Source organism: Pteropus medius, unplaced genomic scaffold (genome assembly GCF_902729225.1).
Source record: "Pteropus medius unplaced genomic scaffold, Ma_sr-lr_union100, whole genome shotgun sequence".
NCBI classification, from domain to species: Eukaryota; Metazoa; Chordata; class Mammalia; order Chiroptera; family Pteropodidae; genus Pteropus; species Pteropus medius.
The window spans coordinates 1,532,407-1,676,585 of NW_024354550.1; the positions used below are offsets into that span (position 1 = coordinate 1,532,407).

At 40.1% G+C, this 144,179-nt stretch overlaps 3 protein-coding genes, 1 long non-coding RNA gene and 1 pseudogene across 4 annotated transcripts in view; 1 reads left to right on the top strand and 4 right to left on the bottom strand.

The window, feature by feature from the left end:
• The window catches only part of SIAH2 (siah E3 ubiquitin protein ligase 2), a 15,973-nt gene extending 2,402 nt beyond the window's left edge, over positions 1 to 13,571 (bottom strand). The window contains exon 1 of the mRNA XM_039855159.1: positions 12,620 to 13,571. Coding sequence (XP_039711093.1) covers positions 12,620 to 13,048 — 429 coding nt within the window. The 5' untranslated portion in view covers positions 13,049 to 13,571. The remainder of the gene's footprint in view (positions 1 to 12,619) is intronic.
• LOC120596640 (uncharacterized) overlaps positions 1 to 40,378 on the top strand; it is a 77,491-nt gene extending 37,113 nt beyond the window's left edge. Inside the window, exon 4 of the long non-coding RNA XR_005651219.1 lies at positions 40,238 to 40,378. This is a non-coding gene — a long non-coding RNA (uncharacterized LOC120596640). The remainder of the gene's footprint in view (positions 1 to 40,237) is intronic.
• Positions 40,379 to 47,921: 7,543 nt separating this feature from the next.
• On the bottom strand, positions 47,922 to 76,886 carry LOC120596619 (histone deacetylase complex subunit SAP18-like; annotated as a pseudogene).
• A 3,276-nt stretch (positions 76,887 to 80,162) lies between these two features.
• On the bottom strand, positions 80,163 to 110,680 carry MINDY4B (MINDY family member 4B). The gene is made up of 12 exons (XM_039855115.1): positions 110,568 to 110,680; positions 110,308 to 110,335; positions 108,498 to 108,665; positions 102,214 to 102,333; positions 101,388 to 101,479; positions 99,054 to 99,219; positions 98,434 to 98,499; positions 94,272 to 94,342; positions 92,596 to 92,668; positions 91,826 to 91,987; positions 81,913 to 82,093; positions 80,163 to 80,305 (listed from the first exon to the last, which is right to left on the bottom strand). Exons 1-12 carry the CDS (start codon positions 110,678 to 110,680, stop codon positions 80,163 to 80,165), a joined length of 1,383 nt encoding a protein of 460 aa, XP_039711049.1.
• Positions 110,681 to 138,488: 27,808 nt separating this feature from the next.
• Positions 138,489 to 144,179, bottom strand: part of CLRN1 (clarin 1) — a 34,582-nt gene continuing 28,891 nt past the window's right edge. Inside the window, exon 3 of the mRNA XM_039855160.1 lies at positions 138,489 to 139,119. Coding sequence (XP_039711094.1) covers positions 138,854 to 139,119 — 266 coding nt within the window. The 3' untranslated portion in view covers positions 138,489 to 138,853. The remainder of the gene's footprint in view (positions 139,120 to 144,179) is intronic.

The following is a 144,179-nucleotide window of genomic DNA, read 5'->3' on the forward strand; positions in this document are numbered from 1 at the left end:
AGGTATGGCAGGTCCTCATGACAGGCCCAGGAGGAAGGGGAACTAGAGTGGGCCCTGGAGTGGATGTTTGTCATAGGCAAGTTTTCTGATGTGGTCAGCCTGCCCCTAAAACACCACCTTAATAAGATAGGAACAAAACCTTTTTCTTCCCTTGCACTCAGGTTGACATTCCTGATAGATATATCATACCTATCATGGGAAAAGACCACACCAAAAAGAATTAGATGTCTAACTTTCACAAAAATGACGGTGTTCGTTCCTAGCTAGCAGATGGAGAGTCGGCCCACAAGTAGACACGTGCCCAGAATTATACGCTGTTCTCTTGAAAAGGATAAGGAAACCTGAATCACCTTCTCAGGTGAAGTGAGAAGTTGGCCTCATCCCCCTTAAGCACAGTGGCAGGTAAACTGTCTAGCCTACCCCACCTGGACTCCCCTATCCTGCTGTGAGATAGGAAGACACCAAATGAGGGCAGGGCCAGGCTATTTTTCTAAGATGCTGGATCTGATTGCTAAAACAAAACAAAACAAAACAAAACAAAACAAAAAACAAAACCCCAAGTTGTTTTTGCTTCTCCCTACCCTGCCTTAGGGAATAAACCCCTTATAAACTTTAAGTAGGTCAAATTCTAATTTTTACAGCTGTATTCATCATTAGCAACAAGCACTGAACACCTTCTCCATACAAGACTCCGAGCTACAGTCACTGAGGACACAGAAGCAAAGACAGTCTCCACTCCCCTAATACACAAGTGGAGAAATGCAACTCGTTCTTTCCCCTTTCCTAAAGTGGATTATAATAATCTTCAACAGAGATTGGCAGAAATATTTCACTGTTATTTACTTTGTCCACAGGAATTGCTTATTCATTTCTTTTCAAGTCATGAACTAATTCTAAAAGCATGGGTGTAAAAAAATTTAATCAGAAGAAGAAACAAATTTATTTATATATGTATTAATACTTTGTGTTCCTAGCAAGTATAAGACCCTAACAAACAAATTCCTACTAACTGTGTTTTAAATCTAGGGTGCAGCTAGGAATAAAGAGCCTTCTTATGTTCTTCTGTGTGTGATGGGTGAGGCATTTCTGCCCAGAGTTTAAAACACACATATACACAATAAAAATAGCAAGAATTAACCCAGAGCCTGGCTGAAACAAGTCCTCAATATTTGGATCTGAAGACATTTCAGAATGAGCTGTTTACCACAGCTGCCAGGAATAATTCCAGGAATGAGATGAACTCTGGCAAAAAGAGTATAGAAAAGTACCACCTGGACCTCTTCCCCAAACCAAAGCCCCAAACCACTCCACGTTCGCCAGCACAAATGTACAACAAACATTTACATCTAAGCAATCATTTTAGAACTTTTTCTCGTATAACTAAAGTAGGAATATTTATATTCTGAATTATTTGTTTTGCCTTACAAGTCACACACTCTTCCTTCGATCCAAATACAGAGAACAGGGAACCTTCCCAAATTATGCAAATAGAAAAGGCATTACTTAGCATTTGTGTGGACAACGACGTTATGAAAAAAGATCTTATACTACAGTCTCCTTTAACTTAAATAAATATTTTTAAAGTGCGACGTTATGAAAAAAGATCTTACTACAGTCTCTTTTAACTTAAATAAATATTTTTAAAGTGTTAGGTGCTTACTCTGCTTTTTCTAAACAAGCTGAACTTTAATGCCAATCTATTCCTTCTCTTTTCCATCATGGGTGAAGGCGTGTATTCACGACCACTGGTGCCACTTTTATGATGACTGCATTAGAGACGATCTCTAAAAAGGAAAGATCTAAACTTTAAACATGTGTGCACTCACATGCACACACACATGCACTCTGCTGCCACACTTTACCCTTGTAACAGTCTCAGTATTGTTCTAGAATGACATTCCAGAGTACCACAGGTGTTCTTGGTACCCGCATTTGGGGGCTCTCAGCCTGGGATCACAGGGAGGGTTTCGGAGGTCTGTGTATTCCACAAGACTGTATGGAAAACTGTCTAGGTGCCTCCGAGCAGCAAACCCAAATCGCACTGGCCCCAGGGCTTGTGTTTACCTGACAAGCTCCAAGGGTTTCTCAAGGCTGTGAGCCTCTATCCTAGAGCACACAGAAGGAATAGCGGCAGATTCCCCGCCTTGTGACGTTTCCTGTTGAGAGGGGCCCTACCCTGTAACAATAAACAACTCAAATACATCAGAAATACAGATTAACCGTGCAAAGGAAGACCAGGCGGGCAATTCTAAAAGTGGGGATAGGGTCAGGAGGCGGGGATAGAAAAGCTTCATTGTAGAGGAAGTGAACTATGGAGGGAGTAGTTCCATCTGGTTCTAGCACAGGGTGAGTGCAGGAAACAGTGGAGAGAAAACCTAAATGAGAAGGCAGATTCCATCAGGGACTTTATGACTGTTTAGTTTATTTTCAGGGTTTTCCTACAATAGCACTACTGACATTTTAGACCAATAATTATTTGTAGAGGGTCCTGTACATTGTAGGTTATTTAGCAGTATCTAGGGCCTCCACCCACGAGATGCCAATAGCGACTGCCATCCTACTCCTCAGTTATGAAAACCAGAAATGTCACCAGGAATGGCCAAATGTCTCCTGGGGGACAAAATTATCCCAGTTGAGAGCCACTGATTTCAATGAATGACAAACTCTGGCTGGGCAGCCACAATCAGCTGTGAGGAGGGCCCCCCACAGGTAAGCAGGTCAGGCCAGTCACTGCCTGGCCCCACAGGCACTACCCAGAACAGCTCAGGAATGCCAGCCCCACACGCAAGTAGGTCTTGGTCCTTTGCAAAGCATCTCGGAGGTGGGCTAGGAAGCTGGTTCTACCGTGTTACACACTGACTCATCAAGGCTATGTGGTCATCCATGGCCACAATGGGAGCAGAGCCTTGTACCCCCAGCTCCCTCTCTAGTGCTCTTTCACTGAACAGACAGCTTAGGAGTCAAAAAAAAAAAAAAATCAATATTTTGAGAAAAAGAAAAATAATTTACATTTGCCTTGATTCCCAGTCCCCAATCCACCACACTCACAAACAAGAGTCTACAGATACACTACTTTTGGAAGCAGCTTCTAAAATTAACTTCTTCCTTGGTTTGCAAAGAAGAAAAACAGCCCCAAAAGTACCTCTCCCTAAGGAATGGGGCAGCACACCTCACAAATAAGTAATCAGTAATTAGGCCCTCCCAGCCTTCTCTGGCATCTCCTAAGAAAGTCCTGAGGTTTCACTTTTCACACTTGGACTACGACTTACCCCACCAAATGTAAGGGTCTCAGGACACCTGCTTTTCTTCAGATGCCTGTTTCTTAGATGCTCGCTCTTGCTCTTAAAAAGTACCTGGGCTGCTGGGCTGGTTTGCAGAGGGAGGCTCATGTGCCCTGGGATGTGTCCCAGCTATAAAGGAGATTTCTCCACAGGGAAATATCTGTTCATTTCCCTCAGGGGTGAGGTGAGATGGGAATTTTTTTAAGGGTTTGGGGTGGAGGGTGGGCTGGGAAACGACCACACACAGAAGCCCAAAGCTAAAGAAGAATTCAGGGAGGGGGAATATGGCCAAGCAGAATGAGAAACAAAGAAATGTTAAAATAATATATCTGACTTCTCTTTAGAAACTTTTTGTGTTGCAATGGCTCGAAAGTCTTGTGCAAATACGTTCTGCTATGAAAAGCAATATGTGGTCTAGTGCCTCATTGTTAAGTCTTTGTAGAAAGCAGTAAATAGTGCTAATTCTCTTCCTGGGCATGGGGTTTGAAGGTTCTATTTAAGCTGGAATTTAGGCAGAGATTTTCCCTTTTGGCACAGAAACCCCTTTACATATGAATATGAGGAGATACATCAGAAACATAGTCAAACACTAGACACCTGTTATTTACCTAATAAACACAGTCACATTATATTTGTTTATGGAATGAGTACGTAAACAGAATAACCTTTCTCAGCCAGGGTGCTAGTGAAGGCCATGGGTCCTGTGACTGGTTTAGAACAAGTCATTTAACCTATTTAATTAAATGTGAGTCCATGTAATTCAAGAATGATTTGCTGAACTCCAACAATCAACAGTCTATTACAGCAGAGGCGCCATGAGCTCCGGCAGAGGCATGTCTCTCTTGGGGACTGGGAGGTAACCTCCCTGGTTTGCCTGTTTACCTCCTAGGAAACAGTGAAATGTAAGTCTTTGTAGCAAAATATCTGCCAGTGACTCAAATGAGAATATCTCAAGAACAAAAAAGCATAGTCGGTATTTGGTTGTTGACGCTCACAAACTTTTGAATTAAATCCAAGAAATGGCCTTGTCTTGAAGTAAGCAAGAGGGAAACTGTGCTTGTCGTCAATCTAAATAAGCTGTGATGATCACAAAATGCACACTGAGGGCTATATGCAATCATGGCCCTGGACTGGGAAACCAAAATTGCTACAAAGGGTATCACTGGCGCAACAACTGCAATTTGAATATGGTCTGTGGATTAGATGATAATAGTATCTACTACAAGGCTATTTCCTGATTTTGGTAACTGTACCTTACTTATAAAAGAACATGTCCTTGTTATTAAGAGAAATACAGTGAGGTATTTAGGGGCAAAGGAGCAGGATGCCTGCAATTTAAATAGTTAAAAAAAATATTTGAACACAGTGAGAACAAATGGAAAAGCAAATAGGGCAAAAAGGAAACCATTGGTGAATCTGAAAAAAGTATATGGAAATTTTTTGTACTATTATTATAACTGATATATAAGTTTGAAATCATAGAAGAATAAAAACATATTAAAGAATCCAGGGACGCATATTTATAAATTTTAGCATATTTATATCCTTTGTGGGATAGAGATTCCTTTTGTAGAGTTGGTTGAATGAACTAAGTTTTATCACAATAGTATTTTTTGAAGAAAAAATATTTTTAACTACATATCTATGTGTAAATGCAACTAAGTTTTTCTTTTACTAACAGCTCTTTGGGACTCATTTTAGTGGGCCAATAAAATTTCACAATGAAGACATCAATTGTTGTAATAACCAATACTTCTTTGACCCCCATAGAAGACAAAGCCTTCTCCTGCTCTGATCCTTCTGGAGGTTTGCCGGCATCTGACAAGTCTGTGGCCCTGGAGTGTAGCTTCCAGCCACCACCCCCAGTGGCCCAAGGTTTTCAATTCTTGAGCATATCTAAAAAAGGACTCCAGGAATGAAACTTACCTATGCCCCCTTTTTCTTATACAGGTAAACACCTTTTAGCACTGGGGAGGTGAATGCTGAAATGCAATCAGAGCCATCCAAGTTCAACTGAAAGAATTAATTCCTGGCAGTATAACTTACTATGTATGATAAGTTGATAACTAGAAAAGTACTGGTTGAAGTCTCTTCCTTCTCAACATTCATTAGACTTGTTCAAACAAGAGCTGAAGCTAAACCTTGCGTACACCCAAATCATGGTAAAATTTACAATTTAACCAACATTTAAACTTAAATTTTACCACTTTTTTTAAAAGGATGTCTAGCAATTCAAGCTAGCTCCCCTGTGACTAAAAATGTTTATCTGCCCCCAGAATATCACTGAGTGATCACAGGTTGTTTTCCAGTTAGTTTATGGGCCTATTAATTTTGTTCATTGATTGACTGATTTAATGCCCGCTTCTCTCGCCCAATATTTGTTGGTAAATGAATATTTGGTTTATTCGCAGAAGATGATTCTTCTCTACCATGTTAATTTTATTGTAATTAAAAGTCTTACTGTGGACATTAGAATTAAAAAACAAATTCAACAGACCTTGAATTTATTTTAGATCATGTAAGGAAAAATGTTTAGATTTCAATCGATAAGGGTCTGTTTTGTAATTTTTGATAAAGGTGTTGCACATATTTTATTTACATAAACTACTCAAGGTGGAGGTGTTTATAGCTTTTCTAAAATCTTACACAGATTGGGAAACAAAGGCGCTGTTGTCATTTTGACAGCTGTATGTCTCTCTTGCTCAAAATGTGTTTGCAACGGCTGGTAGAGTAGCTAAGATTAGAACTCAAGTACCCAGTGTCCTGTGTGACCTTGAATTGAGCCTACCATGCATGTCACCTTTCAGTGGGTCTACAAAACTGTCTATGACTCATCCCTTGACTATCATTAACAATGGAAGAGTTCAGACTTAGGCAATGGGAGAAAGTGAAATCTCTTCTTGTGAAATACTTATAATACTCAATCTGAATCTATCTAGTATCCTTCCTGTAAAAGTCTTAGCAATTTTTCACTTAACTTGAATAGTAAATTCCTCACCTTTGCTGTGAGGTAGTACAAAGGGATAATTATCAACCAATAGCACAGTAACGGTTTCACGGGTGATAACAGAAGGCAGCATCACTCAGTACCAGAACTGTCAAACGGTGATGAGACTAAGAAAATACTGACATTTAACTTTACAAACTTTCTTCTGGAGAAGGTAATTCTAATTAAAATTTTGGGCTCAAAAAGCCCTCCTTTTGCTTAAGAGAGAAGTGACAAACCCCATGTTGCAGACAGCCTTCTTACTAAAGGTATCTTGGTGGAAGACTGTCGTAATATTATCACAGTAATTTGAGAATCCTGGCTTTGGAGGGATGGGGGTGCACATTTGGCCTTACAAAGACTCCCTGGGCTGGGAGCGGTTTATTTTTAATCTTAGAAACTTTAACAAAAGTTGACTTTTGACCAAGTGTGTGTCTCGTCTGACCACAGCCAGAGTTAGCAGGCAACCAAACAATGTCTTGGAGAACCAGTTTTGTAAGGTCCCTTTAGAGTCTATGTTCAAACAAATGAAAGCACCTTTAAATAAGAGCTGGAGTTAAAGGGTTTGTGCCATATTACCAGTCCCTTGCCCACCCTTTTTCAATATGCCCTTACTCTTCTATGCCAGGCTCCCACCTCCGTAATCACGTTAACTGCCCTCAAAGCTCTTCGAACAGCGCTACATCCCCCAGCAGTCTTTATTTCCTGAATAGAGCAAACACATTCGCCAGAAGACTTAAGTGGTACGGTTGCCAGATTTATCAAAAATATAAGATGCCCAAGCAATATTTGGGCTATACTTATACCAAAAAATTATTTATCTGAAATTCAAATTTAACTGGGCATCCTGTATTTTATCTGGCAACCTTGCCATCTGGTACCACTGCCATCTCTCCAAAAGCCGCTATGCGTGTCTGGAATAGGAAGGGGGAATCACACTCCTCAGCAGGGTGGAGTAGGCAGCAGAAAAGGCAGAGGTTGCAGTGAAACATTGCATGTGTAATTACGAAGCCCAGACTAGAGTTCCTGCTCCTCAAACTTATAAACTGTATGACTTTGAGCAAACCTCTTAAGGTGGGGCGGGATGATACTGTGTCCCATTTCCTTTATAAAGAAATTCACAGGGTAATATGAGATAATATACCTAGTTTAGACAAGGTAAGCCATGTTTTATATAAGCGAACCAGCTTCCCCACGTAACCCCATCAGGATCTTCTATTCCTTTCTTCCTGTGTGGGCAGACTGCTGCTCATCCTTCAGTATGTAGCGCCAACACAACCACTGCAGAGAGGTCTCCAGACTCCTCTGCTCCTACCACTTCAGAAGGGCTCTGCTGCTCTGTTGGCACATTTATCTCCACTGTCAGATGAGGTGAGAGGGGAGGCCACAGCTGGCCAGGCAAATGGGCTGTAGGATGGGGAGGGCTTGGAGCTGCAGGGGGTTGCATGGCAAGGTTTGGTACGATGAAAAGTTAGTGGGTAATCAGGAGGAGCCAACTCTGGCCTGAAGGTATATCAGAGAGAAAAAGCAGGCAGCTAGCATTAAGAAAACCAAAAGGCTAACACCTAGTGTTGGTGATGCCTGAGGGAAATGGGCATTCCTCTGTAAACAGCTCCAAGTGAGAAAGTAATTTGGCTCTGCTATCAAAAGCTTTTGATTTCTGCTTATACCCTCTGGCCCTACCCTTCAACTTCTAGGAATTTATCATTAGGAACTAATTATTTTCTTATATTCAAGGATTCCGTTAATAGTAGTACTATTTTTTTTTAAAAAAAAAACAAAACAGAATGACTTATATGACCACAAAAAGGAGCCAGATTATAAAACTCTGATACTACAATGGAATTGCAATACTAGATAGACATTAAACATGACCTTAAAGACTATTTACTAATGTGGAGAAGCAGTCATGATGTGTTAGATGTAAAAACAGGTTATGAAACAGTGTGTGGATTCCCTATCTTACCTGCTTTTTTTTTTAAATGAAAAATTCCACTGATGTAGAGGTGAGTTTGCAAGGGCAAATGCAAAAATGGTGTAGTGGTTATTTCTAGGTGCAGGGATTATAATTTTATATAAAGATGAAAAAAAAAACAACTATAAAATCACATACTTTGGGACCTACAGAGAACCAAAGTTCATGTAGGTAAGAGTTAACCGAGAACTTCCAGGCTCAATGAATGCTTTCTAAAAGAGAACCAGATCAGAGTTTATACACTAGCAGTTGGAATTTGGTCTGCAGACATGGTTGGTTTGGCCTGAAAGTGCTGGTTTTAAATCTGAATTTGGGCAATGTTTAAAAAAAAAAAAAATTGAGATTTTTAACACTAAAAAAAAAACAAAGCAAAAACAAAACACCTCCAGATTTCTGGCTTTCTTGAAAAAATCCAAAGGTCTGGCATGGTTGCACATACATTCCCGCCCCTACCAATCACTCAGTGCTGAGTAACAATTGCCCTCTCTGAAGGTGGCAAGTGTTCTCCAGCTCCCAAATGTCTCCACTGCTCCTTGAGGCCTCCTGAACCCTGGAGCCAAGGGTCAGATGCCTCTCCCCTGTGCATTATCTATGCCTGCTGGTATTTAGAATTTGTTGCCACTGGACTGGGTGAATCCACACTGGGCCCTTTAAACTTTCAACTGGGTCACCTAACTTGACTTCTTTTTTAAGGAACAAAAGCAACACTGTCACAATTCTACTGCAGGAAAGACATGTCTGACTGAAGCTTTCCAGTTCAATAATTATTTGAAGATACGCTCCTAGAAACTTTTAGAGGAAACAAAGAAAAAATGGAAAGAAAATGTATCATAGTGTTAAGTGGGGTGGAATGGTTTACCATTTCCCACAGTTGTGGACAGTAATACTGGTTGATACTAAAATGCTGAGTGGGGGCACAAATATGTCAATCTTCACTTCTCCTCCTACACCCACTCTCCACCGAGGTGGTGGGTTTGAGATACTGGGAACAGGATGTCAAAACTTCTCAGGCATGAAACAAGCCATAGAATGGACTAAAAATACCACAAGTGGAAGAGAGACATACTCTGATAGAGATCCTCTTTTAAAAAGGAGACCTGAGCTAATAATGCCTGCAGTGCCCTCTATCAAAGGTGCTGGTAGTTCTCTAGCCTTCAGGTAAGAGGCCTCACACCTATGTAAGGAGGCTATTTGGCAACACATCCACTTTGGGGCCAACTGAAACATGGACAGTTCAGAGCTGTAATGAAATCCCCCCAAATATTAGCTTCGTAGGTTATTTTTCTCCTGGATATTACTACCCCACATACCCTACAAAATTCCTGCCAATGAATTTTATAGTGAGCATGTATGTTGTCTTGTTGCGATGTTCCCACCAGAGGCCCATTTGGTGAACTCATCCAACCAGATAGTTTTGTTACTGAGTTGTGATTTGGAGCCTTGGAGTATAAGCTCAGATTCAAAATTCCTATGTAGTGAGTAGTACAAAGGATGTGTGCTTTGGGGATGCAGGTACATGGCCTGGCCCATTTATTAACTGAGTGATCTTTACAAGTCACTTAACAAACGCTTAACCTCTATAGGCATGAGTTTCCTCATCTGAAAAAAAGAAAGGCAAACTAATAAAAGCTGACCCATACAAAGTAACTGGTGCACAGAAGGAACCCCAAAAGTATTCCATATAACCTCCCTTCGTTTCATGGAATGCTAGAAGCTATAGGTCCTTAGAAATGGAGCAGTCTAATCCTCTAATATACAGATGAGGGAATCAAGGCCCCCAGAAGTGGTTGCTCAGGCAAACAATGGCAGCTCCAGGCAACTCTTGAGATTTGGTCTCCGGTACTTTACTAAATGTTGGTTTTCTCATTTGAGCCAGCCCATGAGAGAGATTCTGAGAACAGGTAGGGCAGTGACAAGACAGTCCCTATGACTTCCAGCAGCAAGTGCAAGCCAAAGGGCTAGGTACACAGATTATTTTGTTGAAGTTTGACATAGGCCTTACCACTCCCCACTGCTCTCATCTTCCATAACTTACATATCTTGGTTGCTTGCTAGGCCTCTACATACATTCAAGTTCAGTTTATTGAAACTATCTGGCCTGTCAAGTTTGGATTATTGGTCAACCAAAGTTGAGGCATGATAACTCCAGTTTTAAGATCTCACACACATGCAAACACACAAAAATTACCCCACGATCACTTTCTAAGCTTGGTTCCTGGTCTATAGGGGAATGGTTGACCCTGTTAGATTTCAGTTTGCAAAGTGATGGCTTTGCCCAAATGCATTCTTATAGAATAGGAACTTAGAAAATCACTGACATGTAGAGAAAGGCTGAGTACTCCTGATTCCCAAACTACTCTTCAAGAAAGACTTCACTAGCATGATACATAGTAGAAAGAACATGCACTTCAATAGAAACCAGAATCCTACATCCCAAAACTGAAACATCACACTTCATACAGCATGTTGTAACTGTTTCTTTCCCTTTCACTTGGGAGCAAACAATTCTCTTATACTATTGCTTTCCGGAAGTAAATTATCGAAGACTGACTGATATCAAATGCTCATTTGTGAATTAATTCACCTAAAGCCATTTCTTCTACTGGCCACTGAAAGATTGGGAGAAAGTGAAGGGCTGAGAATATGGCTCCCCAGAAATCCTGTGGGGCAACCCAAGTCCTCATTGTATATCTCACACATCATATATCCACTCTTATGTCCACTATCACCAAATCTTCTCTTGATCACAAGGCTACCACCTTCTTCATGATCCTAAGAAAATTATAGAAATATTTTGTCTAAGTATTATGAGAAACAACATTTGGACTGGGTGAATTCGTAAGCATTATATGAGTGGTTGAAAGCAGTGTATTTTATTAAGGCTGAAAGAAAGCCCATAGTCCAAACACAAATTTAAACCCTTATTTGAATACGCTATTTTAAACTTCATCTGTAGCAGAGCAGAGACCAAATTAAATCACTCATTTTACTGACTTGAGTCCCAAGCCTCAATTCTCGGGTGGATTATTTTTAATTTAAAAATAAGCTCTTGCCCTATAAAAATAAGCAGCACCAAGGAGAAATGCAAGACAGCTGAAATGGCTCAAGAGGCAGAGCATTTACTTTTACAAAAAACTCAAAAGTATTAATAACATTATTTCCATTTCTAAGCTTAGAAAATGAACTTTATAGTATAGCTCCAGGTTATAATGAAGTAATATGGACAGGTATGTCTCTGAAAGTGCTCCTTAAGACTAAGCGACCGACAGATGTAGGTAAACAGATGTTATAATGTGACCACATAATGCAGTAGAATGCAGCCATTTAAATTCAGTACAATGAGGGAGAACCAAGTTTCAGCCATAGAAAAATATATGTGATAATCAATTTAAAACAGAAGGTGCAGAAGCCATTTTTGGAGAAAAATTTATGCCTTACGTGTGCATATATATCAACCTTCCTGACACACACTGATATCTACAATTCTATATTCAGCTGCAGAAGTATATTTATATGTAGTTAGAAAAAATCTACAAAGATATACACTAACAATGTATAAACTTAACAATGGTGAGAAAGGAGGTGCAAGATCTTGCTCTTTCACTTGATTTATCTTAGCGGTTTGCATTTGTTTGTAAGAGCACTGATAACTTTTAAAACTAAATTTAAAAAATTAAGTGATGGGCTTTACAGAACTGTAACAACAGCTCCTGCGTTTTCTACATGTTAATTCCTAATCAACTTTTGTTTTCACCCCACTTGGTAAAAAATAACACAACTCTCCAGTCCTTGGAAGATTAGGCGAGGGAAAGGTGTGACTTGCAGAGCTTTCTTTTTGCTGGAAGCAAGAAAACAAACTATAGGCCGCCCCCCGCCTTTTTTTTTGGGGGGGGGGCTACACTCCGGAGGGCTCCTACGTGTCAGGGGCGCACATACCGCAGGTGCAGGGCGCAGGAGGCATCTGGTACCAATCCTGCTAAGTAGAGTGCTGGTAAAGGGTGCGTTTAGCTCGCCCATTTCCTCCCTCCTTAATCCCCTATACATAGTCAGCTTCCTGGTCCAAGTTTTACTTGTACAGCCCTGCCCAGCCACCCAAGTACACATCTGTAGAGCACGCAGGCACTAGATGCGGAGAGCTGTGATGTGTTCTAACAACCATCGCGTGCTAATTAGTTTGGGGTCAGTGCTGGGGCAACTGTTAGACCAGAGCTACTCCCAAAGTGGACAGGTAGGGCATGGGGGAGGGTGGACAAAATGTAAACATTTTTTTCTTAACAAGAGATGCCACCTGACTCTCAGCGCCGGCGAGTGGGCTGGAGGACACAGGAGTTCTGGGAGGTCGCCAGGCATAGGTGCACAGGTGGCACCTGGGCTTACCTTACAGGGAAACAGGACTGCAGAGGCCACCTTCTCCATAGCAAGGTTCCTGATGCTGGGCGTCAGGGCGCCCCTGCACGTCGGGCAGCAACTCAACTTCTGGCGGCATTGGTTACACACCAGGTGCCCGGCCTGGCACTGCAGGATGGGGGGCAGGACATAGTCAAAGCAGACCGGGCACTCAAAGAGCGAGGTCAGCTCGTGGTGCTGCGGGGACACCGGGCCAGCCCCGCCACCACCGCCGCCGCCGCCGCCGGGGCCCGAGATCACCGCTGCCGCGGCGGGCACCGCGGACGAGCCGGGGCCCGCAGACGAGATGGTGGCGGCGGCCGAGGGCGCAGCTGGGGACGGAGCGTGCTGGGGCTGCGGCGGCGGCTGCTTGCTGCAGGGTTTGTTAGCGCTGGGGCCGGTGGAAGACGGGCGGCTCATTGCGCTCCGAACCAACCATGGAACTGCGGGCGCCTGCCTACCGCGGGGCCGCCGGGGTCAAGGCGGTGCGCGCCCCGCGGGCGGCGGGCTCCTGGGCAACGCCACCGCGCCCAGCCAGAGATCGAGCAGCGAAGAGCAGAGGAGACCGCAGGAGCCGGGCAGGCGGAGGAACGGACCGCGCCGAAGATCCCCTTGGCCTCCACGTTCCGAATACCCCTCTGAGCCCCAGGCCCCTCCTCCCTGCGGCGTCGCGGGCCCCGAACCGGAGCCGGGCGCAGAACCCCGGCACAGCAGCTTTTGGAGCGGCAGCTGACGCAAGCCCCGGGGGCGCGCGCGGACGTGACGCCTGGACACGTGTGCGGCCGCCCAGGCGCGCGGGGACTGGCAGAGCCACCCTGCGACGGGGCGCGGGCTCCGCCCGCCTCCAGCTGGCAGTGCAGGGGGCCCCCTAGCGCGGGTGCTTCCTGCACGGACTGCGGGCCCAGCCTGCGCCAAAGAGCATGCCCGAGTCGCCGCGGCGGCGCAGGGTCTGCTTTTCCGGGTCGGGGAGGCCGCCCCTCGGGAAGGCGTCGCCGAAGTCGTCTGGCCACACCCCATGGAGCCACGCCGACGCGTGCCCGAGCCTCAAACCCAAGGGACAACTTCAAGCGGGTCGGGGCTTGGATGGTGGGCGGGGCGGGGCGGGACGCGGGCGCCCCTGGACTAGTGGGGAAAAAACCGAGTGGTTTCTCTTCCCCTGGTTGAGTCACCAGCGCGCGTGGAGGCGGGTGTCGCGGCCCGCTGGGCTCTTAGTCTGGAACAGAGGGTCAGGACGCGGAACTTTGAGAAGGAGCAGGGCACGGGGCTCGGGTAGGATCTGAAGCGGCACAGGACCTACTGCTGGGCTGTTAAGGGTGGGTTTGGGCCACTCCTTAGTCTTGGTCCCGAGGGTGGAGAGGAGGTAAACTCTCTTTATTCCTTTACCAACAGAAAGGCGAAGGCTTCTTTGAATTGACCGCCTCTGGCTTAGTAGGCCCCGGGAAGGAGGTCATGGACAGCGTTGACTAAAAGGAGATTTCAAGATCCCCTACGAATGTCAGAAATATCAGTTGGGTCATGAGGCCTCAGGAAATTGGATGACCGCAGCGTCTTCATCTTTGAGGTTCCCACCGAAGTCCAACGCTTTAATGCGAGGTGTAGGCTCTCACCCTGCAGAGTGAACCACATGTTAATTTAAGGTATACTGTGTGTTCCGAGTTCAGTTTGATTCTCTGCGTACTTTGAGCCACTGACACTGGAATTGGAGGAAGGGGCTACTTAGATGAGATTCGGATGATTCTCTGAAGGAGAGACAGTGATAAGGAATAACAGACAGGACTGAGTGAAGAACGGTGCCCTCTACTTATCATTTATGTGACTTTGGGCAAATTCTATAATTTTATGTGCCTCAGTTTCCTAATCTAAGTGGAATAAAAACAGTACCTGTCTTATAGCATAAACTCTAGCTGTTATATAAAAAATGTTATTAATTAATATTTAATATTAATACTGAACATCGGCAAGTAAATCTATTAAAGAAATACGTTATTAGAGCCCAGGAGAAATAAAATTTAAGCTTATAAAAGGTATCTTAGAAGGACTACAGGCATGGAATTGGAATATGATCTAAATCTTGGAAAAAATTAATAGACGTGATATTCAATCATTCAGTAAACATTTTCCTGAGCATATATTAAGCGCCAGCCATTGGGCTCTGAGAATGGATCTCATTCAGTTGCCATTCTAATAAGGGAGTGATGCAGGAAACCAGTCCCTCATGTGAGAGGTTTTCAGGTGAACAGGTGGGGTTGGGGTCAAGATGTTGGAGCAGGAGCTAAAGCACAGTGAGAGAATGCATTCGGGAGTGCATTGGACTTGGGGGTTGAGGGTGGCTCATGGGAGCCTCAGCTGGCCTAATAAGACCTATACCTCAGTGACAAGGGGTAACTGCTGTAGTTTTTGAAAAGCACTATAACATGGCTGAATCAGTTTGGAAAGGGGACTACAAAACAAATACTAATATTTATTGAGTATCCACTATGTGCCAGTTCATGGATGGTTCTAAGGACTTTGCAACAACCCTACATAATGGGTACTATTATTCTTATCTCTATTTTATAGTTGAGGAAACTGACACAGAGATTAATTTTCTCAGGATCACAAAGCTGATAATGTTTGGAAAAAGCTCCAGAGCCCTTCTTCTTAACTACTAGTTTATATCCCTTTCAATTATGCGGACTCCTACTTATAGTCTGGTTAAGGAGTTAAGATTAGCACACTCAACAGTCAGGAAACAGTTGCACAGCCTGTAATAAAGCACTGAATTTCGTGGGCATACTTTACATAAATTTTTCCTTAGCTGGTTTTGAGAGGAAAAAAATTAAATCATATGCTATTTATTCCATTTGTGCCTTTTATATCATAAAGAACATAAAGGTGACAACAACAGAAAAAAGCCTGTTTCACTTTTATTGGAGAAATATAATATTTTCCGCTTTTAATTTAACACCCAAGCAAGTGGAATTTATTACCAAGATTTATTTTCTTTCCCTCCACCTCTGGCCTCAGTGCAGGTACCCCTGTTCCCAGGGCTTTTTAGCTCTTCTTGGAGATGCAGGGTCCCCACCCTTGCCGTGTTGACATGGACTTTCAGTGCTCTAGCTAGCTAGGCCCTGGTTATTCAAAAGCCAATTTGGTTTCAGAGGTGTTGAAACAGGAAAAGCAATTCTCTGTAGACAGATTTGATTTATTTTTCTAAAAATACAACTAACCCATCCATCGTTACTGTGGCAGATGCCCCCCCATGGTATGAAGAAATTTCTTCTTGCTTCCTCCTTAACGTTATTGCACTCCTGATTAAGTTGATGGGAGTAATTAAAAAAAAAAAAATCTCTGGACAATCACTGAAGGTAGGCGGGACAGTAGTGGACAGGCCTGCTGGTTGACCCATATTAGTGACCTCTCCAGGTTGCCAGGCTGGCCTTTCCAGTCCTCCTTCCTTTTCCTCCTTCCTTGGGGCCTTTGCACATTGCACACTGTGAGTTAGATAGAGCACTCTATCAGGAGGGCATGCATATTGTTGTGAGGCTTATCTTCCCTGAGGAGTTGCCACTGTTGCTGGGCTTGTGTTTAATGGATGACTTTGTGGCCTGGGGAGAAGTAGGGGGTGGGTGTGGGGGGGTCCAGCCTTTTGTTATCTCTTGATTTGTGACTCATTTACCACATCTACTGCCTGACAGGTTGGCCTTCTTCCCCCACCCACTGTCCCGGATTGCACAAAAGGGACATGCGAAAAGCAGGACACCTTAACCCATCACCCCCTCTGTACTACCCTTTAAAAACTAAAAGTGTACTGAGAAAACTTTCTTTTCTTAAAATATCAGGGTGTCTTTAAAAAAAAGAAAAACCTCACAGGTGGGCCCCTAATCTCAGCTGAACAGTTAAGTGCGATGAGAAATACTCCAGCTAGGCAGAGGAGCTCTTGCCCGTCTTTCTGTAACCTACAAATTGTGTGGTTTTGCAAATTGGGCAACTTCTGCAATCAGGCTAATGGTGCGCATTTTCAGAGCAAAGTGTGGTTGGCTTTTTCTCTTTAGATTTAGAGATGACTCAGGAGTGCATTGGAGCTTGCTGCGTGGAAATTTCTAATAAGGGAAAGCTTATGGGAAATTTGGAGGTGACTGAGAAGCCCCCTGATAATTATGGTAGGAACTTTTATCTTTATAAAGTACTTTTGTTTTTGGGGGTAATTTCCACATGCTCAAACTTCTTTTGAATAGTGTAGGTCTTTCAATGCAAGTATTTCTTGAAGAACCACCATGAACTTAGTGCTGTGTATCACACAGAGTAGTTATATACATTTCCATTGTTTTTGTAGCCATACTTATCTAATGTTTCTTTAGTCCTCACCCTGTGCCAGGTACTGTTTTAAGCACTTTACGTATTTTAATTCTTTAATAGTCACAATGTCTCCTATAAAGTAGATGAGGTACAGAGAGACCAAGTTACTTGTAGTAAGTAGTCTTTAAAATGGCTCCAATGATCCCTTCTCCTGTTGTGGGTTCCCTGTGTAATCCCCTCCCTTCAAGTGAGAGCTGCACCTACTGACTCAATGAATAGAATATGGCCAAAGTGATAGACTGTCACTTCTGAGATTAGGTTACAAAAATACTAAGACTTCTGTTTTCCTGGATGTCTCTCTTCTCTCTGTCTCTGAGCCTTCTCTGTGACTGAAGCCAGCTGCCATGTTGGGAGTAGCCCTATGAAGGCCCACACTGCAAAGAACTAATATCTCTGGCCAACAGCCAGCAAAAACCCCAGGCCTGACCAACAATTGGATTGCACTAGTGAGACTCTGAGCCAGAGGAGCCAGCTGAGCTGACATACAGAAACTGTGAGATAATAAATGTTCGTTGTATTAAGCCACTAGGTTTGAAGGTAATTTTTTACACAGCAATATATAACTAACACACTTGTCCAAGGTCAAAGAGCTTGTCTGAAAAAAGAATTGCAAAGTATAGACCCTCTACTTTTTTTCCTTTTAAATTATTTTTATGATGATGCTACTTAAGTGTAGAGAAACAAATCTAGAAATACAACTTTTATGATTATTGTTGTATACAGCTATAAAAATAAATTAGAATACTAAAATATCCAGAATTCATGTTTTTATTATTTATTTCGATTTAAATTCAAAACATTAAAATGATAATTTCACATGATGGAAGATGCGCTGAAATGAAATCATTATTTAGTTTGGAAATAACCTCGATATCCATCAACAGGAAAATGAACTATGTAGAGCCATCCTACAAAATCTTTTGCAACTTGGAAAAGATCTCTAAGACCAATTGCTATATGAAAAAAGCAAGCTGCAACCAAGAATCCCATTTATATAAAAAGACCAAACAGTCCAATTTATGTAAAAAGAACCAAAACAAAACTATTTCTTTATATGTTTAAAAGGCATAGGAAGGTCTGGAAGGTGACGGAGAACTGATGACAGTGATGGTTTCTGGGGAGGGGAGTATGAAAGCTTTTGCTTTGTATTTTCTGTATTTCTGTAGTTCTTTTTTTTTTTTTTTGTCTTTTTTTTAAAATGAGAATTTATTCATATGTTTCTTATGTAATTTTAAAAAGTGTTGTCTGTGCCATCTGGGGTTATTTTAGAGGAGGATTAGTAGCTGTAGGGTAGGTGCCAAAATGAGTGACAGATAAGATCAGCCAGCCAGCCAGAAGAGGTGGTCCTTGTACTGCCCTGAAAGGAGCGGGCGCTTCAGTTAGGTCTTTGGGTCTGGTAGGTGACTTGCTGAAATTGGTACTTTTATAAGAGTAACTCAAAGGCAGGGTGTGAGTAGAGCTTGGAGACCCTGGAGAGAAGGAACTGGACAAACTGGGGAGCCTGGTGCTTTAAGGGAGGCTTCCTGGGACAAGCAGAAATTCCGGGGACAGAGGTGAGGGTGGAGCTGCGAGACAAGTAGTTGTGGCCATCAGTCAGCTGACCAAGTACAAACATTTATTCTGTTAATAGTGTCACATTTGTAGGCCAAAGATGAAATCAAACCCAGGTTTGAATTGTTGGGAAGATAGTATCCCAGAAAGGGAATAATATTAATGAGAGCTCGCCCTTACACAGTGCTCACTATACACTGACACTCTTTTAAGTACATTAGATTTCATCCTCATAAGAACCCTATGGGGCACGTAGTCTTATTCCACTTTATAGATGAAGGAACTAAGGATCTTGGAGGTTTAATACCTTATCCCAGGTCACACAGCTGATATGTGGCAGAACCAGGATTTGGATCCAGGCGATTTTAACTCCAGTATCTATGTGATTAACCACGTGGCTGTCCTGTCTGAAATCCTTTTGAAAATCTAATACAGTGTGATAAATGCCATAATAGAATTAGGAAAAGAGAGGTGGGTGAAACTCATGCTTTCTGGACAAGTATGAGGAATATATCAAGAAAAAGGGACATGTTTGAGTTGGGTCTTGAAGCAAGAAGGAGTGTAACAAGCAAAGAAGGGGAGAGACGGAACAGCATCCATGAGGGTATGGAGCTCTTCAGTTTTTTATTTACCCTCGGGAGTCTTCTGTCCCCTCCTTTATGTACTATTCAAATCAGACCTCTGCTATCCTCCTCTTTCTGAATTAGCTGTTGATGTAAAGCTGTGAATCTGTCAGGCAGCTCTCCCAGGACGGTTTATTCTGAGATGTCTTTCTGAGTGAGACAAAAGACATTTAGTCCTTAGTGAGACGTGAAGAAAGGCAGAGGGGAGAGGGAGTCCCAGATACTCTCCCCATGATCATGCCTAAGCATGATCTCGATTTCCCAGAGAGCCTCATCCATGCAGGGCCCAACACAGAATTCAGACCACTGAGAACCAGCAAGACTGACACAACCTCGAGGTCTCAAATAATAAATTATTCTCCTTCAATATCAGTTTTGTCAGATTAAAAAATCCAATAACAGGCTGTCATTGAGTCCCAGAAAAGAGATGGTAATAAAAGAGAGAATCTGACTCTCTTAATGGAAAGCAGGTGATTTTAAAAATTGGTTTCTCTTGCTGTCTGTGCTACAGAAATTAAAGAAAGGAAAGTCTGTGGATATATCTTTTTCCCCGGTTCTCCTCACTTCCCACAGACGAGCTCCTTCACCTTCACTTTTCTTGGACTTGGCGAGGGGTCCCCCTTGCTGCCCCTGTTTGCCTGCCTGGGACTCAGGGAGCCATCCTCACTTCCCTTCCCACTGGCTCAGCCTCGTTCTGTCTCCTCAGCTCCCACAGCCTGCCCCTGCACCATCCCTGCTGCCTTGCCTTTTCTAAGGCCCTGCATAAGTACCTGGGACTCAGCCTCCTGCTACCCTGTACTGGCCTCCCTCCTCTAGCACCTCTTTTGCCACATCTAAAGTACAAGCATAAATAACCCTGGAAAATGAGTGGCTGGATGTCCTGTCATGAGTAGCAACTTGTAAACCATTTATCTTATTGTTTCATTCACCAAGTGTAAAAGTAAATGCTTACTTACTGTGGGCCCTGCCTTGGTTTAGGTTAGCCTAGGCTCTTTTGATTGAGCTTATTTCAGACAAGTCCAGAGAGTTCACATGGAAAACAAGGATAGGCTATGCTAGCAGGCTTTGACATTGACGTCAGGTATCAGAAAGCCTCCAGGAAGAGACTTTTTCCTCATGAAGACTATTTTTCTTCCTCTTTCTGCAAACTGGCTCTCATTGCTTCCCATAGTCTAGGGTCAAATGTAGACAGCCCATACATTTTATGGTCCTCTCTATTCCAGCTCTCTCCCCTGAAGGATGAGGCACTGCCGGATCTCAGCCTCAAGCCCAGGTCTTATAAGAGAGAATCTGATTGTCCCAGTTTAGGTCAGCTGATCAATCCCAGTCTAGTAGCTAAGGCCAGGCTGGCAGGCACACGCAATGCAAACAAGGCTGCTAGTCACCTACCCTTGCTGGGGGTGAAAAGAATTCTGAGAAAGGGAGTTCGAGGCTGGCCAGATGCTCCAAAAGTTGTCAACTATGTTTTATAAGGAAAGACATGCCTTTGGTTTCTCAGCATTTAAGCACGATGAGGAAAATTGAATGGTGAGTTGGGGTTACTTAAAACAAATGTAAAATCTTTGTTTTTTGTGGAAAAAACTCAGAGTTTATGATGCAAGTATTGATATTGTCTTTAAGAAAGCATAAGGCTTTGAGTTTTGGAGAGAATAGTTATATCAAATGAAAAGAAAGATCAGGGGTTCCTAACAAGAATGAGCGAGGGCAGGACAGATGGTCCTTCCCAGGGTAGATTCAATTTCGAATGATGAGAGCTGAAATTAGGTGACCAGAGTGGGAGTATTTATTGGAGGGGTTTGAACACCAAATAAATAAGCTTAGAAATGACTCATTAAGGACCAGGAATTGGGATGGTTAAATGGAAACTGAGTGGGTTCTAGAATCAGACACACCTGGATTTGAGTCTGTCCCTTCCTGTAGTTTATAGATCTTGGGAAGCTTCCTTAAATGCAGAATCTCAGTATCCTCATCTAGAAAACAGGGATAACAGTACTGGCCTGTAGTGGGCACTTGTTGTTTTTGTCTAGCATCCATTCCCACTCCTGATAAATGCTCCTTGGTGTCACTTCGGGGAACCACTCTGTGTGGTTTGGGTAGGATTGACCCCATTGCCCAACTTGGGGATTGGACACATGACCTGGGCCATGGCTACCTACATAGCACCCTTTTCAGGACACTTTATTTCCATCTGTTAGAAACAGTCCAGATCTATGATATCTGGAATGAATGGCGCCTCCTTCCATGTGGTGCTTTTTGTACTACCTAACCTGCCCAATTGTGCAAAGCTGCTCTGACTTGGCCAACTAAAAGCAGTCTACCCTCTGTCCACAAATCAGGGAAAGAGAAGTTACTCAAGATAGGCCAATGGAAGATAGCACCACATTGAAAAAAGTCTGAAAGGAATGCGAACACAGGGGGAAAAAGAGCTGAGAGATGAAGAGAAGCATAAACGCATCGTGGGAGCTACATGATCTAGCTGTGCCTGAAGCTATAAAGTTATCTCTGGAATTTATCAGTTACATTACCTAATAATTGTTGAGAGAGAAGGCCCTCCATGGATACCTCTCACTCTTATACATCATGCTGGGTGTTCCAAGAACACAAGGCCCTAACCACTTTTACTTGACCGTTTCTCATAGTTACGTTTACAGTGAACAGTCTTGAAGATTGAGGTGATGTCTGCCTCCAGGATAAAAAGCAGGCTTCCTCATTGTTTGCTAGAAAAGTGATGGATTTCCCAAGCTCAGTGTTTCTCAGCTGTGATGCAAACCCACTGTGTGCAGAGCATCCATCTGAGTCATGTGTCATTTCCTAAGGATTGGGGTCAAGGGAACCAAAGTAAATATGCTGATGCTCATGCTGTCCGTTGAACCCTGAGTAGATCCAGGAGTTTTGTGTCTTCCGCCAACATCCACGAAATAGAAACAGGCTAACTTATTAGCTCGTAAGTAGGGTAAAATTAATACCATACCTGGCAATAATCCTCTCTTCATTTTTGTTTCTTAAGCCAGAAAGCTTTCAGATTCTGTCACTTGTAACACAAAAAATTCTAACAAATTGTCTTCCTCATCAGTTGAGATAATATATGTGAAAATTTCTAATTTGTACTGACTTCCAACTATATGTGGTCCTATAATAGACTGTTATTAAACAACTTAATTGAGGTTTAATTGGCATACAATAAATCACACATCTTTAAAGTGTACAATTTGATACATTTTAATCAATATATGCACCAGTGAAACTTTACCACACCTATAATCATAAACCTAAAGATAGATTATTTTTTTCTTTTATCACATTATTTTTAACACTTTATTATGGAAATATTAACAGATGCACAACAGTAGAGAAAACAGAATAATAAAATCCCAGTACCCATCACCCTTCATATCAGCATTCTGCCATTTTTGTTTCATTTACTTCCCTCATCTATTTTTTTTATTTTGCTGGAATATTTAAAAGCAAATTCCAGATACGATCTTATTGTACACAAAAATACTTCAGCATATATCTTTAATAGATGAGGACTTTTTTTCTCTAATATAACCACAATAAACTTATCACATCCACAAAATTAACAATAATTTTTTCATGTCATCTAAAAATTGTCCCTTATTCAGTTTCCCCAAATGACTACAAAAATGTCTTCTTAAAGTTTTTTTTTCAAAACAAAATTTAAACAGGGTCTACAGATTCCATTTAATTAATATATCCCATAAAAATTCTTTAATCTATAAAAGTTTCTCCTCCTTTTTATTTCCTCTTACCATTTATTTGTTGAGGAAACTAAATCCTTCATGTAGAATTTCACGAACTCTAGATTAGGAAAATTTTATTCAATAGAGAGAGACATTTCTCTATTTCTCGTATTTCCATGAAATTAGGAGTTAGCTGTAGAACTACACTATCCTTATGACAACCAGTAGCCACATGGGGTGACTGGGCATTTTACATGTGCTTAATCTGAGTTGAAATGTGCTGTGAGTGTAAAGTACACTAGATTTCAAAGACTTACTATAAAAAAAAGAATGTAGACTATTTATTAATATTCTATATTGATTGCACATCAAAATGATAATATTTTGGCTACATTAGCTAAAATATATTTAAAATTATTTTTACCCCTTTTTTTTCCTTTTTAAAATGTAGCTATTAGAAAATTTTTAATCACATACATAGCTTATATTATATTTTTACTGGACAGTGCTGATCTAGAAGCTTAGCTTAATTAGATCCAGATTTAGTTTTTTTCTTTTTTGACTAGAATACATTTGAGGTGATGTGGTATGCCTCTTCTTGAATCACACATGGAGACTCATATTATCCAGCTGCCCTACTTTTAATGATGTTTAGATTCATCGGTGGTAAGAAAAAGCAAAGCAGGTCTCGACAGGAGTGGGCCTGTCACCCTCCGCCGAAACCTTGTGTTCTTTTGTTGAACATCAACAGTTTCACAGAATACCAGCACCAAGCAGGACCACTCTGTGACCATAATGAGCAAGAGAAAAGCACGACAACTCCATAATCATGTCTGTTCATATATAAAAAGAGGAACATTGTCCAAACCACAAAACTCCCTCCTTTATGGGCTAATATGAGTGACTGTTATTTCTTTATCAATTACAGCTTTAGCTTCAGTTTGTTTCTTCTGCCTTTTAGATGAGAATTATTAAAATACTGTATAATAGAATCACCCTGCTTCCTGACAGCATCCAATTAAGACAAAGTTCCATTTGCTTTAACTATTCCCTAAATCATTACCAAGCCCAAATCTTATAAGTCCTTTCTAACACCCACTTATTGAGACCTCGCAGCCCCCTTTGGTGTACATTCTCCCTTGTTGCAATGAGACAATAAACACAACTTTCTTTGACTACAGTTGTGTTTCTGGTAGACTTTGTCTAGAGAGAATTGGCAGTAGGTTTATGTAGTGTCAACCTCATCATTCCATTATCAAGTTTGATGGATAGATTTTTAAGCAGGGGTACAACTTAATGCAGTCAGATGTTTTGCAAATTACACAGTTAATTCTAACTGTTAATTCTAACACAGCTATTTCTAACCCTTGTGAAACCGGATTTATCAGTCCAAACAATTATCGAATCCTTTTTACAAACAGACCTAATCCTATTTGGTCATCGTATTAGTTTTCCAGGACTGCTATAGAAAGTACCACATATTGGGTAACTTAAATAACAGATTCACAGTTGTCTCACAGTTCTGCAGTCTAGACACCCAAGATAAAGGCATTTGCAGGGCTGGTTCCTTCTGAGGGCTATGAGACAGAATCTGTTCCATGCCTCTTCCCCGGCTTCTGGTGGATTGCTGACAATCTGTGCTTCTTGGTTTTAGCATACATTACCCTGATCTCCGCCTTCATTTCACATGGCATTCTTCCCGCATCTGTGTCTGTCTCCAAAATTCCCCCCTTTCTAAGGACACCAGTCATAGTGGATTAGAGCCTCTCTTCATGATTTCACTTTAACTTGATTACCCCTGTGAAGATCTTATTTCCAAATAAGGTCACATTCTGAGGTACTGGCAGTTAGAACTTCAAAAATTCAATATGAATTTTTAAGGGACACAGTTAACACAATAGTTATTCACAACCAAATTCTTCTTGGTAGGTGTCAGTAGCCACCAATCTTAGAAGTGACAGTGGATATTTCTTGACAATCTCACTATAACTAGTTTATATTCAAAGTAAGTCTTCAGTCAAATTCTACACACATATAGACATTTACTTAATAAATATGTATTAGTAGGCAAAGGGAGAGTTCACACCTTTTCTGTAATCTTAGAAAGTTTTTTCTTTAGGGGCTCTAACCACATCTTGTACGAAGGATCCATCTCAGGATGATGTCCCAGATAGAGGCAAGATTCAGTTAACCCTGTAGTGATATCACCAACCTGAATCTGAAATTAGGGCTGAACATGGGACCATTTCTGATTCTAGTCCTAGTTGCCACCCTATGGGCAAAGATGAAAGGTTCACCTTGATTGTAAAAAGGTGAGAAATATCTGTAAAATATTTTATTTTGGAACAGCACCAATTTCACCAATGGTATTCAATTAGTAGAATCTATTATGCTAATAAACAAATCACTAATTTCACCAATGAAAGCTTATTAATAACTTTTATTATAATTAGCAAAGCCTCTGGCATTGATTGAAAGTAGCTGAAGCCTTGTGATACTTCTGTCTTTCGTGTGGCATTTTGATGAAATGCTAGCTGTGAATTCTTGAGTAAGGCAACCAACTATCCCAAGAGTGTATGTGGAGACTAACAAACACACCACACACATTTATATTACATTGTCCGAGCTGAAGTATTTAAAAGTAAATTATAGACATCATAACTAGGCTAAATCATTTTCAGAGTGTACTTGGGAGAGTTCATAACAATGGATGCATATTGGAGTGTAAAGACCATGGAATTGGGTCATGCCCTTTATCAGCTATCTTTGTGACCTTGAGTGAATCATTTAAATATTCTGAGTTTCAGTTTCTTCATCTGTAAAATGAAAGTCCTGGATTAAATGTTCCTTTAAGTTCCCTTCAGCACTTAAATTCTACAATTCAATTCGAAGACTTAATAATTCAACAAATGTAAAATAATATAGATCGAATATGTGACTGCTCAGAACAAATTGTATGAAGGTGAGATTGGATTAGTCAAGGAAGAACTTTTGGGGAAGTAAGACAAAACCAGTCACCAGTGAATTATTTTATTTGATAACGTGTATGTATATGTGTGTGCATATGCATATGTGTTTGTATGTGTGTGTATATACATACATACATACATACATACATATACATACACATATACACATATGTATGTATGTATATATGTATGTATATGTACATATATACATACACATATATACATATGTATGTATGTATATATATGTATGTATATATATATGTATGTATGTATATATATACACACACATACAAACACACACATATATATATATATATGTATATATTTTTCCCTTTAAGTGTAGATCAAAGTGATTCTTGGCACTCTGAGACTCACATTTGGGATGTTAGATATTTAAGATGATTTTATTACCTTTTAGAATTTGTGCCTAGTGAAGAGGAAGCATGTTGATTTTGCTTGCTTAAACTTGACAAGTGCAGTTCTGTGTGGCAGTTCTGTGTGGTGGCTTCAACTCAAAAAAGTCCTACCAGTTTAGTTCTGTGCCTCCTCTAGTGAGACTTGGAGTAAAATGGCCATTTGTAAGACTAAAGTCTGGAAAAAGATGCACATTCTGTTATGATCAGAAAGCAAAGAACATACTGATTTCATATACCTTGATTAAAGAAGGATCCAAATCCTAAACATTGCCACATATCTACAATTCAAATGAACCCCATAGGCAAATTAGCTGTATTTCATTAGCCAGTGTGTCCCTCACAGCACTTTCCAGACTTCTCGCTCAGGGATGCTAGAGGAGATGGAAACAGCTTCCTTTTCTCAGGAATGAAAACACACACTGAACAGCAGTGGGATGTGACAAACTGAAATATCTACAAGGGCCAAGCAAGTAAAGTCAGCAAATGTAGCAAGCTATGAGTCAGTAGGATGTGATGGGACAGGCCTGGCCCTATCAAAGGGGAAAGCCACCAACTAGCCCCTGTGGACGGTGCCAATGGGAGCTGTACATCCAAGGCTGTCAGATATTCTAGCATGTACAGAGTTGCAAAGTGCAATATTTTGTCTTCCCCTAAAGCCAGAAATTCAGATTTTTATGTGACAATTCTTGATAATTGTAATACAATGCGTCTTGGTGAAGGCCTTTTTGGGTTGAGATAATTGAGTGTTCTGTTGACTTCTTGAATTCCAAGCTCCAGCTCATTCCTTAGATTTGGGAAATTCTTGTCACCTATTTGTCTGAAAATGCTTTCTAGTCTCTGCTCCTTTTCCTCACCTTCAAGAACTCCTATTATTATGTTTCCTCTCCTGATGGTATCAGCTAGTTCTTGAATTTCTCTTTCATTATTTTCATTTTTCAGTTTCTCTCTTCTTCCTTTTGATTTATTTCTAAATTTCTGTCTTCAATATCACTTATCCTTTCCTTCATTTGGTCAACTCTATTTCCCAAGCTTGCTATTTCACTTTTTAACTCTTGCAGTGTGTGTGTGTGTGTGTGTGTGTGTGTGTGTGTGTGTGTGTGTGTGTGTTATCTCCAGAAGATCTATTTGGTTCTTTTTGAGGGTTTTAATCTCCTTGCTCTGTTCATCTAGTTATTTTTTTTCAATTCCTGAAATTGTTGATATGACTCGTTTCGGAACTCACTGAGGCTTTTCAGAAGTACCATCCTGAATTCTCTGTCATTTAAGTTGCACATTTCTACATCTGTAAGCTTATTTTCTGGAGATTTTTCTCTTTCTTTCTGAGATGCCTTGTCACCGTGGTTGTTCATGGTGTTTAATGGACTATTTCTCTGCCTGGGCATTAATGGAAATGTATTCTGCTTTTTTTTCCAAAAAGAAGATTTATTATATGAAGGTCTCTCTTTAGCCTGCTACAAAGAAGGTGCTTTTCTTTTGGTTTCCAGTAGGTGGCATCTAAGCCTCTTTGATCCCTGCTTTCTATAAAGCCTTAATAATGCCTTTTTATTTTCTTGTAGATATTTAATCATGCTTGCTACCCTCAGTCTCAGTCCCTGTCAGTGTTAGCAACAGTTTCAGTAGCATTTGCTCAGATTCCCCTGGGGCTCCATGGTGATCAGTCTCAGAAGGTATGGGGGGAGGGGGCCTCCAGGTTGGGGGTTGGGGACTGCGGTTCAGCCTCGGTTTTGCACCTGTGACCGGTAAAAATCAACTGTTGTTTATCTGCTGTCCCTGCTTTTCTGCTGTCTCCACTTCTCTGCCTTCTGCCCTGATGACTGGGCACTGCCGATGGCCGCATGGATCTCACAGCTTTACCAAGCAGGGCTATTCAGGGAACTCCCTGCACCTTTTCCCCTCCCCCTCCTCCTACAGGGAGCTCCAGTGGCTGTGAGAGGCAGCTTCTTTATTTCTCCCAGTCCACTGCCCGACACCAGGGGTTCTGACCTGTGGTAGCTCTTATGAGTAGATTCCACACTCAGATGCACTGGTGTGAAGTTTGAGTGTTGAGTTTTAGAAGTTCAGCTTATTGTTGTTTCAAGGGGAGAGATGAAGGGACGTCTCTCACTCCACATGTTTCTCCCCCTCCTTCTGGCTGTATGTGACAATTCTTGATTGTTGAATTTTTGTAATGAATTAAACCTTTTTAAAACTTCAAAGGCTGAACAAAACATCTATCTTACAATATGACATTTAGGCCATTGGTTTATCATGGAAAAAACAAGGGCTTTAGACATACCTGGGAACAAATTCCAGCAAAACAACTTATTGGCTGTGTAAGAATGGGTAGGCATTTAAGATATCTGATCCTTATTTTTCTAGTAAGTGAAAATATTTTTACCTATTTAATAGGGTTATTGTGAAAGTTAAATGAGAAATGGTATTTGAAAAGGCATTTTAGTTCAATAAATGCAGAGCTTATATTTGTTCTTTTCAGATATCCTTTGGATTAACGGTTATGAACTGGATGCCCACAGGTCAAATCCAGCCCACAATCCTTTAAAAAATTCTTGTGTGTATGATTTTTTTTCTCCTAAGTTTCAGCATGCCTTCCACCATTCTTTTTACTTTTAAGACAGTATACATAGGGTAGCCCGCCCAGAGGAACTTCAGTCTTCCCTTCTTTGCTCAGCATGATCTGGTTGTTTTAGGATTTTGATTCATTGTAACTGTAGCCAGTAATGTAACATTTGAAAGTAGAGACGATGATGATGATGATGATGATGATGATGATGATGATGATAAACTACTTATGAGACTGCAAGCATCTACTATGATAGGACTAAAATTACAGGCATTGCCATTAGGCCATTATTTTGATTCTAAGACTTTTCCCTCTGTCTCCCTGCCTGCATGTGGATATGCTAACACTTTTGACTTTCTTAATTTTTTGTTATCAGTCAAAGTCACAAGTGTCTTCCATTTAAAGAGCAGAGTTCCAAGGCAACTTTCATCTCTGTATCACTAAATAATTACACTGAGGACATGTAAACTTTGCTGTAAAATGTAGGACTAGACAGTTTATAGTAACTACTCCTTTTCAAAGTTTTACAAAGCATATTTTAATATTTCTACCTCATTTGATCTTGAAAGCAACTCTATTTCTTTCCCTACTTCCTGATGAGAAAATTGAGATTCAGTGAAGAAACAAGACTTATCTGTGGTTACAAAGCTCACAAATCACTTTTTAGGGCAGCCTCCAATTTCCAGAGTGGAATGTCAGCCTCCTCCCTTGAAAGAAGGCATGAGCTCTTCAGTAGGTCTGCTATTTTTAGTTTTGCTACATGCCTGACTCCTTAGTCATCTGAGTTTGTGACCCCAGCATATAGGATATTCACTTACCCTGAACTCCATAAAGTATATTTCCAATCTCTACTTCATCAAACTCTGTTCAGTGATAAGAAGCTTTATAAGGCTGACTATGGAGAATCAATGGAGACATCATCACCTGTTCAGAGACTAGCCGGTGCAATCAGGATAATAGTAAATTCACCAGGAATATCATGTCTCAGACTTCTCTAGCTTATGCTTTCCATGATAGTCAAATAACCTAGTGGATTTATGTGGCTTCAGTTGGCCATGGTACGAAAGCATAAATGCTCGTTTTCCCAGCATATCCTGTGCTAAAAGCATGATCCAAAAATCCAGCAAACAATATTTCCTCTATCAAATAATAATTAAAAGGTTATGTCTCAGGGGCTCAGGAAATATCATGGCTTCCCCAAGAAATGGCTGTGGAAAGACTTCGCATTGAGGCTTGACGGTAGGTGGTACAGAAATGAATGCAGCAGCTGTGAAAATATGCACAAGTCCCGGATCCTGGGCCTCAATGAAATATAATGGGCTCCTGGTGGATCCTAACATTTTCAAGCCTGAAAAATTGCAATTTGGGGAATTGTAAGCAGTTTTATGCTTCCTAGGGTGGAGCTATTTGGGGCTATATTAATTAGAGTCACTTGGTGCAAGCAACAGAAACAGACCTTGGCTGATTTTAGCAGAAGGGGTTTTATTGGTAGGATATGGGGTAGCTCAGAGGACAGAATAAAATGGATGAAATGTGGTTTTTGATAGAACTAGAAATTAAGTGGCAAGAGCTACCAGACAATCTCTTTGGGACTGCTTTTAGGGTAAACAATCATTCATTTCTAGCCTTATAGTCACTCAGCTCAAGGTTCTGATTCTAGGGAATAACGTTTGATTTTCTCACAGGTGTCTCACTCAGGCCTGGGAGGAAATGGATTTTGATTGAACTTGACTATTCTTGGGTCTGGGTAGTCAAAATCAAATTCTGATACTGATTCCAGAAGACAGGGGCAGGATGCCAAGAAGTCATTTGCCCAAGGCAATGACTTCCTTTTGTTCCGGGAAGGACGACTTCCCCAGACCTATTGATTAAGCAACTCTAAAACAAATATCTACTGTTTAGGCAGGACAGGATTCAACCAGCTCTGTGTCAGATACCCAAGGAAGAGCATTTGATTGTCTATGATTGGATCGGCTGTCCCCTTTTTGTCCAGAGGCACTGTTGTAAGTAACTTATTACCCAAAGAGGCAAACTGAGTGATTAAAAAACTCAGCATGTTTTTGTTAATGGAGATAAAGAGGATTTTCAGTACTGGCATAAACCCTAATCCACTCCTCTGGAGGGGAGAAGAAATTAATTTTGATTGAAATTGAGAAGGAGTTGGGTATTTAGAGTTCAGCTTCCCCTTGCTCTCTGGAAGCCAGATGGCATGCAGGAAGCTGAAGTGAATCCGGTAGTGCATTCTAGTGCAGAGATTCATAGAGTATAGTCCTCAGAACACTGGGTCCCTCTCAGGGGGTGAGCAAGGTCAAAAGTGTTTCCATAACAATGCTAAGATGTTATTTGCCTTTCTCATTGTGTCAACATAAGGTTACAAACATGAAGATGGGTGAAACTGCTTGTCGCTTAGCATGAATCAGGGAAGAGACATGAAATTGTACTGGTAAGTCACAGTGTTCCATGCACTCAGGAAAAAAGCAAAAAACAAATGAGTTTCATTGAAGAATGTTGTTGATGAACAGTGTTAATTTTATTACAACAACAGTCGAGTTCCCTTCTGCTGCATCCTGGAACACCATGATTGTCTAGAGGAAAAACACGTGTGCTATTGTTTGAGTTGTGAGCTGAACTAGATTTACCCAGCATAGCACCGTTTTACTTGCCAACCATTACTGGCAAACAAACTATGGTTATTCAGACCTGGGCATTTGGCAAACATTTTCTCTAACAAAGCGGCTGTTACTTCCAGGTAATTGATGATATTTGTTGCTAATGATAAAATTTGTGCTTATAAGCAAAAATTAGAATTTTAAAAAACTTGTATCCACCACTACAGGATTGATAGTGTTCTAATACTTATAAGCTTTTCTGTTAATATTGATGGTGATATTAATGAAATGTGGCTTTTGATATAATGAAATGAGGCAACATTTGGAAGATCTGCTTGACTTAGTGAACCAAAACTTCCTAAATGTTTAATGCCTGATGTTGTAAAGATCCATTCAAACTGCAAGATAGGTCAGAGAATTTTAATGTAACAGTTTGAAAAGTTCATTGATATGGTTTTATATTCCACATTGCAATTAACCTTTAATTCCACTGTTAAGTTTTGGTGTAGCATCAAAATAGAATATCCATAATCATCTGAATATATTAAAATATTCCTTCCTTTTCCAACTATATATCTTGGTGGCTGGATTCTCTTGATATACTTCAACCAAAACAACACATTGCAAAAGAAACTGAATACAGAAGCAGCTGTGAGGATCTGTCTTCTATTAAGCTGGACATTAAGGTTGCCAGAATATATAACAATTAGATTCTTTAAAAAAATTTTTTTTGAAAATATAATTAGTTTGATAAAAATAAGTTATGTTAATATTTAATAAATTTATAATCGTTATTTTAAAATAAATATATAAATACTTTACATATAAAATATTGTTATTTTAAAATAAATACATAAATACTTTAAAATTTATCAGTTTTAGCTTTTAATGTGGTAAATAGCCATGTATATAACACAGATAAACAAAAGCTTTTTGGAATCCTCAATAATTTTTAAGAACTAAAAGGGGTCCTGAGACCAAAATATTCAAGAACTATTGCTCTAGTGGAATTCTTTTCATATCGAAGCAAACATCAAGAGTAGGAAAAAAAGATTTCTGTCTTTAACTAATAAGAAGTCTGTTTTGGAAGACTTTTGATTGGCTACCGAGTTATTTGCATCTCACTATCTATATAGATAGAGGCTGAGAAAACAAATATTTATTTTTCAAACATCCATTATACTCATAGATAGTAGTGCGACCTAGTTTTGGAACATAGGATTGCAAATGATGCTGTTCATGGCCTGTCTTGCTTTTCTTTACTGGCTGATGTAACTATGCCCCAGCTGCTGTGAATCACTTTTGGCAAAAGGAGCCTCTTTGCTTAAAAATGACTAGGAGATTATGACCCACGCTAGGCAGCTTGCAGTTAGTGACTGACTGACGTGGGGATTCGAAAGCCAGAATCCCTCACCTCAATCAATATAGGATGGCTCTGTGGTGGGATCAAGGCTGAGCTCGCATCTTTGCCAAGCTTCTTCCCTCTTCCTAACACTGCTTTCTTTACTACCTTCAAAGCTTTATTGAAAACACTTGCTCAGTAAGTCATTGGCACAGGAATCCCCATTTTAGGCTCTTGAGAACCCAGCCTAAGACAGCCATAAGCAGAAGTCAGTGAGAGTGCCTTTCTGGGAAAGTATTTGTTTTCTTTACTTAAAAAAGGGAAAGGGGAACATGCAGTGGGCATGGCCCCTCCCCGCTCTTCTTGTCCGGAACTTCCTGTGATTGATGCTTGGAGCTGGAGCTCCTATCTAAGGGGCAATAGATAGAAAGGTCAAGAGAATCCTAGAGCCAGTGCCAGCAGCTGCGAATGTAATGAGAAAATAAAGGGCCTATCATATAGCAAATACTCAAAAAACAGTAATTTTCTTTCCCCCTATCTCTTGTCAAATTAATTTTCCTGGTTGGAGTTTATAGAAGGCCAAATCAAATTACACAATACCTTTTTATATTATATGTCAAGATTATTCCTTCCTGGGCTGCTTATATTTTTGAACCAATTCCCTGATTAAGACTGAGGTAACTAAACAATGGGAAGAAACAGTGAATTTTGTCTCTCCTTCTTTATAGTACAGCAGCGGATGGTCTTGTGTGTTGGGAGTGTAGACCCTACTCATTGCTTCAATATCACCTAAAAATTCAAAGAAAAATACATTTGCATTTTATAAAAATGCATTATTTGGGGTTCATATTAGCTAAATCTTCAAGTTTATAATAATAGCACCAATATTTGCACCAAAGTAGGTCACGATTGAATGGCTTGGGTATCAGGAACAGTAGGGTCTCTGTTTGGATCGTGATTCTATGTGCGTATCAGAGCATCTCTTTGTTTTTTTTGGCCACCATTCTTACTCTGTGCACATGCAACTTATTATTTATGGAAAAAAAGCTTATCCTTGAAGTAAAGAATCTACTGGTGACAGGGACATATTGTTTGAAACGTACCGAATGCCTCAGGTTTACATTCTATTAACTAATGCAGTTTAACCAATTTAGCAAATGTTTACTGAACACCCACTGTGTGCGAGGCACAATGAGGCCTGTGGTGATGAAAAAGTCATGGCCTGCCTTTCTGGAACCATGGTTAGGGGAGTAGCAGACATAGACACAGGTCACTTGGACACATGGTTGGTGCTACAATAAAGGTGCTAACAAAGTTCTATGAGACTTTGGAGGAAGGGAAGGAGGGATTCATTTCATTTTGGAGGTTTAGTAAGTGCCTCTAGATCTCAGTGAGAAAAGCATATGATCTCTGCTTGTGCTTGTTATTTTCTGTCATTTAATTATGTTTTAAGATAGTTAAAGTGTAAAATCCTTTCACCAGTAGTCTAACTTAAATGAATGCTTACAACACACCATGGAGTGTATTTGTTATGTAAATTTATACATAAAATAGTAAACTAAAGCTTAAAGTTTAAAGCATGCATGTGGCTTTAAATCATGAAGAACCCAGATAATCTAATTTCAGATATGGTTCTTCCTCTGTAGACCAGTCGTTTTTACAATCCACAGAAGTGATCCTCACACTTAGTTGCATATTAGAATCTCCTGAGGGGTTTTAAAAATCCCCATGCCCAGGTACGACACCAGACTAATTAAATCAGACTCTGGAGGTCTGAGACCCAGGCACCAGTGTTTTAAAAAAAAAAAAAAAAAAAATATATATATATATATATATATATATAATTTATTTATTTACTTATTTGTTTGTTGTTTATAAATTATAGTAAAATACACAACATAAAATTTACAGTCTTAACTATTTTTAAGTGTAGAGTTCAGTGACATAAATTATATTCACAGTGTCGTGCTACCATCATCACTATTCATCCACAGCACTCTTTTCATCTTGCAAAACCATAACTCTATATCCATTAAACAATAATTCCCTATTGCCCCCTTCCTTCAGCCCCTGCCAACCACCATCCCACTTTCTGCCTCTATAAATATGACTACTTTAGCTATCTCATATAAGCGATATCATAACAGTGTTTCTCTTTTTGTGACTGGCTTATTTCACTTAGCATAATGTCCTCAGGGTTCATCCGTGTTGTACCATGTGTCAGGATTTCCTTCCTTTTAAAGACCAAATAATATTCTCTTGTATTTTTATACCACATTTTGAGTTTCCTTTCATCGTTAATGAATACTTGGGTCACTTCCACCTTTTGGCTACTGTGAATAATGCCGCTATAAACATGGGTGACCCTGCTTTCAATTCTTTTTGGTATATGTCCAGAAATGGTAATTGCTGGATCATGTGGTAATTCTATTTTTAATTTTTGAGGGAATCACTGTATGGTTTTCCATAGTGGTTGCATCATTTTACATTCCCATTAATAGTGCATCAGTGTTTTTTAACGCTCCTTAGTAATTTCAATGGACAACCATGGTTGAGAACCCCTATAATACACTGACCTCAAGGACAAGACTGTATTTTATTCACCTTTGTATTCACAGTATTCTGCACCATGACTGGCAAGCTGCATCACAGCACTAATTTTGAGTGGAATTCCTCCATGTTGTGCTCATTTATCTTCACATGTCTTTTGCAAACCTGAAGCCAGGTCAGCTTTCCCTATAAGGCAAATGCTTAACAGACCTCTGAAGTTTTCTTCAGTTATGAACTGTGAGGGAGAGGAATATTTCTGCCCTCGTCACATTTTATTATTTGGTATTGCAGGCACCAAGCATACAGTAGAAAGAGTTGCTTCTTCTAAACCAAATGGAAGAGAAGAAATAAAATAAGAGAAAAATGGGCTGCCAGGTTTTCTTTAGGTCTATAACACATGGACCCATTGTTTTCCATGACTGACTAAAGATATTTTAGATGTGACGTCTTAATTAAACTTGTTAACCAGCCTCTCCTCTATCTTGGCTCTTGCAAACAAAGGAGTTTTTATTACTTAAAACAAATTACGTTTCCCCTGTTGGAAATAGACAACCACCTCCTCAAGCTATGAGAAAATTTGGGAACTTGATCCATAATCATCTTAATCTAAGAGACAACCCTCCCCCACCGCCCCGCACACACACACATTATACACACATTATTAAGAATGAATCTCTGAGTTTGTGTAGGAGGGAGGGCAATAGAAGAAGAGAGAGAAACACAAGACAGAAAGGAGAGACCAAAATCATTGTATTGGGTGTCTCTGTTTTCTCTTTGTGTTGTCAAGGATGATTTATTTAATCATCTTGATTTAGAAGACTTTCAGTGTCAGCAGGCAGTCTTTTTTATTACTCTTGTCTTCTGCTGGTCTTCCTGGGGCCTCTTATATTTCCATCAAGCTCTTGGCATTCCGTCTGAATCAATAGCAGACGGAGATCTCTTTCTTGGATATGGAGCACAGTATATTCTACCTTGGATCAGAGATGAAGAATTATAGTTGTTTAGAATCCAGAGATGTTGAGAGATGTTCTAGCCCACCCTTATTTTCATTTTGACCTATAGACACTGTGGTGTATCTGCTTAGTGGCAAAGTTGAGACAAGGACCCAGGTCTTCTCTCACTGAATCCATTACTTATGCCATATTATGTGCTTGCATTGACTCATTTTTTCACTCAATATTTATTGAGTATCTATTATATTTTAGGCACAGCTCTAGGCAATGGGAGAGGAACAACACAGACATGTTTTCTGTGTTAGGTGTCTCCTCCACTAGAGGTGGTAAGAATATAATCCTATATAATCTTTTTACAATCTCTAATGGAGAAGACACCTAATCAGTCTTGCAGTGTAGTACAAAGAGAGGCACCCAACCCCTTTGGTAGGGGAGATCAGGGATAACTTCTTGGAAGAAGTGATGTTTAAAAACTGATGAGCAAGTAGGAGTTTGTTAAAGGAAAGGTAGAGAGTGTCTCAAAAAGAGCAAAGAGTACCTGCAAAGCCCCCAGACAGACAAGAGTGGTGGTGTATTTGAAGAACCAAAAGAAGTTCACAGTGAAGAGGTAAGCAGGGCCCAGATTAGGGGGCGAGTCCTTGTAGGTCATTCTGCAGAATGTGGACTTCATTCCGAAGGCAGCGGAGATCTGTTGAAAGGTTTAAGCAAGATTTTAACATCATCAGAATTGCATTTGAGAAAGCTCACTCTCACTGCCATGTGGTGAAGGGGCTGGAGGTGAGCAAGACTGAGGAAGAGAGACCAGTCAGGAGGCTCTGTGATAACCCAAATGAGAGAGGATGATGGCTTAGACTAACTTTGTTGCAGAGTAGATAGAAAGAATTGAGGAGATTTCAGAGATATGCCTGCAATGAATTGACCATGGGAGATGGTGAACCAAATGGGTGCCATATCCTGGGATGGGCCCATAGTCAGAGAATGAGATCTGAAGAGTAAGGATGTAAAGATGGAGTCGATGGTCTACATGTTGGTAGTGAGTGCCTTTTGGACTCACACACACATCTTGAGCTGACATACCAAGTAGATATCTTCTTGGGCTGAATTGTGTTCTCCCCAAATTCATATATTGAAATACTAAACCCCAGTACCCCAGAATGTGACTGTATTTGGAGATGGGGCCTTTAAAGAGGTGGTTAAGTTAAAATGAAGCAGTTAGGGTGGGCCCTAATCTACTCTGATTGGTGTCTATATAAGAAGAGGAAATTTGGACACACAAAAAGACACCAGGGATGTGCACACACTCAGAAAAGACCATGTGAGGACATAGTGTAAAGTGTGGCTCACTGTAAGCCAAAGAGAGGCCTCAGGAGAAACTAAACCTGCTAACACCTTGATCTTGGACTTCTAGCCTCGGGAACTGTGTGACAGTAAATTTGCATTGTTTAAGCTACCCAGTCTGTTGGGTTTTGTTATGGAAGCTGTAGCAAAGTAATAACAATGTCTCAGACAAGTTAAAAATTTATTTCCTCTTCCAACTAATTCTCCTTAGATAGAGATATCCACAGGCAGTTGGATATAGGAGTCTGCAGAGGGAGCCTAAAGTTACAGCTTTGAAGTCCTCTGCATATAGATGTCACTGAAGCTATTAGAGAATGGAATTACCCACAGTATGTGGGTAGAAAAGAGAGGAGGGCCTAGGCCTGAATGCTGAAAAAGGCCATCATTTCAGGACCAGTCAGAGAGGCAGGGGAAATCCAGCTCCCACGGGAGCCGAGGGAAGGGAGTGATCAAGGGTGTCAGAGGCTGAGAGGCTGGGGAGAGTGAGTGGTAAGTTTAGGAAGTGCCTTTGGGGGAGTGGTGGAAAGGAAGCTAGGCTGCTGGGTTGAGGAGTGGGAGATAAGGAGCTGGAAATGGGGGGATGGATGGACTTAGCTTATAAGAAGTTTGTGGGTGGGAAAATTGATATTCAGAGCAGAGCCTGGACTGGGGCTGAGGAAAAATTTAATCATGAGACATTCGAGCAAGCTTAGAAGCCAATTAAAAAGGGGATGGCTCACTGTTCAAGTGAGAGGAGATAATCAGTGGAGTCTAGTCTCCAAGGTTGGAGCTGAGGGCTATACCACCCTGGTCGAGAGCTGGGCCTTGTGTAGAAGGGAAAGGGAAACCCAGGTCAGATGCAGGGGCTGAGCCCCTTCTGGTTACCTCCTTTATCTCTGACAGCAAGGAGAAGTCATCTCTAAAGAATATGGTAGATGTCCTGTAACAGATTTGAGGAGTTTGGAGACAGTCTCCCTGACTAATGCAAGGTATAGAGGGAATGCAGACTCCACTATGAGCCGACCATTGCAGGTGTTTTATAAACACGATTGAAAATAATCTGATATAATTATCCTTATTTTACAGATGAGAAATGAAGGGCTCCAGAGGTCAAGATTCTGCCCAAAGTTACAAAGTTTGTAAGTGCCTCAGGAAGGATTTAAACCCAGAATCCTTAACGCCTTGGCCCTACGCTCTTAACACAGTGTCCTCCCCAGCCTGTACTCCATCAAACTAGTAGATTCTTTGGTAGGCTAATAATTTGTCTACTCTGCAAACCTATACATGTTTGTGACTTACTCTGGGTTTATTTGAGGAGGAGTTGAAGTCTGTGTACAGGAAGGGTAGAAAAGAAGGACTCAGTTGTCCCAACGTGCACAGTCATCTTGGTGCAACTCAAGGCCTGGGGTTAATTGAATCCACCCTTCTTGAGAAGGCAGTTCACAGGGTCGCATCTGGAATTTGATGCTTGCCTGGGGGGCGGGGGTTCAGGAGTGGATTCTGAGAATGGGAGGCAGTGGGGGCCCCTCCACATCCTCCCAACCTGGTGGCTTATCAAATTGTAGATGCTTCTTTATTTACAAATGGTTTAAGTTTGAAAAGTAGTTCCTAAATCCATTTGGGTGTAAGTCTAACCAGACATTTATTAAACAAGCCACCACCACACCACTAGTGGGGTGATTGTCCTCTGTCATATAGCTTTGTTTCTGTCTATCCAGGAAAATTTAGAGGTGAGTAGCATTTGTGTTCTTTCCAGCCATGTATAGTGACTTCCCTAAAAAGAGTTCTGGAACATTCCAAGTTTTTCCTCCTCCTTGTTACATTCCCAGTGACATTTTAGTGCCTTTGTGATATTTTAGCACTGTAGACCAGTGTCCTGGGCAGTTGTCCACTGAACCGCCCCCCAGGCCAGCTCTGGCTATACTGTGCCTCAATTTCTCAGAGAGTGTCAAATAATAGACCTGACTTGTTTTGTACGTGTAGGTGATTCATTGCTGAAATTATGTAAGTCTCATGCTGTAAGAACCTATTAGCATTGCCATAATTATGTTTCTGTGAATTACTCATGGTTTGTCAGGCCACAGGATGTTTAGCATGGGAAATGATGAGGTGCTACCTTGATTGTATCTGAGAAAGTTTTATTTTCTCACCGTGGATATTTCTATAGAAGTAAAATCTTCTCTCCTCACTGTTTGTATCTGGTTGTTTTTAGATTAGTTATGGGAAATAGAAAGTCTTTGAGGCCTAAAAGAAATTAAGCGACAAATAACCAAAAACTCAGAAAGGGAAGGCTAGAGTGGTTTACAAATGCATTCTTAGTGCCTCATGTGCGGGGAGCAGACTGGAGTGTCATAGGTGACTGGCACTTGTTTTGCCCTGACTGAGGGGCCTCTAGGGATGCCAGGCTCTCAGTGCTGAGACTGGGAAAGCCCTGAGCAAGCCAGGGGGAGTTGCTCTTCCTCCTTTTTTTCTTTTTTGGAATAAATTTTTTTATTATCAAATAGTTTTAGATTTAAAGAAAAATTGCAAAGATAGAATGGAGAGTTCCCAAACCTAGTTTCCCTTAATATTAATATCTTATATTGATATGAAACAGTTGTCACACATTATTTTATTACCCAAAGTCTGTATTTTATTCAGATTTCCTTAGTTTTTATCTAATGCCCTTCTTCTGTTCCAGGATTCCATCTAGGACACCACATTACAATTAGTCGTCATGCCTCTTTAGGCTCTTCTTGGCCATGACCGTCCCTCAAACTTTTCTCGTTTTTGATGACTTTGACAAATTTGAATAGTGCTGGGCTTATGAGTTTCGGGGAGGAAGAACACAAAGGTAAAGTGCCATTCTCATCAAATCATATCAAGGGTAAATACTATGAACTTGACTTGTCATTGCTGATGCTAACCTTAGTCACCTGCTTTAGGTAGTGTTTGTCAGGTTTCTCCACCATGAAGTTACACATTTTTATTCCTTCCTTTCCATGCTGTGCAGCCCGCACTTAAGGAGAGGGAAGCTGTGCTCTACCTCCATAACCAGGGAGTATTTACATAAATTATTTGAAATTCTTTGTCATTGGAGATTTGTCTATTTGCTCCATTTTTTAAAATTTAGTCATTTGTTTATATCAGTATGGACTCATGGGTCTTTATATTACACTTGAGGTTATAGTCCATTACTACTTTATATTGTGTTGCAATTCTCTAATGACGAATGATATTGAGCATCTCATCATAATCTTATTTGCCATTTGTATATTTTCTTTGGTCTGCTCAGATCCACCCCCTCCCCCTTTTTTTTAAGTGGGGTCATCTTACTTTTGAGAGCAATCTGGGACTTGAGGCTAGGAGTGTGTGTGTGTGTGTGAGTGTGTGTGTGTGTACTGGGAAACTGTGCCAACCCTAGATTTCTTCAGCTATGGCTCCTAAGACCTTTCTTCTGGAGCTTCAATCCACCCCACCCTGAGTCAGACCTGTCTGGAGCAGGCTGGGGTTTGTCAGGAGACTCTGGAGTGGACTCAGGTATGGTTCAGCCAAAATCATTCACCTCAGTTTTCAACTTCTTTCTACCCTTGCTTAATGCTTCATGAAATACATTAGGAAGTAAAATATTTCACGAACTTCTGTTGCCTTTCCCCACTTAATACTAATTTAGGCAGCATCAGCCACAGGACTCAGGAGCTTTACAGGAATGAAAATATTCTGATTTCTAGGCTTCTTGCTTCACGAAGCCTCTGGCAAGGTGGCTTGGTTTGGATGGATGTGTAGAGACAGGGACATTTCCTTATTTTGGATGCAATTCTTTACTCCTTTTTTAGAAGACAGGCCTCAAGGCTTTGGAATCTGAGTTTACTGTCATGGGAGAAAATCGATTCAGGAGAACTGCTATGTAACGCTGTCACATGACAAAGAATTGCTTGTGTTCTTTGATGTTTAAGCCTCTCTGGTAATTTCTCTGAAGTTTACTTGTTTTGAAGACCTTCTTAAAGTCAGAGACCCATTACTATAGTAATTTACAAACATCAGTTTTTCAAAGGAAATGCTGCTTACCTGTCAGCAAATTAGAACTTTGACAAGCCATTAAATAAAAGCACATCTGGTGCTGCTGACAGCAATGTGACCACTAGGGGTCAGGCGATGTCCTGATAAAGGAGGCACAGTTAGCAGGAGAGGGAGAGGGGGAGGAGGAGCACCTGGCCAACTCGCATTTTCGGAGAAAGGTATAACGGGTTATTCCTGGAGGGAATGCGATGTAGGCGTTCCAAGCGTTAGTAATAAGAGGGTTCCCCCCGCGCCCCTTCTGGTTTGAAAGCTAATTCTCTGAAGAGCACCATAGATTTTATGTCTGTCATTTTGCCCACAATTTCTCTTCTCTGCAGATTTTCAAACATCATTTAATTTCTCCCTTACTAGCCCTGTGTGGCCATTTCTAGGGATTTAGGGTGTGGAAAATCACAATGTTCTCTTCGTTTACCACAACATTTTTATTCAGGTAAATTCTGGACAAAATGAAAAAGGGTCTATGAAGGGGACGGCTGGAGAGGGAGGGGGATTATGAGGATCCCTGGTTCCTGCAGCCTGGTTCTTGAGGAGGGATGTGGGTGATGAGGATAATGTCTTTCCTTCTACCCAGACTAAGAACTCTGGCACCTTTGAGCCCCAGGTGCCAATCCCACTTTCCACTCTCTTCCCAATTAGGGACAATACCAGGGTTCCCCACTTGGGATATTATCCTTTCAGATTCTCGCACCTATGGCATGCATACATTGCTACTCAGTTGCTGTTTTCTAGGGAGCCCTGATCTGCATGAGAATGCTTCTCAGTCCTGTGCTTTTAGGCAGTCACTATCAACTTCCCATCAATTCCAGGTTTGACAATGCCTAGGTGTCAAAACAAATTTATGTTGAACTTGACATTCATTTCTCCTGCTTCTGAGGTGGTGGCCATTGTTTGCAATTTAAATGGCTCCAGAAGCGGCTTCTTTAAAATATGATCTAGGTACTGGTTGGATTCTGGCTAAAATGGTGTCCCAGATAACAGTTGCAGATTATTTTGCTAGAGATTTAGTTCAGTTCCTCCATTTTTTCTCATGAGCGTAGTGTCTGTCCAGATTAAGTCTGACCTACTAACTAAATTTACTAACAACTGAGATGAATCATCTTACTAGTATTCAGAAATGCAAATTAAACAATGTGAAATACTATTTTTCATCAAGTTGTAAAAATTAAAAACACTAATAACATACAGTGCTGCTGGGGAGTGGAAAAGCAGGCCTCCTTATATGTCGTAGCTAAGAATGTAAATTATTACTGTCATTGGGAAGATAATATAACAATATCTATTAAAAGAAATATTTTTGCTTCAAATTTCATTTTGTGGCGTATAGTCTTCAGATAGAAAAGTGTTAGAACATAAATAATCAAGGATGCTTTTTGCATATTTTTAGTGGTAAAACAAAACATAATTGAGACACCTGAATGTCCATCAATAGGATATATTTTAGTGTAAACATAATTTGATATATTGATAATTTCAATTTAAATGAGTGTAAATGAATGAATTAGATCTATCTGAACCGTTCTAAAGGACAGGTAAGTTGAGTGAAAGAAGGAAATTCTGGAGCCTTGAACATAGTATATTCAGTTTTGGTAAGAAGAAAAAATTTAAACCCTCTATGTAGGAATATATGTTTGCACACAAGCAAGATGAAAAGTTTGGGAGGGTACCCGCTGCACTTTTGACCCTTGTGGCGTAGGATAACAAGAGGGAGATATATGTGTGTATGTGTGGTAGGGGTTGGGGGGGGCATTATGAATTTTTTTCTTTAATGCATTTTAAAAATAGGGTGCACATAAATACTGTTAGAAGAAGAAGAAGAAGAACAACAACAACAATGGATGAGGGATGGTCCCGAAAAAGTTAAAGCCATTGAGCAAAGTCTTAACAACTAGTTAATTGTTAAAAAGGGACCACAATGCAGGTCTGATGAGCCTGGTTTTGCTGTGTTCAATCCCCTGCACAGGTTGCCGTTAAAAAAAAATAGTAGCTGAAAAAATTCCTTATTACTTCTTCTGTTTGATGTTTTCACCCTTCCCCCTTCCTTTTCTATTGAGTAGCCAAGCAAATAGAGGAGAGCTTTTAATTGTAGCCAGGTCCTCTGTTGTTCATCCTCAGGCAGAACACTTTTCTTTTGACTGGATAAGTCAATTTCAATGACCCCATTAGCTATTGAATGGCAATCCCCAGAGTTAAAAGGATTGTGAAGGCAACTGAAGAGTTATGTATTTTCTCATTGTCCAGTCAAGATGTTCTCCTTGATCTGACAATTTTCAGAAGCCAGCATTTTATTGCATTTCCAGCTTGACATAAAAGTTATCATGTCCTTGGGGTTATAAAAAATATAATCTCACCTGTGACCTCCCTTTCATACTACAAACTCTCCAAAGACTTCATGGAACCTACACAGTTTAATTTGGGCTTTGCTCAGCCTTCTTTTGGTTAAAGTTAACCTGGAGACCCTTCTGAACATTTCGTCTTTTAATCCAGGGAGAGATTATTACTCACCAAATGGAACACATGACTGTTTCCACTTAATTTTTTTCTTTTTATTTCTGGGAAATACTTTTTTTCTTGACATTTTTGACCTCTACTTATAAGTTTTGGAAATACGACCACATAGTGTGAATCTGGGCCTGAAGAAATTATGAGACAGTATGGTAGGCAGAATAATGTCCTCTCAAACTCTCCACATCTAGTCCCTGGAAGCTGTCACTATATTATCTTACATGGCAAAAGGGATTTTGCAGATGTGATTCAGTTGAGATGTGGAGGTTATCCATTATTGGGATGGGTCCAATCTAATCGCAGGGATCTTTGAAAGCAGAAACCCTTTCCTGGCTGTGGTCAGAAAAAGATGTGACTATGGGAAGAATGCTCAGAGAGATGCAACATTGTTGGCTTTGATGATGGAGGAAGGGTCCATGAGACAAGGAATGCAGGAGGCCTCTAGAAGCTGGAAAAGGAAAGAAAATGGATTCTACTCTAGAATCTCCAGAAGAAACACAGCCCTGACAACATCTTGATTTCAGCCTAGTGATACCCATATTGGACTTCAAGAGGCATGGTAAACCAGATCTGCTACAGTGAGGGTTCTGGCTCTGTTTCTCACTCTTCTCTCAACTTTTCCTTCCTCCATGTGGAAGTGTCCTCAAGCGGACTTTCTCCCATGGTAGTAAGATGATGATCAGCAGTGACCGAGCAATAAAATTCCTTGTTCACACCCATGGGAAGGAGAAGAAAACTTCTCTATCAAGCATGGTTAGGCCAACTGGATCATGTGCCAACCCCTAGACTGGCCCTGGGAATGCTAGCTACTGACAAGTTAAGCCTGGGTTCCTAAACCAGTTGCTTGCTGGGGCATATAATGGCCATGATGGGCATCCACACAGAGGAGGGAAGAATCATGAGAAAAGTGGGAACTAGAACTAGAACTTTCACTATAGCACAGCTGACTCATCCTGCCAATCAAAGTCCTATTAGGTGAAATAATACAGTTCCATGTTATTCAAGCCAATTGAGTTGAGTTTCGCTATTACTTGCTGCCAAAAATATGCTATTAGACATGTGCTCTCCACACACAGAGGCATAGGCCCCTCCTGCCTACTTTTTTCTTTCATAGTACCTGCCTAGCTCCTGCAGACCATTGTGTTTATGACTTTCTGAACCTGACCATATCTGGTAAGATACAGCTTTCCTCCTGAGAACTGGCTCCCAGGCCCAGGGCCAGAATGCACGACATGCCCAGTGCTTCTCCCCATTCCTCCATCTGCGACTGGCATTGCTAATTGATCCTGGCACTTCTTTTTGCTGAATTCACATGTAGCCTCACGATGTTCAACACAGCACTCCAGGCAGCCACGACTGGTTGATTGTAGCTGACACAGGGAATGGACTCGATTTGGCATATTAGCGTAGATATACATCGTCTTTTTTTTCTTTTTAAGTAGTTGCTCTGCCTTGTCAGTTCAAATCGAGATAATGACAAAGTACAACTCTCAGTCCCCCCTTACTTGTCTATCTTCATATTTTCATAAGCCTGAGCTTGGCACAGCCTGTAAGTAGTCAGCCAAAGAGGTACCAGGACCTAGACTGTTAGTGTTAAAACTAGAAACTGCACTGCTCTGCCATTTTAGTTTAAAATATTTTTAGGGATGATTTTTCTACTCCCATCCTCTTAAATATTTTATGTTTTTGTGGCATTATTTACATTTTAAAAAGGGAATATAATTTATTAGAATTCTAGATTGGGGGAGTGTTGCTCCATTACAAAACAATGATCAGGAGACATATGGCAGGTTCCGGGGGAGAGTGGTCACTTATCAAGCTATATGGCTTTTGGAAAAAGGCAGTGCATAAGCAGTGTACCTCAGAGAAGGAGGAAACAGAGAGCAGCTCAGTGTGGTGGGAACCACCTGGAAGACAGTGAGGAAATACCTAACAGCCGCTCGCAGGTGTGCATTTTGGCAAGGAGATACATCAAAAGACAGCTTTTACAGACTAGTCCTGTGCACTAACATTCTCCTTATCTTGCTTCCTCACAAGATCTGCAGCAATGATTTCTATTTTTCTCTTGTTCCATCTAGAAGCAAACTTAGATTTCTTCTGGATGCAACTCCATGCCGTTCCTCCCTCAGGCTGAAATGTCGAGGCCCAGTTTTATTCAGGTTACACTTTATTTGATGGTGTTGCCTTTTACATATTTGAATCCTCTTATTCTGTTTGTGTCTTAATAATCATGATTTGCATTTGAGAGGTACCAGAATATGCCACCCCAAAATATGCCACTTTGATATAGGGATTATTCTGAGCTCAAGGCAATTGAGGAGAAGTAGATACAAAAAAAGATCTGCCCTGTTCCTATTTGCCTAAAAGCAGGACATAAATTTGTAAAGGTGTTCCCCTTCCTGTCTCTACCAGGAAAAACAGAAGTTAATCACCAGAGACAACTCTAGACCCGTAAGAGCCCAGAGATTACAGCAGAGGAATCCATATAACAAACTTTACTAACTAGCCCTTATCTTACATTAATTTCCCCATACATTTACCTTTCCACAATTTGCCACCCTGGAAACTCAAAGTCCTTTTTTTCTGTCTTGTCACCTCTCTAAAAATTTATTGTTCTTTTGTTGGGATGCTGTTCCAACTACTGTTTGAGTTACTCACCACTGAGTGCTCCCATGTGTACATGCAACGCACATGTTCGTAAATTTCTCTGTTTTTGTCTTGTTAACCCATCTTTTGTCAGACTTATTTGTAGGACCTAGCCAAAGAACCTAGGAAGATAGAGGGGAAAAAGTTATGTTTTCCCTTCTCTACATTTTTCTTATTTTATGCAATCTTCTTTTAGCTCACTCTGACATTTTTTTAAGCTTACATTTATTTCATTTCATTGTCTCTCATCACTTTTTTTTTGTTTCCCCCCCCTCCATTTTACTATGGTATTTTTTTCTTTTTATGATTTTTAACCATCTTTTAAATTTCTCTTTTTTACTTCTTTTTTATTGTGAAGTTTCAACTCTCTTGGCTTACTCAGTAGCAAGTAGGAAGGTGTGGGTAGCATATGGTGTCTTGACCCTGAAGGATCTTTGAATTTCATTTGGCAGTCTTAATATTTTCTCCATCAGCCCCATTAAAACTTTGATCTGAGAATTCAGGAAACTCGTTAACTCCTCCACAGCCACAATAGTGAATATTGGCATAAATGCACGTGAAATTCTGGAATGGAGTTTCTTTCTCAGATCAAGCATCATACTGCTCCTTTATGTGGAATTAACTTAGGTATTTGGAAGAAGGTTGCAATCACAGGTGGGAACTCAAGTCATAAGGAAGGAAACAAAAGGAAGAAGCTGGGGTTATGGAACTGGCCAGCTCATTGGGGTGAGAATACATCTGGGAGAAAACATTTACAATTGTGCTCAGGACACATTCCAGCAATATCTGACATTAGCTTTTTGGTCCTCCAGGCCCCACTGAGCAATGTACCTGGAGCTGCCAGCTGTTTCCTATATAGACATGGATGAGCTAAGGGTCTGAAGAAGCCAACAGAGAGAGAGAGACACTTAGCCCCTCCCTGCTCAGAGAAGAGTATTTATTCATAGGGTAATTCTGCTCTGTCCTTTTCTGCCTTGTCCTGGGCAGCGGCTACCTGATACATGCATGTTAGACTTTGTAAATAGGAGACATGCCTGTATGTAAGAAGCTGATCTCTTTTAGGGACTAAAAGTTGGGGGGAGGGGCGGTGGGAATTCTTCTTTGGGAATGTGCTACTTTGTTGAAAAAACTTTTTAAAAAAGAGTAGTCAATAAAATTTAATATGGCCTCATGGTCCCCGAAGGAGAGTGCTCAATTCAGAGGGGTGATCCCTATGTCCAAATAATCTCCAGTCTGGAACTTTTGCGACAGCAGGGTCATGAAATCGTCAGTCCTCTTTCTCTCAGACATGGTGCTGCCAATCTCTTTTACTCCGATTAGCCAGGTTTTTTAATATCTGTAAAAACAACTGCGAAACGGAAGTGTGCACTTTTTTCTAGCTTGTGGGTAGAGTTCTTTTACTTAGTCTGTTCCTTCAAGGCTGCATCCATCCGGTGTAGAGCTCGCCGGACAGCACGTTCCCGCCCTTGGGAGAACTCGGCCACGCAGCAGTGGCGGCGGCCGTTGTTGGTCAGGGTGTGCGGCAGACGCGGGCGCATCTCCTCCTGCTTGATGAACTTCTCTGGCTCCTTAATTTCTTTCCTCCTGGGAAACGTGCGACTCTGAGGCTTGCTCTGACTTCTGACCTCCAACCTCCGACCACCGACCACTGCATTGAACATGAGAACAAAGCTGTAAAAACTTTTAAAAGATTTCCCTCTCTCTATAATATTGACTGACATTAATCAGCACCTTCCAACTTGTTCAGTCAACAACTGTTCCCCTTTTCCCCACCATTGATAATAGACATTTTTGCTATCTTCTACTTTTTTATTTTGGCAAGAAGGAATGTTAGGCAAAGCACTAGCTTATAATTCAGCACACCCCCCAATATTTATTTAAAAAATCATCAAAATTAAATGCAAAACCTTACTGTGCTTCTTTGTCTCCATAAGGATGGCTAAATTTCAATTATTCTGTGCTTGGAGCCACTAACAATGAAACTTCCACAGAACCCCTGCCTCCTTGTCTTTAAGAGGTTTGAAACACAGCCTAAATACCTTGGGCCACTGTGAACTACAGAGACTGAAACTCTAGAACCACCACTGGGTTGCTGGCTGTTACTCCCAGTCAGATTTCTCTCTTAGTGATTTTCTTGGGTCTCACTTAAAGCTAGTCAGCCTCCGTTCCATCTGTTGTAACTGCTATCAGGTTTACAGAACTAGAAAGATGTGTTTTATGCAGTGGGTTTTGGTAATTTGGGGGGTAATGTACTTTTTAAGGATTTGATGAAAGTTTGCCTTTCCTTAGAAAAGTTCACAAAATGTACAAACATTCCAAATGCTGCCTAGAGTTTCAGGCTCTTCCCTGATGCTTGTAGCATATCCTGTAACCTCAGGTTAAGAATCATTAATAAAAGATGAAATTATGAGCATAGTGTTAATTTTCATAGGTGTATCAGTTAAGGTTAATCAGAGAGGCAGAAGAGTAGGAGATATAGAGACAGAATGATAGGAGATTTATATATATATATATATATACACACACACACACACACACAGACACACACACAGACACACACACACAGACCTTATGGCATGGTTTATGTGATTGTGGAGGCTAGCTAGGCAAATGCTATATACTGAATGTTTATGTCCCCCCAAAATGCATATGTTGAAACCCCAAGGTGGTGGTATTTGCAGGTGGGGCTTTTGGGAGGTGATTAGATCATGGCAGTAAAGCTCTCATGAATGGGATGAGAGTCCTTATAAAAGAGACCGCAGGGAGCTTCCTTGTCTCTTCTGCCATGTGAGGACTCAGCAAGAAGACAGCTGTCTATGAACCAGGACTCGGGCTCTCACTAGACATCAAGTCTACTGGCGTCTTGATCTTGGACTTCCCAGCCTCCAGAGCTGTGAGAAATAAATGTTCGTTGTTTAAGCCATGAAATCTATGGTATTTTTGTTTACAGCAGCCCAAACAGACTAAGAAAACAAGTTTGAAATCTGTAAGACAGGCCATCGGCAAGGACAGACTGGAACTCTCGGGTACAGAGTGAGGTTCATGTCTGCAGGTGGAATTTTTCCTTCCAGGAAGCCTTAGCTCCATTTGTTTGTTTGTTTTATGCCTATGGCACCTGGTCTTCCTAGGTGGTCTCCCATCCAAATACTAACCAGGCTGGACCCTGCTTAGCTTCCGAGATCAGACATCGGGCTTGTTCAGGGTGGTATGGCTGTAGACCATGGACTGTGGCTCCACTGGGGCAGGAACCCAGCACTTTCTGCATGTAAAGCAGATGTACTAACCGCTACGCTATGGAACCACATCCTTCCTTAGCTCTGCCTTAACACCTTTCAACAGATTGAATCGAGCCCACCAGATTCTTTGGGATGATCTCCCTTAGTTAAGATCAGCTGACTGCAGGTTTAAATCATATTTACAAATTATCTTCGCAGTATACTTAGATTAGAGTTTGATTGAATAACTGGGGACTGTAGCCTAGCCAAGTTGACACATGAAACTGACCATCACAATTATGAGGGTATTATGATTATGTAGAAAACATCTTGTTCTTAGAAGATACATGTTGAAATATTTAAGGTGAAGTATCATAATGTCTGCAATTTATACTTAGTTTATAAAATATACATATGGAGAAAGCAAACGTGGCAAAAGGTTAATAATTGTGTGATGTAGATGGAGAATATATGAGAGTTTACTGTATTATTCTTTCAGTTTTTCTCTATGTTTAAAAGTTTTCATAGTAAGATTTGTGAACTAAAATAGCTCTGATGTCCTGTCTGGTGCAGTGTTTGCTGGCCCATAGCATACACTCAATAAGTGTTCCAGGAATTAAATTGGATAAAAGGCAGCATTTCACTTACAAAGAAGTCAGTCAGCAAGATAATGTGGCCTGAGTATAAGAGATCTTCTCTTGTCCATCCTCTATCTTTGTTCAGATAATTTCACTGATACATAACTAATATTTAAGGCACTTCTTGAGGTGAGTAGAGGCTGCATGATATAAGCCACTGAGATACTAAAATAGGAGATAGGAATTTTGTATCTGAGTTATAACTGCAAGCTGTGTGACTTTGGGCAGATTGCTCACCTACTCTGAACCTATTTCCTCATCTGAAAACGGTGATAATTATCTTTGCTTTTTTCAGAGTTGTTCTGAGGGAGATATTTAATAATGACTGTAAAAATGCTCGGTAAACAGCCGAGCTGCAGAGCGGTTCTTCCGTTCACTACTGCATGCAGGCTCTAGACGCATATCTTGTCACATTGAACACCTCTGACTTGGGAAGCATGTTATAATAGATGGCACATCTAATTTAATTGGCAGGATTTTTTTCTTTAGTAATGGTTTTTAAAATAATAGCAGCATCTTAGATTTGATGAAATACTGTGGCTGAGTAGTTTTGGGCAATGACTTAAACACTTTAAACCTCATCTTTTTCTTCTTTGCTTTGGGGATAAAAATACTTTGTAAGGTTGTTATGAAGATTAAATAAGATCGAGTATGCAAAGCACTTAGTAAGCGATCAATAAATAGCAGTACAACATAGTATTATTATACAAATAGAAGTCATTACTATGTCGTATAGAACTTAGGAGGTGGCATAGAATCCACCTTTGCTGCCCCATTATTGAAGAAAAAATACAACTTTATCAGATTTACTTTGGAAGAAAATGAGTGCAAATTAAATCTGGATGATCGCTTTGAGAGTTAGGGCTAGAGAAATAGATCTGAATACAAGGTGTCAGTGTAGTGAACTCTTTTTTTACCTTTGGTCCCTACTCTCTGGATGCTGGCACTATTCTCAGTCACATTTCTGGGGACGCCCTTAGACTCTCTTACATTAAGATCTGGGGTATAATCTCTGTACACACAGAATTTGTTGAGATTGGCCCTACCTTGGAAGAGCTACACTGCAGGATTCTCTGGATGAACCTCCAGGGGTTTTTCTGTGCTGCTATAGTCAGGCTCTGAGGTCTCTAGTGTCCAGGAACTGGGGTTTATGGTAAACACATTACCTGCAGTAAAGTCTTTTATTTTCATTGACCTACAGTGTGAGGATTTAATTTGCATGATTCTTCCTGCTAAGGGAAGTGTGTGAGTACTGCCAGCCACTGCAGCCTGTGTTAAGTGCTTCCAGTTTAGGCACAAATCAAATCTTGTCGCAAATGCTCTGGCCTTACCTTTTCAAAGGGTGCCCCTTGCCCCTTGCCCCTTGCCCCTTGCCCAGGGAGCAGAGAGAGGGAGGAAAACGCAAAAGCAAAGCTTGAAGAGAAGTTTGTCTTCCAGCACTGTGAAGAACCAGTGATTCACTTACAGGAGTGGAGTCTCCTTTTCTTTGTAAAAATCTGGGAAGATGTGAATGGAACCCTTGAAAAGGGGTCTAGAATACCAGTTTTCCTTCTTTGTTAGTCCTTCCCTTTGTTAGTCCTCTCAGTCACTTGGCTTTCTAGTGCCCTTCTCCCCCTTTTTGTTTGTTTCTTCTCTCAGCAGTTGAAAGTTTCACATTGATGTTATTTTTTAGGTCTTTTATTTGTTATCCTTCTCATGCTATCTCTAAGATTTAAAAACTTTTCCTTTTGAAATAATTTCACTTACAAAAATCTTACAAAAAATAGTACAAAATGTCCCATATACTCTTCACAGATTTTCCAAATAGTGACATCATAATCAAATTTTTTTAAGATAAAAAAATTGATAGATAATGCATTCATCTGGTTTAGAATGAAAACAGTCTGAGATTACACACTGAGAAGTCTCATTCTTACATCTGTCCTCAGCCATTCTGTCTTTACTGTCCCCTCCTCTTTGTCAGGCAACTGCTTTGGTAGTCTTTTCGTGTTTTTCAGGCAAATATTAGCAAATATGCACCTTTCCCCTTTATTACACAAATGGCAGCATTATGTACACTGTTCTAGGACTGACTTTTCTCATCGTTATGTCCCAGAGATGCTTCCATATCAGTATGTAGCAATTTCATTTTTTTTAAATCAGCTTTGTAATTTTTCATTATGTGGATGTCTTGGTCTATTTGGGTAGCTATTCCAAAATACCACAAACTGAATAGCTTACAAACAACAAAAATTTACTTCTCACAGTTCTGGAGGCTGGAAGTCTGAGATCAGGGTGCCAGCATGGTTGGGTGAGGACCTACTTTTATGTCACAGATCTCTCCTTGTATCCCCACGTGGTAGAGGGGGAGGGAGCTCTCTGGGCTCTTTTTATAAGGGCACTTATGAATTAATGAGGGCTCCTCCCTTATGACTTAACATCTCCCAAAGCCCCACCTCCTATTGCCATCACACTGGTCATCAGGATTTCTTTTTCCTTCCCTTCCCTCCCTCCCTTCCTTCCTTCCTTCCTTCCTTCCTTCGCTATTTCATTCCTTCCTTCTCCTTCCTTCACATCCTTCCTTCCTTCCTTCCTTCCTTCCTTCGGCCTATTCTCTTTCTTTCTTCTTTCTATATAACAATAACAACTTTCTTTCTTTCTTTCTTTCTTTCTTTCTTTTCTTTCTTTCTTTCTTTCAACAACATAACAACAACAACATATATTTTTAATTTTTTATGAACATTGGTTCTTGAACTCTAATAAGTTCAATGTGTACACTTTAACAGTAAGGCACATATATATTACACTGTGTGTTCACCTACCATAGTTAGATTTCTTTCTGTCACCACATATTTGACCCCCTTTACCCCATCTACCTCTCCCCTTCCCCCTCCCCTCTGGTATCATTAGGATTTCAACATATGAATTTTGGTGGGCCATATTTAGAACATAGCAGTGGATATACCTCAATTTACTTAACCAGTTCCTTATTGATGGGATATTACTGCTTGGCAGTTTTTTTATTTGCAGTTGAATACATCCTAAGTGATACACCAATCAGCAAAGGGTAGAGGGTGAGGGGCAAGCTCTAGGAAACCTCTTTAGTGGTAGAATGAATTTCTTCAATCACATGCATTGCATAACTTTGGGTGATCTTAGTTCTAATTGCTGGATTTAATTGCTGTGGGCTGGACTGAGGTAAAGCAAGGTAACAGAAGAACAAAAACCAATCACATCCCCCGCCCCGCACCGCTACCTAAGGCCTTATTGTTGATCCTTTGGAATCTAATTATATAGGATGAGTTAACGTGTTGCATTATAACAGGTGCTTTAACGTTTCTCAAAATGAAGAATCCTAAATTTCCATTGGGGCACCCAGATATGGAATGAGGGGAGTGGGATCTAACCTTGTAGAACAACATATTTCTCAGAGGAAAGTTCTCTCCTGCTTTGGGATTAGGCCTCCAAAATAACAAGATAGAATGAGACTTTTCCTTGGCCTGGGAATTAGTGGCCAGGGCCAAAGCTGAAGGCAAAGGAGGCGTATATTCCCCACATTCTTATAGAGAAAGATGCCAAGGAGCCCCTAAAAATTGGAGCCAATCACCTGCTGACCCCAGCCATCACCCCGGTTCTCAACCCCATGTATATAGACTGAAGACATCTGGCTAGGGGTAGGAGTTAAGGTGGGAGGTGAGGGGCCAGTGAATAAAGTGAAGTGTTGGAGCTGTGAGCCATCAGTTTATGGAGGTGAGAGGGTGTTGTGGCTATTCCTATGCAACTCTGAAGCCAAGGGAGGGGATCTCAAGGGGGTCCGATTGTAAAGATGGGGGTCCTGAAGGAAGGGCGAGTGGTTATTGTATCAGTTTTCTATTACTGCTATAACAAACTACTACACACTTAGTAGCTTAAAACAATACAAGTTTATTATTTTACAGTTTTGGAAGTCTGAAATCAATCCCAGTGAACTAAAGTCAAGTTGTTGGCAGAGCTCCATTCTTTCTCTCACCCTGGTTCCATCATCACATGGCCTTCTCCTAACTTTGACCATCCTCCCTCTTACTAGGACCACTGTGATTAAATTTGGCCCACCTGGGTAATCCAAGATACTCTCCCTGTCTCAAGATCCTTAAGTTAACTACAGTTGCAAAGTCTCTTTTATCATGCAAAACAAAATATTTACAAGTTCCATAGGTTAGGACATGGACATCTTGGGGAGGCCATTATTCAGCCAATCACAGTCATAGTTCCTTGATTAGACATTGCCCAGCACTGGACTTGTTGAACTGCCCTCTACCTACCTGAGCAGGGCAAAAGAGAAATGGAGAGGAGTGGTAGAATTGAGGGGGGATGGCCATAGGGCAGATATCACTGACTGGTTAGACAAGTGTGAGTTCCCAAGGGGTCTAGAGAGCTGCCCAGTGGGTGAAGGGGACCCCAGAAGCAAGCAGCTCTGGCTAGAACTACCAGGAGCAGGAGCTGAGGGCTTGGATAAAGTGGGCCAAGAGCCGGATCTCCCATTAGGGGACTTCACGGGAGCAGGAGAGAGAGTAGACAACCACCTGTCCCCACAACGGCCCCCACAGACATAGCCTGGTTGGTTATTTGGAAGGAGAATGCTTTGCATCAAACATAAGATGGGGAGGTATAAACTGCCTGGACTTTTTACTAACTGTTGATAACTAGACAGCTAGATCTGCCCAAAATGTCACGTTACCTAGTGGAAAAAGAAGAGTCAATATTTGACAGTTGGGGTTCAGTAATAAAAAAAAAATACTCCATAACTATTTCACATTTGTGTTACTAGCAAGATAGACTCTTTAATAAATTGGTTATATTTCTTCATGTCAGGGCTGGGACTCAGATGAGAAAAGAACCTTAAAAAGAGTCACACCAGCTACCTTTGCTTGATTGCCTCTTGCAGCACCTCAAGAATCAGCATCTTTCCCTCTAGAGCCACACTTCCCATAGTTATGAGTGGTTATCTGTGTAGTTAAATAGTGCGGAGGACCACTCCTGGCGAATTAGAGAAAAGAATTTCCACTTGAGTGCTCAGTTAACACCTCTTGAATGTTTGTTTTCCTGGAGTGAAACTCAACTGAGCCTCACACTTGCCTGGAAGGAGACGTTTGAAGATTATCACCCAGCTTGCTCCCAGACCCATTATTCCATTTCTGCAACCCCAAATCCTAGCCTTCTGTAAATTCCTTGGGAATCTGAGGAGCAGAACAGTTAGGAGGGTGGGTTTTAGGAGCAGATGACTCAGGTTCCAATCCTAGTTTATCACCATCAGCTCTTTGACCTTTTATGCCAACACTCCTATCCCAGGTAGACAAAACACAGACTTTTCTGGGAGCGCTGATATTTGGGGTAGTGGGGACCATATTACGTGAACTGCTGCAACCTCACTGCTGAGTTTCAAGGAAAAGAGTCTCAGGCTGAATGCTACTACACATAGACAAATTATGCATACTCTCTGTTCAGTAAGCTTAATGGAATCCCAGCTCTCTTGATTCCTCATGGTGTGCTCCTTGCATAAAAGTTGCATCTGAGACAAACGTCACTATATTCTAGTGGCAGAGTCAGGTAACCAAGGATCTTCTGGAATTAGCGGGTGGCCACAGGACCTTTTACAAGCTTGATTAGCTACGAGGGTCATTGAGAAGGGTTAAGTTTCTTATGTGCCATTCATGCAAGTGGGTTTTTAAAATTATTTTAGTCATCCATATATATTGAGCAAACTATTAATTTTACCAATGGAAACTCATTTTTAATATCCATTATACTAGTGAAAAACTTCAAGTGTTGGCTAGAGATAAAAATAGCTAAGGAGCTTGTAGTAGCCCCTTCTGGAGTGGAGCCTTTTGATTAAATGCCAGCAAACCACCCCTGGAGAGCATATGCCTGATTAGGGCATGACTGTCACAACGGCGTATGCTAAACTAATTCACGCATTTATAGCACACTTTTTATATTGAAATCTTTTAAAACAAACTGCAGGTGACATGATACCTCTCACACCTTAGTTTCCTCTTCTATAGAATAAAGATAATAATACATACTTCATATGGTTGTCACCACACTATTAAATTATGAGGAAGGTTAATATAGTATCTGCTAAGCAGTAATGGCTCAGAAAGTGTGGCTGATATTGTTGTTAATTTTGCTTAGATACATCCAAATAAACATTTTTGAAAAACTGTGAACATTCTGTAGCTGATATCTAAAATTTGTCATTACGGATTTATATAATAGCAAAGGATATAATCTCTGGCACATAGTAATTATTCTTTTTAATTAAAATTGATGTATTGATCTTTTAATTATATCCAATGGAATCTAAATCCTGCAATGCTACCGTTATTTTAAAAACACACGAACAAGCTTTTCTTCCTTGTAAAAGCTCTTCTGTGATATTTAAAATAGGAAATTTTATTTATTTTTTCTCCTTGAACTTGCATCTCCATTCCACTTACTCTACAAAATTTTATTCTAACATATTTTTATGCTTCAAAGTCTTTTATTGGTTGCCCTATTGTATATTCTGCAACGACTATATGCATGTAAATAAAAGTTTTATAATTCATTTTATTTCCTGTTACCTTAAGGCTCTTAAATGTTAAAAATATATAGATTGGGATATCATTACTGTTATTTTCTTGAATACAGTTGATCAAAATAATATAAATGTATTATACATTTTGATAAACATGTACTAAAGAAAAATTAAACATATTTGAAATAAACAATATGATTTTTAAAATTAATTCACGTATCTGGATGAATATTGTTTATTTTTAGAATGAAACAAGGTTTAGCATCAAGTACTTTCCCAATTTTATTTTTATCGATATGAGAAACGAGAACATTTATTTGTGCATAGGCATACCTTGAAAATAATGCAAGTTTGGTTCCAGACTATCACAATTAAGTGATTATAGCAATAAAGAGAGTTGTAATCCTTTTGCTGGTGGAAGGCCTTGCTTTCAGTTTATAAAACATGCAACATCTGTGAAGCGCAATAAAACCGATCCTGTATGGAAGTAGATGGGAGTGGAAGGAATCTTAATACAGCGATGGCATTCAATTCTTTGAATTTTGCACATTTCAAGGGATGTTATGACAACTGCTGAGAAATAACTTGTAAGATAGATCATGAAAGCAGTGAGATTATTGTTTAAATCACGTGGACCTAATAGAATTGATTTATCCTCTTCACCTGGCAAGGGACCATGATTAGCTGAGGTGTCTGCTGAGGGCATTTGGGACATGAAAGGTAAGAACTATAAGCACACGCCCAGTATTGCAAAAATGTAATACTTCTGGTATTTCTCTCTTATTTGATATAGATCAACCAAATATTTGTTTTTCCTCCCTTCTTATCCTTTTATCATCTAACATAAAATGTGTTAATAGTATTTAACTTTATATCTCAGTGTGTATGTTACAGGATAACAAAAGAGGAGTGTGAATCAGCTAGAAGAAGAATGAATATCACCTAAGGACAAAAAAGAGACTTTACATCCCCTCTTTGGGAAAGGTTTATTGTGTTTTTGGTTGTGTGTGAGATAGTTGTATCCTGTCAGGCAAAAGTGTGACCTTGCTTTTGTCTTTATTTGGAGATTAAGTATAGTTTAAGGGCATGTGTCCGAGTGCCAAGTTGATGAGGGGTATACTGCTGCAGCTTTGAAATGTGTCAAATTGGCTAGGCTGAAATACATTACGTACAATTCCCTTTCCTGTATGTTTCCCATTAGGGTGCACCACAGAGGAGATTCTTGGGAGATTTAGAGGATGGAAGTGAAGCGGCCGTCATCTTGTAGCCCACACGTTGTTATTTATCTGCTGGTTCACCTTGTTGGCAGAAGGGAAGCAGCTGGGTCTCCTTTAGCTTTTCTGACTCCTGGGCAAGGATGTGTGTTTGGCTACATGATGAAAGGCCCTGGCTTCTGTAAGACACCTTTAAAATCAGAGGCAACAAGAACTGATGTAGGTTTCAGTCTGCCTTTGTGGGCTCCAGCTTGTTCTTCCTCTCCCTCACTTTACATCCATCTTCCTTTCTTGATTGCATCAGTTGAGGTTCGCTCCAGAAAAACAAACATTCAAGAAGTGTTAACTGAGCACTCAAGTGGAAATTCATTTCTCCTTTGTGCGGATGGTTCATTTTATGTGTCAATTTGACTGGGCTAGGTGATGCCCAGACAGTTAGGAAACATTATTTCTGGGTGTGTCTGTGAGGGTGTCTATGAAGAGATTAGCATTTGAATTAGTGATCCAAGTAAAGCAGATGGCTCTCTCCAATGTGGGTGGGCATGATCCCTAGCATGATCCAAAACATCGATGGCCCAAATAGAACAGAGTGGTAGAGGAAGGGAAAATTTCCTCTCTCTTTGTTTGAGCTGAGACATTTAACTTCTACCCTTGAAATTTAGTACTCCTGGTTCTCAGGCTTCCAGACTTAGATCAGAACTTAACACCATTAACCCCGGATTCAGACTCAGACTGAAGTATACCACTGGCTTTCCTGGTCCTCCAGCTTGCAGATGATAGTCGTGGGACTGACTTCTCAGCCTCCATAACTTTGTGAGTAGTTTTCTACCTCTGCCCCTGCCTCTGCCTCTGCCTCTGCCTCTGCCTCTATATATCTATATCATCTAATCCTATATCTGTAGCCTATTGGTTCTATTTCTCTGGAGAACTCTGATATACTTACAACGAGTACTTAACCAGCTTCTGACAATTGCATGAGGTCCAGTTCCTATAACAAACCCCATCTATGTGATTCTGCTTCTTTGATAGAACCCTGATCGAATAGTAAGTTATAAAAATAAATTAAATCAATAGCTATTTCAAAATATTTGTAACAATGCAATGCAATTTGTGGCTTGCATAGTAAGTTATTTTATTATTGAAGCCAGTTGTTTGATAAAGTCATGGTGTTCCTCTTGTAATTGAATGTGAGAGGAACCCTGGTGTTCTGTCTCAGAGAATAATTACATTAGAATTTAGCATAATAATCAGAAATAACTGTAATAATTTTTAGACACAATAATCAAACTTTCCCAATTTATTATATAAAAGAGAAAGGTAAATACTGTTAAAAAATGAATTGTCCCAACAGCTAGCATATAATTTTTATTTTTTATTAATAGGAGATTTAAAATATTTGACATTTTATAAAATGAAATTAGTGAGATTTTACTGTAATTAAAATAAATGTTTCATGATATATAATAAAATATGTTTTAGCTGGATTAGTAACAATATACACTGAACCTAAGAAAATGTTATCATAGGTTAGTTCCAGTGTGTCTTGTAAATCTGACCAATCTTGAAACTGTTCTTGTTGCATTTAAAAGAATCTGCATCACTACCTTCTACTGGTTTGTCTGCTCAAAGTTGCTTTTCTTTCCAAATAATGACAAGTTCTAGGCATGAGTATTGAGAATAGCAGAAAATATTTGCTTGTGTTTAAATACAGGGAAATAAGTTATTTTAAACATTCAGAATTTCTAATCGATGCTCTCTTAGTTTTGCCCTCGTGAAATTCCCCCTCAGATGATTCATCGTTTGAAAATTGAAAATAGATAGGCTGATAAAAAAAGAAATGGACAAGCAATATGAACAAATGGTACACAGAAAAAGAATTGCAAATTATAATCACAAGGGAAAATATTTAGCTTCATTCAAAATAAAGGAAATGCAAGGTAAAACTAAGTGAAACTCATGGAGAAGTAAGAGGGAGAGGCCTGGGTGTGCAGTGGGTTAGTAGGTGGTGGGGATGGATGTGCAAGATTCAGAGCTGGGGATTTAAGGAGAAGGGAGGAACACTGACTTCAAAGTGGCAGTGACGAATTAAGAGGACAGCTACTCCAAGCGTTAGTGAAAACAAAACTCAAGACAAGAAAAAATAATAATAACCACTCTTTTGAAGTGTAAAACTGGCAAAAAAAAAATCAAATGTTTGACAATTCGGTTGACAGGACTCTGGGGAAACAAACTCTTACATTATTGGTGGGAATATAAAATGTATATTCCTATAAAGTGATTTGACAAAATCTAGCAATAGCCCATAGGCATTTACCTACTATCTCAGCAATCCTACTTCTAGAAATCCATTTTAAAGATTCACCTGCAAAAATATGAAGTTACACACACATATACACACACACACTTTTTGTTACAGCACTAAACTATAAGTGCAAATGGAAAGAATGCAAATGTCAATAAATAAAAGGCTAGTTGAATAACTGTGGTATACACTTGCAATGGAATACTATATAGCTATAAAAATGAAAGGAATTATATAGGACAAATAGTCCACTTAATAAATAAGTGGCAGGGATAAAAAACAGGAAAGAGAAACTATTATGGGTTAAAAATAGATTTACTGCATAGGACCTTGTTTGGATTCTAATTCCAACAAATTGACTGAAAAAAAAGGTATTTTTGAGAAAATTAGGAAAATTTAGATATAGCTTGGGTATTTGGTGACATAAAGGAATCATTATTTGTTAGGTTGATAATGGCATTGTGGTTATATTTATAGAAAGGTATAGAAAGATGTATCTGTTGAGCTACGTGCAGAAATAGTCATAGGTAAGATGATATATAAGGTGTGGCATTTGCTTTGAAGTATTACTCCCCACTAACAAAGTAGCATGTGTGTGTCTGTGTATGTATGTGTAGGGAAGTAGATGAAACAAAGCTGGCAACATGCTGATTATTGTTGAAGCTGGGTGATGGGTATTTGAGGGTTTATTACACTATTCTCTCTATTTTTGTATGTTTGGAAATTTCATAATAAAAAGTAAAATGTTTTTAAGTTAAAACGAAAGAGAAAGAGGCTTGTTAAATAAAAATTATTATTCCCCCTCACACTCTACTATATATTTTAATTCACCACATCCCAACACAAGCCAAAATACTCAGTTACATTTCAAAATTACAGTTATATTTAACAGAATCTCTAAACCCATCAGCTTTCTCTGTTCTGAATTTAGGGAACCCAATACCAGCTGGCCTGTTTTGACGTTGAACATCTCCTTTAATAGAACGATATATGAGACAGAGAAAGATTGCACAGGTTATGAGTTCCTGATTACTTCATTAAAGAAGACACCCCCTTTAATATCGTCAGAGGTTTTTATACCCTGGGGCAACACAGTCGTAAGATTGGGATGGGTGAGGGGTCTTGTAGGAGAGGGCCATTGTGAATGCAGCCCCCTTTCCTAGGTGGGTCAGTCTTAGCAGAGCATATAAGTACAGGGTTTGAAATCAGGTGCCTTAAAGCGATCCATGCTCGCTCTGGTACCTCTGGGAAAGTCTCTGGCTATCTGCAAGACCGTGCCCGTGTGTGCACGTGCGTGCGCGCACGCGCGCACGTGCGCACACACACACGCACACGCACACACACACACACACACACGAAGACTATTGATCTAAAGCTAGGCATTGGGTCTCAGCATCTTCCGACATCCTGCTTCTTAGGCTACTGCTATGGTGATCTCTGGCCAGGCCTCAATATAGGGTGGCAGTTAGTGCCCTGTACCAAGGTTCCAGAGTGCAAGAGTGGGGAGAAAGTTTAGCCCCAGGTTCCTCAAGCTTGGCAAGGAATGAAGCCTTCATGTAACTCATCTGCTGGGGAGTTTTCTGTCATTTACACAGGAAGCCCCCTAGATGCCGGTGGGGTCCCTGGTCCTAGGTGTCCACACCTAACATTCTTCCAGTTGCACCGTCTTCCCAGTATCAGAGCTTCAGTTCTCTGCTGGTAGGAACCCACAGTCATCTGTGGTGTGGGGCTTCAGTGGCTTTGTGTTGGTTATAGAGGTGAGTGTGGGAGGTCTTTCTTACATAGTCTACTCAGTCCTGTTCAGAAGGCAGCAAATCTTGGAGCCTCAGGGAAACACAGCATGGAATTGTCATAAGATTTCTCCCTTTTCTTCTTTGAACTCTTATGCCCTTATTGCAAACTTAGATGCTTTTAGCATCTTGGAAATTATACATGGACCCATTTAACAATTTAGATACACAACACTTGTTATATAAATATTTTAGAATAACATTTTCCTGATTATGAACTAACACATGTTCATTGTGTAAAAAAAAACTTGGAAATTTTATGAATAAAGACAAATGCTATCACTCATAATAAGTATTGTTAACACTTTGGTGTTTTCTATTTCCTTTTGGTGCATCAGTCTCTACGTAGTTATATTTGACAGTTTTGGGAATAACCTGTATTAACAGTTTTACATTTTATTTTTGTCATTAAGTCTTTGAACACATTTTTAATTTTTGTTTTTAATAGTTGAAGAGTGTGATAGAAAAGGTACTGTGCTGGACTGTGGGGTATACAACATTTGTGTGTATGTGTGAATTTGTGTATGCATGATTATATTTTCCAGCTTTTTTCCCCCAAAAAAGAGGAAATAGATGTTATCTCTGCCCTCCCAGACTTTCTAATCTAGTAGAAGAAATAATACATGTACATAATTAACTTCAATACGGTGGCAGTGTGTAATAAATCATGAATTCCACAGAGAGAACTTGGAGATGGGATGAATCTACATATGCATATTCTGAGCATATTCCTGTTCTATAGCTGACATTGAAGAACGATAAAAATAATCTTGAAGCTTCCCCCAATCTGTGAATGAACAATTTCTGCTTTTTAAGTGCAGAAGTCATTGAAAGATTTGGTGAGCTCATGACAAAAGGATGTTAGAATCAACCAAATTTGCTTCATTTTCATTGTGCCCCACCTCTGAAAGGTCGTGTTGCCAATGCTGTTTTGTCAGTGGCAATTAGAGTCCTGAGTAGCTATGCCTCCTGTCTCTGGAATGTTTTGAGGGTGAGGAATAGATGAGACATTCAGAGAGTGCGAAGAGATTTTTGCTCCTCCCTTCTTGGTGTGCCATGGGAAAACACTAATTTAGAATAATTAGAGCTAAGTAATGGAGAAGCCATAATGGGACGTTAACCATGCATGTGACACAACAGGAGATTGCCCCTGCTAATGAGGAGACAAGACCCGGTCTTCAGTAATTGAGAGACTTAACTGTGAATTCCCATAAGAAAAGTTAGACTTTCAAATAGGAGGGGATTGGGAGATTAGAAGTGAACCTATGATGGATGAACATACCCTTTTCAGAAGCAGAGTATTCCCAGGTTGTGTGTTTCCTGGTGTGTTTCATGTAATTTTCTTCTTCAGTGCCTGATCACCACTATTATAAAATGTATAATCTAAAGACCGAAGGTCACCTATGCCTTCGTAGCTGAGTTTCTGCAGACTTAACTGGCTACCCTTCCAGAAAATAGAGGCGGTATTCTAGTGCTTTTTGTCATTTTTCTTGGTAAGCTTTCAAGATTTCGGTGAATTTGCGTGCACTCACTACCCATGGGAAAATCCCGTTAAATTTTTGTTCATGGTGGTTTTATTTTATTTGAGAAAGAAAGCCCTTCCCCAACCTTCCAGCAAGGATTTGCATATGTTATTTATTTCCCTTAGGGCGGTTGTGCAGATATTTTACATGAAAGTGTGCAGACTTTTTTTGGCATTTTTTTATTTAAGGAAAAGAGTCACAATATTTTTGGTACTCATCATTTCTGAAGAAAGGAAAATCATTACACGACAGGGGCTAGGTGGTCCAACACCAGGTGATGTTTCAGAAAATCCCCCCACAGGAGTGCTCTGCTCCCAGAGCTCTGTTCAATACACTCGAGTCTTTTGAGGGATATAAACAAATGGGCAAAGGCCTGAGCATTTTTCTGATATGCTTGCATGGAAAAATCAGACTAAAAAGTAAGTTAGGTTTCCTTTCAAGAAGAGATTCAGTGAATTTAGCCCTGTCTATGAGGGAGCCCTGTGTAACAGCTTAGCCCCATTCAAGTGAGAAATGGTATTCTTGGTCATCTGACTGTAGAAATTTTTTCTCGGCAAGACGGAAAGTGAGAATTTATGTTGTTATAGAATAATAATGGCAAAAGAAATAATAAGCTTTCCTTTCAGATAGAGACAAGGCAGTAAGCCCCTGTCAGGAGTTGTGAATGGTCGCTACTAGATAGGTAACCTGTTTATACTATTCAGTCCACTCGTTTTCGCCATCTACAATTTTCAAGCAATATTTGTCCAGGGAGTGTGGAGTGTGGAATAATGCTTTTCTTTATGCAAAGCCAAGATTCATTTAGAAAAAGAGCCTGACACCTTCTGACCATGTGTTACTCTACTGCCACTGGGCTATCCGAGGCAGAGATCTATCTGACCATGTCAGGTTCCTGCTCAAAATCCCTTAGGCTTCAGGATGAAATCAATCTCTTTGATATGGCCACACACTATCCCTCTGGTGTCATCGCTGGTAACCCTTCACTTTGTCCTCTGGGTTCCAGTCATACTAACTACTTTTTTCTTTTTTTGGGGGGGAGTGGGGAGGATGGGAGGCTACCAAATTACTTTATTTGAAGTAATGGTACAAATGAAAGAACATAAGTAGAAGATTTGTTACCATTCTTTTAAGCTAATATTTATTGAGATTGTTCTGTACCACAAGTCAAATGCCGTGTTAAGGATTTTTACATGGGTTATCTCATTTAGCCCTTATGACAAATTTCGGAGGTTGACGTGGAAAGGTTTAGTAACTCATGTAAGACCTTAAGTAACTCACTTATAGCCAATAAGTGCTAGACTAAGTAAGATCTGAACCCACGTATTCTGACCACAGAGCCAGTGCCACTAACTGTGAAGGAGCCTGGGAAACATATTCTAAGAAGCCATGTATGTGCCCAGATAAAAACTACTAGTATTACTATATTACTATAGAGGAAGGAAAATGAATATTTTGGGATAACTACCAATTTCTGCCACAGTGAACAAGAATTTAAAAATTATTATAGAGGCTATCTCGGGTATATATTTGTGTTGTGCTAAGTTAAACATGTGGAGTGTTGACTTAAGGTTTATTAAATAGTAACATATTTTATAGACTCTAAAGCCTTTAAATTAAGAATTTTCTGGCTGGAATAACTTGTCAGTCTATGTATTACTAAGTGAATCAATTCAGTGGAACGATGGAGAATGACTCATCAAAGGTTTCTTGGAGGAGGAGTATCTGGTCTGATTTTTGAAGCATACGTAGGAGTTAGCTGGGTAAAGGTGAGCCCATCTCTCCAGGTCCAGCAGCTGCAGTGGTGACCAGCTATGCATGGGCCACCACCAACTCCATGCAGGTGCTCTCTGATAGCACCCAGCCTCATGCCTGCTTCTCAGAGCTCTTGCCTTCTGTTCTGGGGCTTCTCTGTTGATGGTGAAGCATAGGAAGTCGTAGAGAGCTACTTGGTGCACACAAATACACAACAGGAAGTGCAGGGCGCATGATACCCAATGGAGTGGACCTTCAACCTGAGAAGAGAGCTGATGGATAAATTGTTATCCCTTTCTCTTCCGACCAAATAATCCTGAGGCACATTTGAAATGGCTTCTCAGAGGAGTGGCATGAGGTCAAGCAGTCAGGTGCACTTCACGTTTTTCACCCTTGTATGACACTCCCTTATTCTTGCTTCACACCCCTTGCTCCTCACTTCTGCTTCAAGGAGTTGCCATTCCTAATAAAGGAGAAATACAGACACCTTCGCCTCTCAGACGCTGAGTCCTGGAGAATACTGTGTTTCCCCAAATCCCATTTCCCATTTCATCAGCAATATAAATTCATTCTCTTCTCTGTTATCTCTGTGAAAAGGGTGAGGCACACAATAGACATCCATATGAGTACTCCTCCCCTCCTCCCCACAACTTTTCCTGGAGGAGATTTTAACTTCCGCAAAGACTTAGAGGCATAGGACATTTTCAGAAAGCCATTCAACCACACATTTCAATTTAGATCTCATTGATCCCATGTTAGCATGTAGAGAGAGAGAGTTATTAAAGTCCGTGGTTGAGTAGTTTCTGCCCTTGCCTCTGTCTGTCACACAGGAGCTTGTCGTTGGCATGGGGGTGGGCGTGGGGGGCAGACGGCTGGTGGAGCTGCAGGCATCAGGCATTTCTCACAGCTTTCAGGAGTTGAAGATGCATCTCTCTAGGGTCAGGTTAATGTAAGGAGAGAAGTACCCCGGCCCCTACCTCATACCAACAAAAAATTCTCCCTCAGACACTTAACAACAACAACAACAACAACAACAAAAAGCACAAGGGTCTCATCTTGACCATGGAGTCCTTATTTTAAATAATACTCAGAGGAAATCTTATCTATTACCTGTTGGCCAATCTTGGTTTTACCTTTTATTTTTTAATTATAAGAATATGACATTAAAGAAATTTATGAAAAAGATTAAAGGTAAGCCACCTAATACAATGCCAAGGACTTGCCGGGACCAGCTGGGGTAGGTGACCTTCATGGTGTTGCCTGCATCTAGGAGTCTGTGATCCCAGCTGTGATTGTGCTTCTCTTTCCTGTCCTGCTGAGGCTGGTGTCAGCTCATCACCTTCCCAGGCCACACACTGGGCCCATGGCTGAGCCCTGGTGCTGCCATTCTGCCCTGTGCCTTGAGTGAGGCAGATCCTGGAATGTTTGGCACTGGAGAGTGCAGTCTAGACGGGTTCCCCAGTACCCCCAAAGTGCCAACCCTCTGGTTCTGGAAGTAACTTCCTGCCATTAGGAGGAACTTGAACATTTTTGATATAGTAGCAAAATGTACTTTATTTCTACAGTTATTTAAGAAAGGTAAGCCTAGGGCCCTAGGCTTACCTTTCTTAAATAACTGTAGAAATAAAGTGTAAAGGAGAAAATCATAATACCAACATCTCATGATAGTATTCTTACTTGAATATATTTTCTTCTTTATCTGCATATAAAATGTTCTCTGCTTATCATGTGATTGCTTGAGCACCCATACTACCTTGTTAGTGTGAAGCCCAGTGTCTCCCTCTTGAATTATGTTCTGTAGGATGCCCTCTACCTTCCCCTTATTTGTTGAAAGACTCCAGTTTACTTGGGATAGAGTTTAGTTCTGCTTTCAGATGCCAGGCATCGGTAGCACCAGAATGTGGTCATTCCTCGAGCATTCACATCATTATAGCATTGCTCTTGAAGACTTATTTTGTGCTATTGGACAGATGACTTTGGTGTTCTCTGAAACACTGCCAAGGTGCCACCCATGTTAGCTTTGAGGTCATAGTCATAGATTCCCAAAGCATGAATCATTTGAGGAATGACACAGTTGGAGAATCTATAGCCCTTTCCCAAACCCTCAAGACCTTTGGGTTGTCTGGACCAGGTCTAAACTACCCCTTTAGCTCAGGGTAATTTTATATCATGACCTTGTTGCCCTTTGCTAATACTGGGTCTTGCTTTGGATCACACCATGATTCTCCTAATGAATTTCCCTAACTTGAATTTCAGTAAGCAGGGTGGGGTACTACAATACCTTCTTACCCAGAAGGAGCCCGGGTACTTTATGTTAATAAATCTACTTGCCCCCGCAATCCTTCAGTCTTACTTACCAGGGAGCTGCAGAGCTTTTATTAAGATCCACAAAAGATAGGAACCAGTTACACTCTTTTCTCTAGGACAATGGATAGCCACCACCCTACACATCTGTTGTTAAAAGGACCCCTCAGTCAGTGACACATTGGTAAATGTTCTACCCCCAGATCTCTGAAAAAATAAAAAGCTCTGATTTTTTGTTTGCCAATTTGTGGTGTAAATATTCTTACCTTGGCCAGTTTCAACCTACTGAGGCAATGCTACCGGACTGGGAGTTGGGAATCAATGCTCATGATTGGCACACTTCATTCTTGGGAGTCCAGTGAACTCCAGGACACCACTGCCTCACGTGACCAGGCGGGACAGAGATCTGCTTGGAGGGGGGACCTTTTGTCTTTGCCTACTAGAGAACTGCATTTTCTAAGTAAGTAAAGAACACCACATTATGTACTTAAAACTTGGGTTCATACCAAATAATATATTTGCTAAATATTATTGAAATAAGGCTTCTGACATTCAGGGTTTTATTTTATTTTATTATTATTATTTTTTTGTAATTATCAAATACCTTAGAAAACCAGGTTCATTTTTGTGTGTGTTTAATTATTAGGTTAAAACAAACCGTGCCCAACACTCAGAGTACCTCCTTCCAAATCTATCATCTCTACCTTTTCTCTTCCCTCCTCTCTCCATTCCTCCCCATTTCATCCTTCCTTTGTAACTGCTGGGGAAGTAGAGACATTGAGAAGCCAGGTCCACTGAGCAGGCAGCTCCAGACTCCATTCTTAGATGCCCAAGACTTGGACTTTATTTTTTGTTTAAAGCTGTGTGAAATTTCAACAAAGTACCTTTTGTAATTTATTAAGCATTTAGACTGGAGGTGTAATCAATATCTGGTAACATCAGTTTCCTTTAGGGATCTCAGCTATAAATGTGATACACATTTGCTTTAATATCATAATGGTCAGTTTTGTCATAAAAGATTATCTAGAAATTAAAAAAAAACAAACACTAAGTTATACTTTCAACCCTTGGCCCTTTTCCAGTGGCTGTTTTGAAATATGATTGTTGGTACTGAGCTGCTCTCCCCCCATATCATTATGGTCCCTAGCTCAGAGAGGACCCCCTTCTGGGCAGATTCCCACCACAACGTTTCCCTTGTCTTCTGGGATTTTGCTCATGGCCTTAAACATACATTGTGGTGAGATATGATTTAGTCAAAATAGGGGAAGCTTGTAGAACCTGTGTATTCAACATATTTTTATATGTTGAGAGCTTACAGTGTTCCAGGCACAATATTAAGTACTGAGATTTATTAGTGAACAAAACAAACAAAATTCCTGTCCTTATGGAACTTATATCTTAGTGAGGAGGGCAGACAATGAATATGAATGAATGAATGAATGAATGAGTGCTTTGCAAACAAGGACCAATGGACTCCTGGGGCAGTAGTCAGTTTTTCCTAGCGGAAACAGAAAAGTCTTGCAGTCTTTCAGGAAGACTCCAAAACTTGGTTATCCTGTCATAGATCTTGACGGGGTCTGTTTGGGGTCAAAGAGATGGCAGAACAGTACTCAGCTTCGAAGTCACCCTGTCCATCACCCTTCAAGACTCACCAGTGGTCGGCTGGCCTCCCCTTCACTCCCCTCATGCCCCTGCCTACCTTATGAGCCGCATCCCTTGCACTGATGTAGCATAACAAAGTGGCAGCTGTAAGAAGGGTGGAAGGAGCCCCAGATGGAACCAGGAGTCCCAGGTTTGAGTCCTGGCCTTGCAATTTACTAGATGTAAGACTTCAGGCAGCTTGCTTACCTTCTCTGACTCTATTTCCCTACCTGGAACACAGGCTACTAAATCCGTCTGCAGGATCATTATAAAGTTATTACATGGGAAAGCATGTTGCAAACCTAACACACTATTTAAATGCAATCCATTTAACATTATGTTGATTGTGAGCTAAAAAATCTAGTGACAGAGGCGAGTCAGTTTGAAACTCTGTCATGTGCTTTCTTTGTGATTCTTTCTCTTGCCATGTAAACCGCATTTCCAATACAGTATTAGATGCTGACACTCTTTTCAAGTGGGGACTTAAGTCAAAGATTAAAGAAGCGTGAAAGGCACCTGGTTGGTAGTGTGAGACTTCTGTTTAAGTCTGAACCTTGTTTGTTGTAGCAGTGGGTTCTTGGGATTCTACCTAACAGGAAGGTGACAGTGGGGTCTTCTCTGTTCCTGAGTGCTGAAAAGAAGAGAGGAGAGGCTTCCAGGGTGCCGTGGGGCTCAGGTGGGGATTGGGTGGCAGGGTGATAGACTGTTCAGGTGCAGGAACACTGGTGGAAAGGCTACCTCAGTCAGTGGACAGTGGCCTTTTTCAGGTCTTGACCTCTCTGCCATGTTACATTAAGTTCCATTCTGTAATGCCTAAGGGAAAAGCCATTTCCTACAGTTTTGAATTGCACACACAAGGTGTCCCTTGTACCTTAATAACAAACTTAATTTTGGGTCATCATTTGCCTGATACCACAACACTACTGTCTTCTCATACAGGCAGCCTTTTTTGGTCACACTCGAAATGTTTATTGATGCCTTAAAAATATAAAGTTTATGTCAAGGTATTTGCATTAGTGAAATGATCATTTTTAAAATTTGATAATTAAAAAAAAGTCTTTACAGCTGGAGAGGCGGGAGTGAGGAGGAGAGAAAGCAATTAGCAAAGTATGGACCTAAGTCAATGTTGGAATCATCTGTACTCTCCAATACCACATCTTTAAAGTGGGAGGACACATCATGTTTAAAAACATATACCTAATGCTTAACTATTAAACTTCAACTGAAGTTTGAATCATTTTTTTTTTTTCTGTGACGATGGTTTCACTATTGTCTGAAGGAGCCTAAAGTACTTAATGTATTGTTGGAGTCCTAATAGTTCTGGAAATAGATTGTGGGCTGTAATTCTTTAAAGAGAAAACAAGCTCAGGGAGTGAATATTATTATTATTTTTAATACAAAATAACAAGCCAGATCTATCACAAGAAGTCAGCTTTTCTGTTACCACTTTCTATAAACAGCTATCTGTTACCACTTTCTATAAAATGGGTGCATGATTACTAGACTGTAGCAATCTCTTTCTTAGTCCAGCTCTCTGGGCAGCTTGCCCCTTACCAGCAGTCTGTCTTGATCCTTTGAAGGTCTCTCATTCATTCATTCATTCATTCATTCGTTCATTCATTCTCTCTCTCTCTCTCTCTCTCCCTCTCTCTTTGTCTCTCATTTCTGCACTACCTCTCCTTTATTCTCTATCTTTTTCATGAAAAATGGAACTGTTCGATTAGATCACCAAAAGACACCTTTCATTCAAAGGGCCGGTTAAATTTATTTCTCAGACCAAGAGATAACTCTCAAGGCAGGAGCAGAGAAAAAATGGAAGGGACTGAATGGTTTGAGTTATATACTTAGTAGCAGACTCCATGTAAATAAAACTATCGCAAAGCTCTCTGAGGATTTCTAGGGAGAAAAAGCTAGAGAAAAACCAGCCTAGATGTGACCCATAGGTTGGAATGGCAGTTGTTTACACAAATTTCTTTAGTCGTTCCTGGACAGGAATGACTGTTAAGGGCAGAACAAAGAGAGCCATCCTACCTTACATCCTTGGACCTATGAACATATTGGAAAACTAGTTCATCCTTTCTCTTATGCTCGCAGCCCCCACCTGAGTATGCAGGGCAAAGTGAGCCACATCATTGTAAGGAGGAAAGTATTTTCCATGGTGTACCATTCTTTTTCTGAAATGGGAAATTTCATTCTATGGTAGAGATTCCAAGTTGGCTTTTCATTTTACATGCCAGTTGTTGGAGCAGCTGCAAATGACTTAAAGAAGTGATTAGAGCCATGTGCACGTAACAATTTCTCCCTTCTCTCACTCTGGAAATCCAGGCACTGGAGTCTATCTGATGTTATTCTGAACTGGATTCACAACTTGGAAATGACTCATCATGTGCACACTCACACACACCTCATCTGTGATCTGGCACTGCTCACATTTTGATACTATCCTGAGAACCAGCCAACAGCAAAGGGTGACTTTTTCTAAAGTGACTATTAAGTTCATTTAGCCAGCTCATGTGCACACATTCCCCCTCCCCCAACACACACAGACACACAGACACACACAGACACACACAGAACACACACACGAACACACACACACACACACACACACACACCGTGGTTTTAAATTGGTTAATGAATCTGTCTACTTTTAAGCAGTGATCAAATAGATTGCTCACCTGCCACTTTTGTTTTGCCTTTCAGGCTCCCTGTCTTTCTGCCCGGTCAAGTCTGATTAGTTCTTATACAATGTGGCTTTTGGGGCTGCTGCTGAAAGAACCTGTGTGCTCCCTGCAGCACACTTCCTGCAGATGGTTGATGGCTGTCAGCCACTCAAACACTAAGGGGAGGGAGGAGAAAGAGTGCAGTGAACTTGGGTATCTTTCTGGAAAGGAAGGGTCCAGTTGCATTCCTCCTTATGGGATTATAATTTCATTGAAAACAAAAGCTAATTAGAGGTCAAGGGACTTGATCAAGTAGGGAGGTCTGATTTCAGAGTGTAAAATAGGCCAAATACCAGTTTCTTTTTAGGGAACTGTGTTGGTTATGTTGCTGGAGGGGGATGGTGACGAAATTTTTACCACCTCCCTCTCCCATATACAGTTATTCCTCTCAGAACACTCTGGTTAGAGAAAGAGACTTTTTATTCTTGCAACTCTATCACCCCTTTCAAATGGGTGGTATCAGTACTCCCTATAAAGAGTTATTTTTATAACAGCTTTATTGAAATATAATTTACATTCCACAAAGTTCACCTGTTTAAATGTTCTGTACAGAGTATATAACCACCACCATAATCTGATTTTAGAATATTTTCTTTATTCCAAAAAGAAACCTTGTACTCATTAGCAGCCACTCTCCATCTCCTCTTCCCACCTACCCTCTTCTTCCCCTAGGCCTAGGCAACCACCTATCCACTTTTTACCTCTGTAGAGTTCCTTATTCTGGTCATTATATATATAGGATCATACAATATATGGCCTTTGTGACTGACTTCTTCACTTAGCATAATATTTTGATGTTCATCTCTGTTATAGTCAACCAAGATGTCATCTATGTATGTCATTCCTTTTATGGCTGCATAATATTCCATTGTATGGGTACATGATATTTTGTTTATCCATTTATCAGTTAATGGACCTATGGGTTATTTCTACTTTTTGACTATTATAAATAATGCTAATATAAACATTTGCATGCGACTTTTTGTAGACATATGTTTTTGTTTTTCTGGAGTATAAACTTAGGAGTAGAATTGCTGGCTAATGTGGTAACTTAATATTTAATATCTTGAGGAACTGGCAAACTGTTTTCCAAAGTGGCTGCACAATTTTATATTTCTACCACCAATGTATGAGGGTTCCAATGCCTTTGCATCCTCACCAACACTTGTCTTTTTTATCTATAGTCATCCTAGTGGGTACGAAGTGATATTTCATGTGGTGTTGATTTGCATTCCCCTATGATGGTGAAGATCTCATTTATCCATTTGTAGATCTTCTTCGAAGAAATGTCTATTCAAGTCACTTGCACATTTAAAATCGGCTGTCTTCTTATTTTCGAGTTGTATGAGTTCTTTATGTGTCCTGGATACAAGTCTCTTATCAGATACATGATTCACACATGTTTTCTCCCCGTCTGTGGGTTGTCTTTTCTGGATGATGTCCTTTGAAGCACAAAAGTGTTTAATTTTGATGAACTCCAACTTATCAGTCTTCTCTTTTATTGCTTGTATTTTGGTATTATATCTAAGATATCAAGGCCTACTACAAAACCACAAAAATTTATTTTTATGTTTTCTTCTTAGAATGTTTTAGTTTTTACATTTAAATCTATTACTCACTTTGAGCTAAACTTTGTGTATGGTGTGAAGTACCTTATTTAACTACTGACACTGGAATTCTTCACACCAACTTTGTTAATTGCATGTTTATATCCAGTCGTCCTGCCACCATTTTTTGAAAAGACTATTCTTTCCCCCATTGAATTGTCCTGGCCGCTTCATCAAAAATCAATTGACCATGAAATATAGGGCTCATTTCTGGACTCATAATTTTATTCCATTGATCTATATATCTATCCTCAAATGTCCTATTTCAGAAAAATATTTTTTATTAACTATTATATACATGTGGAAAAGAACATATATTGAAATATATAACTTTGGTTAATTTTTAAGAGTAAAATTAACTGTGTAGCCAGCACCACTTAGAAATATAACATAATTAGCACCCCACAGTGCCCCTTCTACTCTTCCTAGTCACTGCCCCCAAAGGTAACCATTCTCTTGACCTTTATTACCACAGATTAGTCTTGTATGTTTTTGAAATATTTATAAATAGAACCATATAGCATGTACTATTTCCTGTTTGCTTCTTTCCTTCAACACTATGTGTGTGAGATCCACCCATGTTGTTGCATGTCGCAGTTGTTCATTAGTAACGAATGTGATTTTTTGAAATTGTATTATAAAATATGACAACATTTAATCATCTTCATAATTCAACAAACCAATAATTTTCAAATGACGAATGCATGGGATAGATCCATTTAAAGTACAGAATACATCAATGGATTTTAAGATAACAGATTGAAAATGCATTGATACAGTTTCACTTTCCATATTGCAACTGACCTTCAGGACATGACCACTTGCAGAGTTTTGTAGTATCAAAAAAAGAATAGCCCCAGAGCTATTAAATTTCTCCTTCCTTTTTAGCTAAATATCTATGTGAGGCCAGATTTTCTTCATGTGTTTCAATGTCAAAACATATCACAACAGATTGAATGTGATAGCAGATAAGAGAAGAGGCTGTCTCATATTTTTGGCCATTAAATACATTTACAGACATATTGAAATAATGCTACTCTTTTCACTAATTTTTCTTCTTTGAAAAAAAAGTTTTTTTTTTTATAAAATCTAATCCTAGATTAATATGTAATAGGTTTATTATTGTTATTTTAAGTGAATTAATAAATATTTAAACAATTTTTTCAGTTCTAATTTCAAATAGGATAAATGTTAATAGCTATAACTCAGAAAAACAAAAGCTCTTTGAAGCCATTGATAATTATTGAGAGTATAAAGGGGTGCTAAGACTAAGAAGTTTGAAAACCATTGATCTAGTAGGTAGTTAGGCACTTAATACACAAGCATACAAATAAGTACATAATTATAAACCATGGAGAGTGATATAAGAGAGAAGAACAAGGTGCTAAGAGAGAGAACCAGGGAGACCTATTAGGTAGAGAATGGTGTCAGAGAAGGCCCCTCTGAAGAAGTGGTTTTAAAGCACAGATCTGAAGAACGTGACAGGGGTGAAGATTATTGTGGCCTAGGGAACAGCATGTGTAAAGCCCCTTAACTAGGGATGACTGTGGCTTGGGTAGAGCACAGAGATGAGGAGATGGCATGAGATGGGTCTGGCATAAGATAAGTCAGGAGTTAAATCTTAAAGGCTCTTGTAAATCATGTTAAGATTTTGGCAATTTGTCTGATGTAAATAAAAATGGCTATAATATGAATTACTGTGCTATGATCAGATTCAAATCTTAGAAGAGAAATGATTACTGTTTTTGAAAAAGGATTGGAAGGGGACAGAGAGAAGGTGAGAGGAGCACTTGGATGGCTAATTTAAAAGTCAAAGTGAGAGACAGTGCCTGCATCAGGAAGGTGGTGGTGCAGATGGAACTAGATTGGAGTTCTTGCTATCCTGTTGGAATGGAAGAGAAAGACTCCTAGGTTAAATCTATCCAACCCACTATGCTTAGTGACAGCAATTCTAACCATTGCAAAGATTAAATATCCATTACATCAATTTTATAATAATCTACTTTTTATGTGTATTCTGACTAAAATGCCCATATTTACTTTGATAATTGTATTGGATAATGAGACTGGATAAAGTCACTCTAATACCACCATCTTGTGGTCAGTGGTGAGAATTTTTCTTAATTGGGTTCAATAAATGAAAAAAAAAAAAAAAAGACACACAAAGTTCCTGTGAAGGTATGCCTTGCTATTAGCAGTCACTTCAAGTTCTTCTTGGAAAGAGATGGGATATGGATACAGAATTATCCTGAAAATCTTGGTTGAGTGAATGGATGGGTGGATGGATGGATGGATGGATGGATGGATGGAGAGATAGATAGATAGTAGATAGATAGATAGATAGATAGATAGATAGATAGATAGATAGAAAGAAAGAAAGAAAGAAAGAAAGAAAGAAAGAAAGAAGGAAAGAAAGAAAGAAAGAAAGAAATAGATAGATAACAAACTTGATCCTCTCTGGTTGATTTTAATATAGAGTCATTGACTGAAAATACCATTTATTCATTCATTTATTCATTATAAAGAGAGTCCCACAAATTGTAGAAGCTCAAGGCTTCACATGAACAGGAGCTTGAAATACCTTTTATATAGGATATCACCTGAAGGCTACCTCCTCTATCTCTGGCTGCTCCTTCTCTGCCTCCTTTCCAGGCTAATGGCACCTTACTTGACTACTGACACTGCAATGCTCCCTCAGGGCTCAGTTTTAGGCCCAGCTTTCTTCTTGTTTCTACTCTCCCTAGGCAATTTTATTCCAGACCATCATGTTACTTACCATTAGTGACTCCCACACATATTTCCAGGGTCCAAAACTCTCTTCTGAGTCCCAGATCCTTATTTCTAACCCACTATTCTGCCTCTCCATGTTAAAGTTCATGTCTAAGGCTGAACCTGTGACTTTCTCCCCTCCAAATGAATGGAGGCACAATCTTCCACCAGTTTTCAAACTGGAAACTTAGAAGTCATTCCTGACTCTTTCTGCTCCCTCATCTCCCTTCTCCTGAAATCAGCCTCTTGCCTTAGTATATTTTACCCACTGAGTGGTTTCTCCTGAGTGGCCCACTTTGGTCTACCTTTACTGCTACCATCCTGGTCTGGTCATTTCTTGCCTAGACCACTGCTATAGCCTTCTAACTAGCCTGCATCCACTCTGGGCTCTCGCCAACCCATTCTCTACACCAAGCCATTTTTTCAAAATGCAGATCTTACCAGGTGACTTAAAATCTTCCAAAGTTGCCCATGCTTCCTCATCTGCACTGCCTTGTGGGTCCTTAACCACCTGTCCAGCTGCTGTTAAGCCACTCTCCACCTCGCTCTCTGCACTGCAACCCTACCGGCTTCTTCGTTCCTCAAGCTCACCAGCACAGGGATTTGCACTTTCTCGTCCCTCTCCCCCTCTCCTAATAATCTCTACTCAGCCTTCCTACCTCAGCTTAACAGTCTATTCCTCAGAGATACCTTTTCCCTTAATTTTCAGGCCTTTATTATAACATAGTGCACATCGGAAATCTCTTCCTTCTCAACGCTTATCTCGGTCAGTTTTCAAGTTTATATTCTTGAAAGTGGTTTGTTTTATTAATGTCATCTCAAAAGAGCCTAAGAGGGGCCATGTCAGGTTTTGCTTGCAGTGTCTCTCCAGCCCCCAGCACAGTGCCTAGCACACGAGAGAGATTTTAGAAGTTCCCTGAATGAACAGCTGTATCTCAAAAGCAATCACAACAGTCCATAGTACATATCTGTAGTTTGTATTACTCATTTATAAATAAAATTGGGTCCAAGTGTGACTGAAGGTTGCCTGTAACCTGGATAGTGCAATGCCAGACCCAGCCAGTGTGAGGTGAAGGGAATCTTAGGCCTCCCTGCCCCTGGTCTTGTCTCACCTGGTCTTCTGACACTGGTAAGCATATACTTGAAGAAATGTTACGCACATCTTCTTTAAGAACAAATAATAATTTTGAGGAACATGTCAGTCCAAGTTGATATTGGAGAAAAAGAAAAGTATTTGGCATCTTCTCCAGAACCTAGTCCCACTAAAGATAGTTTAGGTAACTATTCAGAAAAATGATCTCCATCTTCAAGCAAATAGCTATCTCCTGCTCTATTGTTTGAGAAGCTGAAAGGACACTTAAAATCATTTTCTTCAAAGCACAGAGAGTTCAAAGGTGAACTGATGGTCTCAAGAATTTCTAGCTACTTTTAAATAACATGTTTTTACCTTAACGAAAATTTCAAGTATTACTAGGTGCCATGTTTATAAGATAAAATAAAAAACTTATTTTCACTGAACATTGACATATGAAGTGATTAATACCTTCATATATAAAAATTATTATGCCTTTATATATAAAACATAGATACTCAATCTCGCCTCTATTATTTCACTTATTTACAGGTTTGTTCCAGGAATAATTTAAGACAGATTACACCAACCTCTAAGATATGGCAAAATAGTATAACTGAAAAATTAATTAAAAATTTAGAGGAAAAATACAATAAGGACAGAAAATAAATTTAGAAATGAGGTCAATTAAAAAATGCCTTTTGTAAGAACTAATACACTGCCAGGCAGTGCTGCTGGCTGTCTGCACAGTGGTCATCCTACCTTTCTTCCTTCTATGGGAGTCAAGTGTCCTATGCTTAGTCCTAGGGGATGAACTGTGACTAATCTAAGAGGATCATGGACCCTTACCTGGACCATTCTTGTGAGACACTTGCAGTGAGACCTTTCATGTGTGACTGGGAGCTCTCTCAATCATGCACCTACCACAGTTTCCTGTTTGGCTCTAAGCTTTCTGACAGTCCACTCCAAAAAGGGCATTTAGTTAGAAATAACTCAGTGGCCATAAAACAAAAACAGGGCTGCACCTCAGGAAAAGTGCAATACTTCTATGACTAAGACCAAATGAGATGAGGGTCTGTAGGGATCCACTCATTTGTCCGATGTATTTAAAATCTCAAATGAAAACACCAGTGATAAAGGTACTATAATTGGCAATCCAAGCCAAACTGGCTTTCTCTTTCGACATAATTTATTATTCACCTTGAAGTTTCATTTTCCGTATGCTCCTTAATTTAAAGCATTTTTCCTTGAGCCAAATGAAAATGCATTAACGAATTAACTTGGAAAATGGATACAGAAAAATCGTTCTTTGCAAACTAACATTTGACTTGTGAATACAAAGCTCTAAGTCTCTGAGTTGGTAGACCAGTGGGGAGGGTAGGAAAAAGTTCTAGATGCTTTCCATGTACTTCTTTAGAAGAACTATATGTCTTACTCTGTGTATTTCCTCAGAAAAAGTATAGGCATTCCACAGGACAGCATAAGATCATATTCTAAAAAGACTTATTTTCCCTTTGAACCATGACATAAGAAGAATTATATTTTTATATATAATTTAGTTTCACCTAGGAATCAGACTTCTTTCTCAGTTTATCTGTTTGTCTAGATATTTATATCCAGCTTATAAAGAAATAAACACAACACTGATAGAAAGAATGTCTCCTGTGTGCTTGCCATGAACCCACAAGTCAACTGCCATAGATGCCAGCCTACTACAAATAGTCCCTGCTTTGAGTCTGAAGAAGCCCACTTACTATTTTAAAGACAAGAACTTGCTAATGTGGGCACATGAAATGTAACCTTAGAAAGGAATGCTCTCCATACCAGGAAGTCTTTGAGAAGACTTGAGTTCTTGCCATAACTGAAAATCTGATGATGCGTTACCAATGACTTCATCTCCAAAGAAAAGCTAGCTGCCCGCTTCCATAATCCTCGGGGAGAATCACACCAAGAAAAGACTAATTTAAAAATAACATGCAAGAAAGAGACTCCACTCTCTCTTTTGAATAAAATGAAGAAACTAGTTTATGTGAGTATAGAGAATATACCTTGCAGACCCTGCTGTAAAGGCCTATGCTTCTCCTATGATACTGAAAGCAACTGCAGAGGGCTTAACAGAGACAAATGATAACAACAACAACAACAACAACAACAACAGCAACGACAACAACAAAGGAGAAAAACAGCTAATGGGGTTTTTCTGTGGGGCTCGTGAATAAGGAGTATAGAAGTGAAATGGTCTCTCCCCAAATTAAGCTTTGTATCCCAGCACTTCTGATACTTTAGACTTCATTGCACATCTTGGTTTTCTCCTTAGAAAAAGGGAACACTTCCATTCCAGTCGATGGTGGCCTCTCTCCACTTGGTTCTGATCACCATCTCCACTGGAGAAAACCATTTTCCTGGTCTCTTTTCATCCTCACATTGGTCCCTCTCCCAGTGATGGGAGTGAGTATCTGAGGGAGGAACAGCTGGCATGTAGACCCCAGCCTATGCACACCATTCCAGGGAAAGCCAGGATGGAAGGTAAACAGGATGGGTGGGTGGGAGTTGAGCTCAGCAAGTTATGTTCCTAGAACTAGTTAAGCAGACAGGGATGGTGTGTAGAAATGCCCCACACAAAACACATGTGTGGTAAATTGAGCTGTTGTGTATTTTGGAACACGAATATTGATAAGTCATGTAATGCACGCTCCAACTCCATGATAAAACACAGAGGCAGGTGTAGGTCGCTGGATGGTATGAGGGAAAACAGCAAAAGAGGAGAACTATCACCTCTCAATGCTTCTAAGGATACTTTTGCATTTCTGGGTGAAGGGTGAGGTATTCTAGTGAGATAGTTAAGAACAGGATTCAAGTCCCATATTTGTTTCATGTGACATTTGAGAAGGTGCTTAACATCTCTCAGCCTTATTTATTCAATTAGTAACTATTTACTGGCCACCTCAATTTCCTCTATGTAAAAATAGATATCATAGTATCTATCTCATATGACTGCTGGGAGAATTTAATGGGTTACTGTATGCAAAGCTTTCAACACAACACAGTACCCAGAATGGAATGCTTGTGATGCAGGTGAGCTAATTAAAAAATAAGGCTTTCCTCAAAGAAGAGAGTAAAGTAGAAATGATAATATATTTTAAGGAACACATTGTCAATGTCCCACTAAATTAAATGGGCTAATATATATTTCTCATAATTAAAGAAAAAGAACTGGGAGCTGCATAGATAAAACAGTCACTAAGGTACTTCTCCAGATTTAGTTATAATAATGGAAAGTTGCTTAATATCAGGCCTGTAATGCCAAATGCAAAGAGTCAGACATTAAATCAACAAGGCTCCTTCAGTGAAGCCAAGGTACCAGATACAGACTCCCAGTCTCCTCACTTTTATTCCCTTGTCCAAAGGTCCAGTGTTTAAAGACGTGGTTAGTCTTTTTTCCTTGTAAGTTAAAAAAATTAAGGTTGAAATTAAAATGTAATGACCTGTGTGGTTGTTGCTTCTCCTTTCGGACTGGAACTTTCTAAATGGTGCAGGGACTACTCCTTGGTTTCATTGCTTTCCTAATGTCTAGCACAGTGCTTAGCACTTAGTAGGCCCTCATAAATGCACCATCAGTTTGGTTACCCGTGTTACTGGATGATCATTTGATATTCAGTTGTGGGATCGGATTGGCCCATTGGAACCCCCTCCCCGCAACCCATTTGTTTTTCCAGTTCTTTCCTCAGGCATTAAATGCCTTATGCTCAAAGATAAAAGACCCTGCGAAAGGCTTTTGGAAACTGGATTCCACCTTGTGTTTTTTTCTCTAACCAAGAGGTTGTTTGTTCCTTTGTGTTACTTCTAACCCCCTGCTCTTATTTATAGCAGGTGTAGAATTTCCAGGTTACAGTGTGGGGATTAGGCCCATGGGGTTCATGCGTGGGTTTTTATTTCAGAAATCAAGCCTAAGCATTTTCCTGCAGATCTAGCATGAATATCCATCCACACAGCTGTTAAACATCAGCAGCCCATCTCTTTGAGCACATTAAAGCACACAGCACTTCGAGTCTGAAATGCTCACCTACTGTAAGACGCGCGAGCTTTTTCTCTGAGGACTGGCCACTGTAAAAGTGCAGATCAAAGAGATGCTCCATTTTCCAATCTGATAAGAGCTGCCTGTTTGTGCTAAAAAGGACACTGTAATTTCCATTGATGTTGCACAGCCAAATAGGTAATTTGGGAGTCTTCAGCATGCTGCCCACCTGGAAGGGGAGAACGGAGTATAGATGAATATACAGATTTTGCCATGTCACAGCAGATGCTGATACAACATCATAATCGAAAGCAGCCCTGAGGCATTTCGTCGCACTCATAGCTGGGCAGGGCACTGTGCGTGGAGTTAGATTTGGAATGAAAGCTTCATTATGAATGAATTTACGTTTCTGAATGGTGTGATGCGGTAATGATGCTGTACCTTTTAACGGATTTTATAAAAAAAAATTTTTGAGGGTAGCCTCATGGAAGAAGGTGGAATCACCTCAGTTTGCTGTTGAAGTGAGGTGGAAAATATACAGAAAATTTTTTTCTACTTAAAGAGATAAACATAAGCTACATGGAAAAACCATCATTTCCATGTGATGCTAGGGAGAGCAACTGGACCCTCTGCCTTGGTGCATCTTACCATAACTGTAGGATCCAATTCTGTCTCTTTTCTTCTCAGTCCTCAAAGTTGTACTGTGTGTTCAGGAACAAATTTTGTCTTATGGAAAATCCAGCTTTGAAAAATTACATGTTTTGTGAACCCAAGCATTAAAGGCTAATAACTTGACATTTTGATTTCTCAATAGTTTTATTCAAATCTCGTTTTTTCTTTAATTTAAATTCTTCAGTTGTGGGTGAGTGGGTGAATCAGAGATGCTTTTGTCTTTAAGCTTTTCACTTTTCACTACCACAGAAAAATTATATTACTGTGTTTGAAAAAAATGACCCATTTTAGTTGATCGTTTAAAAAGGGGTACGAGCCTAGAACCCCACCCTGGACCTGCTCATAGTGGATGTAGGATTCGCGCTCATTTACTCATCACATGAGCATCTCATATATCAAACGTGGGGCAAGTTCACTGGATGCATGGGAAATAAAGCACAGAGGATGTGCCATTGAGGCAGCCACTCTAGAATCCAGCTCCAAGTTCCAAATAACATTGTAACCATTCATTAGTTATAACATAAGCACTTTCTTTCTTAAGCCTTCTTGAGATGGCACCTTCTGTAAAAAGATAATATAGAATCAAACTATGATCCACAGAACATGGAATTATTAGGGCCGGAAAACTTGGATAAACCAATTAGGAAATTGAAGGCTATTTGTAAATGCCGCTCCTTTTGAACTTCAGCTGGATATTCTGGCTGCTTTTAAATCAATGAGAGTTCTTGTAAAATATGTCTTTGATGTAATAGAATATAGGTACATATGGTGTTGTTTCACACAATCTTTGTAATGTAGGCAAAATTCAACTGGCACTCAGAAAACATACTCTGCAAGGTGCTGACACCACACTATTGTTACTTTATGCAATAAGGCAACAGTTTTCTTTCCTGAATTCAAAATTATTCAGGATTTTATTAGAGTAGGAGGAAAATGAAGTACAGTTGACCCTTGAACAACACAGGTAGCAGTGCTGACCCCGTCGGCAGTTGAAAATCCATGTATAACTTTTGATTCCCAAAAAAACTTAAGGTGTCCCTCATTATCCACAAGGGATTGGTTCCAGGACCCCCATGAATACCGAAATTCTGAAGCTAAGTCTACCATATCAAAAGTTGTAGATAAATGCATACAGATATTTTATTGAAAAATATCTGCACATAAGTAGCCTGCACAGTTCAAATTCGTGTTGTTCAAGGGTTAACCTCCAACCCCCAGAGTGGCCATACAGAGACCCCGCACTGAACAGGCAGAGGCTCCACACTGAGAGATTCTGGTGAAAGAAAAATGTCCTGCATGGCTGTCATGGTACTTGGGCATTAACTCTCAGAGGCGAGCCCTATGATTACAGTTGAGAACACATCTGGTTTAAAGTGAGTCCTGCAAAAAACAAACAAAGCAAACCCCAGTTGAATTCAGGCAAATATTACATTCCCCCCACCTTTTTTTTGGGCAGACCACATAATCTGTTTGACTGGAATTTTTAGTTAAGAATTTGTATTGCTTTTAGATAGACACACCTTATCAGCTACTTCCCCCCTCCTCAAGCAGGGTTCTAAATATGTTTTATTGGTGAGATTCCACCAATGAAGAATTTGTTCATGCTGCCTCATGTTGCCATGGTAAAAAGGAAATTAAATTGTGATACAGTGGTGCTATAAATAAAATACCTTTCCTCTTAAGTTCACTCATTGTGTAATAAGCCCAATAGGTTCGCATTACATACAGCAATCAAGGCTTTTCATAACATGTATCATTTAAGTCAGTGTAAAATTATAAGGATAGGAAGAAGGGTAGACAAACTCTAAAGACCAGAAGGCAAGAATTGAGTCCATGTGATTCCTTTTTTTATGTCATCTAGAACAATGGCACTTAGAATGTGCTTTTGCATAATGAGCTTGATATTGCAAGTCCCAAGACCCCAGTCGGGTAATCTGTATAAGAGAAAGGGATTGGAAACCTTGTGCTTTCTTTGCTGATTCCTGGCGAAGTTTCACGTGCATAACTGTTAATGGTCTGGCTCTCATCTCTGCTGCATGGAACACAGAGTTGATATAACTGCTCAGCGAGTTTGCAGGTATGTAGTCATGTTTGCAGGACGCTTCTTCAGTGACTTAGTAGTAGAGTGCATTGGGTGCAGCTTCATTTGGTACTTTTATGGTTGGATTTCTTTCTACCAGTCTCTTTAAAAGAAAAATGTAAAGAGGAAAGAGGGTACGACTGGGATGGTGGTGTGGTCTGCCAGGGCTGCTGGGGGAGTAATTCCAGGAAGACCTGAATGGCTTCAGTCCCTTCTAAAAATCAGAGTTGATTGTTCTTCTCTGTGGCAGGTGCAAAGATAATGTGAACCTCCTAAGGATTTCCAGATGGTGTTAGATTCAAACTGCTTTATGTTTTCACTTAGGTATTAGAACTTCACACTCAAACCTGTACCTTCAAATAGAAAAGTGATGGAGGCTTCAAAGTAGTGCCTCATCCTGTGGGTAGCTGGCTGTGTTTCATGGGCACCGTCAGTCTACTGGGCTCTGGGGGGCTTGCCATGTCATCTAATGAGAACTCTGTGTTTCAAAAATCTCGCCCACTGGGCTGTGACATTGGGATTGAAAGACATATGTTTTTGCAGTCTCTGCAATTCTATCGCATAGTAAGACGAGATTTAATTTGGGAGACAGGATGGGTTTCACCTCAGCAGAATCTGTTAGGCAGCACGTTGGTTCTCTTTTGAACTCAGAAACCTTTATTTATTTATTTTTTTTCTTAAAAATTACTGGGATGACATTGATTAATAAAATCAAATAAGTTTCAAGTGTATCATTCAATCAGAAACCTTTCTTATGTTAGGTTTTAATGATCAGTTTATACATTTCATCATTTGATTTACAGCACCCATCCTACGCAGAAGCCCCTAAATACTCATAAAGTGCTTTATACCCAGTTGGCGTATGGAGTCACCATGCCTCAGAACAGAAAGGTAGGGGAGTGACTGTAGGGTCTTCAAGCCAGTGATACTTAGAGCACTGCTCTAGAATCACGTCTGCGTCTTTCTTAAGCAAAATTCTGCTTTGCGTGGTGTTGCAATTCTATGACAAAATATTGTGAAATATTAGGCTTCTGGATACACTACAGTCAAATGGGTCTTCTGGTTAGCATGTCTCTGAGAGCCACTGAGCTTGTCCTGACAGATGCGGTCTGCCAAACCAGCAAGTAAAGGGGAAAAGACACTTTAGAGAGTTTGTGTCCCAAGGACCTGCAGTTCACAATCAATTTGAACTCACAACTGCTTTAACCTAGAAGTCAGTGAATAAAGTTCTAGCTTGTTAAACACAGCTGTCATCCATTCTAAAACATAGCCATGATTTTGCCACCACTAAAATATTAGAGTACATCAGTGTGCCTATAATAGATATTAAAGACTATATAATACAAGTCTACCTCTATATGTGACTATATAGATAGGATAGGTTATAAAAGCACTTATTGTAAATACTTTATAATAAAGCATTTAACACTTTATCAGAAAACAAGCAAAGATGATAATGATAGGCAGTGTGGTTCAGTGAGCAGAATGTGGACAGATCTGGGGTCATAACACTGGCACTGACATTTGGGCAACTTACACCTTTCTCAGTTTGCAGTTTCTTATCTCTAAATGAAGGACCAAATAACAGACACTGGACTTAAACTAACACTGATTATAACTTTGAGTAGAAGTAAGGATGAAATGAAATATCATTGTGAGTGGCTAAAAGAGAGCCTGGCATAAAGGGCATACTCATACACGTGGCGTTAGCACTACAGTGAATAAATACACAGCTTTGAATACACAGCTTTGAATACACAGTAAGTTTTCATTTAACGCTGTTGACAGGTTCTGAGACTTTAATCAAAATGATGTATAATTAAACCAATGTTACCATAGACTAGTTAATACAAAACAAGAGTTAATTTCTTATGGTATCTCATCAACATTATAAAGAAACAATGTTGAATGAAATGATGTTATTTGAGGACCCACTGTACTTTCTTTATTGACTAGTTTTAAGGATGATAAAAAAATATAAAATTATACACATAGAATTAGTGTGTAGATAATTATTTTAATAATATAGATGAGCTATGGATTGCTTTTATCCTAAAATAATGAGCTGATATAGAAAGAATAAAAAAGCACCTTCAGATAAAACTTTTTATGTGTACATGTATATGTCTAACATATTCACATATCTCAGAGTTCAGGTAAGAAACCTAACCACCAGCCTGTATTTGCTCTTTAATACATTTGTTCTGAAACCAAACTCCATCTGTATGACAGAGAAAACATAATGCACACCCTCAGGGTTTCAAGCCATTAGTGTATAATTTCAGGCAATTTTCACTGAGGGTAGGATTTATAGGAGTCTCCCTGGGGACAGAACACTGAATCCAAGAAAGAAGGATGAAAAGCCACATTAGTCACTTTTCAAAAAGATTAAAGCATTGTGGATTGGATTTCTATGTATATATTAACCTGAGCAGTTTCCATCTTTTGCCCTACTTTATGTTTGTGGGCAAGCATTACAATGGTAGTCCTGTTTGGTATATTTTGCCCTCTTCCCAGCAGGAAATCTTATTTTTTACCTTATGCCCCACCCTCTTGACTGACTTTAAGGTCCTGGCAAATATTTGCTTTATAATTAGAGATTCTTCTAAGATCTGCAGATAATTTTTGTTAGAGCATGATTTAGCGGCCTTGTTGGTCTGAGCTGACTTGCGTAGAAAGAAATATGGTCCAGAGTAAATGGTAGCACTGGATGACTGCAAATTCCTGACTCTTTGAGGTTCTTGCTCCCTCTTTCTCCCTGCCCCCCCCATATTCTTTGATATAGACTCTTTCCTCAGAGCAACTTAGTAGCTATTTAGAAAACACCTGTTTACTTTTAATTTAAGACAAGATCTGAAACTTGTTCCCAAAGCCTTGCAAATGTTACAAAGGAACAGAGAGAAAGTTGTCAACCTTTCAAATACTAATTGAAAGAAGATATCCTCTTTTGTGATGTCAACTGAAAGAACTAGTTTCCCAATTCTACACATCATGAATTTAATCATCTAAGCCTAATGAGATTTTCCCCCTCTTTCTTTTGGAGCAGTAGTTCAACCAGGGGCAATTTTCCCCCCCAGGGCACATTTAGCAGCATCTGGATACATTTTGGTTGTGGTGCAAGAATTGAAGAATCGGGTGGGGGGGGTCAGGGGGGACAGTGCTACTGACATCTAGTGGGTAGAGGCCAGGGATGCTGCTAAACATCCCCCCAATGCACAGGACAGGCTGCACTACAAAGAATTATCCAGTAGTGTTGAGGCTGAGGTTGAGGAGCCCTACTCTAGAACAGAGGTTTTCAACTCCGGCTGCACATTGGAATCATCTGTGGGCTTTTAAAAATTCTGATGCCCAGGTGCTCCCCAGACCAAATAAAAGAGTTATTTAATAGGACTGACTATACAATTTGTGAGGTCCAGTTCAGAATGAAAATGTGAGGGTCTTTCTTCAAAAAGTTTAAAGAATTTTAAGACAGCAACAGCAGAGCTTTAGACCAAGTGCAGGGCCTTCTAAGTGTGGGGCCGTGTGTGACTGCACAGGTCCTACACACATGATTCTGACACCATTCCAGGGATAACCTGGGTATTGTTGGTTTTAAAAGCTCTACAGGTGGGTCAAAGACTTTGCCACCTCACCAAAGACAATATAAAGATGGCAATTAAGCATATGCAAAGATGCTCCACATCATATATATTATCAGGGAAATGCAAAATAAAACAACAGTGAAATACCATTTTACACCTTTTAGAATGGCCAAAATGCAGAACACTGACAATACCAAATGCTGGTGAGGATGTGGAGCAGCAAGAACTCTCATCCATCACTGATGGAAATGAAAAATGGTACAGCCACTTTGGAAAGCCATTGGCAGTTTCTTTCAAAACTAAATTTATTCTTAACATACACTCCAACAATCGTCCCCCTTAGTATTTACTCAAAGGAGTTGAAAACTTATATATACACAAAAACCTACACATGAATGTTTAAAGCAGCTTTATACATAATTGCCAAAACTCGGAAGCAACCAAGTTGTCTTTTGTAGGTGAATGGCTAAATAAGCCATGGTACATCAATAGAATGATATTTATTCAGTGGAACATTATTCACAATATTCCAATGGAATATTATTCAGTGCTATAAAGAGATGAGCTATCAAGCTGTGAAAACACACAGAAGAAACTTAACACATATTACTAAGTGAAAGAAACTAATCTGAAAAGGCTATATACTATGATTTACGTAGAAAGTATGACATACATAGTATTATTTCAACTATATGACATTCTGTGAAAGGCAAAGCTATGGAGACAGTAAAAGGATCAGTGGTTGCCGGGGTTTGGGGGGAGGGAGGGTTGAGTAGGTGGAGCACAGAGGATTTTAATAGAGGGCAGTGCAACCACTCTGTCTGATGCTGTAATTGTGGCTATGTGTCATTATACATTTGTCTAAACCTATAGAATATACAACACCAAGAGTGAGCTATAATGTAAACTATGAATTTTGAATAATGATTATGTGTCACCATAGGTTCATCAATTGTAACAAATGTACCACTCTGGTGGGGGATGTTGATAGTGGGGGAGGCTGCGCATATATGTGGACAGGCGACACATGAAAAATTTTTGTATTTCCACTCATTTTTACAGTGAACCTAACTGCTCTAAAAAATAAAATTAATTAACAGGACAAAATTCTCCAGGTGATTTCAATGTTCAGCCAGTGTCAAAATCACTGTTTTCTAGCATTTATCGCCTATATCCTTCCTATAGCAATCGATGTACGTGTGTATATTGGCCCATGTATGACTCATCTTTGTATCAGACACAGAGCCTCACGATTAGTAGAAGGTGAATGAACATGGCCAAATAAAGCACTATTCTTTTATTCCTTGTCATATCTTATAAAGTCTTATATGTATATGATCATTTTAGCTTGTAAACAGGTTTCGGCACTCGTGCTCTTGTTTGCTCTTCACATCAGTCCTGTGGTTACAGGACGAGTGTTAGGACACTTGTCTGTAGATGAGGAAACAGGCTGGGAAAGGTAACTGAGTGTCAGGGCAAGGCCTCCAACCAAGCCTCCTGGCTTCCAGGCCAGGACTGTTTCCGACATGCTGCAGGAACTCCCTCCCCTTTATACCAGGTTTCCAAAGTGTGGTGCATGTGTGCCCATTGGTGGCCTGTGGCACGAAGGCAGTGGTACAAGGGGTGAACTTTTAAAACAAAACATGTTTATTTATTTAAATATGTATTAGGAAAAAAATAGCATGTCAAGTTTGTGGCTCGTATTAATGCTGCAGAAAAGGTTAGATTCAAACTTTAAAAGTTAGCTGATTTAAAGCAAATAATAACAGAGGTGGTATGGAGATATGACAAAGCTTGTGAATTACCTACTCAAATGACCGAAATATGAGAAAAACTGTTTTAAATCTTTGTCTTTGTTTATAATGAGGATATAGTGAAATAACACTGTGAAAGAGCTTTGTAATAACAGACAAAGCACTAAAATTATTGTGGCTTTGTGCCGCCCCCCCGCCCCCCTCCTGAAACTTGCCCTCAGTGTATTCTGCCATTTTCTCCACACTGAGTCTTAGCATGTTACTGGGCTCTGATGGATACAGCATGCTTAACCATGGATATCAAATGACCATGCATGGTTGAAAGAAAAAAATACATATGTATGTAAAACAAAATCTATAATCCCCTACTTTTGTCCTAGTTTACCTCATCAATATATGTTTATATCAAATTCTAAGATGAATTCTCAAATTATCTGAAACAAGTGATTAGAAACTTTGTAATAACAAATACAGTCTCTGTTTGGGGTATGTTCAAAGTACAGTCTTTCACATTCATATAGTGGGACTCTTTGTATCCATTAAATATGATGAAGAACATACATTCATTGGCATATGAAGATATGTATGTTAAATGAGAAAAGCAGGTTTCAGAAGAGCAGACTAGAACGTATTTATATGAGAAAGAAAGAGAGAAGGAAGCATTTTTGGAAGATTGACCCCTGGCGATGAGATTGGGTTTATTTATTTATTTTTTTTAGCTTATCTTGTAGCTTATCTGTCATTTCTCATTTTTCTATGATGGACCTAGATTTCAAACTAGAGGAATAAGAAGCAAACTTTTGAAATGCATTTGTACACAAAATATACTAATTCTGCTATAATCACATACTATTGTCCTGATGCCTTCAGATGCATGGTTTGTGTGTTGCGAGATACTGATTTCATATAACACATTGTAGCTGGAGCCAATAGTATAAGAGGAGAGATGAATAAAGCTATAACTGTAAAAGGACCTTATAATGTGTGAAGCTCTGTTCACACAAAAGAGATTTGGGGCTGCAACAGGGAAAGTGAAGGGCAGGACAAGGACTGAGCAGCAGGGGCCTCATTTGGTGCTGGTGGTTGGGAGAGGTTGGGGACAGTGAGGCCTGGGAGTTTGTCACCATCATATTGAATTATACTCCAGCTGGTTTCAAGGCCACTCCAGAGAAGCAGTTGCTTTTCTCAGAATTCGCCTTGGCTTCCCTGGGTTTTAGAATAAATTTTTTTTTTGTGAAAATATCATGGAAGCATCTTTGATTTGTGGTTTGGGTGAGTACATTTGCTGTCTCATTTTTCTCTCCTGTTTGTTTTTGCAGAATCTCATCTTACTTCTCTCATTGTGCTTTTCAACAGCACATTCTACTTTCTGGTTGTCAAAGGTTCTAAGTCCCTGAGCTGGAAAACTTTTTGAGAGGAGTTTCACACGTGGGCCCCCCTCAGTGACTCTTTTAAAGCTTTGAGTAATAGAATATATGCATTAATTTGCATAAATAAAGGATTGGGAGGATACCCATCAGCTGCTGGCAGTATTGATTTTTGAGAAGAGGAGCCTGTAGCTGGAGGGAGAGAATGCAAGGGGACTTTCCCTTTAACTGTATATTTTAAATTAAAAAAATTATTCGCATATTAGTTGTGTTAGCTGTATTCTATATGCATAAAAATATACAAAATAAAATATGAAGCAAGTAGAGTTGGATATTTTTATATATACCCCAAAAGCCTCCATGTATGTGTGTGGGGGGTGGGGGGTGCAAGGTATGCAGGAAAGTAGTAAAGGTAAGTTCATATTTGAACTACCTTAATATAGAGACTTAAACAATGTCAAAATATTGACACCCTGATTGTGTGGCTGAGAACCAGAACACATTTACCTGGGAAAGCCTATCATCCTCTGAGGTGTTCTTACTCCACTGCAAATAGCCAATGTCACTGCGGGTCAAGACTCCATGTAATATTTCTTGAGACTTTCCATTCTGACAGCCATTGAAGACATTTGGATTTGCTCTTCCAGTTAAAACCATGTTCAAAACTGCCTAGGGGACAGATTTTACAAATATTTACATTTTAGGTAGTAATGACATAAGGATTTAATTTTTTTCTTTTAATAATCATTTTTAAATGACCATTTTTACTTAAAAGAATGAAAACACACAATATATAATTCTGGAAAAACATATGTCGTGAACATTTTGTAGGGTTCAAACAACAGGTTATTGGCTTTTTTTCTGGAGCCATACCCCATAACTTCCCATGTGCCCCTCTCAGATCCTACTGCCCTTCCTCCCTCTATATTTCTTTTAAACTTTAGTTTTCATAGTTGTGACTTAAGAAGCATAAAGCTAACATGTTTTTATAGTACTTTTCTTTCAGTAATTAGGGATTCCTAGTGGGTATTGGCAAGATATTTTCTAATATTTCTAGAATCTCAGTGATGTAGAGCTCTCAGAAATCAACTAGGAAGGACTATATTGGAAATTGGAAGGTAGAATCTGATAACAAACTCAGGGTAGCATTTAGTCTTTCAGAGTTAACTTGATCACTCTTCATGTATGAGATAATATGCTTATTTGAAAATAAAAAAAATGAAAAAAGCCTAATTCAGATTCCATAATAGAAACTCAAAGTCTTCCTTCCAACCCACCTGCCTGCACAGAAAGCCTCCGGCTGTTGGTCGTAGCAGATGAACAGTGGAGACATCTAGGTCCTTCTGAAGCCTGCAGAGTGGGAGGAACCATTGGCATTGATCAGAGGTGATGATTGCACCTGGAACCTGCAGCCTCTCTTCCCTCCACCCCTGAACACAAAGTGGCAGTCACATGGGCTTGCATAGTCACTGTTCCTGCCATGTGCCTTGCATGTTTCCATCTCTTATCAGGAAAGTTTCTAGGACTGGGACTCCCTATGTGAGTGGGAAAGCTATGGATGCACTTGGGGGAAGCCTGTGATAAGTGGTGAGGGAGAAGGGAGAAGCTCTAGACCTCACACGTTAGAATCCTTGTGTGTGTGCTCTGATGTTGGGCTCTGCAAAGAAACTGCTCTGAGTGACAAGGGATTCTTGGCTTAGGGTGGAGACACATGACCACTCCAGAGAGCACTGGCCCAAGGCAGAGTTGAACAGGAAAACACCAGTTTAGGGGGTAAGCCCATTTCTTGGCTGTAGAAGGGCAGCCTCAACTGTTTCATCAGAGACTGGGGCTTGGATTTCTATCCTGTACAATATTAAAGTCAAAGTGGAATGTAGCTCTTGCTGTCACCCAGCGGGAAGTGCTGAGGCCGGTATGAAAGCCGTATGTGTTCTTGAAAGAACCTATCCACAAGACAGGAGGTCAAACCCTAAAGACTTGGGTCAAGCTAGATGAGTTCCTTGATAGCATCGGGTATAATTCAAGGCAATGTTTCTGAAAGTATGGCATGATTTGGGGTAGTATTGATATGAGCATTTAAACATTTTTATAGTGATGTCTTTAATAACAGTTTTCTTCAGCACAGCAAATACATGATTTAAAGGATATTCATGTTTAGAAAGAAATTAATATATAAATGCATGTTGATTTAAAGAAAACTTAAGCAAGTAATAATGTAGACCACAGAAATGTGATGGTGATATACAAAAGGCAAGTTTAAGGAGCATCGCTTTGGGGCTTGTACTTCTTTTCTGGGGCTCTCCACCTCTCTCTGATTCTCGAAAGCTTACTTTTCTCTTAGAGCCCAGAAGAAGGTCTACTTCTTCTAAGGAACTTTCCTTGACTACCCTATCTGCTGGGAACCCTTCCTCCTCCGGAATCCACTATGACTCCGTGTCTTTATACTTTATTTGGCACAGCAGGTACCACCGAGGATTTGCCCAGAAGCTCTATGTGTATCTCTTGTCTTTCCCAGACTGGAACCTGCAGGAGGTCAGGGCCATATCTTCTATTTGTATTTCCCACAGTGCCAAGAACAAGACTTTGCATATCATAGGAACAAAATAATTATTTGTGGATATAATTTATTATACACATAAATAATACAACATTTTATATGAAAATTGTACAAATAATCTTTGGTGTTGTCTGCCAACATTTATTACCACAACAAGAAGAAATCTACTCCTGTGCCAGAAAAGCAGATTCAAACTTTCCTGATGACATCCACTTACCCATTAATATGACCAAACTGACTACAGGAAAGGATGTATCAACATAAGAATATGCACTAGAAAAAGAATAGCACTCACGTTTCCAACAGGATATGAAAATATTTTCCAATAGAAGAGTACATAGTTTATGTGACCCCAGAGCTATAGGAAATACCTGTGCAAATTTTCGTAGAATTTACCTTTCAAATGTTCTGGAGAAGATGAGGCTGTAAAGAAACAGGATGACACCATGGCTTCCTTCCCCTTTGAACTGTTTGGAAAACAAAAGAAAATCATACTTGCCTACAAGCAATGCAGCTATGCACTGTGGGCATGAATTCAAGGATTTACAGCTGGAGATGTTTATCATCTAGCCGCTTAAAGGACATTTATTGTCTAGCTGCTCTCTGCTTCCCTAGATATATATTCACTCTCAAATGCATTTCTCCTTCTTTGTTTCAGCCCTGCTGAAGTTACCACCGTTCTCTTGGTTTTTCAACCTATCTTTCTTTCCTCTACTTCTATCTTGTGCTTCCCTTCAAATCCTGCCTAAGATGTAGTGTATCTTTCCTTTTTTCCGGCATTGATCCTATCCCGGGCCCCAGTGCTGCTCTTGGCTGGCCCCCCTTACTCAGCTTCCCCTCAGTCAATGCATTCCTCCTGGTTGTCCCTTTAAACTTAGGGGGAACAGAGAGGACTTATAGAAATAGCTTTGGAGTTATACAGATCTAGGTCCAGAGCCAGTTCTACTTCTACTGACTCCTACTTACTAACTTTGAGTTTCAAGCTCCTCATCTGCAATTATAGATAAAAATCCCTTTTCCCTCAGGTTTGTTGCAAAAGTGAAATGACATAATGCACAATACCTACCTTGGTTCTTGGAACATACTGGATCCACAGCAGAATTAGTATCTGTCCCTCTCTAAGGCACTTCTCCTACCTTTTCTTGGTCAGGTTACTTTTCATCTCGCAACCTTCTGAAGGTACCCTGTGATCTACAGGATCAAATCTAAACTGACCAACCAACATTCAGGCCCTCTCATTAGTTAGACTTATCTTTGTTTTCTGTCAATACTCTACCTGCTAAAAAGAAGCTCCTTGGCTGGCTTTCTAGGTACCTGGGGCTAATGCCTCTTTTTAATAGGAAGGCTTCAGCTAAAATGCTGTGCTTTTCCATTTATGGATTCATTTGTTCCCTTCACTGTCTATGGCCTGGCAGTGGCAGAACCCTCAGACAGGTGACCAAATCCCTGTGCCACCAGAACCAGACAGGAACCCAAATGGGCGTACTGCAGGGTGTGAGAGAAATGGGGAGATGTAGGGCCCAAGGCAGACTGGAGAACACTGACGTATTAGTTTACTATCACTGCAGTAGCAAATTACCAAAAATTTGGGGGCTTAAAACAATACAGATTTTTTATCTTATAGTTCTGGAGGTTAGAAGTCCAACATGGGTGTCACGGGGCTCGATCCAAACTGCTGGCACGCCTGTGGTCCTTCCTGAGGCTTTATGGGAGACTCCGTTTCCTTAACTTTTCCAGTTCTAGAAGCCGTCCTTTTTCCTTGGCTTTTGATCCCACCTCATATAGCCTCTTCTCCCTCTGCTTCTGACATCACATCTGTTTCTGACTCCCATGCCATCCATTTCCCTTATAAAACCCTTATGATAATTGAGGCTACCGGGATAAGCCAGGATAATCTCTCATCTCAAAATCTTTAACTGAAACACACCTGCAAAGTCCTTTTTACCTGTTAGGTGTCATCATTCAGCCTACCACAACCTGTCTAATGTGAGTCGCTTTCAGCTAAATTATAGATCTAGTACAGCCAGATTTTCTGATTTGGGGGGGAAAAGCTAAAAATCCAGGTTTTATGTGGAATTTCTTGATTTTTTTTGACTTTCATTCACTGAAATTAAACAAACAAACAAACAAACAAACAAACAAAAACACCATGTGGGTTAATGCCGCAGATATAGGTGTGTTGCTTTCCTATTGCTGTAACAAATTACCAGAAGTTTGAATGGCTTAAAACAATAGGAATTTATTCTCACAGAGGCCAGAAGTCTGAAATTAAGGTGTCTGAGTAGGGCCAAGCCTCTCTGCAGGCCCCAGGGGAGGATCTTCCCTTGCTCTTCCTAGCTTCTGGCGGCTGCTGGCAATCGCTGGTGTCCCTTGGTTTGGGAGATGCACCACTCCAGTCTGTGCCTCATTATCGCATAGTGTTTTTCCTGAGTATCTGGGTTTATGTCCAAATTTCCTTCTTCTTATGAAAATGCCAGTCATTGGCTTAGGGCCCACCCAAATCCAGCATGACCTTATCTTAACTTGATTGTTTCTGCAAAGACCCTATTTCCAAGTCAGAGCACGTTTACAGGCACTGGGAGTTAGGACTTGGACATATCTTTTTTTGAGGGGGATGCAACTGAACCTATAACAATAGGTCTACTGCTCATATGTAGCCCTCAGACCTCTGGCTTGAGATCTATGCTTTACAATGGGACACAGGACTGGTATATTTTGATAGTGAATGGCGTTTAACAAAGGTCTGAATGAAGGCTGGTCACAAGGTGAAGCCCCTGGTCAGGGAGTGCCCTTTAGAATAGATATGCATCGAGTTCTCCCTCACTCAGGAAATGGTGCCAGCGCTTCCCCAGTGTGGCCATCATCACAGTCAGCTTGAGTCAGCTAGGGTCTGCACCTGCGCCGTGCAGTCTGCTTCTGTTTAGGATCCTTATTACTTATTCTGACTCCACTCTTAGTCTTTGATGGGGAAAGCCCCTGTGAAGATTCAGCTCCAATCTTCTGATTCTCAACTTTTAAGAATGCCTTGCAGATGTAGGGGGCTTTCCTGGTAAACCAGACTCTCCCAGGTCTGAGTCGAAGAGATGGAAGACAGAGAGGGAAGGATTTGCCTCTTTTAGCTGGAAGGGTCACTTCTTACACTGCTCTTCTCTGTATAACCCCATTAAACGTCTCCTGCCCACAACAAAGAGTCCATAAGCAGGCGTCTAGCTTAACATTTCATCTCAGGTATTTAAAATCTATATACTGGTTTTATTAGTTTCATATTGCTGCTGTAACAAATTACCATAAGTTTAATAGCTTAAATAATATGAACTTATCGTCTTATGGTCTGGAGGTCAGAAGTCTGAAAGGGGTTTACAGGGATAAAATCAGGATGTCAGCAGGCCTGCCTTCTTTCTGGAGACTTTAGAGAAGAATATATTTCCTCTCTGCTTCCAGCTTCCAGCGGCCCTGCCCACAGTCCTCAGTTCATAATCTCCACCTTCCATCTTCAAAGCCAGCAACAGCAGTGACGCTCTTCCCGTATCACATCACTCTTCCCCTCTTCTGCCCTCCTCTTTCATTTAATGTCCCTTGCGATTACATTGGGCCCACCTGGGTAATCCAAAACACTCACCCTTTTTTAAAGTCGGCTGATTGGCAATCTTAGTTCTCCTTTTATATAACATAACATTTGCAGGTTCTAGGGGGTAGGGTAAGGACATCTTTAGGGGGACAATTCTCCTGACTACCACTCAGATCTAAGAGATGGCTGGAGAGGTAGGCCAAAAGGAATCAGTTTAATCAAGATCATAAAGTTAGTGTGGCTGAGAACTCATGCCCGGTTTTCTGCCTCCATGGCCTTTGAAAGGAAGGAAGCAGTGGATTACATTTCCTCCTTCTGTACAAGCCAAAGTTGTATGGCTTCACAGTTACCCTGCTAATTGTCCTCTGTTTTCATATTGTAGAGTCCCGATTCTTCAGAAAATCACTTTTCAATCCTTTCTCCACAGAGGAATCTTTAAAAAAGCACCTTCCATTTCAACCATTACTGTCCTCTACTTTGTCTGATCCTCATCCAGGGGTTGGGGAAGAGTTGAGTGGGGAGGACATTGTGGGGCTGGAACTGATAGAAGAGGTGAAACAGGGTCACCTTTTTCAGAGAAGAAGTCATTTCCTTAGCATCAGTTTGAATGGTCATTTTAGCAATTTAGACTAGGGCCTTAGTTGTCTTACCATTTTTGCGTTTTATTCATTAGATGAAGCAAGACTTCTTTAACATTTTCTCTTCCCACGAAAGAAATCTTGGTATATGGCCTCTGTAGTATTATTCTCTGGGTTTGATTAGCCAGAAAGAAAAGTGGCGTTTGTGAGTGGCCTGTATGTGAACTGTGTCTTTCTAGGTTGTAGGGAGGGAGAGGTGGGCTTCTCTTTTTCTCATTCTTCTCTTTCTTAGCCCTCAAAAATGACCTGGTTTTCTTAACAAGCATCATCAGAAATACACTTTATAAAAGAAAGAAGATTCCTGTAAGATCAGTGCGACATAAAGGAATTATCTCAACATTTATACACTTACACATTGTAAATGATCATAGATGAATTTCTCAGTGGCGTCTTTCTTTGAAAACTCAAACAGCTGGAGCTATAAATCAGGAGTAGAAGATAAAAATAAAAAAGAAAATGAAAGTTACATCTATAAGATGTCGAATCACTGTTGTTATCTCAAGGGATTTTTTTTTTGTTTCATTGCAAAATCGCATTGCTAAAAACTGACATATCTTACACAAGGCCATGTAAAACATACATGGTAAAATCGAGTGGCCACCAGTCTCACTTTTATGTCCTTCAGTTTTAAATCAATATGATATCTTGAGCAGTAAAACCATAAACAAATTTTTTTCCTACTAGGTAGAATTTAGCTATGTTCAAGACAGTGAATACAGTTTAAGATGACTTCAGGTATGGAATATTCTTGATCATGGTGAATTTTAGGAGACATTTGTGGCAGGGTTTCCCATTTTGGCTGCCTGGATTACTTGCAACCCTGGATTCTTGCCTCTTTGAAAGGTGACTTTGGCCACATCAGACACTTCCAGAAGCATCTATGGGGCTCCATATACATTTGCATGGTGAGTCTAGGACTCACTGAGGCCTCTTCAGCCCTATAACTGGTAAAATGGGCAGGAGTGCACTTACCCGCTCAGTGAAACTGTCCCCAGAGTAGTCAGGAGTCGAGGTGATGTAAGTGTCCTCAGTGACAAGACAGATGGTGGCCTTCTGAGCTTCTCCTGCAGCCCACAGGATGCCAGCAAGCGCTGCAGCCAGAGCTCGGTCCTGCTCCTGCTTGCTTATTGCACATAAACTCCAAAGCAGGAGGTGGGGTAGGAAAACACTGAAATGAACTGTAACCTAGCTGAGTGCTGGGGCCTCTGCTTTTATGAATCCTTCTGAATACAGGGTGGCTCTATTTGGTTCCTTCATCACCCTACACCATGAGAATGTCATGGAAGGCCTTGTCCTCTCTACTGTCACTGGAACTGGCATCCTCACAGCTGTGTATTATTTCTCTTGGTGATCTCAGTTAATCCTACCATATCTTACCACTCCCGTGAGTCCCACCGCTGTCCTCTCTCCAGAGCTCCAAAAGGGATTGATCCAAGCTCTTTAACCCAATAACAGTTTTATCTCTCAGGTTTGTTTTGCAAACCCTCTGCACAGATAGACCAGTCCTCTAGACATATTTTCCACATTGCACCTCCGTGCCTTTTCTCACACACTTGTCTGTCTTTAATGCGCATGTCACATCTGTCTTCTAGCCTGATAAAATCCTATGCATCATTGGAGGCCTACTTCAGGTTGCCCTTACTAACCCGTAGCTTATACTCACCTGGCACTTGTTGTGCCCAGCATTGTTGTGATCATTTCACACATATCACCTCATTTAACCCTCACAACAATCTGTGAGGTAGCTACTATTATGACTCTCATTTAAAGGTGAGGAAAGTTAGACAGAGAGGTTGAGTAATTTGCCCTTGCCCATTCATCTTTAAAGTGATAGAGCAGTGACTTAGATGCAGGCAGTCTGGCTCTTGACTCCCTACTCTTAACCACTGCACTCCACTGAGTAATAACTCCAGTCTGTCAAACCGCCCAGGAAGTGAGAACCAATCTTTATGTTGTAGAACTTTACTATGACTGTTTTCTCAATATTTAGCATCGACAATTGTTGTCCTGATGAAGAAACACATGATAGAGTTTTATTAATGAACTCAGCAATGATTTACAAAATTCATTTAGTTCTGTGGCAGTACAGAAATTAGTAACAAGGAGCCTCATACTCCAAAACCCTAGTACGAGGCAGATGAGAGTAAGTCAAAGTACTACGAGAGTACAGAAGGAGAGAGAACTTGTGACTGTGAAGGTTTGGAAAGCCTTCGTGGAGCAGGTCTATAACAGCAGTTGCCATTACCATGTATTTCATATTTGCCATGTGCCAGGGACAGTGCAAAATGCTCTACATTTGTGTAGCAAATATCCTATGTGTTTTGTCTGGATTCCCTGGATTCCCCTTTATTACGCTGGTGGGCATGTCTCCCAGCTGCTGCTACTGCCTCCTACTTTTCAACTTTCTCTGAAGAACTACCAGGCCCAGAAGTGACTAACAGTTATGTGCCTTCCTGAAAAATGGCCCACAGTCCCTGCATAACCAGGGTGGGAGCTACCAAGGCCCCGCTTCTTTATCTGAAGTTGGGGCAATGACATCCCAGAGCTCCCCGGGATCAGGCTGAGGCTAGACTTTACCAAAAACACATTCTTCCTTAGCTTCTCCTTCCCTATCCTGCTCCCCTCACTCTCTCACAGTTTTCTCCTGGGGGCATTCCTTTCATAGACCTCTTGCGTAGAGAATTCCCATCTCTGGCTCTGCTTCTGAGGAACCTGGCAATTCATGATCTTAGAATATATGATATACTTAATTCCAGTTTGGGGTGATGACTTATCCTGACTGAGAGCAGATAGCTGCCTTTTACTTCTATTTCCTCTAATATCAAGCATAGAGCTTTGCACATGATAGGGGTTTGTTAACGCCTAAGAATAAAGTAATTCAAACTGATTTTTTAAGTAGGCAAATACCAAACACTGTACTTTATTAGCCTTGTTAAATTGGAGGATTGATCCTTCATTTTTCATCACCCTTTTGTTCCTCCCTGGAATTGCTAGGTTGAGGCTTCCCATCAAATATTGTCAAGAAAGCCCACCTGAGACCCAGTGCGTCATTTTACCTGACGGGGTGGTCTGCAGTAGAGCATAAAAACTGTCAACATTATTCTGCAACTGAACTTTTAGAATGTCTCCAGGAGAGCCCTCTCCAGTCACGGAATCCAGCCCCCTGAGAGAACCAGGCCCATTTCTGTCTTATGAGCAAGTCCCCTTCCTGAGGGGACCCGGGGGACTTTCTGTTGTGATTATTTAGCTTGTAAACATGCTCATGAAATGAGTAGCTCTTTCAAGGACTTCTCACTGCCTTCTTACCTGTGGAAGTTACAATCTTTTCCCGTCCGTGTAAATAGCAAGTATTTGATTATGGACCCCTGTACAGCCATCTGAATGCCTTGGGCACCTCCCTGAAAAGGGGACAATGAACAGTGAGGCACGAGAAGCCTGGGAGCAGGGCTTTACAATGGCGATAGAACTTCTCAGGGTTAACAGTACAAAAGAGAACTCCTGCAAATAGATGTCATTATCTATTTTTCTCTGCAATCTTTTCCCTACTGGTACACAGCATCCCCTAGGCTTAGCAAGGGACACCGTCCTACACAGGTGTCATCTCTCCCTGTGGTCCTGGCTGGGCTAGAACCTTCAATGACCAGCGTCCTTTTAAAGCCCCATAGACTGGCACCTGGGAATGCACGTCCTCCTCCACCCTGCCTGCGCTGTGCCCCTGCTTCATAGCAAGCTTTTAGATTTATAGGAGGTAAGGAACTAGATGGCTAGCTTTTGAAATTCTGTGTGACTGGTGATTAATGACATGAATTACTGAGGTTTTAAACAAGTCAGAAAGAAATTCCTAGATCTCCTCTTGCCTCTAAATCCCCAGGGATGTTTAGGACTTGGAGAGAAGAGCCTGGAAAACTAGAATTTAGAAGGGGAAGAGAAAAGGGCGTTTGAGTCTTTGTTACAACCCAGACAATATGTTATAATCTTAAATAGTCTGTTAGCATTTAAAGTTAAATTTTAAAATATCAATATGTTTCTACAAGTACTTACAATGAAAACATGCATGCGCATAGATGGGGATGGAAGGAAACAAAGGCAGGGAATACGGGATAGGATTTAAAAAATTTCCTCTTGCTCTTACCTTTCCCACTTCCAAAGTAAAAGCCGGGTCAGACGGAGGGCCGCGGAACTGGAAGCAGGCCCCTTTCCAGTCACAGCTGAAGGCGTGGGCTGTACTGCCGAAGAGGCTCTGCCGCAGCTTCTGAGAAGGGGAGAGGGGTAGATGGTTCACACAGAGGTCATTCTTTCTAGACACATTCCTCATCCAGTGACCTTAGGTTAGGCAGTGAAATCACGGAGGTAGACCGTTCCTTTTCTATATTCCGGTTTATGTGTTACTCTATTTCACTATTTTAACTGTAAAAGATTCACATCAGGTTCACTTAGTACATTTTATCCCAAAGGCTCAGTGTTGTCAACCCTACACCTTGTTGTCCCTATCCGATTTTTGTCCCTTGTGTCTGTCTCGTTGCTAGCCATCTCTCCTTTACCCCCTGTAGTTCACGACAGGCTGCAGCTCTGTCCTTGTGCCTTTGTCCCTACATGACTTGCTCCAGAAAATTGGAATAGACAGGACTTTGTGTTTCTAGCCTGAGGACAATGGTGATCTAAATGATATTAAACGAGCATTCTCTGTTCTCTTGCCCCAGAATTTTTAAGGTTTTCCTGGATATTCTATAGCATGTTTAGATTGGAGACAGTCTTTTAGAGCATTCCAGAAAAGTGGGAACAAGCTTTTAAAAACCAAACACATAAACAAAGGGAATCAGCTCATAATCAGAGATATACTAATTATTTATCATATGCTAGGTCCTGTGTGGAACATAGATATGTAAGAAGTCTTTATAAAACTCCATAACTATGTACAAGACAGATACGTGAAGTTCCGTAAGTCAAGTACAAAGTACCAGGAGAGAACAGAAGAAGGAGAGAGAACTTCTGGCTGAAGGACTCAGGAAGGCTTCATGGAAGAGGTGGCATTTGAACTAGGCTGGCTGGCATCTAGCATTTATTGGTAATTTTCTATGTACCAGGCACTGGGCTAAGTGCTTTATGTTCATTATGTTAATTATTTGAGGTAGGTACCATTATTCTCTTCCTTTTACAGAGAGGTATTTGCCTAAGATCACCCAGCCAGTAGACACATAGCTGGGATTTGTGCTCATTCTAACACTGCTGCTCTGCCTCCCCAGCTTTAATCCTGTGTGAGCCATCTTATGGCTAACATCACTTTGTGTGCATATCATTTAAGTGATATTTTTCATTAGCTTGGGCCACTCTTTTATAACTTATAATACATTTATTTAAAAGGGACTGTTCATAGCACCTCTTTAAATGGGAATCAAAATCACTTGCTACGCATGATGAAAAAAGTAATGGAAGTAAAATGACGTTATTGAATTATGGCTAGAAACTGTTGCTGGTAAAATTCTAACTGAGCCCATACACTTTTTAATTAAGAAAGTGTTAAAGGGGCGTGAACACATGCTGCCCCTTACCGAGTCTTCCTCCCTGGCCTGCCAGAGTGGAGAAGGCGCTAACTTTGCCAGGAGGGAACTCAGGTTATTTAATATGTTACTTAACGATCTGTCCCTAAAAGCACACTATGCTCTAGCAGAGGCACACATCCCACTCTCTGGGACAGACCACAGAGAGCTTATTGCCTATAATGGAGGGGAGGTCAGTCATAGAGAAAGATCTACAAACACACAGACACAGTATTTAGGGTGTCTAGGGATGGGGAGCAGTTCACTGCGAGTGGATCACTGTGTGTGCGTGCGTGTGTGTGTGTGTGTGTGTTCCAGGGCCATGAAGCAGGAAGTAAGTGGGTCTGAGATAGGACAGTACCTAGGAACTGATCCTAATATTTGGAGCCAGCAGAAAATTGTAGACAGAAGGGACATGGAGTCCAATTGGCCCAGAGCTGTGGTGCCTCTTCCTAGCTGTGAATGGAGCAGGCCCTAGTGTTTCTGAAAACAGATGCAGGAGAAGCATGCATCTGGAATGGTCTTCCCCTTAATGGACCAGGGTCTGGTCCATGGCTGGAGTTTATTTCCTGGCCATCTCTACTCCTCACCCCTCTTAAAAAAGAAGATTGTCTCTACGGAAAATAGAGGAAAGTGCATTTCAGTTTGAGCAAGGACCCAGAATTTCACCTGAAGAAAAATGATCTGTCCAGTGTTTCGGGGCAATGGCAAGTCAAGGAGAGGGAGTAGACATGCAGAGAAGCTGCTTGGAAGACACAGACCTGGTGTGCATCATAGCCAAAGAGGGCCACCTTAGCAGAGGACTAAAAATGACAAAAAGTGTTTCTTTGACATCAAGGCTTCACAGCACAGAAGAAAGACTGACCTGCCCTGACTCCAGTGTCAAGAGGCCCCAGTTATGCTCTTTATGACCACATGACTTGGTCAGACTGTCCAACCTCTCTAAGACTTTATTTGCTTAACTCAATATAGGGAGAACCCCTGCTCCATCTACATCATGGTTATCCTTGAAAGAGAAGAAGTATGAAAAAGGGCTTTGGGATCCAAAAGGGCTGAGTAAATGTAGAGTATTATTACCTTTGTGAAAACACAACCTATCTACACTGGAACATCTTGTGCTGTGGGGTGAAAGTCCTAATACAGGTTGGAAAAGACCAGAGACTGGCAGGAATAAGAGAAGAGAAGCCATGTATATAAATGTGAGAAATTAAGACTGTGAGACTAAAATGGTTTAGCATACAAATTCAATTAGAAAAATTCTGCAAGCCAAATATCTCATCTCCTGTTTCTGTTGTTGTCTGCCACCTCCAACTTAGGGAGTGTCACTGCCCAGATGCGCTTTGGGGTGGCCTGGAACAGAGGGGCTGAAGCCTCTCAAGTCAGACGCCACTGACCAGCGTGACAACAAAAAGATGACTCATCTTACCTATGTCACATTTACTTTCACATCAAATATAATTTATGACAAGATTAATTTGACACATATTCAATGATATTCATATGTTGTTTCCTGGTAACTAGATACAAAGGTAAATGGTCCTAATACATGACTACAATGATCATTATTATTTAATACAATCCAGCACGATTTATAGTTTTTGTCTTTTCACTTTGTTAGCTGTCCAGTATTGTAATGAATACCTCTTTTCTGGTTGCTGCGATGATGATAATGATGACATCATTAACACACACACACACACACACACACACACACACACGAAGACAGAGGTAATGGATCCTTCTTCCCAACAGGTTTAATTTCCTTACTCTGACTGCTCTGTCTCTTGTCCTTGGGCATAGAATTTCCCCGTGACTACCTGGCCCCATCCAGTCTTCTTCTATTCCACCCCCACCACTCAACTTGAAGTAGAATAATTCCCTTGTAAGCTTTTCCCCTAAATTTTTTCTTGCCTTAAAAATTGCTAGACTATCATAGAATCAGAGATTTTAGAATTAGTGAGTCCTAAGAAGACATTTCTTTCCTAACCTATCAAATAGAGTGGTAGGCTCTTGGCTTGATCATGTTCACCATGGATTCGTCAGCCTCTGGAGTAGTTCCTGGTACAGAGTAGCTTACAATAAGTATTTTTTTAATTAAAAAAAAAAAATCTAATTCAGTCCTTGTCCACAATCTCAGCCCGAGTTAGCAGCCTTAACTAGAGTTTATCACATCACACACACTTGAAGAAATTAGATTGAGTGCGGGGGTGGGTGGGGGGCAAGGAAGAAGGTTCTAGTATTGGAAATAAGGCAACAAAAAGGTGAGAAACAGGAGAGCCGGGGAAAGCAAGGGTACGTAGTGTGCTTCCCCACCCGCTACTTATTCAGAAGATTCCCAGCAAAAAGTATGTGCAAATGCCGGAAAACCCCATGCATCCCTACTTCAAACAGAAGGAGGAAAGAACAGCAGTATAACAACAAAATGCATTCATAAGTGAGTACTAGGATTCAATAGCTCTGATAATTTACCAGGCAGCGGCTACACTGCTGAAACATCAGCTAGAATCAGTCGAGCTTCTAAAAGCTACCTCCCGGAACACAACACATGGATTCAAATTCTCCCAAGGCTCATCATCTTGAAATCCCAGGATGAGTTTAATTAATGCTACTGCTATTTAAAGTACCACTATTGTCTGGCTCACGTAAGGGGAGGAAGTCCAAATTCTTTCTTTTTTTTTTTTTTTAAGAAAAATTAATTACCTCTACTGCCAGTACTTCCTAATACTCCCAATTCTGTTTCGGGCTACAGTGGTCTGGTCCTTTTGTCTCCCAGCCTTTTCCAAAGGGAGATAATTACTTTGGAAAAGTCACTGGGGAGGTCTCCAGTTGCATCACATTTGTATTTGTAGAAAAGTGAGAGAATTCAGATCCAGGCTCTCCTGCCTCCACAATATAAAGAGAGACTAGAAGACTTTGGAAATATCTGTGAATGCCTTTTTCTATTTCTAAAATTTGTATGTGTGCTTTTAAAAATAGATTGTATATTCACATGGTTCAAATTCCAGTGAGTACAAAAGGTAGCAGAGGAAAGACTCCCTCCCACTCATGGCTCTTTTCCCCCAATTTCCCGCACAGTTACATGTTACGAAGTCGTCTGGAATTTCAGTATGCGTATACAGGCAAATACCAATACAGAATCACAGTGTTCTCTCTTTTTCACTCAAAAGGTAGCCTATTTCCAGATATGTATAAGTTTTAAGATGACATTCTTTGTAGACATTTACTTCAGAGACCAATTATACATTTTTTATTTGAGATTTTTCATTAAAAACATTATCTTGCCCAGTAAAATATAAATAGTTGCTCTAACTTTGGTCCTCAAGCACAGAGTAGCAGTATAACCACTGAGGCCAGAGACTCTAACAGGATGGCACATCACCTGTCTTTATTTAACAAAAAGAGAGTGATTCACTAGGTACCTAAGACACAAGTTAAGGCACCAACCAGGAGCTGCGGCCAATGAGCAAAGTGCAACATCTTATGAAAGCCCTGCTGTCCTATCTTCCTGTGACATGTGGCATTTTAGGCAAAAGAAGGAAGACTGAATGAGGCAGAAAGATTGTGATCATGAGAAAGAGCAAATGGGCCTTCAAGTACATTTGTATTGCCCATGTGACAGTGGAGGGTTGCTCAGTGAGACCTATGAGGATATGTGTGATAAAAAAGAATGTGGGGGGCTGTAGTCCTATATCTGTTCTGTCTGCGGAGCTTAAAGAAAGGCTATACTGAGGGTAGGAAATACTGTGGTCAGGGCCAGCTCAGCCTCTGTGCCTCAAAAAGCAGATGGAAACTGTGTGGTTTCCCCAGAGGGGTGTACCAGCACCCCCTAGTCCCCTCAGCAGGGACAAGGAGCTGAAAGTACATGGGAAACCTGACTGCAGGGCGAGTGTTGTTGGTCTTTGCGCAGATGACCATGCTGGTCCCAGGTGGTTTCTGCAGGCATGCCCAGGTATAGGGCAACATGTCCTCAAGAAGAAAGTACTTCTTCCTCCTCTTATTCTTAAGGACCTAGGGAGAAGCCTCTGTCTGAGGCTATAGAATGTAGTGTGAAAGTTAGGGGAATGAAGTGAATGTGGTGACTGTATTGGAGGGCAGTGCAATTGGAGGGCTCTCTCACCATAGCTGGTACTGTTTACCTGGCTAAGCTTCCTGGTTCCCATTCATGCCTCTTTGACCATGATGCTGGTCCTTTGGATGTCTGCCATGGCCTTGCCTCCAGCCTTGGCCTGTCTGATCCATTGAGATGCTGCTAATTTTGTCTCTGGGCTGGGTCTCTGCCTTAGCTCCTCACCTCCACCCAGGTCAAGTTTTGAATTGAGCAAATGGTCCCTGGGACCAGAAGCTTTCAGATCTACTTGGATCTTCAAATGTTGGGTTCTTTTTCAAATTTGCATTTTAGTTGGCAGCCCCAGAAAACCTTTCTTCTCTGAAATCAGCTCCTTGCCCTAGGACTGGGTCTGGCACAGTCTCCCACTCCCCTCCACATGCTCACACAGGGACAGGGGCCTGTTGCACCCATCTACATTTCTTTTTTTACATATTTTACACATTTGCAGCACTCACCCTCTGACCTATCCTACCCTATGTAGTGAATTATTTGAATAATAATTCAATAATCCCTCACTCCCTCCAATTTAACTATCAAATTGAGGAAGCGAATAAAGAGAGACTCTCAGAGTTTGAGAGGAAAAGACTGTAACGTTACGGGTGTCCTTGAAAAATGCCATAAATAAATCATTTAAATTGTATTCTCCTTTTACCAATAACAACCATCTTATCTTCAATAATACTCTCACATGACAGCAGATAAGATTCTCCAGCCTTGTTGTTTGGGGAAGATTATGTTTCATTTCATGTTTAATTGACAAGCTATACTTACCGTGGCCATTGCTAGGGAGATAGGAAAGCCGCCTAATTTTGAAGAGATGATAGATGGATTGGGAATAGAACAAAGGCTACTTGATGGCAAATGTCCTTGTCCTTTGGGCTGAGGTATTCCTGTTCCATCTGCACTTTCATCAGCAGATATACGGTTGCCTTCATGATACTGTGTAAAATGCCACCACCGAAAAACAAAGCAAACAGAGAGCTGTGATGAACTTTCCCACCTTTTTTTCCTCTCTGAAAATTTTTTTTCAGAAAATGTTTAAATAAATATGTCTAAAATTGTGATAAATAGCAAGAGGCAGAATAAAGATAAATAAAGAGGCTGAAAAACCTCAGCGTCTGTGTCAGAGGTTTCTCACAAGTTTTATGTGACTTGAAGAGGTTAAATGTAACTATGGAAACATAATTAATGCTATCAAAACCTTGACTTGAAATTATGCTTAGAGAAGAATGTAAATGTCACTGTCTCTTGTTTCGAGAAGACAGTATTTCATAAACAATGAATGAATCTTTCCAGTCTAGATGAGGTATTTTTCATTATATCGTTAACTAGCCAATAAATGAAGTCAGCTTACCTCCTTTTAATTCTCTCAAATTCCTGTTCCCAAATAATTGATTATAATATTTTTTTAAAAATCCACATATCCCCACCTTTGAGGAAAAAAATCTGTTTACTTTTCATGACTGCTTTCATGGCATTTAAATATGTTAGCATCAACTCTTCTTTCAATTTACTTAAACTTCTATACTAATGTCATGAAACAAATCTACCCTATTGGTAGCTGAAACATGAAGGAAACTGCCATCTTAGTTCTTCTGGATTCCTAGAGGCAAAGATGCTTTCTTATCTCAGAAACACAGCATCCAAGTCACAGACTACTGATGGGATAAGATGCATTTTGTACATCAAAGTGAGAAGCTTTACATTTGTGGCAGTGGTTTTACCCCACCTTTGTAAGGCATAACTTGACATTTATTTATTTATTTCCTTTCAAAGATTGTTTTATCATTTGAGTATTCTATTCCCCCAAATGGTAGCTATCTCCATATAATACTTCCAGGACTAAAATAGAAGCATTATCTCCCTGATTCTAATTTAGACTGTGGTTAAGAGAGTTTTAGCACAAATGAAGGTTTTTGATTACAGGTTACTTGGGGCAAGATGCTTTAATGTTTTGGTTAAAATAGTAATAATTCGATTGTTTGATTCTATCATATACGGCTGAAAATCACCTTAATATTTTGTGCTGTGTTTGCTCAGTGATTGAATTAGTTCCTGAAATGCAAAATCTATTACCTTTTAACCTTTCAGGTGACATGAGATACAAACATCTTTCATTTTATATTGAATAACAGATTTTAAAATACTTTTTTTAACACCAGAATTTAGTCATCTTTCCCTTATTTGAAAAATAGTGAAAGAAAATGATTTCTCAGAAGCTGAATAAAGATAAGTATTTTCAAAACTGCTTCGGGGACACTGAAGCACTTGGCTGTCAAAGTGTAGCATTACTTCACAAGTGTAAGAACTCTAAATTTTAATATCATTTTTTTCTAAAATAATAACCATATGGTATTCTTAATGATGAAAAGTAGCTCTTAAAAGTAGGAAGAAATTTTTATAAAAAAAGAAAGCACAAGAAAATGTTTTCAACAGGCTTTCTAGTTTTCTGTTTTCACACGTTAAATGCTGGGTGCCTGAGTGACATTATATGCATAAAATAAACACAGATGATGCTGTTAATGTGGTTGTTCGAAGTAGCAACTAGAGGAAGCACACTGACTTTGAGAAGAGTAATTACCTGAGGAGTTGTATTATTAATTCCCAACCTACAAATGAAAGAGAAAACAGAAAATTACTCACTCTCTTCAATTCTCATACTCTCAAACCGCCTCAATCTCAACCTTACTGGGGACGCTTCTCTCAGCAAATAGTTACACCTGAAGCATTTTAAATGTGAATCTATAATGGTGACTTCTCATGTAGCAAGCATAAAGCTGATTACTTAAACACCTAAAATCCCTGTGGTTCTAGAGAAATTAGAAAACAAGAACATCTTACCTGTGATAACTAAAGATTTCTCTCCATTTGTCAAGAAATAAAATTTTCCTAGTTATCTCCTCCAAATCCAGCTCGTTAGAGCTTTGTTTCTGGTCTGAGAACTCCATAGCCATTTAGACAATGTAAGAATTTGGAAGAAGGAAGTTGTTAAGATGGGAGAGAGAGGTCTGGCAGCAGAGAAGTGTAGTGACTATCACAGATGGCCAGATGATGAGTGCCACTCCTACTTTTGACCAGCAAGGAAATCTGCCACACAGTTGCTGCTCTGGGCTCTCAGTAAACCCCTGCTATCAGATCATGATTAAATTTTCATTAGAGGTGGAATAGTTTGTGCATTTTTGTTCACTATGTAGATGCCATGAATATTTAATCCAAGACACAGATTTATAAACAAAAGGATTGCAATTACTTATCTGTATCAAAGCAACTGAGGCAATTTAATTGATGAGAGACATGCTGATGGAATGTGATAGTATTTTATGCTATAGTGCCTCCAGTGTTCGTGAACAGAAATACATAGCCGCAGTGGGTAAAAGCCATCCTATTGATATTGGGAAAATCTATACCAACTACTGATGGGTAATACGCAGACCAAGAAAGAAACTGGCCAACAGATATTTGATATAGATTTTAGTACACAGAAATTGTGCACACAGTTTGAAAAAGGACTGGCTTGATTTGTCTAAGGGAGGAATTTAAAAGTATGTCTCTTCTTGTTGGCTGAATGAATTATACTTATAACAACTGGCATAATAAAGAATATTGATGGTTGTGATGGTTAATTTTATGTGTCAACTTGCTAGGCTATGGTACCCAATTTTTTGTTAAACACCAATCCAGATGTTGCTGTGAAGGTATTATTTAGATGTGATTAACATTTAAATAGATTTTGAATAAATTGTATTGTACTTTGTAATGTGGATGAGCTTCATCCAGTCAGTTGAAGGCATTAAGGGAGAAGACCAAGGTCCCTGGAAGGAAGAAAGAAGCCTGCCTCCCAATGGCCTTCAGACTCCAGCTGCAGCAGTGACTCTTCCCTGGCTCTCTAGCCTGCCAGGCTGCCCCATATATTTCAGATTTGCCAGCTCCATGATCATGTGAGCCAATCCTTTCAATTCCTTAAAATAAATCAATCTGTCTTAGAGAGAGAGAGTTCTCTGTCTCTCTAGAGAACCCTGAGTGATACAATGGTGTTTGTCAAAAACAAATTTGTTACCAATAAAAGTGTCCTTGTCTCTTCTCTCTTGGTTGAATACTAAAATTGAATCTCTTCAGCAGGAGGTCATTTTCTCTATCAACAGTTCTGATTACAAGTTTTGTAAAATCCTGGATACACTAAAAGGTCAAGGCAAAGAGGCTATTTGGATTTACTATGGCCAGAGTGGTCAGGGTGGAAGGGACCTGTTATATATAACATTGCAAAAGACCTTGAAATACAGCAAGTCGCTACATAAACCAGAGGTAGATTTAGGTATCCACAATTTTGCTTGGGTTTCCAGTTTCTTAAACTAATTTTTGATGGTTGTTTAACCATTTCCTATTCACATAAACTTCGATCAGATTTAGTATTTTTGTTCTAAACATAAAATATATTAAAAAATCCTTTCTTATTTCCTTCCTCTAACCATAAACCCTCCTTAAAAAAGAATCTTTATTGTTTTCCTCTTTATAATTTTATGGTTTTAATGGTGGTATTAGTATTTAATATTAATTGGGCACCCCCAGTATGAAAGAATTTCCTATTTAGAAAGGCATATTAAAAATAAATTCTGGATCTGCCATTTAAATTATTTAAAAACCCAAACCAAGAAAAGGGAGTAGCTAAGAAAACTATTTTTGTTAAGAATTATTATTAAATATATGAATTTTGGGCTATGTCTGTGTCCTAATTTACAGAGAATTTTATAAAAGTAGAAGAAATCCCAATGATTGAACAGCTTACCCAATAAGCCATTCTGTTGGGTTCAGCGAGTATATTTTGAGTACTTCCTGTGTGCTAGGCAGCTGGAGATGCCAAGGTGAATAAGATGTGGTTCCTGCTCTTCTAGTAGAGGAAACAGACACACGTGGAAGGGAAAATGCTATAACAGTGGCTCAGGGGGCTGTGGGAACACGAGAGATAGGCAGAGAGCAGGGTGGTAAAGAGCATGGCTTCTGGGTCCAAACTGCTTAGTCTGAATCATGGTTTCACCTCTTCCTAGCTCTTTGGCCCTGGACAGGTCATTTAACCCCTCTGTGCCTCAGTTTATTCATCTGTGAAATGGGGATAATTTCATATCTTTACTATATTGAGATGTCTATGAAAATGGTATATCACTCCACTTATTTAGACCTTGTTTATCTTTCTATCGTTTAATTCCCAGAGGTGGAATGCTTGAATCAAACGATGTGGTCATTTAAAGACTTTTGCTACATATTGCCAAATTTCATCACTGTTCTTGAGCATCCCTTGCCCAGCCCCTCTTATTCCTTTTATTCCCTAGTTGGAATTCATGGTCCTATTCTTTTCAATAAAGAAACAACCGTCTTTACTTCCCTACCTTTCTCTCTCTTTTCAGTTAGATGTTGATAATTGTTCTACAGATGGAAAGGGCTTATCTCTGGAATACACCAAGAGTTAAGAATGTGATTCTCCCACATCCAGAGGAAACCACCACTTTCTTGGGTATTTTGTCCAAAGACATAGAGCAAGAGGCTTGGCTGTAAGAAGTGGGGTGGAAAGAGAAGATGAGACTGGGGGGTCCTGGGCCAGATCTGGAGGAACAGGGAAGGGGAGGGGTACAGAAATATGTAGAATCTGGGATTTCCCTCTTCAATATTTTTAATGCCCTTGCCCCCACCCCATGATATATGAACTCACCTAAAACTCCTGTCCCAAGACTGCCTCTGATACATCAAAGGATTGGTGTTGAATATGGGGACTCAGGCAGCAATGAGCCTTCAGCAGCAAAAGGAAAGAGCAAGTACAAACCAGGGGCTGTTGGGGAGGAGAGTTTTGCAGCCAAAGGTGGAGGGGGAAATTGTGGAAATCATTCACATATAAAGGAAATGGACTATGTAAGTGCAGAAATCTATGCCTGCATCCATTTGCTTTCTTTGTCGAAAATTTTGAAAAATAATACCAATGATTTCGTGCAAAAAGCTAGTATTTATTTCAAACCTGGCAATTAATATGTAAAAATTTAATGTTATTAACACTTGCTATAGTTTCCCAGAAAGTCATAATTGATTTTTATAATCATTTATTCAATTTAGTCTAATAGGCAAATATGAAAACCTTGGGCTTATAAGCATTTTGACTAGTTTGCAAAATTATTCCCAACCTTTCTTCTTGCTGCTTTCCTATGAAGCTTCATAAACAGAAATCTGGAAGGAGAATTTTAGAGCCTTTGATTTTTTTTAAATGAAATCTTGTTAGTGTTTAATTAACCTTACCCCTGGAAAGCTCTTCCTTAGGATTAAGTTGAATCCTTTATGCTTTAATTATTATTCATTTTCTTTAGTTCTACTTTCAGTAGAAATGGAAATTTCCTGATTATATTCCTTCCTAAAAGAATCCTGCCATTCCACTGGAAACTAGAAGATGGCTGATATATTCTTCTTTTGCTTTTTTGGTGGTGTGGTGTGGGGGAAAAAGAGGGTGTCAGGCCCAGGGTTGAATCCCAGAGCCTTCCAGGGACCGTGACCATGACCATAACTGTGACCATGCAACCTTGGAGAAGTTACTTAGTCTCTCCAAGCTTCATTTTTCATATCACTTTTGACTTCCCTCATAGCATCATAATGAAAATAATTTATGTGAAATTTCTAACCTATAACCAATATTTTCTTGCCTCTTCTATGTTAAAATTTCTCCTTTAAAAGTTTTATTTTTTTCTGCCTTTTTATATTTTAGGGGTAGCAGCCTTGGCCAGGGATAGAGCTAGAAGTCAAAAGTCCTAAAGTGAGAATACTGGTCCTGACTCAATTCCCCAGTCACTGGCCATGTGGCCTTTGGTTGGTCATTTAGTCACTGGTATGACTCCAAGTCCTCAGCTGAAAGGCCTAAACACCAGTGTGGTATAATGGGAAAAAATATATTGGTCTTTGTCTCTGGTTCCTGGCATAGAACTAAAATTTTTGGAATTTCCTGAGTGATAAGGGTGATAGGACTGTCTTTTGTCCAAACGAGACTTGTCTGGGACCCTTGATGGCTTCAGAATTGAGGACTGGTCACCAGAAAGACCAAGCCTTGATGAGAGGCCTGGAACTTTCATCCCCAGCTCCCAACTTCCAGGGAGGGAAGCTGGGCTAGAGATTGAGGTGATCACCTATGGCCAATGGCTTAATCAATCATATCTAGTAATGAAACCAACATAAAAATCCTAAATAGTGGAATTTGGGGAGCTTTCAAGTTGGTGGACACAGTCATGTGCCAGGGGGATGACACACCTCCACCCTACTGGGGACTGACTGTTGCGCTCTGGACTCTTCTGGACCTCACCCTATGTACCTCTTCATTGAGCCATTTATTTACATCCTTTATCATGAACTGGTGTGCATAAGTAAAGTGGCTCTTCCTGAGTCCTGTGAGCTATTTCAGCAAATTACCTGAGGCGGGTATTGTGGGGACCTCCAATTTATAGCTTGTTGGTCAGAAGTACAAATGACCTGATACTTGCTACTGGCATCTGAAGTGAGAGCTATCTTGTGAGGCTAAGCCCTTAAACCTGTGGAGTCTAACTCCACAGGTTAAGACTTGAATTCAATTGTAAGACATCTAGTTGGTATCAGAGAATTAGAATATCAGTTGGTGTGGGGAAACAAAACAAAACAAAAAAGCTTTCATTTGGTGTCATAAAGAACCTGAGAAACAGCATTTAAAGCACACGGCCCGGAGTCAATGTTTGGGTTGGAATCTTTACTTCTCTATTGTATTATCTATTGCTGCATAACAAATTACCAGGACTTAGCAGTGTAAAACAATACCTATTTATTATTTCAACATTTCCATGGGTCAGGAGTCCAGACATGGTTTAGCTGGATTCTCTGCTCAGAGGCTCAGAAGGCTGCAATCAAGGCCAGCCTTGAGTTCTTATCTAGGCTCAGGGTCTTCTGAACTCATATAGTTCTTGACAGAATTTATTTTCTTGCGACTATAGAACTTATTTCTTTAAGACTAGCAGGAAAAGGGGAGTCTCTGCTGCTTTTAGTCTCTAATCCTGGAGGAAGCCTAAGATCTCTTATAAAGAACTCACTTGATTACTTCAGACCCACCCAGGATAATCTCCCTTTTGATTAACTGAAAGTATACTCATTAGGGATCTTAATCACAAGGCAAAATCCCTTCACCTTTTCCATATGAAGTAACATTCATGGGAGTGATATCCTATCACATTTGCTATATTCTGTTGGCTAATACAGATGGTCTGATGGTCTTTTTCTTCTGTGTAAGTTTTGACAGATTGTGTCTTTCAATTGGTCAATTTCATTTAAGTTATCAAATTTGTGAGCACAGAGTTGTCCATAGCATTCCTTTATTATCCTTTTAATAGTCATGAGATCTAGAGTGATGTCCCCGCTTTTATTTATGATATTAGTCATTTGTATTCTCTCTTTTTTTCTTAGCCTGGCTAGAGGCTTATTGATTTAATGATCTTTTCAAACAAACAGCTTTTAGTTTTGCTGATTTTTTTCTATTGATTTCCTGTTTATAATTTCATTGATTTCTGCTCTAATTTTTATTATTTATTTTCTTCACCTTACTTTGAATTTAATTTGCTCTTGTTTTTCTAGTTTCCTGAGGTAGAAACTTAGATTTTTGATTTTTAGATCTTCCTTTTTTACAAATGTATGCATTCAGTGCTATAAATTTCCCTGTAGGCACTGCTTTTGCTACATCCCATAAATTTTGATAAGTTGTGTTTCATTTTCATTTAGTTCAAAGCATTTTAAAATTTATCTTGAGATTTTCTTCTTTGACCCATGTGGTGTTGTTATAACTCCAGCTATTTTGGAGTTTCCAGTTATCTTTCTATTATTGATTTCTGGTTTAATTCCACTGCAGTCTAAGAGCAAACATCATGTGATTTCTATTCTTTTAAATTTGTTAAGTTTTGAAACAACTCTAAGAGGTCAACTGGTCAAATGGGCAGGTATGCTTTATGGCCCAGAATGTGGGCCCAAACCTAACATCTTGCAGTATTTTTGGTGTATTTTATGATCCAGAATGTGGTACCTTGGTGAATGTTACATGTGAGCTTGAGAAGAAATGTGTATTCTGCTGTTGTTGGGTAAAGCAGTCTATAGATGTCAATTATATTCAGTTGATTTACGGTATTGTTAAGTCCAGCTATGTCCTTACTGATTTTTTGCCTGCTGGATATGCCCATTTCTAAGAAAGAAATGTTAAAGTTTCTAACTATGATAGTGAATTCATTTGTTGTTGTTGTTGTTGTTGTTGTTATTTTTTGGGTTTTTTTTTTGCAGTTCTATCAGTTTTTGCCTCGTGAAGTTCAATGCTCTGTTGTTAAGCACATACACATTACAAATTTTTATGTCTTCTTGGAGAATTGACCCCTTTATCATTATGTAATGCCCTTCTTTATCCCATATTCTGTTGATAAGAAGCAAGTTACCAACACACAGGGGTAGTTATTACACAGAGCATGATTTGTTGGGGGGTCACCTTAGAGTGTGTCCACCACATCTACGTCCTGGTAGTTATCTAGAGCCAGTCACTTTACCTCTCTGTGTCTCAGTTTCTACTCTTTTTAAATGGGGATAATAATTTTAACCCTCTTATTGGATCACTATGAGGATTGATTATTTATGCCTAAGAAGCATTTAGAACAGTGGCACATAGCAGGTGTTTATGACTTTTAGCCGTTTCTCTTCAAAATAAGAACAAGTCTTGCCCGGTTGCCCTCATAGAGTTGTTGTAAAACTCAGAGTTGTGAGGTCTGTGTTCATTGAAAAGCACCACACAAATGGGCTGGGTTATTGTTTTAGAGCTTGTCTTCCTCATTCTTTTAACAAATGTTGCTTTTTTACTACTTTCGTATGATTGTGCAATGACTCATAATTGTCTGTTGCATTTGTGGATGAAAGGAAGTGAAGGCTCTGCATTTATCATGTTGGTGCTTCGCCTCTGCCTGCTTTGAGATATTTTCTTTGTTTTAGGAGCTGCTCAGGCAACAGAAAGTTCAGAGGGCAGTGAGTAGCAGATATGGGTTCACTGAATCTGCTGTGTGATTTTACAGAAGTCACTTACCCTCTCTGAGCCTTCAGAGTTAAAAAAAAAAAAGATGGAGAGAGGCGGTGGGCAACATTAGATAATCTCCAGGCAACCCCTTCAGTGCTTACCTTCTCTGATTTTGGCCTAATTTGTCAATTCTACCTAACTCCACCTGGAATCTCTGACTCAGGTCCAAGAACCCTCTTCTATTTATAGATTGTTTGAGGTTTGGTGTAATGCTTTGTGCTCTCTCCCTGGACTTCAGATCATCCAATTTTCTGTGGAACTAAGAAAGTCCTTCAGAGACAGCAGAATTTATTCTCAGGAACATAATTCTAGGAACTAGAAGCAAAGTAACGCTAACAAAGTCAAAAGGCAGGCAAAATTAACAGATGCTCCCAGTAATGAACAAGGTGCAGAAAGGTTTTTCATAATGACTGCCTCCATAGAGTATAAATAGGAATGCTTCCCTTCCCTCCTGTCTCCACTCACACCATCTGTTATTTGTGTCACACAGTGACCCTTGTTGTTGGTGACAGGGACAACACTGTACATTGCAGCTTTCCCTGCTTTCTTCCATCTTCTGGCAGCTGTGACTATAAGGTTTGTGTCTATCCTAAGATGGTAGGTCAGGATTTCCCTGGCTCTTGAAACTAAATATAAACAAATCACTCACCCTCACTATTGGGAAATAAGTTATAAATAACAAGTTAGAGCAATCTTTCATCAGAGAGGCTGTGGTTACTAGGAAACGGGCACTGCAGTCAGATTCTCTGTTGTCATTATGTATCCATATGGCATTGAGTATAAGCTCTGGTTTTCTGTCTTTGGCCTTTCAAATGGTTCTTGAGTATACTGTTCTTGCATATTAAAGTATTCTGCCCTTTTGTGCTTTCTAAGGGACAAAGATTTGTGTTCTAATCTGACCTCTGGCATCAACTTGCTGTGTGACTTGGGGTGAATTAATTCATTTCTCTGGTCCTTAGTTTAATTCTCAGTAAAAGAGATGAGAAGGTTGGACTAGGGCGGGAGTTGTAAAATTATGGCCCACAAGCCAACACATCTGGTCTGCCATCTGTTTATGTATGGCCAGCAAGCTAAGAATGGTTTTTATATCTTTAAATGTTTGAAAATAAATTAAAAGAATAATATTTCATGACACAAAATATATACTACTTCACAGTATAACAATGTATAGTTATAAGATATAATATGTAATAATATTTCATAAAAGTTATATGAAAATCCAGTTTGTGTTCATAAATAAAATTTTATTGAAACACAGCCACACTCATCTGTTTTCACGTTGTCTATGATTGCTTTTGCACTCAACAGCAGAGGTGAATAACTGCAACAGAGACCGTAGGGCCTGACAAACCTAAAATAGTTACTAACTGGCCTTTTACGGAAAAAATTTGCTGACCTTTTTACCTAGGTGGTCTCCAGGTCCCTGAAACACCTTTTTACAAAGTGACTAATTCTCAGTACTGCTCCTTCTCAACCTGGGAAAGAAATTTTAGGCTTTAGGTAAACCAGGTCGGGGCTACTCCTAGAGGAAATTGGATTTCCAATGAGTCCTGAGTGCTGTCCTGACTGCCAGGTGGTCTTAAAAGGAGTGAAATGTCTTGGCTCAAGATGGATTTGGGTGATGAACTCTGGCCCTGCCCTTGCTCTGAGTTGCCCGAAGCCTGGGGACCAGGGCTCGCCCTGAAAATTGGGGCCCGAAGTGGTTCTGGGCTGAGGCCTCTGCAGATCTAGTGGAGAGATGAGGTGGTAGGATGTTCCTGCTGTGACACAGAGACTGTAGTAACAGTGGCTTTTACAAGCCAGAAGCTCGCTGATCTTTCTTAAAGAAGTCCTCATAACCTACACATTAAAGAAGACATGTCAACTGATTGCAATGTATGGAATTTATTTGGATGATGCAAAAGAACTTATGAGATAATAAGGGAAATTTGAACATTGTATGTTTGATAATAAAAAAAATTATTGTGTTTTTTTAGGTTTGATAATGATATTGCGATCATGTTTTAAAATGAGTCGTTATCCTGAGATATATACAAAATATTTACAGATGAAATGATGTCGCTATCTGGGATATACCTCAAAATAATCCACTTTGAGAGGTTTGGAAGTAGATGAGGTCATACAGATAAAACAAAATTGGCCAGAAATTGAAGATGTGTAGTAGGTATGTAGAGGTTCACTATATTATTTTCTCTCATCATGTATATATTTGAAAATTTCCATAATAATAAGTTTAAAATATTTAATGTTCACAGGTAGTGATTAAAAAATTTGTATTTTAAAGAAATTTGGTCTATGAAAAATCTCATATGAGAGCCACAAGTATATAATTATAGTCATTGTAGCTGGGTTTATAATAGAAATATCTGAAAAAGAGTTTCCCTATAAGAAAAAAAAAAAATCCTTGAAGAAGAATAATTGTATTAAAAGTTCCAAGCATTTAAACATCAGTTGATGAATATACTTTATTAATAATTTTATTATTGATATATAATCATTTAAAATGTTAAAGTAAATAAAGGAGACAGAAATTACCACCAATTCTCTAGCCAAATGCATCACTTTTTCTTTTGTAATTTTATATCAATCATGGAAACATTTAGCATTTACCAGTGCCCACTGTAATACAGTGCATGATGCATGGCATTTTATTATTTCTTCAATATAACTGTTATAAAAGTATTTCTTGGACTTGGAAATAAGTCTGGGTTGGCAGTGATTGATTGGTAGCTTCTCAATTATCAAAAACCCAGGCTTCTTCCATTTTGTGGCTCTGTCATCCTCATACTTGGCTTGCACCACACGGTCCAATATGGCTGCTTTACCTCCTGCCATTAACAGAGTGTTGGAAGGGTAAAAGGGGAAAGAACATGCCATATAAGAGTGAGACATGGATTTTGCACTTAGTCACTTTTGCTTAAATCCCATAGGCCAGAATCATGTGGCCACTAGTGGGAAGGGAAGTTGGAAATGTAGCCCTTTGCTGAATAGCCATTCTTTCTACTAAGAATGTTTTTACTACACTGTAATGGGAGAATAGCTATTGAGGGACAATGAATAGCCTCTGTCAGGGATGTCTTTTAGATATGTTTATGTGTGGATTCCAGAAGATTCCCTCTTGATCTTGCTTTTCTCTCTCTTCCAACTGTATTCTGGCTCCTTCTCTTTTCCCTGCCTTCTTGTAAATAGTTTAGTTGGGGAGCACAAGTAGCCACATTTCGATTCTGGTGGTTCTGATCAAGACACCCACTAACCTATTCTTCATGCATTCCTACCCAGGTAGTCACTCATCTCACCCACACCCACACCCACACCCATGCCCACACCCATACCCACACTCACATATTTGGTTTTGTAGCTCAGGAGACATGCCTCCTGTACATAGTCTGTCTGTGACCTTGGGTAAGTCAACTAAGCTTTGTAAACCTCATCTTCCTTACCTGGAAGAAGGCATCATTACATCATAGGAAAGAGTCCTTGCTTAGCTTACCTGATGTGATAACTGAGAATGAGGAGAGTGGTGGGAAAGCAGTTGGGCTTTACAAAGGGTCCGGCCATTGGCTGAGAAGTCCTATGTAGAGGGAGCGCCGGTGAACTACACTTTCCTTGAATCTGATCACACTGCCCTTCTCACAGAGGGCATATATGTCTGCACATGACTGCGTCCCAGTCACAGCTGTGTGGTTCAGGCAGAGGATCTTGTCCCAGACAGGCGTAATTGTTTACATGGGAATATGCATTTGGACTCAAGGATCATGTGATGATAATAGAATCTTATTAGTGGTTGAGGTCTGAAGGGACCACCTACACCACTAGGGTCCTGGCGTCTTTCCTGAGTCCTGGAGGTCAACCAGTCCTTGTATTCTGTGAGATGCCTTTGTCCTTCAATAAATTCCATTGCTTTGCTCCAATTTGTTAGTTTCTCTTCCTTACAAGAACCTCAACTAAGCAATTCTATTATTGAAAGATTTGGCCAAGTTTAACATTAGGTACCTTGGTCTTATAAATATGTGCCCTTTCGTCCTTTCAAAGTGAAAGGTGAATTGTGGTTTCTTACTGTTTCCATGTTCTTTTCCAATTAAAATTAGCCAATAGAAAAGGCTCCAACAGCAATCATTGACACTGTGAAAAAATATGAATTTGTACATATATAACTCTCCCAGGGTGACCATGTAAGATTTAATTCTTAATTATATAATAAAATATATCTTTTCCTAATAAAAAATTTTTTTTGTATCAGAAATGGAGAAGGTGAACTTTGTGGACAAAGAGAAGAGTTTTCAATCCTCTCCACCTCTACTCAACACTAAACCTAATTTGCTTGTGTGCATGTCCGCATGTGTGCATTTCCACATTGACACACATCCACACCACTATGCATCTGTGCAATCGTAGGCAATCTTAGCTATTCTGGATTTGGAGATAGAAGACTTGGCCTCTCATATTTACCTATTTCTCCTTGCCCCTTGAGACACCTCCCAAGCATTCAGACCTCCTGCTATGCTATGAGTTCCACCTGTGAGGCTCTAGTCCTACATTCTGTCTTCTCGCCCTTCACTCAGTAACATTTGGGTGACTTATCTGTGTTGTAAGAGAAAAAAATCCTCACCATACACTTGTTAAAAATGTTAAGAGAGATTTTATCAAGCTATTGCAGTAGGGGAGAGAGACTTCAGTATAGTAATGAACTCAACTCTGAATACAGTAAAGACAGCTATTCCTCACTTCTCACATTTGATCAAACACCAAATCCTGACTATTTTGCCTCATAAACATTTTTGCATTCCCTGCACTGCCCAAGTCAGACTCTCATCACCTCCTGAGTGAGTTTCTGTAGAATGTCCTTGTTGGCAGACCAGTCTCTGTTCCTATCCCTCCTCAACAGGCCCCATCATGGTGTTCTTTTATAGTGTAAATCTAACTATGCATTTCCCTTCAATGATCTGCTCAAGAAACTCCCAGCACACAGTCCCCCTCCCTGGGATCTGTGCTTGCTTTCTCCATGCAGCCTCCACAGTTGGTCTCCCCAGGACACCGAGCACCTCTCCACAGCCAGCCTGCTGGGTAAATCTAAATCAGCCTTGCATATGCCTTCCTCTGGCTCTGTCAGCTTGCTAAGCCAAAACTGTCCTCCCTACCTTTAACAGTTGCCAGGATGATTCCTCAGCTAGAAGCAGTGATTAATGCAATGCAGACTCTGGAGCATTTGTAGCTCACAAGGTGCTGAAGATAGAGCTTTGAACTTTTTGAGTAGGGAGATTTGGGAAGCCCTCAAGGTACCCTACACAGAAACTTTCAATTTCCAAAGGGAGCCATTTAAAAAATATGACGTAAACCTTTTCTTGCTTAAAGAAAAATGGGAAGTAGTACTACTAACATAGAGGAAAATGAATAAAAGAGACGAAGAAACCTCAAAGATTAGATGACCAAGAAATATCAAGGGCTTAAAATACTGACGTCCACCTTCTTGTCTCCTTGGTCTTTGTGGTGGGTCCCACGTAGAACAGACTCCCAAATGTACGTGGGTCCCACGTAGAACAGACTCCCAAAGGTTAGGGCAGGCCCGAGTAGTCTTTGCTCACCTCCGCATTGCTGGTCTGTGCTCCCAATGAGGCACTGCTCTGCCGGGTTGTACAGCTCTCTGGAGGAAGTGCTGGATTCCTTTGAATCATAAGACTGTTTTAGACATGAGGGATTGTAGAAATCCAGCTGTGGATTAGATCCTGAACCTACAGAACATGGACTAGGGACCTTTCTGGATGCATTGAGAAGACATTGACAAGAGCCGATAAGCATGAGGCTTCTCCTTTCGGGTCAGAGAAAGAAATTTGGAGCTGGGTACCTGGAGAGGAGAAAAGAGGGACTTGGGACAGAAGAGAATACAAGTATTTGGCATTTGTGTCATGCTCAGGCTGGGGGTCTGGTTTTGAGCTTTCTTGAAAGGTATGTGACATCCCAGACTAGTTGAGGGCGCAGTTGACGGAATGTGCAACAGAGTTGGGGAGGGCCTTCTCCATCCCTGCCCAAACTCTATCATAGACCTCAGTACATTTCTGGACCTCAGGGTTGCAGAGCACCCCTCAGCAAGCAACTCCTTTGCCTTGGGAAAGCAGTTCCCTCACAGAGGCCTAAGAGCCAGTTAAGCTGTGAGCTATCTTGTTGGACAGACTTGTTCTTAAGGAAACAGGACAACTCGGAAACTCCCAGAATGAAGTGGGAGAGACTGGGTGAGAGGGCAGGGGAGAGGAGCAGTGCCTTGGTTCTCAATTTGGCAGTCTATTAACAGCCATCAAAATTTGGAAATTAAATTGAGTGTGATTGTGATTTATGTTCACCTACTGGGGAAGTCTGAGGACATCTAGATTAGGTTCAGGTAAGTAAACAAAGATCAGGAAAAGTTAGGTGATGCCCCAACATCACAAAACTGGTGAGAGGAAGAATTTGGGCTTGAATCCAGCTCTTTCCCACCTCCACAAGCTGGTTCAACTTAAATTCACTTACTGAGAAAATGATTTGTATTTTGGTTTAGTTTCTGTGATTTTAGGAAAGTGATTTAAGTTCTAAGGGCAGGGGCCATGACCTGTACTTCTCTTTCATGTAGGGCACATGGTTGAAGCTTAATCAATATCTTATAAGTGATTTGATTCACTCATTAGAACCAGCATCAGCATCTTCTCTTGTGTGCTGTGGATAGTTACTGGCAAAGTAGCGAGGAGATGTGGCAGTACAACGGACCTTATGTCTCAAAACAATCACCCTCTTTGAAAGGAAAAAGCGAAAGCCTCATTAAGTTTATGGTTAGATGGTAACTGAGAAGGGTACATGCAAGGTGGTAGGAAGAGGACGGAATTTAGGGACCAGAAAAGATTAGAAGGAGTCAGGTCTCTGGGACAGAAAGAAGGATTGAAAATTGTCCATAGTCATTCAACAAATATTTATCAAGTGCTTAGCACATGTTAGACATTGTTCTAGGAACTGGGGATTCAGAAGTGGACCAAGCAATTGACCTAAAGCGAAAGCATTTTTAGGATCAGGTTACATTTTGCTTATATCTCTCCTTATGTCCTTATAGTCCTAGGTTGACAAGAAGACTTGGATTTGTAAAATTTATATCTCATCTTGTTCTAAAAAACCTAACTTATAAAGTAGTATACAATTCATGAAAAGATTATAAAATAGAAGTAGAAGAGATAGATAAATAATTTTTTAAAAAATTAAAAAATTTTTAGAACCCAAAACCAAGCCAGGAATAAAGCTAGTTACTAGGACACAATGCGCACTTTTAAAATCCTAGACACCATAACAGTTGTGGCTTTATGTGACTAAACCACAGTGGGTGATGATATCACCCATTGAAACAAACAACAACAGTTTTTTGAAAGAACAATGCATCCTAATAATAAGACCAGAAAAACAAATCTCTAATCTTCCCAAAATAAGACAGTCTATGGATGTGCTATAGGACTACACCACAAGCAAAACACCCTTAGGATGAATCTGGGAGAACTGTCACCTTGCATACAATGGTTGAGCCTCTGTGAGTTCATATTACGTCTCTAGGCAGTAACTAGGGGCAAGGATGCCCATGGTAAGTCAGTCCTTGCAGCTTCATGGGCAAAGACTCTAAACACATGATAGAGGTGTGGCTATTGATCTTCCATGTGTCTCATGAGATAAGGAACTTTAATGTGATTCACAGAGTAGCTGGAAGCAAGGCAGCAAGGAGATAAGAAGGCTTAATGTCAGCTTCTTGCATAGAAATATGTGTTTGTAAACATAATCTCAGCTCAGCCCATTTGATAGCTCCTTATATACCTATACGTTTGACCATAGGTGTGCTGTAATGTGGGTGAAAGACAAGAGAAAGGATGGAAACATTCTATCATGTTAGAATAGAATAAATAAGCTAGAAATGAAACTGCTTTGCCTATTCAGTAGAAATCATCTAGAGCAGAGATCTCCAACCCCTGAGCTGTGGTACCAGTCTGTGGCCTGTTCAGAACCTAGCTGCATAGCGAGAAATGAGTGGCAGGTGAGCCAGAGAAGCTTCATCTGTATTTGCATCTGCTCCCTAGCGCTAGTATTACCGCTTCAGCTCCATCTCAGATCATCAGACATTAGATTCTCGTAGGAGCACCAGTCTCTGGTGCCAAAAGGTTGGTAACTGCTGATCCAGAGTGCTGTTTGTTTGTTTGTTTGTTTAAATTAAGTTTATTGGGGTAACATTGGTTAATACAATTATATAATTTTCAGGTGTACATTATCATTTGACATCTAGAAGTATATTCTATTGTGTGTTTACCACCCAAAGTCCAGTTTCCTTCAGCTACCATATATTTGATCCCTTTTACCCACTTCACTCTCCCCAATCCCCCTAGATTTGACCCCCTTTAACCATCTACCTACCCCTTCTTCCTCCACTCCTTACCCTCCGGTAACCACTAGTCTATAGTCCATGTCCATGAGTCTCTGTTAGTCTTGTTCATTTGTTGTTTTTAGGTTTATATCCCACATATTAGTGATATCATGTGATTTTCAACTTTTTCTGTCTGGCTTATTTCGCTTAGCATGATTATCTCGAGGTCTATTCATGTTATCACAAATGGCAGTATTTCAACTCTTTTTATGGCTAAGTAATATTCCATTGTACATATGTACTATAGCTCCTTTAATCAATCATCTATCATAGGACACTTCAGTTGCTTCCATGTCCTGGCCACTATGAATAATGCTGCTATGAACATCGGTGTGCAAATATCTTTTCAGATATAGGTTTTCAAGTCTTTGGGGTAAATATCCAGTAGAGGGATTGCTGGATAATATGGTAGATCAATTCTTAGTTTTTTGAGGAACCTAATATGGTAGATCAATTCTTAGATTTTTGAGGAATCTCTATACTGTTTTCCATAGTGGCTGTACTAATTCACAGTCCCACCAGTGGTGTATGAGGGTTCCTTTTTCTCCGCATCCTCTCCAACATTTGTTATTACTTGTCCTGTTGATTATAGCTATTCTAACAGGTGTGAGATGGTATCTCATTGTGGTTTTGATTTGCATTACTCTAATAGCTAACGATGTTGAGCATCTTTTCAAATATTTGTTGGCCATTTGTATGCCCTCTAGTGAGAAGTGTCTATTCAGGTGTTTTGCCCATTTTTTGATTGGATCCTTTGTTTTTTTTGTTGTTGTTGTTATTGAGTTGTATGAGTTCTTTCTATATTTTGGATATTAGGCCCTTCTCGGAGGTGTTGCTTGCAAATGTATTTTCCCATTCGGATGGTTGTCTCTTTACTTTGTTGACGATTCTTTTGCTGAGCAGAAGTTTTTTAGTTTGATGTAGTTCCATTCATTTATTTTAGCTTTTACTTACCTTGCTTTTGAGGTCAAATTCATAAAATTCTCTTTAAGTCCAAGGTCCTTGACTTTAGTTCTTATGTTTTCTTCTATGTATTTTATTGTTTCAGGTCTTATATTCAAATCCTTAACCCATTTTGCATTAGTTTGGGTGTGTCGATAGACAACGGTCTAGTTTCATTCTTTTGCAAATGGCTTTCCAGTTTTCCCTGCTCCATTTATTGAAGAGGCTTTCCTTCTTCACTGTATGCTTTTGGCTTTTTTGTCGAAAATCATTTGCCCATATAAATATGGGTTTATTTCTGGACTCTCGGTTCTGTTCCACTGGTCTGTGTGTCTGTTTTGCTGCCAATATCATGCCGTTTTGATTACTGTCACTTAGTAGTATAATTTGAAGTAGAGCAGAGTGATGCCTCCAGCCTTGTTTTATTTTCCCTCAGGATGGCTTTGGCAATTCAGGGTCTTTTGTGTTTCCATACAAATCTGATGATTTTTTGTTCTATTTTTTAAAAAAATGCCAATGAGATTTTGATGGGGATTGTATAAATCTATATGATGCTTTAGGTAATATGGTCATTTTAACTATGTTGATTCTTCCAATCCAATAACACAGAATCTCTTTCCATTTCTTTGTATCTTCTTCAATTTCTTTTAACAAGGTCTTATAGTTTTCATTATATGGGTCCTTCACATGTTTCGTTAAATTTATTTCATTAAATTTCAAAATTTTTGTTGCAGTTGAAAAGGAATTATTTTTTCCACTTCTTTTACTGACACTTCATTATTAGAGTATAGGAAAGCTATGGATTTTTGAACATTGATTTGTATCCAAAGACTTTGCTGTATTTGATTATTGTTTCTAGTAGTATTCTTGTGGAGTCTTTAGGGTTTTCTCTATAGAGAATCATGTCATCCACAGATAGTGACAGCTTGACTTCTTTGTTTCCTATCTGGATGCCTTTTATATCTTTCTCTTGTCTGATTGCACTTGCTAGGACCTCCAATGTTATATTGAATAACAGTGGCAATAGTAGACAGCCTTGCCTTGTTCCTGATCTTAAAAGGAAGGTTTTTAGTTTTTCACCATTAAGTATAATGTTGCTTGAGGGCTTGTCATATATGGCAAGCCCTCTATACCAATTTTGTTGAATGTTTTGATCATAAATGGATGCTGTCTCTTGTCAAAGGCTTTTTCTGCATCTGTTGATATGATAATATGATTCTTATTTTTTAATTTGTTTATGTGGTGTATCACATTAATTGATTTATATATATTGAACCATCCCTGTGCCCCTGGGATGAAGCCCACTTGATCGTGCTGCATAATGTTTTTAATATGTTGCTGTATTCGCTAGTATCTTATTTAGGATTTTTGTGTTCATGAGAGATATTGGTCTGTAGTTTTCTTTTTTTGTGTTATCTTTACCAGGTTTTGGTATCAGAGTAATATTGGCCTCATAAAATGAGTTGGGAAGTATTGCCTCCTCTTTGATTTTTTTGGAAGAGTTTGAGAATAGATATTAAATCTTCTTTGAATGTTTGGTAGAATTCACTGATGAAGCCATCTGGTCCTGGATTTTTACTTTTTGGTAGGTTTTTGATGATTGTTTCAATTTCTATACTGCTGATTGGTCTATTCAAATTTTCCAGATCTTCTTGATTCAATCTAGGAAGATTGTATTTTTCTAAGTACTGGTCCATTCTTCTAGGTTATTAAATTTGGTGTTATATACTTTTTCATAGTATTCTTGTATGATCCTTTGTATTTCTGCGATATCAGTTGTAATTTCCCCTCTTTCATCCCTGATTTTGTTTGTTTGTGTCCTTACTTTTCTTTCTTTAGTGAGTCCAGTCAGGGGTTTGTCAATTTTATTAACCTTCTCAAAGAACCAGCTCTTTGTTGCATTTATTTTTTCTATTATATTTTTGTTTTCAATTTCATTTATTTCTGCTCTAATTTTGATGATTTCTTTCCTTCTGCTGACTTTAGGCTTCATTTGTTCTTCCTTTTCTAGTTTTTTTAGGATGAAGCATTAGGTTGTTTATTTGGGCTTGTTCTTGTTTTTGGAGATAGGCCTGTAATAATATGAACTTTCTTCTTATGACCACTTTTGCCGTGTCCCAAAAGTTTTGATACGTTTTACTATCATTATCATTTCTTTCTATGTATCTCTTGATTTCTCTTTTTATTTCTTCCCTAACCCAGTTATTCTTCAGTAGCACGTTATTTAATCTCCATGTATTTGTGGTTCTTCCTGATTTCTTTTTGCAGTTGATCTCTAGTTTCAAAGCATTATGATCAGAATATATGGTTGGTATGATTTCAACCGTCTTATATTTGTTGAGGCTTTCTCCGTGTCCCAGTATGTGGTCGATTCTTGAGAATGTTCCATGTGCACAAGAGAGGAATGTATAAGCAGTTATTTGGGGATGGAAGGCTCTGTAAATGTCACTTATGTTCAGTTAGTTTAATGTGTCATTTAAAGATGTTATTTCCTTATTGATTTTCTGTTTGGATGATCTGTCTATATCCGACAGTAGGGTATTTAGGTCCCCTACTATAATAGTGTTTTGGTCTGTTTCTCCCTTTAGTTCTGTTAGTAATTGCTTTACATATTTTGGGGCTTCCTGATTGTGAGCATAGATATTAATAAGTGTTATGTCTTCTTGGTGCATGATTCCCTTTAACATAAAGTGCCCCTCAGTATCTTTCTTTACCTTTTTTATTTTGAAGTCTATTTCATCTGATATTAGTACTGCTACTCCTGCTTTTCTCTGAATGCCGTTTGCTTGAAATATCATTTTTCACCCTTTCACTTTGAGTTTATATTTGTCTTTGGAGCTGAGACGTGTCTCCTGGAGGCAGCATATGGTTGGGTTTTGTTTATTGATCCATTCTGCAACTCTGTGCCTTTTTACTGGTGAGATCAGTCCATTTACGTTTAGAGTGATTATTGAAATATGAGGTCTTCTTATAGCCATTTTATCTTTTGCTTTCTGGTAGCTCGATGTTTCCATTGCTTCCTTGTCCTTGTGTTTCTGTTTTCTTTATTTTAGTTGGTTTTTGTGGGGTTTGCCTCTGGTTCTTCTAGTTTTATGTTATATACTTTAGTTCTCAATCTTTGACATGTGGTTAACATTACGAATACGTAAAGAATATTTTTATATATATATATATGTATATACTGCGTCCATTTTCTTTTGCGGGTGCCTTATCTCCATTTCCCTATGTGAATTTGGATCTTTGAATCCTGTCCTTTTCAGTCATTGTCATCTTAATTTATCCCTATGTATGGTGAATATTCGTTATTATCTTGTTATAACAATTCTCTTCTTATTATTTAAGCTTATAATGCCCTGTTCTTAGTAAGAGTTGCACTCCTCTCCTTCTATTTGCCTGATAGTCACTTTACTCCTAATATGTATTTTTTTTTTTTGTCATTTTGTTTTAGGTGAACTGACCCCTTTCAGTATTTCCTGTAGTACAGGCCTCGTAGTGGAGAATTCCTTCAATTTTTGTATGTCTGGAAAGGTCTTAATTTCGTCTTCATATCTAAAGGTGAGCTTAGCTGGGTACATTATTCTAGGCTGGTAGTTCCTTTCACTTAATAGTTTAAATATTTGATTCCATTCCTTTCTGGCTTGTAAGGTTTGCGCTGAGAAGTCGGAGGATAATCTAATGGGTTTACCTTTACATGTTACCATTTTCTTCTCCCTGGCTGCCCTGAGAATTCTGTCCTTGTCATTAATTTTTGATAATTTTAATACAACGTGTCTTGGTGAAGGCCTTTTGGGGTTGAGATAATTGGGTGTTCTGTTGACTTCCTGAGTTCCAAGTTCCAGCTCATTCCTTAGATTTGGGAAATTCTCGTCATCTATTTGTCTGAAAATGCTTTCTAGTCCTTGTTCCTTCTCCTTGCTTTCAATAATGCCCATAATTCTTATGTTTCCTCTCCTGGTGGTATCAGCTAGTTCTTGAATTTCTCTTTCATTATTTTTCATGCTTCGGTTTCTCTCTTCTTCCTTCTGATTTATTTCTAGATTTCAGTCTTTGATATCACTGAGCCTTTCCTCCATTTGGTCGACTCTATTTCCCAAGGTTGCTATTTCATTTTTCAACTCTTTTAGTTGAAAAGATCTATTCTGTTCTTTATGAGGGTTTCAATCTCCTTGTTCTGCTCATCTAGCTGTTTTTTTCAATTCCTGAAATTGTTTATATGACTTGTTTCATAACTCACTGAGTTTTTTCAGAATTCTCTGTTATTTAGGTTGCATATTTCTATGTCTATAAGCTTATTTTCTGGAGATTTTTCCCTTTCTTTCTGAGATGCCTTGCCACCTTAGTTGTTCATGGTTTTAATGGAGTATTTCTCTGCCTGGACATTAATGGAAATGTAGTCTGCTGTTTTTCCAGAAAGAAGATTTATCTAAAGGTCTCCCTTTAGCCTGTTGCAAAAAAAGGCGCTTTTCTTTTGGTTTCCAGTAGGTGGCATCTAAGCTTCTTTGATCCCTGCTTTATATAAAGCTTTAAAAATGCCTTTTTAGTTTCTGATAGATATTTAATCATGCTCAGTACTCTCAGTTTCAGTCCCTGTCAGTATTAGCAACAGTTTTGGTAGTGTTTGCTCAAATTCCCCTGGGGCTCTGCGATGTTTGGTCTTGGATGGTATGGGGGGAGGGAGGCTTTGGGTTGGGGATTGGGGGCTGTGACTCAGCCTCAGTTTTGCAACTGCCGCCAGTAAAAATCACCTGTTGTTTTCCTGCGGTCTTGCTTCTCTGTTTTCTGCCCTCATGACTGGGCTCTACCGCCAGCTGCAGGGAGCTCAAAGCTTTTCCCAGCAGGGCTGTTCAGGGAAGTCGTCGCTCCTTCTCCCTTCTCCCTCCTCCTACCGGGAGCTCTGGCAGCTATGATAGGCAGCTTCTTTATCTCTCCCAGTCCACCGCCCCACACGTGGGGTTCTGACCTATGGTAGCTCTTATGTGCAGATCCCACGGTCAGACGTGCTGGTGTGCAATTTGGGTGTTTTTTGTTGAGTTTTAAATGTTCAGCTTATTGTTGTTCCAATGGGAAAGATCTGGTGACGTCTCTCACTCTGCCATGTTTCCAAAACGCTGTCTTCGTTTTGTTTTGTTTTGTTTTTAAAGTACCATTTAGTCAACTGGGATATCTGTGAATGTGATACACACAAAAACAGTTAAGCTGTGACTCCATGTCTTTTTCTCAGTTTATCTCAATGTCTTTCTGTCTCTAATTTCTAAAACAATAACATGTGTTAGAAATTGTGAAGAAAATTTAGTCAATCATTTTAAGGCTAGAAACTAGACTTAAAGATCCCTAGGAGTACAGATTAATGTATAGGACATAGAATCACAATTTTTTAGACCAACCATGATCAGTATTATGGAGGTACCTACTAAACTCACATCTTCTGTGAGAATTTCCTTGTCTGCCTCCACACACACTGACCCACACATGCTCTTCCTCTGTGCCTAGCCACTCCCTGCAGCCATGGCCCATCTGTCCTTCACTTCAGTTGTGTGGGGCAGAGGTGGGCATCTGACCAAGGAGAGCTGATCCTGAGACTGTGCTCCACCTTTCTGGTTCTCCTTTCTTTCTCTGTCTCTCTGTCTCTCCCTCTTCCTCTCTCTCTCTGTCTTTTCCTGTTTCTCTCCTGCTCTTGCTCTTTCACTCTTTGCTTAAGATGTTTTGAGTGGGTTTTTGCTTCTTATAGGAAAGTCACCCTGACTAAGTTATTAAGAAAAATAGAAAGATTTTCTTCCCTTTGAGGTAAAGGATAGAGGGTTAATTGATATGACAAATGTATTTTACATTATTTTATATTTATGTAGTTTTTAAAAGGAAATAGCAAGCATATTTGTGAAGGGCAACCATGAAGTTTGTTTTTAAAAAGTAAAGAAAAAATTCTGAAGTGGAGAGTTTCCAGTTTAGTGTTAATGCGTATGGTGAAATAATACTTTGTAGGTTCTGTTTGCTGTGTTTTCTTGTGCCCTATGCTCATTTCACTTCTCCTGTACTCCACTGACCTCTGTCCAGTCTAGGCAGCTACACAATAGCTTTGGGGAGAAAGGGTGACTCTGGTGACCTTAAAAAGTGATGTTAAATTCAATAGTCACTAGTTTGGATGTCAATCAGAGTCAGATACACTCTTACACAGTAAGTTTGCTTTTGTCTTTAACCTAGCTAGAAAATTCTTAGGCCTGGAGATAGTCAGGAAGGGCAGAAGAGGTACTCCAAATTAAACCTAGAACCTCCTCTGGAGCAAGTGCCATCTTTTATGAGCACCAAAGAACATTGGGAAAACTGAGTAAGTCTCCAGTTGTCCTCATTGCCATCCAGGTGAAGCCCAAGCTGACAGGAGTGGGTAGGTCTCCCATCAACCAACCTGCAGGAGGAGGCACTATTCTGGGCCCCAAAGCTTTTTTTTTTAAATTAAAGTATAGTCGACATACAATATGGTATCAGTTTTAGGTGTACAACATAAAAATTTGACATTTATATACTTTATGATGTGATTACCATGGTAAGTCTAGTAACCACCTGTCACTGTACAAAACTATTACGATATCATTGACTGTATTCCATATACTGCCCGAGACTTTGCTCAGCCCTTGTCTGACCCAGAACTATGGAAAATCCCCTCAGGAAAGTGGAAGTGAGAGAAAGTGGTAGTGTGGAAGGGAGAATGGCTGCTTGACTAAGCTGGACCCAGATGACACCTCCAAACTTGGACAGTGATGGAAGCCTGGCTTTTTCAGATACAATAAGAAACTTTACTTGGAATTATTTAATTAAGTACACGGTTCTTATAGCATTTTGTGAAAAATGAGACTTTAGGATAATTGTTGATTTGGGGGGAGTAATTTGTATAGGTAAGAAATCTCATCCTATTACTTTGTTTGTTTGTTTGTTTGTTTTTTACTGGAAAACTTTTAAAACTCCATCTTTAATAATAAATTGAAGCCTTGAAAAGAAAGTAAGAAGGGAGAATCTTAAAGAATATTCTTCTCTGCTCTCAACCAAAGATCAAGAAAAAAATAACTTTTACTATTTTTACATTTCCTTTTTCCAATCTTGAGTGCATTACACACAGCTAGATCCATTGTAGATGCAAGATAAAATCTTGAATGAATGAGAAAGGGTTTATTGTTATTTGGAAAGAATGCTGTAGTATATCAGCATAAGCAAAAGTGTTTATTTACGCTTTATATAGTGCAGAAAATTCACTCTCTGGTTCATTTCAGTGGTGATGGGTAATGTGGCCAGAGGACCACGCTTCAAGGACAATGGCACAGACAGCAGCTCCGTGTTGATAGTAAAGGGTGCACTTGGCCTCAGGCTACACCCAGAGAGACCTAGAAAAGTTTCTCACTGGCATGAAATAGTAGAGCTATCCTGGAGAAGGGGGCTTTGTTGGCTAGGCCAAGATAGGCTAAGCTGCAGTAACAAATAACCACCCAAACTCAGTGGTTTTACAGAAAGTCCAGTTACCACTCATGTTACACTCCAGTGCAGGTCACAAAGCCTGCCTCTGTTTTGTAGCCTCGCCCTATAGATCCCACAACCTCCAAGGCTGCTGTATCAGGAGTTTACATGGGATGTTCTTCAGGGCCATGAAAGTGGATCACTTCAGCATACATTCCACCTGTCCAGACTCACTCATATGAGCCCATCTGCAAAGGAGGCTGGGAAATGTAGTTTAGCTGTGTGTATAAGAAGAATGTGGTGAGGAGCACATAGTATTTTCTGCCACAGAGAACCAGTGGGGAAAGAGTGACAGCAAAGTAGTAGTGCAAAAGGAGCACCTAAATGGCAGCAAATAAAAGGGTACACACCAGCTTCTTTTGGGGTTTCTGGCTTGGGATGTGCAAGGACACTGTCCTTCTCTATGTTAAGCATGCTCTTCATTATACTTGGCCAAATGGAAGAATAGAAATTTAATTGCAAACCAGTGAGCTGTGGCATCCTGGAATCAATACCTCTGAGTTAGATACGATACTTTTTTTTTTTTTTGCCTAGGTAAAGTCCAAGGCGAATTGGAACCCGAGGAAATTGCCATGACAGTTGAGCAGCTTATGTACACTTGAGACTGCATGTTTCCGCTAGGGCATGGGCTTGAATTATTTGAGAGGCCCAGACCACTTTCTCCATGTACCCCTTACCAACCAGACTGGAGAAGAGAGAGAATAGAGACTTTTAGAAGCACCTGAGTCTCTCACTCTCCTCCAGAATTAGAGTCATGGCCCACAGGGTCAAGAGTTAACTTCTGCCGAGTAAGGAACACATCTATCTTGCAACTCGTTCTGTTGCTCACTTTCAGAGTGGGTCGAAATCCTTCAGACCAAGATTCTAACAAAGAAACACAATCTTTTAAGACACTTGCCTTTAATCATTGGGCGGCTTATAGGGAACCATACCTATTCTTCCCCACCGCCCCCCATCCTTCAGGTTTCTACATCCTTTGTCTGACCCTGTCCTTTAGGCCCTGCAGGGGACATTCTCTGGATATTTCTGTCCTGGGTCATCCAGTCAGTTTCTGGCTCATTCGGACTTTCCAAATAACCCAGTAAGCTCTGAGTTGTGACATTGTAGGTATGTCTGGTTATGTAAGTGTGTGTGTGGGGCGGGGGGGGCAAAAAGTCTGTAAATCAAAGTATAAATTTGTTGAGTTTACATTATCATTTTGATGAGCAGGAAGGCTTTTCCCCAAAGGGAATTTCATCCCAGTATCCAGAGCTCCAGACCTGCCCAGGCTTTTTTTCTCTGCCTGTCAGTTTTAAGTTTAGTTTTCTCTAACTGACCAGCATTGCTCTATCCCTTGTCACTCGTAGAAGAGGGCTTATCTGCCCTGAGCCATGAACGACTGCCACAGTAAAGGGGATTGAGAATGGGCATCTCACCAGATCAAACACCCAAGAAGCCAAATATAATAGGCTTCAAATATTTACATAAGAACAGCAAGACAATTAGAAAAATTAATCGAGTGGCCTGGGGCTTGTCTTGAAGCAGCATTTCTATAATAACCACACTGTTTTTACCTATACTGGATCTTTTTGGAAGGGGAGATGTTGAGGAAAATTGAAAGAGACATTAAAGGTCCCTGTTCTCCTTCCCACCCCCACCCACAACTCCCTTTTTCATATCTTCTCAGTCTCCCCCTTGGTTCTTGTTCAGGTTTTGATAGGCAAATGGTTGGGGCCAATATTCATTTGAATGGCAAGCCATTCTTACCTGAAGCTGGTACACCCTAACTCATCCAGTGTGAAACCCTCCTCCCTCTACCAGAGCTGAGAGGGGGATGCTGCTTCTCTTCCTGACAATGCGCAGAGCTAGAGGAGAGGAAGTGGCCTAGGGCTGTGTAATGTGTGAGCCACCAGCCGAAGGGATCAACCTTGCATGCTTCTAAAGTGACATGAGGGCAGCTGCTGTGGAGGAACAGATGGGACCATGAGAGCAAAAGACCTTTGTAAACTGTAAAGCGCTTTCCTCCTTCTCATTGTAATCCACCTTGTCTGCAGTTTAGTTCTGAAGTTTCCTCCTATTCCAGTGAACGCATCTTGCAAGTTCACAGCAGAGTCTACCCTGAAGGACTTGTGACAGCTTTCATAGCTTCTTGCCATTCTTTCCCTCATAATAAACACTGATATTCTTGGCGTTGAGAGGCTCTACCGACCACATAGAACCAAGCACCCAACATGGCCTTGCGTTTGTTGTCCCCAGAGCCAGCAGGGGGCCCTGTGTCTCTGTGAGAATGTGAGAATGCCACTTGGGAGGGAGGTCAGACGTAACATAATGAATGACATTCCCTGGCCTTTGAGCCCCATAGAGAGAGTCAAACAAACAAACAAACAAACAAACAACTGTCCTGGCCAGATCCTTCTGCTAAGAGTTACTCTTAAGTCATTGGGGACCACACATTTCATCTGAGGGAAGAGAAGGAGACAACTTAAGTGCACCTAGATTGTATCTCGTTTTATTTTCGTGTGTCACACAATTTATAGGACCGGTAGTCCAGCCTCTGCTTCCCATAGAGGGAATATTGTTAGTTTGCCTCATTAGATTTTCAGCTGTTGCTCAAAGTTTTTTCTCTTTATAGAACAGAGAACAACCAGAGACTCATTTTTTAAAGAAGAAAGCTTGTTTTTCAAACCTTTGGGTGGGTAGGTGGGGAAGGGAGGAGGAGGGGAGAGAGAGAGAAAGAGAGAGAGAGAGAGAGAGAGAGAGAGAGAGAGAGAGAGAGAGAGAGAGAATGTGTCAAATGATTGCTGAGAGTGTGGGGACTCTGGCTTTACTGGATCCCAGGCCAATTACTCACAGAGTGGTGATCCTTGGGCTTTCCTGCCCACTCCTAGCTACCCATTCTTACATATTTAACCATTTCAGCTGAAGACTTTCATAACTAGGCTCTAGCTTATTATCAAACTAAACATCTTCTTCATCACTAGGCTGACTTGTGGTCTTCTAGAAATTTTCCAGGTGTATTTCCCGAATGAAAGTAGAGGGACTAGCACCTAAGGGTGCTAAGGATGTGTTCTCATGTCAGCTTGTGGGCCGTAAATCACCACCGGGGCAAGTTATTTCTCAGGTATACAGTCATTTGTTTCTTGTATGTTTTTCCATAAGGGAAAAACTATTTTTAAAAAAAACGAGCACTTTCAAAATTCTTGAATGGTGCTAAGTATCGAGTGGCTGTGGAAAGTAGGCTGGTGGTGGGTTCTCTGACATTTTCTGATTCTTCCTGTGTGTTTTCTTGAGGTCAGTAGGTTGAGGAGAGTGGAAAGGTCAATTCAGGCTCAGCTGTGGCCTTTGGTCAGTTGCAGATCAAATTTAGGGTAATTCAGGGGAAAAAAATTGAACTTGCTTTGTGAGAGCCAGACCAAAACCCAGGATGACACAGTGCTACCATCATAATCCCAGAATGTAATAGAAGTTTCATATTTGGGAATTAGTGCTCAAGACACTAAAGTTAGAAAGAACAGCTCCAATGAATCATTTTGCATCAAGTTTACTAGGAAAAATCATTTTTCATGATTCCTCAGTGGTCCCAGCAATTATCTCCTTTGAAAATACTATATGAATGTAGTGGGATTTTACACACAAGAGGGAAAATACCTTTTAGCTTTGTTTCTTCTTTTTTACTTTTAGAGGTTTTCATATTTTAATCAACAAAAATAGATAGTAAAAATGCACTTTAAACAAACTTTCAAAAAAAAAAAAACTGGATTAGTATACTTTATCAATGCTCATCTAATGTACTATCATTTTAGGAAAGTGATTCCAGCTCCGTTTTCTGGTATCTGTGGCAACAAATGTGTGGATATAGCAGAAATAGTATTTGTTTGTATGAAAATATATTCCCCATGCTTTTCCTGATGGAGCAGACATTTTGCACATTGATAGGTCCGTGGAGTAACAATTTGTCCATTTCTAGTCAACTGCTTTGACAACCAGGGTGAAGCAATTTCCCCACAAGTAATAAAACCTCCCAAAGCCTTTCTTCTGCCCCCCTTATTTTCCAGCCTGTGCCCTTAGTACATAACTTGTAAGCATTACCACCAAGGGTTTGGGTGCTTTAATTGGGGTATCCAAAAGGATAGACAAAATTAACCATGTTCAATTGACCAAAGCAAGTCCTTTCATTCTTTTGGAAAATTACAGACATGTTTGCCTTCAGTACATTAGATCTGCAGCCACATTCGTTGTCTCTGTGTCTTTCGATTTTACAAAAGGGAACTGAAATCCAGCCAGTCGTATTAGGAGTCCATTCAAAAAATGAACAAAGAAGCAAATGAAAACGACCCAGAACGAGGTGGCATATTTTTCACTTTGCGTTTTGTAGGCATAAGTCCCTTCTTTATAATTTGCAATATTTTCTGAGAGGTGGTGGATTTTCACTTCAGAGGCAAACAAAATCATGACAAGACAACCGCAGGAGCCTGCAACAGAAAGAACAAACAATCTGTTGGGACAAATATTTCCTGATTGTAAGGAACAGAGAAAAGAGTCAATATGCAAACTAAAGAAAGCCTTTTACCATCATCCTCATTTGCATTCTTCTGCAAAAATACACCATTTCAAATTAGTAATCATGAGCCTGATTCTCCACCAGGTAGGTGGTAGTGTCTGGGTTAAGCTCTGAGTGAGAAAACTTGGTGGGGGGTAGGATCAAAATGATCTTTCAAATACTGGGAGGCGCTCCTCTTTGTGTGATGAGAAGGCTGAATTGCTAGGCACCTTAAAAGCAAAATGATAGAATAAGGCTACAAAGCAGCCACTGCTATGATGTGGCTTCAAGAGAACAAATTTCTCTAAACAAATTTCTCAAAATACTTCATAGGCCACTCAGGATAAATGCCAGTCATACAGCTGCCTTGTGGAAGGCCCTAGGGCTTCCTTTAGAGCAAGGGCCCCCAACCCCAGACCGTGGACCAGCACAGGCCCTGTTAGGAACCTGGCCACACAGCAGGAGGTAAGCAGCAGGTGAGCAAGTGAAGCTTCATCTGTATTTGCAGCCGCTCCCCAGAGCCTCAGCTCCACCTCAGATCATCAGGCATTAGACTCTTATAGGAGTATTGGTCCCTGGTGCCAAAAAGATTGGGGACTGCTGCCTTAGGGAATTATATGACTCTTCCTCCACCTCCAGCTCCCACCTGGGCACAGCTGCCCACAGGAGTCTCTGAGCAAAAGGAGCTATGGATAAGGTATCGAGGCAGAGAGTATTTGTTCTCATTTTTTGTAACAGAACTCAGGATGGCCATGTGGCTGCCTTGAATAGAGGTTACTTTGGCTGGGAGTGGCTGGGATGTAGGGGCAGGAAAGTCTCCTTGAAGTATGCTATATTAGGGGCCTGCCTCACTTTTCCTTTCCTTCTTCCTGCAGCTGAAATGTGAATGCAATGAATGGAGCTCCAGGGGATATTTTGGACCAGGTGGCCTCAGAAATGGAAGCCACACACTATGGATAAACAAGAAAGGAAGAATCTGGATCCCAGACAGCTGGAGCCACCAGATCAACCCTGGACTTTAGGTTTTCATGTGAGGAAAAATGTCTATTTCATTTAATCCACTTTTGTTATGTTTCCCCTCATTTATCACTCATTAGTGTAGCCTAATCTAAGTTTAATTGGTGCAGCTGTGATCTGGGTGAGACCTCTGCAAGGCAGGGGCATCTGTGCTGATTGGAACCTACAAAGTGTGACAGGCCCTCTCCTCCTGAGGGTAGAGAATGGGGCTCCTTGGGTAGGTGAAAGGCACAGGGGCAGAAGCTGGCGGCAAGGGGTCAGGGTCAGGAGCGCAGTGGGTGGCTAGGATTCCCAGGGCTTCCATAGCTAATGTTGCATCCCAGGCCACCACAAAGGGGTGCCAGTTAATAGGAAACTTGCCGAGGTGGTTTTCTGACTTAGGTCCAACCAATTTGGGTTTGTAACCTGATTTTATCACTTACTGTATGAAATTAGGAAGTTTTAATCACCAAATCTCGATTTCCTCATCTATAAAATGTGGATAATAGAGATAATGCATGATTAGCATTTGGCATTAGAATTGACACATATAAATGCTTGCTAACTGGTAGCTGTTCTTATGGTTTTTATGTATTCTTTTCTTCTCTAAAGTCCTTACCATAATCCCCTACCCCACAGCATGCCAAGAAAACCTGACTACATCAGGTAGGCAACCCAGAAGAATGTATTACATACAGTGCCTTGTTCATCCGAATACTCTCCCAATAGGTTTATGACTCCTTTAGGAGGGGTAAGTGCTTGTTGTTCTTCAATTGTAGTTCATTCAAATACCCTGGGAGCAGCAACATCATGGCTTAAGTTCTCATCCATTAATTCACTCATTCATTTAGTCAGTTAGATTTATTACATGCCAAGTACAGGGATAGTGATGGAGATTTAAACATTAAAGAAAATGCGTATGTTTTCTGCTCTAACGAAGAGTGTAATTGGGCAGGGATCACAGATAAAACAACGATAAACCAATCACAGTGAGTGTAATAGTAAGGGAGGTACAGGTTGCTATTACTGAGGAGTGGGTGGCACCATGAAGGTTCCTTGGAAGTAGCTGCAGGAAAAGTTAATCTAGCAAAGGGAGGCTGGATTGTGTGGGGGAGCTACAATGCAAACAGCATTTTCCGTTCCTTTTCCATAGGCCAAGTTTGGTTTGGGGTGGAGGTAGAGACTGGGTCATGTGGGGTGGGGAATGGGAGTGAGCAGAAAAGGGGAAATCACATTGCCTTATTAGAATTTCACCTAGCCCTGGCCTCATCAGCTTGATCGTCATCATAATACACCCCCAAATAATCAAATGATATAATTTTCTTGAAACTTTACTTCTTGCCAGCCTCAGAACGGTAGTTGAGAATATCTTTTTGTGAAATTCGTCAGCTTGTTTTTGTATTCTGATCTCAAAACCAGAGCTCTCCCCTGGCAAAACTGTATTATTCCTTTATTGTTAGATCCAACAACAACAACAAAAAAGCTACAAATGCTGTTTTGCTCTTTATCTTTTTACTTGAAAATTGTGGAGAAAACACCATTGCTTTTACCATGAGAGCCTTCTTTGTCTGAGGGGATGGTGAATTTCAGACAAAAGCAAACACTATTTCCTTAGTGTTTGAAAGGAAAATTCAAGCCTGGTTTCCTTTTCAGGTTGTTAATATTTTAAAAGTATAACTTTGTTAAGGAGACAGTGTTATTGTGAGACTGCATTTCAGATTCCTAAAGTAAAAGTTTCTTGGGGTATCTGAAACTCACAGCCTTTTGCCAGAGCTAATATTTTAAGTGCACAAGCTTTCAAATCAGCATGACTTGTCTAATAGTTGAGAGGAACGTCCAATATTTCGATCTGGATTCTGGGCTTGGCCGTGATGTCAACTTGGTCATTTCAGAGTCAGAGCTCAGAAACTCAGCCCAAGTCTCTGCCAACGCTGCTAAGGGATTGAAGGGAAACAAACTCAGTGTGAACTAGGGATATTTTTGCTTTTCTGTCTATGGCTCTAAAAGAGATATGAGACCAAGGATAATTATTTATGACTTATAGACCAAAAGATACACATGGAAAGTTTCTTTCAGTGGCTTGGCTGCTAGGGACATGGAGAGAGGTGTGTAAGGGCAGAGGGACAAGTAAAGCAAACTAATACCTATGAGTGGATTTTTAGATTGTAATGGAGAGCAATTTGGTCATGTGTTTCCAAGGAGCAGGTGTGAATGAAGGGTTAACACAGTTAAGTTGAGCCTTTTTTCTTCATCTCCTATAATGATGAATCGAGGAGCCCACGTCTAACTTGAGCTTTAAAAACATCATATTAGTGAGAAGAGTTATTTGTGCAAAGAATAAATTGTCTAAAAATACAATCTTTTTTAATTCGAATTGATTTTCAGAAAAGGAGAATGTCATTTGTTATCAGAAAATACACAGAGCTGCCTCCATTTTATTCACTCAACAAATATTTATTGGATGCTCACTGCACTGTTCTGGGGACTAGGGATACAGCACTGAACAAAACAGACAGAAATCTCTATCTTCATGGAGATCTCAGTGGTGAAGACAGCAGAGAGAGAGAGAGTCCATAACCAGATAAGTACATCCTATAGTTTATTGGAGTGTGGCATGCACTAAAGAGAATAAAATAAAACAGGGAGGGAGGATGGCTTGGGAGAGGCCCCAGAGAGAAGATGACATTTTCGTGTCTCTTAAAGGAAGTCAGAGAGTGGGAAGGTAGATATTTGAGAAGAGCATTTCAGGCTGAGGGAGGAGCAAGTGCAAAGGAACCCAGCAGTGAGAGCAGAGAGAGGAAGAGAGCCAGGCAGAGAGGAGTAAGAGGTGAATCGTGTGTGAGTTTCTGGGGTGGGCCCTTCAAGGGGTGCTTTGGAAGTTGTAGCAAGGACTTGGGCTTTTACTTTAAATGAAACAGAAGGGAAGACACACATGTACATTCTGAATAGGGAAGGACTCTCTTGACAATTGTGATAGACCGAGACCGAGTATCTTGCACAAGGTCACGGCTGGGCCCTTTGCATAGTGAGTGAACAGTCCTTCTATTGCATCCTCTATGTGAGTGACCTGGAGCACAATTCTCTCACTACCCTTCTGCCCCTTTAGCTGCTGCCCACATATCAAAACAAAATTCCTTGCCTGTTGATTGCCATCATGAGCTGGCTAATATTATTTCTTTTTTCCTTCTGTGGCTTCCTTTCTAAAACCTATGCTGAGAAACTAGTAGAATATTTTCATTGCTGACTGTTTCTACTACAAATCCTTGCCCTTCCTCAGGCTCTGTGGCTTTGATGCTGGGACATCTCTGTATCTCTTTCTCAGACTCTGAGCAAAAGCTCCTTCATAAGGATTGAAGTGAAACAACTTACGGATAGTTTTTACCACCAGTTGCAGAATAATGTGCCCTAGGCATTTTACAGAGGCCAGGACATTGTTGATACTAAAACTGATATATAATGTAAGCATTCTATTTTCGTACTGCTCTTTATTTTCCTGTCTTCATGTTTCACATATGACTGTGCTAATTTATGTTCCCTGCCACAATTGTAATTATCATAATTCATTAGACCCATATTAGGAGCATCTCCCTTTTAAAGGAAGGCAGTCATTTATTCATTTGCCTTACTTGGCATAGCTAATAACATAATGCTTTATGTAAGAGAAGACATAATCAATGCAATTTGCAACAAGCCCATATTTTGGAGTTTTTCATATCACCTCCAAAAGACTTGAGCCAATATATTTTGTATCATCCTCAGAAAGTATTCACTGAACTGTCTAGAATGTTCTACCATTGATCACTCAGGTCGTCTACCTAGCCTTCTCTCTTTTACATGCAGATCTGGGGCTATAACTTCAACTTGGAAACTTCTAGAATGGAATATGTAAAGGTACACACTCATATATCAATGCTCCAGTGTGCAACTGTGAGTCCAGTTGCTTCTATACCCAGTTTCCTCTTTTTCAGCTCCCTCTCTTTCTCCATCTCCATCACT

Bases quoted from the DNA above. Each gene is read 5' to 3' on its own strand.
- MINDY4B (XM_039855115.1), bottom strand. From the start codon at position 110,680: ATGGCTATGGAGTTCTCAGACCAGAAACAAAGCTCTAACGAGCTGGAT. The intron at 98,500-99,053 runs GTAAGTGCACTC...CCTGATTTATAG, and splicing joins GGGACAGTTTCACTGAGCGG to CTCCAGCTGTTTGAGTTTTC. The intron at 94,343-98,433 runs GTAAGTGTATAA...TTTTCCAAACAG, and splicing joins TCTATGATCATTTACAATGT to TTCAAAGGGGAAGGAAGCCA.